The 141,304-nt window shown below is 38.0% G+C and overlaps 16 protein-coding genes across 20 annotated transcripts in view; 5 read left to right on the top strand and 11 right to left on the bottom strand.

The window, feature by feature from the left end:
• The first annotated feature begins 3,820 nt into the window (after positions 1 to 3,820).
• Positions 3,821 to 11,940, top strand: LOC140886729 (la-related protein 1A-like). The gene is made up of 14 exons (XM_073293487.1): positions 3,821 to 4,185; positions 5,306 to 5,834; positions 6,061 to 6,229; positions 6,726 to 6,816; positions 7,103 to 7,174; positions 7,296 to 7,828; positions 8,234 to 8,300; positions 8,766 to 8,861; positions 8,952 to 9,292; positions 9,467 to 9,610; positions 9,779 to 9,842; positions 10,686 to 10,831; positions 11,000 to 11,104; positions 11,437 to 11,940. The coding sequence occupies exons 1-14, from the start codon at positions 3,916 to 3,918 to the stop codon at positions 11,588 to 11,590; spliced, it is 2,781 nt and encodes a 926-aa protein (XP_073149588.1). The 5' UTR covers positions 3,821 to 3,915; the 3' UTR covers positions 11,591 to 11,940.
• Positions 11,941 to 12,509: 569 nt separating this feature from the next.
• Positions 12,510 to 15,069, bottom strand: LOC140891739 (peroxisomal adenine nucleotide carrier 1-like). The gene is made up of 6 exons (XM_073300363.1): positions 14,850 to 15,069; positions 14,606 to 14,761; positions 14,013 to 14,244; positions 13,515 to 13,661; positions 13,245 to 13,405; positions 12,510 to 13,115 (listed from the first exon to the last, which is right to left on the bottom strand). The coding sequence occupies exons 2-6, from the start codon at positions 14,746 to 14,748 to the stop codon at positions 12,839 to 12,841; spliced, it is 960 nt and encodes a 319-aa protein (XP_073156464.1). The 5' UTR covers positions 14,749 to 14,761; positions 14,850 to 15,069; the 3' UTR covers positions 12,510 to 12,838.
• An 859-nt stretch (positions 15,070 to 15,928) lies between these two features.
• LOC140893292 (UBP1-associated protein 2A-like) lies at positions 15,929 to 23,042 on the bottom strand. Of its 2 annotated transcripts, none has more exons than XM_073302356.1 (3): positions 21,345 to 23,042; positions 18,826 to 19,590; positions 15,929 to 16,480 (listed from the first exon to the last, which is right to left on the bottom strand). In XM_073302356.1, exon 1 carries the CDS (start codon positions 22,971 to 22,973, stop codon positions 21,345 to 21,347), a length of 1,629 nt encoding a protein of 542 aa, XP_073158457.1. In that variant the 5' UTR covers positions 22,974 to 23,042; the 3' UTR covers positions 15,929 to 16,480; positions 18,826 to 19,590. The 2 variants fall into 2 exon arrangements, with proteins under 2 accessions (XP_073158457.1, XP_073158456.1); XM_073302355.1 differs by having other exon boundaries at positions 18,826 to 20,160; positions 21,345 to 23,041.
• A 6,561-nt stretch (positions 23,043 to 29,603) lies between these two features.
• Positions 29,604 to 31,809, bottom strand: LOC140891113 (elongation factor 1-beta 2). The gene is made up of 6 exons (XM_073299416.1): positions 31,633 to 31,809; positions 31,426 to 31,545; positions 30,798 to 30,876; positions 30,327 to 30,447; positions 30,052 to 30,165; positions 29,604 to 29,940 (listed from the first exon to the last, which is right to left on the bottom strand). Exons 1-6 carry the CDS (start codon positions 31,716 to 31,718, stop codon positions 29,777 to 29,779), a joined length of 684 nt encoding a protein of 227 aa, XP_073155517.1. The 5' UTR covers positions 31,719 to 31,809; the 3' UTR covers positions 29,604 to 29,776.
• LOC140891112 (uncharacterized) lies at positions 31,719 to 51,911 on the bottom strand. Its single transcript, XM_073299415.1, has 4 exons — positions 51,723 to 51,911; positions 34,196 to 35,590; positions 32,337 to 34,102; positions 31,719 to 31,821 (listed from the first exon to the last, which is right to left on the bottom strand). Exons 2-3 carry the CDS (start codon positions 34,632 to 34,634, stop codon positions 33,234 to 33,236), a joined length of 1,308 nt encoding a protein of 435 aa, XP_073155516.1. The 5' UTR covers positions 34,635 to 35,590; positions 51,723 to 51,911; the 3' UTR covers positions 31,719 to 31,821; positions 32,337 to 33,233.
• On the bottom strand, positions 34,726 to 35,307 carry LOC140888843 (uncharacterized). Its single transcript, XM_073296548.1, has one exon. The coding sequence runs from the start codon at positions 35,305 to 35,307 to the stop codon at positions 34,726 to 34,728; it is 582 nt and encodes a 193-aa protein (XP_073152649.1).
• A 3,411-nt stretch (positions 51,912 to 55,322) lies between the features above and the next one.
• Positions 55,323 to 56,520, bottom strand: LOC140892153 (cysteine proteinase inhibitor A). The gene is made up of 2 exons (XM_073300918.1): positions 56,335 to 56,520; positions 55,323 to 55,790 (listed from the first exon to the last, which is right to left on the bottom strand). Exons 1-2 carry the CDS (start codon positions 56,431 to 56,433, stop codon positions 55,605 to 55,607), a joined length of 285 nt encoding a protein of 94 aa, XP_073157019.1. The 5' UTR covers positions 56,434 to 56,520; the 3' UTR covers positions 55,323 to 55,604.
• A 1,508-nt stretch (positions 56,521 to 58,028) lies between these two features.
• LOC140890878 (protein DGS1, mitochondrial) lies at positions 58,029 to 65,108 on the top strand. Its single transcript, XM_073299016.1, has 14 exons — positions 58,029 to 58,308; positions 58,725 to 58,839; positions 58,931 to 59,134; positions 59,551 to 59,688; positions 59,850 to 60,011; positions 60,549 to 60,743; positions 61,696 to 61,796; positions 62,267 to 62,356; positions 63,238 to 63,310; positions 63,384 to 63,412; positions 63,489 to 63,612; positions 63,766 to 63,876; positions 64,330 to 64,430; positions 64,660 to 65,108. Exons 1-14 carry the CDS (start codon positions 58,046 to 58,048, stop codon positions 64,775 to 64,777), a joined length of 1,824 nt encoding a protein of 607 aa, XP_073155117.1. The 5' UTR covers positions 58,029 to 58,045; the 3' UTR covers positions 64,778 to 65,108.
• Positions 65,109 to 65,809: 701 nt separating this feature from the next.
• LOC140891152 (translation initiation factor eIF2B subunit gamma) lies at positions 65,810 to 70,453 on the bottom strand. Its single transcript, XM_073299485.1, has 13 exons — positions 70,265 to 70,453; positions 70,049 to 70,144; positions 69,861 to 69,938; positions 68,637 to 68,717; positions 68,338 to 68,557; positions 68,201 to 68,259; positions 67,730 to 67,779; positions 67,547 to 67,634; positions 67,185 to 67,445; positions 66,970 to 67,065; positions 66,688 to 66,792; positions 66,315 to 66,431; positions 65,810 to 66,242 (listed from the first exon to the last, which is right to left on the bottom strand). The coding sequence occupies exons 1-13, from the start codon at positions 70,328 to 70,330 to the stop codon at positions 66,168 to 66,170; spliced, it is 1,392 nt and encodes a 463-aa protein (XP_073155586.1). The 5' UTR covers positions 70,331 to 70,453; the 3' UTR covers positions 65,810 to 66,167.
• Positions 70,454 to 71,103: 650 nt separating this feature from the next.
• Positions 71,104 to 74,091, bottom strand: LOC140891708 (ADP-ribosylation factor-like protein 8a). The gene is made up of 6 exons (XM_073300319.1): positions 73,875 to 74,091; positions 72,405 to 72,486; positions 72,259 to 72,291; positions 72,022 to 72,143; positions 71,594 to 71,755; positions 71,104 to 71,474 (listed from the first exon to the last, which is right to left on the bottom strand). The coding sequence occupies exons 1-6, from the start codon at positions 73,910 to 73,912 to the stop codon at positions 71,357 to 71,359; spliced, it is 555 nt and encodes a 184-aa protein (XP_073156420.1). The 5' UTR covers positions 73,913 to 74,091; the 3' UTR covers positions 71,104 to 71,356.
• A 2,904-nt stretch (positions 74,092 to 76,995) lies between these two features.
• On the top strand, positions 76,996 to 78,251 carry LOC140888844 (uncharacterized). The gene has a single exon (XM_073296549.1). The coding sequence runs from the start codon at positions 76,996 to 76,998 to the stop codon at positions 77,953 to 77,955; it is 960 nt and encodes a 319-aa protein (XP_073152650.1). The 3' UTR covers positions 77,956 to 78,251.
• Positions 78,252 to 80,299: 2,048 nt separating this feature from the next.
• LOC140892424 (3'-5' exonuclease-like) lies at positions 80,300 to 81,211 on the bottom strand. The gene has a single exon (XM_073301301.1). It carries the CDS (start codon positions 81,164 to 81,166, stop codon positions 80,516 to 80,518), a length of 651 nt encoding a protein of 216 aa, XP_073157402.1. The 5' UTR covers positions 81,167 to 81,211; the 3' UTR covers positions 80,300 to 80,515.
• A 28,113-nt stretch (positions 81,212 to 109,324) lies between these two features.
• LOC140891433 (molybdopterin synthase catalytic subunit) lies at positions 109,325 to 112,228 on the bottom strand. Of its 3 annotated transcripts, none has more exons than XM_073299916.1 (2): positions 112,209 to 112,228; positions 109,325 to 110,312 (listed from the first exon to the last, which is right to left on the bottom strand). In XM_073299916.1, exon 2 carries the CDS (start codon positions 110,157 to 110,159, stop codon positions 109,581 to 109,583), a length of 579 nt encoding a protein of 192 aa, XP_073156017.1. In that variant the 5' UTR covers positions 110,160 to 110,312; positions 112,209 to 112,228; the 3' UTR covers positions 109,325 to 109,580. The 3 variants fall into 3 exon arrangements, with proteins under 3 accessions (XP_073156017.1, XP_073156015.1, XP_073156016.1); XM_073299914.1 differs by lacking the exon at positions 112,209 to 112,228 and adding an exon at positions 111,582 to 112,121; XM_073299915.1 differs by lacking the exon at positions 112,209 to 112,228 and adding an exon at positions 111,582 to 112,121 and having other exon boundaries at positions 109,325 to 110,345.
• Positions 112,229 to 113,158: 930 nt separating this feature from the next.
• Positions 113,159 to 115,371, bottom strand: LOC140891796 (non-specific lipid transfer protein GPI-anchored 11-like). The gene is made up of 3 exons (XM_073300444.1): positions 114,811 to 115,371; positions 113,570 to 113,626; positions 113,159 to 113,480 (listed from the first exon to the last, which is right to left on the bottom strand). The coding sequence occupies exons 1-3, from the start codon at positions 115,214 to 115,216 to the stop codon at positions 113,353 to 113,355; spliced, it is 591 nt and encodes a 196-aa protein (XP_073156545.1). The 5' UTR covers positions 115,217 to 115,371; the 3' UTR covers positions 113,159 to 113,352.
• Positions 115,372 to 131,450: 16,079 nt separating this feature from the next.
• LOC140892138 (uncharacterized) lies at positions 131,451 to 133,910 on the top strand. 2 transcript variants are annotated; one of them, XM_073300895.1, is made up of 3 exons: positions 131,451 to 131,768; positions 132,899 to 133,226; positions 133,617 to 133,910. In XM_073300895.1, the coding sequence occupies exons 1-3, from the start codon at positions 131,534 to 131,536 to the stop codon at positions 133,819 to 133,821; spliced, it is 768 nt and encodes a 255-aa protein (XP_073156996.1). In that variant the 5' UTR covers positions 131,451 to 131,533; the 3' UTR covers positions 133,822 to 133,910. The 2 variants fall into 2 exon arrangements, with proteins under 2 accessions (XP_073156996.1, XP_073156997.1); XM_073300896.1 differs by having other exon boundaries at positions 131,451 to 131,753.
• Positions 133,911 to 135,853: 1,943 nt separating this feature from the next.
• Positions 135,854 to 141,304, top strand: part of LOC140890718 (uncharacterized) — a 6,627-nt gene continuing 1,176 nt past the window's right edge. Inside the window, exons 1-5 of the mRNA XM_073298731.1 lie at positions 135,854 to 136,365; positions 137,321 to 138,664; positions 139,836 to 139,907; positions 140,601 to 140,815; positions 140,891 to 141,105. Of these exons, the coding sequence (XP_073154832.1) occupies positions 137,392 to 138,664; positions 139,836 to 139,907; positions 140,601 to 140,815; positions 140,891 to 141,105 (1,775 nt within the window). The 5' untranslated portion in view covers positions 135,854 to 136,365; positions 137,321 to 137,391. The remainder of the gene's footprint in view (positions 136,366 to 137,320; positions 138,665 to 139,835; positions 139,908 to 140,600; positions 140,816 to 140,890; positions 141,106 to 141,304) is intronic.

Here is a 141,304-nt window from a genome sequence, read left to right on the forward strand (position 1 = left end):
GCTATTGTTGTAAACACTTGAGTGTAAAGCCAAGTGTGTTGTGCTATCGTTGTAAGCACTTGAGTGTGCAGCCAAGTGTTTGTGTTGAGGCTATCCTTGGAGCCCTTAAGGCCAAGTGTTCGAGTTGTATCGGCGCGGTGATCGTGTTGAATTGTACGGCTATCCTTGGAGCCATCAAGGCCAAGAGTTGAAGTGTTAGTGGATCCTTGGTTAATCGATCTTAACCAAGAAGGGGAGACGTAGACGATTTATCTTCGAACTTTCATAAACATCTCTTATCCATTTTACTGCTTTATTTACATTACGCATTTATTTACTGCACTTATATTTGATTGTTTTAAGTCTTCCGCTTGCGTACTTGTATAATTGCTTTAAATTGCTAAAGTTGCCAATAGAACCTAAATCCCCCCATTAGGTTCTAACAATATCAATATTATTATCCCATAATATATTATTTGATATAGAATATTTGATATATCAAAGTGCATCCACAGTTTGAGGTGGAGTAGAATACTAGTCATGCCATACTAGGTGTCCTATAAATATAGGTAGCCTTCAGTTGGTAGATACAAGACGAAGAACGAATTCACAACACACAATACACATAATTAAATATTCTCTCTGGTAATTCTTGGAGCATCGCCAGAAATCTCCAAGGGTTTAAAGTGTGCACGTGATCGAAATATTCTAGTAATATTTCGACGACCGCAAAAGGAACTAAAGATTGTTCGTGGGATTTGTTCGAGGGATTTGCTTGTAGATCGAGTCAGAGATCCAACAACCGTGTGCCTTATTTTCCGCTGAAAAGGTACACACGATTTATTGCTTATGAGCATTAAATTCCAACACTTCTAATGACTTCTATGGAGTTATATGCCTCTCGAACAATATAAATACCAAAGATGTATTTTTCTATGTCGTATTCAAAATCTCCTCTCTCGACTGATAGATTCTAAATAAAATATCGTTCAATCTATGACCAGTAAATTGAAAGCATTAAAATCAGGAAAACACAAATAAACTGTGCGAAGAATTCAAATATATAAATCAAAATATCTCAATCATGGTTTCCAATCAAGATCCGTCTACCTCTAGACTAAAAAATTAGTTCATAACGCAATTCAAAATCAAATAAGACATGTTTTTCCAACAATCCATAAACTAAGAAAAATAGAGTTTAAAGAGAAACTAGAACGAATTAGAATGAAGCTTTTCCGTCGCCGGATGCCGCCGTCTTCCATCTTCGTACCGAATTCTCGAGCTCTTGTGCAATCCTAAACTCTCAATCGTCGTCCTTATGCTCTGAATCCTCTCTAAACCCTCGTATCCTCCAGAATAAGTCATAAAATCCCTTTTAAATCTCGATTAAAGACTTTCCATATTTTTGGAGACTGCGCAGCGCTGGGGCGCTAATAATTCGGCGTTGGGGCGCTCAAGTTTCGTATTTTATTTTTCAATGACGGACGTCTAGCGCTGGAGCGCCCAAAATACGGCGCTGGTGCGCTCTGGACATGAATTTACGGGCGCTGGAGCGCTGAAAAACTAGAGCTGGGGCGCTACTTGTTCTTCCATTTCACCATCTGCGCAGCATTTTTGTAAAAATCATAACTTAAGTTCTAGCCGTCGGATCGAGCTGAAATTTTGACAGCAACTTTAAAACATCCTAAATTCAATTTGAACGGTGGAGATATTTAGGTGTCTGTAACATTCCCAGTAATTTTCTGAAGTTTGCTGTCCCGTAATTCGGCTTTCCTCTTCTTTAAATCCTTGCAACTCACAAAAACAACAACAAATACGCATAATATTCACTCGATACATCACAAAATCCAAGTCAAATCATATATAAATTAAGTGCATAAAATGCACTTATCAATATTCTCGCAAACTTTCTTCTTCTTTTTGAAGAATTTTGAATAAGTAATTGAGAATTGTTGGATGAAGCGCTGGATGAGTTGCTCCAAGTTGGAGATGGATTCGGACGACAGCTTATTGAACCATGTGAGAGCTTGCCCTGATAACGTTGTTCGAAATATCTTACAGTAAGCCGCATCTGTGATGTCATATAAATCTACTTTCGCGTAGAATTTGTTAATATGATCTTGAGGATCACCAGTTCCATCGAAATCAAGTAGGTTGGGGATTTTGACTCCCTTAGGCAATGCTTCATATAGAATGACGTTCGTGAACGGGATCCGACGTACAGGTAAGATTGCTGACGAATTCTCTCCAGTTGCATGTGTGTGAGATCCATCTCCGCGGGTTGGATTAGTGGTTTTGTTTTCGTCAGAGACGTCGCGAATTGTGTGAGCACTTGTTTCACCCTCTTTATTAAAAATATTTTTCTTGGTCCCCTCAAGATCTTTGTCTTTCACTTTAGACTTAGTTTTATTTGGGTCTTTGTTACCGGGGTCATGAGATGAGAGCCCTCTTCTATGAGCTATCTTGTCGGTGCATCGGCGTTGACGAGATTCCACGAACTGAACGACCGCTTCAGTCGCTGCGCGTGCGGCTGTTCCTTCCATTAAGACTGTCAATGTTTATTGGGTGAAACTAAATTCAGGCGGTGGTTTGGAGATGGGAGGTGAGTCTCCATTGCGATTATTTTCTTGAGATGTTTGTAATGGAGTATGCATTCTCAATGACGCAGTGAACAAGTTCCCATAGACGGCGCCAAGCTGATGTAGCAAAAAATTGATATTACCCGACTAGAGAAAATCTGGGTAACTTGTGGAGATCTGGATAGCCGGATTAATACTCGAACTGTTCCAAAGACCGAACTTCGTGGGTTTTCACCTGCATCACAAGGCAAAGTGAGTGGCGCCGGGGGTTGTCCGGCGAAGACACTCCGACGTTTAAGTCAGTATTTGCCCAATAAAAGTTCTAGAGAACTAGAGAATGTGACTATAGAGTGCATACCTTAATAATGAGAGAACTTGAGCTATTTATAGATAGTCAGAGAGTTTCATGTGCTTGAGCCTCTTATGGACTTTTAGATATTTATGGGTCTTGATAAAGTGTCCAAATAAATATCAGAGTAATATGAGACCCAAATGGATTGAGTCATTGGGCTTGGGCCCGAGAGAAAGTCAAATTGGATAATAACTAATCAGAACCCCATCATACATGAGTCAGAGACTCATTGACTCATGCAGAATGTGTTTTTTAATCTTGAGGAGATACATCCCCGTGTTTTCAAAATTTGAGCACATAATCCCTTGTCCATACGTATTTTCAGGGATATTTGTGAATAAAATTTGAAAACACAAAAGGTATTTTTCATTATTTCACAGGGATAGTATTTGCAATTATCCGTTTTCAAAACGGTCCAAACAATGAAACAATAATGTCAAAGACTCAAAGCTCACAAAATATTATATTATATATATAAAAAGAAAAAAAATAAATAAACGAAATGAAGGATAAAATAAATTTCAACGGATAGTTTTTTAACGATCATTTTATCGTTGGCATTTTTTAATGAACAATATCGTAGATTTTTGTTTAAGTGAAACTTGGCGGGTTATCAACTTTATTCGATCCTCGTGATCGTTAAACGTCCGGTTAATAGTCGATTTACCAACGTTATCTAATTTTCGGTTAATATAGATCTTGCTCGAGTTTAAATTGGACTCAAAATGGAGACAAAAATATTTACATATCGATGACGTATAGATCATCTGTGAATAAAGTTATTCACAGTTTCGATAAGTTTGAGTGAAGCATCGGGCTGAGTCCAATAAAAATAAATTGGAAAAAAATAAAAACTCAAGAGTATAAATTTGCACAAACAGTCAAACTGTCAACACCGTGTGTCTGAGTATAACCCTAGTCAGACTCCTTTCCTCCCTCAAAACACACTCCTCCATTGCCGCTCTTTTCTCGCGCAATTCTTCACCTCTTTTCTTCGAAATCAAAATGGCTGTAGGGGACAACGGGGGTGGTGGTGATCAGCTTGATTGCCCAAAAGATGCCGTTGTTGATGGGCCGCCGCCGAAATCGCCATGGAAGAAATCCGCCGCATCCTCTCCGGCGCTGGACGCTGATTCAGACACGTGGCCAGCTCTTTCCGACGCCAAGCAACGGCATAAAAGCAATGACATTGTGGATTCCAGCTCCAGCAAATCACCTCCGCCGCAAAAAACTGAGGCTTACGACTGTTCTGCTCCTTCGGCGGTTCCTGCGCCGGTTGGTGAAGTGTTATTCTTTATATGTTTTTTTTTGTTTTTTTTTCTTTTGTGTAAATCTCAGGTTTCTTGTGCGTGTGCTTATGTGTTTCTTTTTTTTTTCTTCCTTTTTTTTTATGTATGTGTGTTTTATTTGTGAAAGATGTTGGTTGGTAATTGTTTTCGGTTATTTCCTGAGGAGTTGAGGTTGATGCATATTAAAATTGAGTATATTTATTGAAAAATGTTTATGTTTTGTTGGGAAAACTGTAAGAGGCTTTTGTTTTGAAAAAGGAGAATTTTTTGTGGTTTATAAGATTTGTTTAATCTTTTCTGCAGTTATTGAGTGTTCATGTCATTATGTGTGTAGTCTTGATGAGTCAAGAGGTGGAAGAGAGGTTTTTTGAGGTGTATCTTCATAATTAAGAGACCTTAAAAAGCATGTAGTGTGTCTGAAAAAGAAATTTTTGAGTATCAATGCACGTGGCCGAATATTCTTAAAATCGGAATGTTTAGGTATTACCCCGATTTGAAGGTGTCTTCTGCTCCATTTAAGTTATTGTTGTTATCTCGATGGAAATACATGTATTTGTATCCATAGTAGTTTGTTTTATCGGGCAAATTTTAAACAGGACAGAGATTTCTGTTCTAGGCCTCGTGTCAGAAAAGGGAAAATTAAATTCTTCCTTTTGAGCCTTGATCCTTTGAGTGATGACTGTAAGAAAATGTAATGGATTGCAGCCAAAATATAACCTGCAAAGTTATGTGGCTTACATGCTGCTTAAAGAGTAAGAAACTCATTATGTCAGATTTATTGTTGTATTTAACGTGTTTAGAAACTTAACTGCTTGGTTCTTCCGTGTGCGTCAATGGTACTGTGTCTATATGCCATGTAGACCTATAATTATGAGCTTGCCGCGTGGCACAAAACGTGGCCCATTTTTCTGTTTCCTTGTTTGTTAGTTTCCTTTTTTTAACAATTTCCTCTTGGATGAAAAATTCTCGTCCCATGTAGCGCTCTTGCATGGTCGATGGCTCTGGGGTGCTATTTTCTGTTGTATCCTTCCAATACACCAAAGCTGGTTGGTTACAAACACATGATTTATCTGTAGCTTACTTGAAGTTCAATCTACTTTTTCCAGACAAAGGTGGAGCAGCAAAAAATGAATGCACGGAGTAGTTTTAAAAATCCTCGTAGGCCCAGTGCTATGCATCAAAACAAAACAGGACCCAAGCAAGCCCCAAATAGTGTACCACAATTTCCCGTACCTTTGCCATATTATGCAGCACCGGTTTCGCCAGTTTATCATGCAATGGTACCCATGGCACCGATTCCACCTACTGGATATGCTTATCCATTACCCCCTGGATCTTTTCCTAGACCTGATATGCAGTCTGGAAAGTCTGGTAGTGATACTACTGCGCAAGATTTTGTTCCTGTAAAGGATGCGCCTTTCCCACATGCAGATTCAGGCCCCCATGATTCCAATTCTGTTGAAACTAGTCCCAGGGCTAAAGAACGAGGTCGCCAAGTGAATCCTTACTGGAATAATCAGAGGCCAGCTGCTTCCAACAGTAATTTTCATTTGCAACAAAATATGGGGCCAAGACCTTTTTTTAGACCTCCGTTTTCTGGTCCCTCTGGCTTTGTAGATGGACCAAATATGGCAGGTAATGGAATTATTGTTTATGATGCTGTTTGAGAAACGAAAATAATTATTCATCAGTTTATGATGCAGATTCCTCTAGTTATGGTTGAGTTCTCTCTCTCTCCCTCTTGTTTTTGTTTTTGTTTTTTTTGCTTTTTGTTTTTTTTTTTCACATCCGCAGCTTTTCCTTATTTTTATTTTTCAAGTATTTGATTTGTACATTCCTGAAAAGGCCATTGATAATATAGGTCCACCTGGAGTTATCTGTTATTTTCCTGCGGCTCCTCCAAGCTTTGTTAGAGTACCTTATCCACCATTTTTAGTTCCATATCCTCCAAGCTTTGGTGTTCCCATGCCTCCCTCGCCAACAATAGCCTTGAAAGCTAATATTGTGAGGCAAATTGAATATTATTTCAGGTGAAGTGTCTAACAAAGATCTATCTGGCATTATATAAATTTTTTTGTTTCAAATACAGTTGAAGATGCATTTCCCCTCCCCCTGAAGGAAAATAAATCCCGGTTTTGGCTCCTTGTATTTTATGATGAGGAAATGCAATTTAAAATTCTATCATGGAGTTTTAGCGTCAACTGCAATACTATATGTTTGTGTCTTATAGCTGTGATGTTTATCCCTGTCTGGTGAACAGGAAAGTTTTGGCATTCTGCTCGCGGACTCTAGTCAAATTACATTATTTTTTGCAGAATAATAACTACTCTTAATGATTATCTACGGTGATGAGTGATACCTGTTTCATTGACACATGCTGATGTTTCTTCGGTATTTGATTATTGATAGGTTTAGCAATTACTTAAACCATTGCATTTGCAGTAAATAATAAAAGCACAGAAATTTGAAGTTTCTGTGAAACTTCTACCATGTAAACTAAAGAATTTAACTATTTTAATTTCTCAGTGACCAGAATCTCCGGATGGATAATTATTTGATTTCCTTGATGGACGGCCAAGGTTGGGTTCAGATATCTGCTATCGCTGACTTTCCTAGGGTAATGTCTTACAGATTCATTGTGTATCTCATTCATGAACTTGCACAATACATCGTTTTTTCGGTTCTTTTTATGTCTTTTCTTCTTGGGGATGAATGCTTGCAATAAATAGTCCTGCTAGACGATCCCACAACTATTCTCTCTTTGGTCGTTGGAGGGTGGATAATGGGGGTGTTAGGGATTTTACTGCGCCTTTGTCTACTGTGCATGAGTTGGTTAGTTAAAATTCGATCTTTTTTTTTTGTGGAAATTATGCAACTAAATTCCATCACAAATTGTATTTCAGGTTAAAAGAATGAATGCAGAGATACCATTTATCTTGGATGCATTACAGGCTTCAGAAACCATTGAAGTGCAGGTTGGATAATTTGCATCTTTTGAACATCCCTGATTATGGCGTGGAGAGTTTCTTTTTACTCCTTTTCATTTCTCGCCCAAATGATGTTTCCTTTGATACTCTTTGTTCAATCTGTTTACAGGGAGAAAAGATAAGGAGACGGGACGGGTGGTCAAAGTGGATTCCAGCTTCTGTTACCAGTAAATCTCAATCTTTTGTTTCAGATGCTTTGAAGAATGATGATCTCGATGAAAATAAGAAGGGGGGCTCAGAAGGAATGGAAAAGCTTCCTTCACCAAATGAGTGCTCCATGGATCACGCACCAGTGATTGCATTTTCTAATAAAGAATGTGTTATTGACCATACAGAGACAGACACAGTTAATTCCCCTTTCAGTAAAGAAGTACAAAATTTTACTTTAGGAAATAGTAGTGGGAATTTTGGCGGGGAACTCCGCAACGACTCAAAGTTCCCAGCTATCTCACAAGATGCTGACTCTGCAAAATCAAGTGTCCTTGAAAATTGTGAAAAAAGAAAGAAGTCGGTGCTTTCAAATCTGGATGTGCATAATCTGGATAGCTCTTCTAATGATTTTTGTAGCACATTTATGCTTGATGAAGAACTGGAAGTGGAGCCGAAAATGCCAAGGGCTTGTGATCATTCTACCGTCGGAAGGTATTCCATCCTCCATCCTCCACCACCTTTATCTTTATTTGTCAACATCGAGTTTGTTCTAATTTTCCGTTTAGCCATTGTCTTATGCTTGTTAAGTTCTATCCCGAACTCTTCATGTGGCATTGAAAATTGTGGTATGGCCCCATGGTTCGATTGCGTCATTGCTTGTAATGCGTAAATTCTTATACCTCTATGTTCTGGTGTGGGCAAAAAAAGTTATTGAATTGCTTTAAATTTCACTGGGTTTCATATTCATGAAGTCTAATCATGTGATATATTTTGCCACTTTGTTCCAAATAATATCTAGTATGACCCTTTGGCCTTTTTGCATGTCCGTTCCCTTTGAATTTAACATGGAATTTGGCATAATTTTTACCACTCTTAATCGGACCAAATTTTTTGCAGGGATGATGAGGAGGACGATGAAGTTGTCAATGATCAAGCTGTCGAAAGGCTTGTAATTGTCACACAGGTGAAACCCTGAGCTATTTCTTACTTGTTTTCAACTTCCTGCGAGTATCTATGTTTGGTTCTCAGACTGTTTCTGTGATGTTAATTATTGTCGTGTCTCGGGGTTTATATGAAAAGGAATTTGTATGATCTAGAAACAAGTACTTCAGTTTAAGTATTATAAAAAGGTTAAAAATTGCTTCAATCGTAATCCTGGTCCAGAAGTATATTGTCAGATGAAAAACATCAAATCTAATTGGAAATTTAGATTTTACATTTGATGGCATCCGTTTTTCACCTAATTTTCTGTACTTTAATATGGAAATTCAACGTGAGAGAGTGTTCTTGAATCCTCGTTTTCCTCATTGTTTGAGGGGTGGGCAGGGTTCTAAACTGACATGGTCATTTTTTACAAGATCGCTTTCTGTGTTGTTGAACACAACATCTATGAATAAAATATACTGGCTAACTAGGTTGTGTGATGCAGAATATTCGGATCACCAAAGTGGCTGGCAAAGAATCAAAAGCCATGTCCAGTGAGCTTGCTTCTGCCATAAATGATGGCCTCTATTTTTATGAGCAGGTTGATGGAAATATTTTTGGGAAATTTTTTGTCACCCTTTTTGTCAAAAGATAAAGATTTGGTTCTATATTTATATAATACTATTTGCAGGAATTAAACTCTAAACGATCTCCTCTGAGGCTGGATATGCCTGGTAATGAAAGCAGGGATGAGAACTTCAGAAAGTCTCCCAAAGGTGCTTCTGAATTGAATTCGAGGGTTCCTGATCATTCTTCCGGGGGAAGTAACTGTGAAAGCCCTCGAAATTCTAATTTCCGAAGGAAGAAAGGCAAGGGCAGTTCCCAGCAGCATTCTATTTATAAGCAGCGACTTTACCCTGGCAACTTTAAAGTTCATGGAAGTGGCCGAAACAGTCTCGACAAGATATCTGAAAGTCCACCTAGTGATTCTGTTGGTTTTTTCTTTGGTTCTACACCTCCTGATAGTCATGGGTGAGGATCAATATTGTCTCGTGCTTCATTGGCATTTTGGTGCGTTTTCCTGTTTAAGGATTGATAAAGAATTAAAAATTGACTCCAAGTTAAAATCGGGAGATTGTTTTATAAAGGTTTTGTTGAGTTTTATTATCTTCTGATAAAAGTTAAAACCCAGTTTTAATTTTGCAGGCCAAGGATTTCAAAATTGATTGCTTCACCTCGCAAAAATCTATCGGGCAGTAGCCCACCAGTTGGTTCTGTGCCAAAGTCTTTTCCACCATTTCAACATCCAAGTCATAAACTCCTGGAGGAAAATGGATTCAAACAGCAGCTGTAAGTAGATCTATTTTAGAGGCTTTTTAGGATGCTAATGAAATTCCAAGTCCACTAAATATAGGAAATGTTGGCTAGTATGTACTTGTCCACATTCACATGCAATTTTTTTTTAGCTTTTATCTGCTAAGAGTTTGATTTCTTGACTGGGTCATTTTTCTTTCTCAGCTACAAGAAGTATCACAAGCGCTGCCTTAATGATAGGAAGAAAATGGGCATTGGTTGTAGTGAGGTAATTTTAGTTATTTCAGGAAAAGCTCATCCCAATTATTTTTTGGAGATAATTATTTCAAGGTTTTTGTGAAATGTTCTAGTTTAGGTTAGCATGGTGGATCATTATAGAAAATATTGCATGCTTTCATCATATCTAGCATTTGTCCTTTCATATTCATCCATTTTTACTATTGTTTAGTTGGCTTATAAGTTGGAGTTGATTGATACTTTATTAGCAGATTCTAAATGCGAACTCGTCAAGGGATGGAAATGTTTGCTTTCATCTTCAAATTACCCTTTTCCATTGACACTTTATTAGTAGATTCTAAATGCAAACTTCTGCAAGACATGGGTTATGTTGCTTTCTTCTTCCAATCACCCTTCTCCATTTCCAATATTAAACCAAGCGTACTCTCGTTCTCACATTCTTCACCCAAAACAAAATTTCCCTCATTTTTATTTCAGCTAAAATAATATTTGCAGAGCTTTTTACAATTCCCACAAAATCTATTATATTATTATTTTTTAATAAAAAACATACTATATTTTAAATGTCTATTTTAAAAATTATATATCCGTGTGACGTTACTGACTCGACACGTTCTTACTTGACATCTACAGTAAAGAAATATAAACCAAACACATCAAATTCTCTAATACATTTTCTGAAAACACCACCAAGCATATCCTAGATATTCCTCTCTGAATTTAGTTCTGCAGCCTTGTTTGTTTATCTAGCTGGCTATATTTGGTAGATAATTGCTGCGGAGAAAACATGTTATTCTGCTGTGGACATAGGCATAGTATCTCATTGTGTGCCTGGTGTGATATAGGAATAACATATGCCTCCCTGTGCTTGCAGGAGATGAATACATTGTACAGGTTTTGGTCTTATTTCTTAAGGGACATGTTTAACCCTTCTATGTATAACGAGTTTCGAAATGTGGCTTTAGAAGATGCTGCTGCTGGTTATAATTATGGAATAGAGTGCCTTTTCAGGTTTTATAGGTACGTTTCCTGCGTTGTTTAGTTCACTGTTCAAAATTACTTGGCTGATTATTTAAGTTTATTGTGCTCCCCTTGGTTATGACTTATGTGGCTAGGTTCCATTCAAGTATCAATGTATTACGTGGTTGTTCTCCGTTTGGTAAAGTTTTAACCTGTGTTTTTCTTCAGTTACGGTCTGGAGAAGGAATTCAGAGAGGACCTCTATGACAACTTCCAACAGCTGGCTCTTGACTTCTATACAAAAGGGAACCTTTATGGCCTGGAAAAATATTGGTAAGCAAAAAAGACCTTTATATTCTTATTTTTCTACTTTCCCTTATAATGGTTAAATTGCAATACTGGAGACTCCAGAAATCATATATTACAAATGACCAACCACAGAAATTGTGGTGCGTAAAATTAACAAATCAAGTGTCTAGTATCAATAGAATATCAACCTGCCCCAACGGCATATGAGTATATGACCGGAGAAAGGTTTTAGGAGCTTTCGCCGGTCGAATAAGTAAAACAAACTAATTCAGAGTGTTGTTTTTTTGTGTGACTCTGATTCCAGTCCCTCGCCTTTAGTATTTCTACTGTTATCACAATCCTACTTGGGTTTGCAGGGCATTTCACCATTATCGGGAGGCCAGTGGCCATCTGGAATCGCTAAAGAAACATCCAGAATTGGACAGACTGCTCAGAGAGGAATACCGTTCTTTGGATGACTTCAACCGTGCCAAAGGTCAGAGTGGTTCCGTAAAAGAGGTCAACCAGTGAGTAGATTATTGACCAGTACAATCAAGTGACAAAACCACAAATTTTGGGAAAATATTTCTAACAGTTTATAAAGGGCAAACAAATTAAAAACTTGGTACTAAGGATGTTTTCTGTACATATAGTATGTTACAGTGTACAAGTTGCTGGATGATGCTACTATGTTTCTTGGCGTCGTGTGTTTCATTTTGAAGTCGTGTAACGGCTTGATGAGACATTTTCTTTTGTCGACCGAGTTTGTAACTTGTACATAGGGATAGAATGGAGGTTTTTTCAATAGATAGACAATAAAGTCATCAAATTTGTGCATTATGGTTTTTATCGAGGAATTTTAATAAATTAGCATTAAAACTTGTGCTCTTGCTTGTTGAGTGCTATTGGTTTCGATGTGAAACCTTTGAAATCAGCAGGTGTGAAAGAGCTTCTCCCGAAGCTTATGCGAAGAAACATTCCCTTAGTATGGAAAGCTCATCCCTACTAGACAATGTCAAAGCTCGAGTACAAATATTGTTGGTATCTGTGATCCGAGTGTCTTTTCCATGGGCTCGAGTATTTATCGAGTTATATATATATTCTTCTTTTAAATGTTTTTTATACATTATTTTAAATCATTAGTTATTTTTACCATGATATTTTGGTAAACTGAAATCGTTTTACAAAATGTAAACAACTTTTTCATAATTACAGTTAAAGTTTATAAGTGTGTTTATTTGTGACAATTGACGTAGGGAAAATAAATAAATAAATTAGATCAACACGAGATCTAGCCACTGTTATATCATATTGGAGGGTGGACGTTGCATTGCCCTTAGTAAGTCAATTTAAATTTATCTAGACATTGATATATTGGTGGGAGTTTTTAAAGTTTCGAAACAGTTTATTTAAACCACATGAATTATTTTATTGCCGCCGTTCAGGTGCTAGTTGTCTAGTTTACTGGTAAAGATATGAAACAGCTTACTTGGCAGGTGATTCTATGCTATACCGGGTGAAACACACTCTCTTTTGTGTTTTTGTTAAAATGTTCGCGTGAACATCATGCTGAAAAAAAATCATGTGAACCCTGCCTATAATTTTTCTTGTCATTTCATGTGAAAAAAAGATAGGGAGTGTTTCACCCGATGTAGCATAGAATCACCTAAAATTCTAGGCTCATATATGGAACATTTCAAATTTATTTGTGCCAACCAAAAAGCTTTTTTCTACGTTATGAATTGGGTCCTTAACGTATCCTTTAGCTACAGGACTTTATCAAGAACTCTTTAACCTTGTTCGGGTTGCGAGCATGAACCTTCTCAAGGCAAGCATTAGTACCCATGTGGTCTTTGTGACTTTCTCCTTTATCATCAGAAGTAGGGCTGAGCTCAAGACGGTTTTCAGCATCTGCGCTTGTAACCCTTTGAAAAAGCCAAGCAACCCTTCTCTTTGCCAAATGGCACAACAAATTCCAGGCACTGTTTTATGCGTTTTTAGTTTCGAGCCATCTTCCACGTTTTCATCTTTGGCTGATTGAATCATCACCTTACACCTGTCCATGTTCAAGAACTTAGCTTACGTGATGATGCATAAAAAAGAATCTGTGTGACTCAAAATATTGAAACGTAGGCTGCTAAGAGTTGGTTGATAAAAAAAATGGGAAGATGGACCTTTTATATACCTTATTGCAGGGTATGTTAAACAGGTAGCGATACATTTTGAAACAGCACCCAAAACAAAGGCGGAAAAGGCAGAAAGAGCTTCTGGAGATGGTATGTCATCTCTTGCTTTGCTTGTCTTGTTCTTCATTAATCTCAGCTTTAGTTGATCAAACACTGTGTACTGCATAGCATCAGAATTCCCCGTTAAAAAACAAAATTTTATGATAAGAGGATCTTTCTTTCCAACACATAAAAAGAATTGAATGTAAAGAAAAAGCAAAACCATCAACCTGTATGGAAGGGTTTGTCGTTAGAAGAAGAGAAACACCCAGGCCATCAAAAGCACGACACCAAGTGTCATCTGTGAGTGATTTCCACAGCCCTTTGGACTTGCCAAAATCACTTGTTTGCATTCTTGATGATGCTGTATCAAGAGGCTGAATACAATAATTCGAAATCAGGCCAGTGCCACAGAATAACTGGGTCCATGATTCTTAACAGCTACCACAACCAGATAAGGACCTTGAAGCAAAAATATCAAAGCCCATTTGATTTACCATACAAACGACTTGAATTTGGTATAATTAAAATGTTTTAACTTGTAAGATATTAGTCTGATAGTAACTGTGCATGCATCAAACATAAGAACGTAAACTGCCTCGAACCAACAGTTTTTAGTACTCATTAGACACTAGGTACTTGACATGAAGGAAATAATCATCATGAGGCCCGAAAGAAACCGACAAGCAACAAGAGTTAAGACCAGAATCAATGGAAATACAACTTGCCTGTGTAATAATAGCCGTGCAAGCACCTGCAACAGCAGCAATGACCAAATTAGCTGCAGTTCCTATAGATTTTGATCCGCTTTCTCTTACGTAGAGTCTCTTGAAGAAGCTATATCCATAGAAATATACGAACTGTGAAATGAAAGACTGCAAATTCTTCGTCCCCAGGCCCTGATACAATGAAAGTACTTGATGGCTGGATATTGCCTCCCAGAGCACATCTGAAATGTGCCTGTTCAAAACAAGACAAGTCGATTCCGATCACCTAGCAGAAACTGCTGAAAATTTTTCAAATTTAAATCGCCAATTGGGAAAAATACTCGCTTTGCCTAGAACCCTGTTCCACTTACGTTTTTCCTAAGTTGAAAACGATCTTTGAATTTACATTTCTTTTTTAAGAAACGAAAAATTTAAATGATCCGATCCTGCTCTGTACTCTTTAACACCATTAACATCCTTCCCAAAAGGGATCAAGCTTCTTTCCCCAACTGGCTTATTCAATAAATGAGGAACAAGAGCTTTTCCTTTGAGCAGAAGAGCATCAATCCACGAGACTACTACCATTAAAAAAACGAAATCTAAAAAACAAAAACCTGTATTTTTGGTGATGTGATGCTCGATTTTCAGCTTGATACTTGGACTTGCAAGTATCGAGTGGGTACAAAATGGTGGTGCTGACCAGCGCGCCAACCGCACCCGACGCCGCCTCCACTAAAGACTCCATATTTAGAGCCATATAAAATCCCAACCTACACACACAAAAACACGAAAGCAAAAAATCAACATATGACCGTAAAATTATTGATTTAGATCACCCAAAAGTCCAATAAAACTCACTTCGACTACAAACTGCAAAATCGCCGCAATTGTATCTGCAAAAAGAGAGAAGATTTGGGTTTGACGGGGACAGGAAACTGGTGAGGATGGGCGCCTGCGATCGCCGTCGCCGGAGAGTAATCAAATCGATAGTATTGGGATTTGCAAACACGTGAAATCATGGGCATTCATTATTTCGTTCGATACGTGGAATTTATTTGATTCAATCTCATATATTGCAAAATACAAATTGAGTTTAGATACCTCAAAATAACTACTCACGTGTATTCAATTTATTATATATATATTATTTTTTTATAATTATTATTAAAAAAAAAAAAAAAAAGACTCGATTACGGGGTAAATGTCTTGTTTTCCCATTCTTCGGCACCGACCAATTATGGTCGGAAATTGTAATTCGAAATAACTAAATAACAGGATGTTTGGTATGTTTTTAATTTTATAAAATTAGTATGTATATTACTAATATATAATATCTTAAATGTTCTTGTCAATTTCAATTAATTAATTAATTATAGAAAAAAGACTACATTTGTAAAATTCCAATTATATCAATTCAACCATATCCTCGTCACATGGACTAAGGCTGCGTTTACTTGGTTTGATAAAGGTTGGATAAGTTTATTAATCCAATATCATCTGTTTACTTGAAAAAAGTCAATTTTACTCAAATTTCAAAGCCCGTCATTTCACCTTTTTTATCCTTATTTGAGTGATATCTCATCCTTAATATTTCTAGGTATAACTCATCCTTATCATTATTTTTGAAAATTTTTTTATAGATAACCTAATCTACCCTCTCCCAATTTAAAATTTTAAAAAATAATCTAATCCAAATTTTATGAATACAAAAGTAAACATAAGATTATTTATAATAGGTGAAGGCTAAAATTGTAATTCGTCCACCAATCATTACTTCAATGTCAAAATTAATAACTCGAAGTAAACTTGTTACTGTTTATCCAATACCATCGCGAGCCATGAGATAAAATTAAGGGGAAAAAAAAAGACAAACATGAGATAAGTAAAAAATTACAACTCATCTCATTTTCATTTATTGTACCAAACGGTGACAAAAGTGATTAAAATAGAGATTGATTTAGTGTTTAGAGCCTAGAATTTTTCACAATACACAATTTGATATTTTGTTGAAACACGTAAAAAAAAATTAATTTTACATTCCCCCTTACTCACATTTGTTGAAACACGTAAAAAAAAATAATTGTCATTCAAGTTAGCTCATGGCTCCGTGCCTCTGCACACTAGACCACCAAATGAAGCCAGGAAAAATAGTGGCTGAATCCAGCCGTACACGCAGGTGTGTTATTATTTCATCGAATAGCTTGGTTAATTCAACAAGATTAGCATCATATTACATTCTCTCCTACTCACTTTTGGCCTCGTCTCGGAAACTATCAACCCACAACATCCCCGCCACCGTGATCGCCTCCATTTGCCGTCTCGAAGAACCTTAGGAGCTCACCCCATTTAATGTGATTCTTGCTCGGGAAAGATCCCTTACCCGACGGTCTCGATCCCCTACCACTTGCTCGGAAAGATCCCTTACCCGACGGTCTCGATCAGATACCATCAATATGACGACGTCTCTCTGATTGAAGTATATAATATTCCTGAAGAAATACACCTCAATATCTCAACACCCGTTGTATTTACTGCATAGAAAAATTTTCAGCTGCCCAACCATTTTTCACTTGGTCCGCGACCACTAAAACTCGGTAGTGAATTTTAATGATTTTTGTTTTTTTTTTCGCATCACTAAAACCCACCACCGGATTTTAATGGTCGCGGACCAAGTGAAAAAACATAATTGAACAGCTGAAAATTTCTCTTATTACATATATCTTATATATTTTTTTGCTAAACCAGTCTTGATTTGAAAGCAAATGGTTGAAATTTATCACCCAACAATCAACATGGAATAAATAAAACCCGTTTGACATGGAAAAATCGTGCCTTCCACACCATGGCAAAACTCTTTAATATTTATAAGAAATCGTTTCAAGAATGAAACGCCTCTCTCGGGAGAGAGGTCATATAAAATAAGCATTTTATTATAAATAAAATTATATAATTATTTATATAGTATTTTAGTGCTACAATCGTGTTCTTACCATTTATTTACAGCGTTTAATAAATATTTTATTATACAAAAAATTATATAATTATCTTTATAGTATAAATAATGTTGAATATCTTATACCAATCAATTTTTGGTAACTTGGTAAAAAATTTCATAATTTCAAAAATATCCTTTAACATCTCAATTTCATGTTTTAAAAATCTTTTTCCATCCTCTCTTATCCTATCATTTCAAAATATTGATATGATGACTATAATTTTTTTCTTAAGAAAACAATTCTTTCTAATTTTTTAGAGGTCGTGCTGCGAATCCCTAGTCAGTTATTATTATTATTATTAAATAAAAGAGCAGCCCTCTTACGAAACATACCACGCCACCTATATAGACACTGCCCTTCCTCTTAGACGAAAGCCGAGGGCATTCTAAAATCTAAATGATGATAAACAATATAATAATATTGATGCAATATGAATTTTAGATTCAAAATAAATTAAATAATTATTAGATCAAGAGATTTTAAATAGAACATTATTATAAATATAATAATATAAAAAAGGAAAAGAAGGGAAGTTGGTCTAGTAATTTCAAGGACAAGATATTACATAAAAGTAAAAAAGAAAACAAAGTGAAAAACACAAGTTGTCAATTTCATCTCATCGTACCTGAATTCTCGAAAATTTCCGTAAAAATCTCGAAAATGAGGGATATTCTAGTATTTTGATGAATTATTGCCCAAACAAAATGCACATGAATCGCATTGAAAATAATCATTAGCCAGCCGTTAATATCTTCATATTCTCGCCATAAATCGATGGTTTTGTATTGAATTATTTGATTTGAGCAAAGAAATCAATTTCAAAAGAAAGCTGGAGAATCTCAATTCATAGGTTATGAATAGCATCCAAACACATTGGACGCACTTCGACGAAGGATTTAAAATTCAGATTTTCACCAAATCCTCCAATCCAAAATGCATCCTATATTCTTTCAAAACACTTGAAATTTTAGTTTGGACTTACTACCATTTACGAGATGAACCATTGAGACATTCTCTATCTTCCACCTTTCCATAAGTTGGAAACTGTGACACTACTTCAGAATCATAGATTTTCACACGAGCTTCAGGTCATTAGATAGCGTTGAAAAATTAGTCTCACACTGTGGTTCAACACAAATGCAAATGGACTTTGAAAGTGAAGCATTTGTTCGGAAACCCAGAATTCGTACTCATGGCATAGCGAAAATTTTAGTACAGATGGATGGAATGGAAGTGGGAATCATATTATGTATGTATGACAATTTATGTTTGGAGAAGCTTATGAACCCGGGGTGGGTGGACGGTAAGTTTATGCTACCCGTTGGAGGCCAGGACTTGGCCCATGATTTATATTTTGAAGAAGCATATAAACCCAGGGGAGGGGGGTAAGCAGAGCCAGGATCTGGCCGCACCCCAAAATTTCTCAAGAAAAACATACACCCAGAATCTCAAATTTGGTTCACACTCAAGGTAATAAAAGACAGATAATCAAAGGGGTCAAGCACATGGGCTCAATCCTAGTGAGCATGAAAAAACGATGAGCTCTAGCTTAGATTAAAACCAACCAAAGGGGACATAAAGCTTTGCAGAATATTATATCCTCCGAGAGACATTGCTGAAGAAATGATGATCTCAAGAGTGGTATCGATCGATGCTAACAAATATCACTCTACCTTATATTCTATTCTATTTAATTCCATGTTTTAGGAAGTTTGAGAGAGTCTCTTAAAATCAATTTTAAGTATATTCTATGAATGTGTTGCCAATTCATATATATGAAACAAGATGAAACAACAATTAGGGCACAAAATTTGGATGAAGCAAAAGTGGCTAATTACCTGCCTAATAGCAGAAGGAGGCAGCAACGTCTTTCCTCTGAGGCATCAACTTCTGGATCAGGTACCCTGCCTCTGGGATAACCAATCCCCAAATACAAAGAAAGCAATGGTTTTCTGCTTAACTTAAATCAACGGGGGCTAAGAAAAGTGGAAGAATTGGAGGAGAGAGTTAACCATGGAGATAAATTTTCCGTGGAAAAAGATAATGTCTTTGCCCAAAATGGCTGAACTCCATGAACAAAAAGAATGGAGGACTTTCAACTATTAAAAATAAAATCAAAATTTTAAATCTGCGGAGATGCCGCGGATCCTAGCAAAAGTGTTTCTCCAATTTATTTGTTGAGATCAGCCACTAAATTTAATCTCATCCACAAACCATCTAACCAACATGGCCACTGAAAAGAAAACAATGTGTCCCCGGTTCCTATTGTTCCGGATGTTCATCAAGATTATTGTAATTTTCAAATTGGTGGTTTTTGTTTGGATGTACCTTCGATTAAAAGCAATCATGTGACAATCAACAACTCAAAAAACCACTCATTTTTGGTACAAACATAAAGTTTCCAGAACTCCCTGGGGTCTTCAAGTTAAATTGGTGCCATTAAAAAATTGACACCTTCATGTCTGGTAAACGGGAGTAGATAATTGCATTTTAGGTCAAAAAAGTAAAAAATTCGAATTTTAACATATATCAAGTACTGAATATAAAGACAACGCAAAGAAGTCAAGCTGCATTGATACATTATGAGCTTTCCTGCAACTGAACTGTAATAAGATCAAAATGTCAAGTCAGTTAGTTAAGAGTAAAACTACTCAGGATATCCATCCATTCACAAACCACTACCAATAAAAATACTAATTGACGCATGGTTTCAATACCTTGAACAAGTATATACAAAACCAAAAATCTTGCCTCAAAAAGCAAGGCACGGATGTAGACCACAAAAACAGGTTACATTTCATTATCAATTAATGCTGCATTCTTCTTGCATAACGAAAATTGATGAAAGCAATGAGTAGATGCAAAAGTCATAAGTAAGAAAGATAGCCAATCTACACGAATGAAAAAAACGCAGAGATACCACAAGATCCAACTGTTGGACCTCAATCCTTTTAAAAAGTTGTTATCAGAAGCGGGATAAGTCACTGTTTTAGAAAATGTTTGAAGGACAAAAGTAAACAAATAGAAAAGTACATATTTTAGATTCTAATCTTTAGGCAAATAGTAATTTTTTGCAATAAGGAAAGACGTCATTTGCATGGGTGCCTCAACGGCTCAACTTCAGAAGAATCACCAGAGTCCAAAACTAAAACTTTGGTGCATTTTTGAAGAATCTGCACAATGAATACATTAAACATAAAAAGACTGTTCTGAAAAACAAAAGTAAAATTCATTCACAGGAAATGAAAATTGTGAAGCAGCAACCCAAGCATTAAAAAGTTTAAGAAAAACCGAGAAACACCTGAAATTTTGAAGCAAGTAAAAGCTTTTGTTAGAGGAAAAATTTAAACATAAAAGACCGTGAAAAGTGAAAACCAAAAAAGACATAACTAAGTAAACAGGATAAATCTATGCCAAGGTATAAGAATTATAAGCACAGAGATTGGCAGTGTGTGAAACTTTAAAAATACCAGGGAATACGAAAAGAAACTCTCATCAGAAACTAGATATCAAAGAAATATGAATAGCTGTGTGTAATCGACAAGGACGTAGAAATCTCATGGCAGCATCATTTCTCCAAATTGCATGTGATGCTTGGTAGCTTCTTATGAAGAATGTTATCTGAGGGTGAGGTTGGAGGTTAATCCATCAACCACATTCTGTTCATTATATACTTATCATGATAGTTAATGTATATGACTCTGTTTCAAGTAAGATTGTTGGAACAGGTACATGAAATGAGAAATCTCAAACATATGTACATTTTCACTACCAAGTGCATCATATATAATTTCAGACCTAATGCTCAATCCCTTTGAACTTCCATTTAATTTGTATTATATGATTCCAATTTATAAATAACAACAATCCAGTCAAACTTCAAGCTATATTCAGTAGTCAGAGTTTTCCTAGTCCTACTTTTAACTGCACAAACTGGACTAATCACGATAGATTTTGTAATACTCGTGCCATTACTTCAAAGTTCCTGGTTCTTTTACCTATACATTCTACCATCTCATAAGTTAAAATCCCTCGAATTGATTGAAACCTTCATTTAATACGTATATTTTGTTAATAATAATTAAGATTGATCAGAGGAGGCCAGATTGTCCCCTAATCTAAATGATAAACAAGCATAGCTGCATCTTGGCATGCCCCCTCTTCCCAGGTAGTCATAATTCTATTCTACAATGCTCTAAATCTTCCTATTATCATCCAGGGACAACCCTTCAGCTACAAGCACAAGGTAACCGCCAGTCTAAACATAATCTTATACTAATCAACACAATTGAAGCATCTCATGTGAGAGCATTAGCTGTAAAATTTGATAAAGGAGTTATCAACAGAACCTACTTACCTAGTGACCATGACCCATGTAGGGCGCACCACCCTGATGTGGCCTAACACCACCCTGACCCATCTGCGGCTGCGAAGTATAGCCTCCCTGCATCCCAGGTGGTCCTACATAGCTACTAGCACCAGCCTGACCAACGTAAGCTGCATTATTCATCATGGGCGGACCTCCCTGCTGATTCACACCTGTTCCAATCCCTCCAAGCAAATTACCAATCCCTAAGCTAGCCCCCTGAGTTGCCAACAAAGCTGCAACAGCCTGTCCAATCGCGGCTGGGGGAACCGCATGGCCAAACCCCACTGCAGGGACAGTTGTCCCTGCACTCGGTGCCATTAAATGTCCACCTGCGTGCCTCATGCCTCCCCGCCCCCCTCCAAACTTGCCCCTCTTTGCAGCATGATGGTAATGCCCCAACTGCCCCGGGTGACGATTGTGATGGTGATGCTGAGGACGTATCTGCTGCTGCAACGGTTGACTATGCTGCAAGCTTAGAGAACCCTTAAAAATTTTAGGCCCATCTACTGCTTTCTGGCAATGCAGAATTTGACCTTCAAACTTCTTGTGCGGCTCTTCCAATGCCCTCTTGGAACCCTCAACGGTTTTGAACACAAACAAACAGAACCCTCTTGGCTTTCCAGTTTCTTTATCCAACCCCAATGGCCCTTCTTCAATCTCCCCAAATTTGGAGAAGAACTCCACAAGTTTCGGAACATCAAGCTCAGCGGATACATTGCTCACATAAATCTTCCGCTGAGTGTACTCAGATGGAGGTGGTGCCGCCATAGTGGGCGCCACGGTGGGGGGAGGAGCCTGAACTGGACCTGCAGAGGCCAGTTGGCATGAAGTTATTCGACCCTCAATCATCTTCTGTGGATTCTTCAGAGCACGACGGGACCCATCCCGGTTCTTATAGAGGACGAACGCGTAACCCTTGGCTTTCCCAGAATTCTTGTCCATGACAACCTTACAATCCTCGATCTCTCCGAACTTACCGAACACAGAAGTAATCAGCTCGGTATTCGCATTCCACCCCAGTCCGTGCACGAATATCTTGCGGTGTGAAGGGTCGGCGTTCGCCAATTTGTTCACATCCTCCATGATATCAGGGTGTCTGTCCACCGCATCCTTGATCAAACGAGCCAGCTGGTCCTTGGAAAAAGGGTCGAGAAGTTTCTCCAACGGCTCTTCCTCCAAATCCCCTTCATCTTCCTCCTCCTGCCCTTCAGCTTCAACGCCGTTCGTCAAGGCATCACTCACAGATGGCTTCTCCATAGTTTCAATATCTTGCTCATTATTCTCAAACACAGTGTCGTCCTCCGGCTCCTCCTCTCCTCCTCCTTCCCCTCCTTCTTCTCCTCCTTCAGCTTCTCCTTCTCCTTCTCCTTCTCCTTCTCCTCCTTCTCCTTCTCCTTCTCCTTCTCCTTCTCCTTCTCCGTCACCTAATTCCTCTCCCTCTTGCTCCTCTTCTACTGTTTCATCCCCGACTCCTTCCCCGATACCTGGATCTTCCTCTACGATTTGTTGGGCCTCCTCCATAACGATTTGTTCCGGCTCTGCTTCCTCGAGCTGGACGGGCTCGGGATCGGGCTCTTGAGGAGCTTCGACGGCGCGGGCTTTTCGCTTCCTGGCCATATCGATGTGAGAATAAGAGGTTTGGGGGCTAGGGTTTCTTTCAATGCTCCGAGCTCTCCCGAGCGCGATATATATATATACACTCTGGCGTGGAGGGACACATATAATTATAACTTATTATTTTTTATCAAAAAAAGAAAATAAAGCATTTATATATAAAAAAAAATCTTTGAAAATTAATTACATTATCATATTTTTAGAGATATGTATTGGTTGTAGATAGACCTGGCCACGGTCCGGGTCCGGGTTGGCATTTAGCCAACTCTTAATCGGCCCGCCAATGGCCGGTTCCGGTCCGGGTCGGTGAACCGGCGGTTCCGGTCCGGGTCCGGGTCCGGTTAACCGCCGGTACAGGATCCGGGCTAAACCGTCCCATTTAAAAAAAAAAAAAAAATTTAGCGCCCCAGCGCTTCATTTTCAGCGCTGGGGCGATTCGAAGGGGCAGCGCTGGGGTACTGGGGCGCTGAACCTTCTAAATTTTATTTTTTAAAAATTTTTAAACAAATTTTTAATAAAACATATTTTTTAAATAACCTCAATCAAATATTTCATATCTCCATAATAAAAATCTATTACATTTATTAAATAAACAATATATTAGAATTTCAACATCTTAATATCTTATGACTTAATATTACAAATCTATTACATTTTATTTTATTTTACTCGTATTTCCTCCCGTCGTAGTTCCGGATGTTTCTTCGGTATCATCTTGGTCTTCTTCATCATTTTGAATATGTTGTGTTCGAGTAGCGGCTTTTGACCAATCATTGAGCAAACATTGGACTTCCAAGTTTTCCGGCCTTAAGCTAGAACGTCTTTCGTCCAATATATTTCCTCCAATACTAAATGTTTGCTCCACTGCAACTGTTGAAACTGGACAAGCTAGAATTTCTTTTGCCATTATAGCCAAAATTGGATATATTTGTGTTTTTTGCGACCACCATCTCAAAATGTCGAAGTTTTTCTCGTCTGTATCACTAAAATCAAAAGTAGTGGTAAAATAATTCTCAAGTTCCTGACTGGAACTTGAGGATCCTCGTGGACGTTTCGTCCGTTCCCTTAATAAAAGTTGCGCTTTAGTAAGTTTAGAAGAAACATTACTAGTTGCAGTGGATTGTGTTTCATGTGAAACAATTTGTCCACCATATTTGATGTTATATTCATTATAAATATCAAGTAAATGAGTTTTAATATTAAACAAAATCAATGAGATAGAAGGAATCGTTTCCGCAATAGGCTCCAAAGATTCATAATATAATGTTAACATGTCGTTTAAGCCATCTAATTTAAGTCTAGGATCTAAAACAAAAGCACATAAAAAAATTTCAGGAATGAGCAAAAAATATTTTTCCTATTTTGCTTTCATGACGAGAATACATTGAGCTAAAACACTATCATTAGAATTAACATGTTCATGAAAAATACAAGCAATGTTGCAACAATGTGTTAAAACTAAATGTGAAGTAGGGTAATAAACACCGGATAATTGGTCACTAGCATCATTAAAAACTTTTAAAATTTCACAAATACTAGTGCATATGTTCCATTGATTTGAAAACAAATAAATATCACGAGCTTGAACAAATTGATGAAAAAATGTACATAATAAATCTTTATATTCAAAAGAGGATAATAACAATTTATATGTTGAATTCCAATGAGTTGTAACATCTCGTGCAAACCGCTTAGGCTTCATACCATTTACTCTACAAAATTTTTCCCATTGCTTCATAACTTGAGGATGCGTCCATAAATAATGAATAGCGTTCCTAATTGGTTGAATATATATGCCTAAACTTTTTAGTCCATCTTGAACACACAAATTTAAAATATGACATGTGCATCTAATATGAAAAAATTTACTACCTAGTGATGGTTTACATATTTCAATAAGCTCACTAATACTAGAAATATTTGCACTAGCATTATCAAAAGACATTGAAAAAACTTTGGTAGTTAGACCATATTCTTCTAAAATAACAAATATAAGTTGCGAAATATTTTGTGCCGTGTGTGATTCGTTGAAACATCTATATGCAAGCAACCTTTTTTGAATGTTCCAATTATTATCAATCCAATGACATGTAATATCCATATATGAACAACTTTGCCAATGATCACTCCAAATATCGGAACACAAAGAAACTTTATTATTCAAACTATAAAATTTCTTAATTAATTCTTTCTTTTGATCAACGACTAACTTTTTCATTGTGCGTTTGAGACTATTTCTTGGAATACGTCTAATAGAAGGATTTGCACTTGTAGAAAGCCAATTTTCAAAAGATAATTTATCGCTAAAACTAAAAGAAAGTTGTTCAACCGCACAAAATTTAGTCGTTTCTTCTCTAAATCTAGCTTCGTTATACTTAAATAGTTGAGATTCATTACCCGATTGAGAAGAGAATGCCGAAATTTGAGTTTGAGCACGATCAATCCCAATTTCCACCGGATGATTTTTCTCGATATGTCGCGTCAAAGTTCCATATCCACCTCCTTGTTTAATTTGTAACATTTTGAACAATATTTGCATTTGGCTTGCAAATCACCGGAGGAAAGCGTAATCTTCTCGAAGTGTTTGGTGAAGATATCGGATGTCGGGCGAGGCACCGCTCGAGTTTGTCTTTGAGAGGCCGCCGGATCGTTCATACTTTCTTGACTTGCATGATGACGTGGTGGTGGTTGTTGTTGTTCAACTTGTTGTCTTTGTTGCGCCTCTTGTCGAATTTCTTGAATTTCATCATCGGAATATTCAAGATCAAATCCATCGACATTGAATTGAGGATACTCGACCTCGGGTGGTATGATGCTCTTTTCCTTTCCTTTTCCTTTGTCACCCCTACGACTTGATCCCGCTCCGGATATTTGTAATTGTATAAATATGAAAATAAATTAACAATTGACAATATACCAATAATCGAAACTTGATATTTTTGATAATTCAAGAAATTGAAATGAATTGAGAATAGAGAGAATGAAGAGTAAATTGTGTAAACAAAATGAAAGGGGGTTGGGGGGTATTTATAGATAAAAAATAAAAAATAGATTTTTTTTTTTTTAAAAAAAAAAACCGGGTCGGCCGGGTCTACAACGGCCACGAAATCGTGGCCGTAGAATGATCCAACGGCCACTTGGTAGTGGCCGTTGGATCATGTGGCGCCCTCACGTGTCCAACCCGCCGGGTTGGTTGGTTCCAACCCGGCGGGTCGGACCCATTCAACCCGGCGGGTTGGACCGCCGGGTTCCCGGTTTTCCTAAGAGAAAACCGCAATCGGACCGCCTATGGGCCGGTCTGGTTTCGGTTCCGGGTCGGGCCCGTTGACCCGGTTAACCGGCCCGTTGACCACGGGCCGGTTCCGGTCCGGGTCTGGGCCCAACCCGGCCCTTGGCCAGGTCTAGTTGTAGAATCTATATAATTATATAAAAATTTAGCCTTAACTAAATTTGAGGATATCAGAATTTTTTATTTCATAATTATTTTTTTTATCCATTATCTTAATAAACCTCTCTCTCAATCTATTTTTTAGTTTTAACAAAAATGCATAAAAAATCATTTATTTTATACATGCAAAACATGTGAATTTTGCACTAATTTTAATGACTTTTGTGGAGTTTAAAAGTCTAGAGTTATTCAATATAGAGTTTTATATACTACAAAAATGTTTAGTGGTATTCAATATAAGTTTTAAAAAATCATGTGTTATTCAAACTTTACTTTTAAAAACTTTATAAAAGTCTAGATGTATTCAAAGTGACAATAAACTTTTAAAGACTCAATGAAATTCTATTAAGTACAATAATTAAAGTCTAAGGTACAACAAAAGTATGTAGAAATTCAACAACTCTACAAAAGTATGTCATTTAAAAAAATTCAATAAATCTCTCCAATGAATACACTTAAATACGATTGTATTTTACTTTATTTTTGGTTTCGAATACGGGGAGAATGGTAATAATTTGGTTGGCACACTGAAAAATATTTCTTGGCTCAAGTCATCTTAAACCACCCAAAGATGATTTATTTACCTGGTTCAATAAACGAGCTGGAGATAATATCATTTTTGAGCGGTTGGATCGATTTATCTGTAATTGTGCTTGGAGAATTTCTTATCCGTTTGCTGAGGTTACTAATTTGGAGTTCTACGGCTCTGATCATCGTCCCATCTTGATTATTTTGAAGCCCGTAATTTTCAAAAGAGATTTTTCTTTGAACATAAATGGTTGCTAGAGGAGGATTTTACGCCATTTCTTCAACAGTTCTGGAACTCTAGCGATCATGCTCTGGATGTGCCATCTAAATTGACTTACTGCCAGAACCAAATCAAGAAATGGGAAGGCGGGAGGTTCAACAATCTTGGTAAGAAAATTGTATCCTTGCGAAGAAACCTTGAACCAACTTCAGCACTCACAAGTCTTGTGTGATAATTTTCAAAGAATCAAAGAATTGGAGATGGAAATTGATGGACTTTCGAACCAGGAGGAAATCCATTGGAAGCAACGTGCTTGTGCTAACTTGTTCAGTCATGGAGACAATACACAACATTTTTCCACGCAACTGCCTCAGACCGTAGGAGACATAACTTCATAAAAAGCCTTATGACACATTCCGGTGTTTGGAAAACTGAGGTCTCGGATATGGCAGAGATAGTATCTAGCTATTTTAATGAACTTTTCTCTTCCAGTAATCCTTCTTTGCAAGAGATTGTTGATACAATATCTTTTGTGGATGCTTCTGTCACGACATACATGAATGCTGTCCTTGTGCCCTTTTGTTGCTTCTGAAAATTACAAGCAGTATTTGAGTTGCATCCTTCAAAAGCGCCTCGACCTGATGGATTTACGACATTATTTTTTCAGAAAGACATGGTCGTTTATTGGAGAGGACATTATTTCAGCTGCGCTCGACATTTTAAATAATCAAGGTGATATCTCTCATTGATGAACCACTTTCACCCAAAGACTTCAGGCCAATTAGTTTTTGCAGCACATTTTAAAAGATCATTTCACGGACTATTCTGAATCGCATCCTGACCTATACTTAACCAAGTTGTTGACCAATCTCAAAGCGCCTTTATTCCAGGACGACTCATCACAGATAATGTCATTATTGGGTTTGAGTGTATGCATTGGATAAGACATCAGAACAAGTGTAAGACGGGATGCGCAACCCTGAAATTAGACATGAGTAAAACTTATGATCGTGTTGAATGGAATTATCTTGAAGCCATTATGTCGAAAATGGGATTTTCAAGGAATTGGGTGAATTTGATTTTACGTTGTATCTCTTCAGTCTCTTACTCCTTTGAAATGAACCACTCTGTTATTGGTGATTTACAGCCGAAACATGGGTTGAGGCAAGGAGATCCCCTTTCTCCTTACTTGTTTGCTCTGTGCGCTCAAGGACTTTTAGCAATTCTAACCATGGCGGCAGACGGTAGTTTATTTTGAGGTGTTAAAATTGCTAACAGCAGCCCTATCATTTCCCATTTATTTTTTGCAGACAACAGTCTCATTTTCTTCATAGCTACTGCTACAAGATTGTCTACAAGTTAAGAGATGTCTTCATGTGTATGCAAAAGTGTCTGGTCAATCTGTGAATTTTGAGAAATCAGCTCTGACTTTCTGCCCCAGCTCATCATTGAATGTTATCAACCAGATCCAGGTTGCTCTTGGAATCCCTGTGTTGAAAGGCCATGATTTATATCTTGGTCTCCCAACCTTTTCTCTAAGAAGCAAAAGAATTCAATTTTCTATGCTAAGGGAGCGCATTTGCAAGCGGATTTTGAGTTGGTCTTCTAAATTATTCTCAACTGGAGGTAAAGAAGTGCTTATTAAATCGGTGTTACAGGCCATTTCGTCACATGCTATCTCCTGCTTTAAAATTCCTATATCTATTTGTAAGGAGATGGAACAAATGTGTGCAAAGTTTTGGTGGAGATCCTCTTATGGTAAAAATGGTGTTCACCGGAGAAAGTAGGCTGCTTTATGCAAGCCTAAAAATCTAGGGGGTCATGAAGGAGTACAACTTTCTCGGACTTCAACATGTGCATCGCGAGGCGCCCGTAGTCTTGCTAAATTTCCTTCTACTTGTTTGAATCTTGTAGTTTGGAACGGTTCTGATTATCCTTATTGGCTTCAAGAAGTTGTAATTTCTGACATTCGGGAGTTATATATTTGGTTTCATCCAAACAAAAAGAAAACAATATTAATGCATCTAAACATTTAGACAGTTTTGCTTCCTTTAAAAAATATGAAAATCTAATTATCCAAGCAATGCTTTGCCTTTAACCTATACAGTATATTCAAACCAACTCTTAAATTGAAAAGTAAGTTTAGTCAAGTTTGCTTTAAAAAAATTCCTTTCTTTTTGAATACAATATTAATAATTTTTTATTCAAAACGAGGCAACAGCGTATAACATATTTTCTAACTTCGGATTTTCGTTGTTTTTTTGTCAATGGTTATTGATATTTGATATAGATAGCGAATCATACCCTTAGGTCTTGTCATGCAAACCAATCACAATCTAAAATATTTCGAAGGTTTCGTCTTCTTTAAGGGAAAAAAAAATAACACACAACCCTTGTTGTAGAAGGAATGATACTTTAAAGTACTGTATCATGCGAATCTCGTAAATCATCTCATCAAGTAGGATAATTTAATAGTTTGTAAGTATTCATTCCTCTTCCGTCCAGGAATTAATCAAAGCACATCTTCCTTGAAAGAGGAGAAATATATGAAACTCAAGACAAGAAAAAGGCTAACCACAAGAACAAAATTACGGCAAAAGAAGGCTCTGATCAAATCTTGTTGAATGCCGCGATATCACAACTTTGGATGTGCTCGTTGCGAGGCTCGACTGTGAGATAATCCTCAATGAGATTATCGACCGAGACGAGATCGTCAACTATGGTAAGCATGATCTGCAGTTTCTTTATTCCATATCCAACGGCTACCAATTTTGCTGCACAAGGAAAGAAAAACAAAGCTTCAGCCCGAGACTAGTAACTAAGCAGTCGGCCAATAAAAAAGAGACCAAAAATGACTCGCATTAAAAATGAGCAGGAAATCATACATGCTCCCCACAAGAGGCCAGGCATCTCAATGCTCCGAACGGCCTCTTCTAGCTTCTTCATGTCTGTCTCATCATCCCATGGTTTCACATCCATGAGAACAGAGGATTTTCCACCTGGATACATTCAATCAGCAGATTAGTACTTTATCCAATAATTCAAACTTGTCAACTCATAGTTCAAGAATTTTTTTAAAAAAAGACAGATCTGCATCATGTGAATAAATAATTATTTTGGATACTATGCTCATATAATTTCTGCAGTATTCTAAACTCACTCTCTTTCTTTTTGGCGGATTTCTTTGCAGCAGCCTCTCTCTCTTCAGCTGCCTTCTTTTCCTCCTCTGTCTCATCACCAAAGAGATCCAGATCATCGTCATCATCGTCTCCTGCAGCCTCCTGGAAAAATTTTAAGCGAAAGCAGAAAAGCAAAATCATATTAACTAAACCAATAATAGATAATATGTGGCATAAGTTTGGAACAACCCATGCATATCCCAAAGGAATCCCCCTCCCACCACCTTGCAACACATGTACAGACATGGAAAGCAAATTCAAAACCGCCTCAAACAAGCTGAAAAATGCACAAAATAACCTATCGAAAGACCTCCTCAAATCAAAGGTAACGTGAAAAATTAAGATCACTAGGCATCAAGTGATATGTATTCTACACAAAAACAAAGTTAACACCCATATTTGTAAATGTATTCTATACATAAAGTCATAAACAAAGTTAAAGAAGCAGCTACCTTGGCTTCCACAGCAGGAGCAGCCTCTGCAGGGGAACCTTGGCCGCCAAGGCTCACTCCGACAGCCTTCCCAGGAAAGCTATAAAATTATTCATGCCACAAGCAAAACGATCAAGTCAACTCGAGTATATACCAAAAATACAGGAAAAAAAAACTGCATAAGAAGTCACTCTCGAGGAACTTCGACAACTTAAATTTCTTGTCTAGCCCCAATATGGAGATGTGATAATTGTCTCAAATTTCAGCAAGATTAAATATCAAAGTTAACAACTTTTGAACTATTTCAGACTTCTTCGGATAATGGGACACGATCTTTGAGTGACTAACAATAGTAAACCAATAATATAAAGCCATATGACCAGGAAATTGCCGGCCAAGCAAAACTAATCCATACAATCCTTCCCGTGTATTAGATGGGAAAGATTGAATCGTAGTAAACTTCTTAAAAAGTATTAAAGAACAATACTTTATCCAGTAAAACAAAATCTGAAAGCCAGATTGTGCGATTTTTTTGCTTTTCCTTAAAATTGGTCGGATAACATATCCTTCAGTTGTCCATACTGAATTCCTAGATGATTATCACTTCTGACAATAAGTAAACAAATCTCGACAAGTGTGGGATGCATACCTAAGGGCCAGCTTTGCCGATACTGTCTCATACCACTGACTGGCATTAGGGTAAAGATCTCCACTGGGTTTCTCCGAAATGGCAGCGTAAACCTTCACATCATCTTTCGTAAACTTGCCACTGAAACCCACGGACAAAAATCAAACAGTCGAGCAAAAAATATCCATACAATTTCCACATAACTGAAAATCAACGAGGAATATTAACCAGCAGATGTATGATTTTCCGGAGATGAACTCGTCGAGGGCCTTGAGGCCGGCTTCGGTTTGCAGATCTGCGAAAGTGACGGCCATTGGCGATCGATTGAGAAGAGAGGGAAGCTCTTGAGACGAAGGGATGGAGAGAGGGAGAGAGGGAAGATAGCCGCGGGCTTTTATACTGGATTGGTTAAAAACCCTAGATCGAGAGAATTAATTAAGCCACACAAACTCATGAAAAAGGCATATTCTTTGTTTTTTTCCTACTTCGAACTTCTTATTTCAAAATTTTTAGATTTTTTTATATCTATATATAATAATCGAGCACTATAGAATAAAAATATCAATTTTTTTTTAAATTTTTCTTCCACACTATAAATAAGTAAATTTAATTTAATTTATATATATTTATATTTTTCTCAACTTGCCTTTATAAATAGGATAAAATGACAATAACTTTTAAATTTATTTTTTATATAAGTTTAAAAATAATTTTTTTAAAAATTTATTGAAAAAATAATAATATTTATATATAACATATAGTACGATTATGCTAGCAATATATAAATAATCAATCAAACACAATAATTTGTATAAGATTTTATGAGATGGATCCACCGACTTACAAAATATTACTCTTTATATAAAAAAAACATTGTTTATATTATAGGCATCGGACCATTTTTCGAATATAAATCATGTCTCGTACAATACCTATGAAAAACCATAGTCATCATAAACATCAGCATCTTATTTTTCGAATATAAATCATGTCTCGTACAATACCTATGAAAAACCACAGTCATCATAAACATCAGCATCTTGTAAATCCGCTACTGATTCAATCCATCCTATGACCATGGACAGATCGTCCGATGAGAGAGCTATGGTCATTGATGGATAACAATTGTACAAGCACTAAGTGTTCTACTCATTTTTATGAATCTATTGAAGTAGCCTTCGCGCGAACCTATGGTTAATGAAAAGGGTATTATAGGTCTCTAAACTCACCGACCTCTAAGCTGTGGGGCGTTTGGGAAGTTGTCAAAGCTCCCCACAACCTAGGCTGTATACGAAAATATTTAGGGAAGGACTAGGGTGGTCGAAATATGCCTGCCAGTGAGACAGAGTCATTCCATCCAGGGTGGTACCAATGCTTTCGACTACTATTTGCACCAGCCTCAGACGTTAATGCCACTAGCTAGCAGACAACGAAAATCGCCTTCTCAGTAAGCTTCCCAATTTTTATAGAAAAGGAGGGCTCCTGTCTGTTCCGTTCATTCAAATGGGATCCTAAATGGACGTTCTCTTGATCGAAAAGCAGGGGCGTAGCCAAAAAATTTAATGACCCTGGGCTGACTGACTTTGAGAAAATCATTTACACCTTTAAAGTTAACTAAAAAATATGATATAATATCAGCGAACAAGATAAAACTATTGAAGATGAGTCCTGCGATTTTTCATAGAATAAAACTCATCAATTATTGAATCAGTGTCGATCTTCGCGGTAAATTCTCTTTCAATGTAGATAATCATAGAATCTGCCAAAAAATCTTTTTCCATCTTATTTCGAAGAGAAGTTTTAAGAAGTTTCATAGCTGAGAATGATCGTTATGTTGTTGAAGTAGAAACAGGAAGCGTTAGAACAAGACGAATCAGCCTGTCAATCAGGTGATAATGTTTTGCCTTTTCAGTCTCTACTAATCGTCGACATAATTCAGAAATTGTAGAGATATTCTGAAACCTTTCATGATGAAGTATATCAAACTTATAATGTTCCAACTGACTTCTCAAATAATGTAGTTCTTGTTCATTGAAATCACCAAGATAGAATTTCTCTGCAAGATTGAAAATATCATCAACATTGAACAACTTAAAGTTGTCTCGAGGTTCCAAAGCAACGCTAAGTCTGAGAAGTTCAACAGCCCCATCATTGAATCTACTATTTAACTCTTCCACTTGAAAATCTATTGCAGTATTAAATACATCAAAACGATAATGATGCTCAAATGTAATAGAGTCTCTTTGCTGGCACGAACGTCCTGTACCAGACCTATAACAACCACTCATATTCAGCATCTCAATACCATTATTTTCACAAACTGATTGCACAATCATTAGAAGAGTATCATAACCTTCTGCTCTCAAAGTATGAAGCAAAGATTTTGTAGTTGAGACAAGATCCATTGCATTTAATATGTCTAAAGACTTCTCTTGCAAAGTTCGACAAAGCAAATCTGTTACCCCCATAATCTTGTGCATCAAATATAAGATAAATATGAAATCAAATGATCTCATTGCAATCAAAGAACCTACAGCTTCCCCCCGTACAAAATTCGAAGATGATTCCTCCACTATGTGTTCAAGCACGATAATCATAGACTTGTACATATCTATCATACTGCAAATTGACTCAAAATGAGAACTCCAACGCGTCTTCCCAGCTCTTTGCAAAGTACCAATCTGATTAAGGCCACTACCTATGCTTAAAATAAATAAGAAATAAATTATCAATGAGAATACAAACGACAACAAAATTTGATTAGAGAAAAATCATATGATTAAGGTTTCACCTGTCTCGCGAATACCAGTAGCTACCGTATTTGCAATTTCAATAGCTTGGAAAGATTGCAACTCAGTATGACGCTTTGGAGACGCCTTAATAAGATTACAAATAGAAGTCAATTTCGAAAAAAATAGCCAAATTGAACTCTCCTTTTCAGCAGCCCCTACCAATGCCAATTGAAGTCTATGTGCAAAACAATGTACATAATATGCTTGTGGAGAATCCCTCAGAAAAAGAGCTTGCAGTCCGTTCCAAGAGCCACGCATGTTGCTGGCTCCATCGTATCCTTGACCTCGAATATCTTTGATATGCAACTTATGTCGCCCAAGCACATTACATATTTCTCTTTTAAGTGCTAACGCAATGGTGTCAGGAACATGCACAATATCAAAGAAACGCTCCATTAAGAAGCCTTCATGATCAACAAATCTTAACACAATAGACATCTGTTCTTTGTCTGATATGTCTTTAGCCTCATCAACCAAAAGACATAATTTTGCACTCCCAATCCCTTCACGTATTTTATTTCTAACTCTCTCAGCAATAATGTGCAGAATATCTTTTTGAATGTCCGGTGATGTATACTTTGCATTTTTTGGTGCTTTTTTCTAAAACAACGTTATTAATGTTAACATCCATTTTTCCCATAAGCTTTATCATCTCTATAAGATTACCTTGATTTTTGAAATATGAAGATTCATCATGTCCTCTCAATGCACATCCTTGCAAACAAAGCCAACGAATGCTTTCAATTGTGGTCTTAAGCCTCAGTTTGTTCTTTTTCACTTCTTCTGATGTTTGTGCATTCATCAATTTATCGATGTGACCACTCACATTCATCAAAACACTCATAGATTGCAAGGAACTGTTATGTGGTGAAGTAGGACCACCCGTATGCATCAAGAAAGCACATCTCTTCCCATCATTAACTCTTTTCCAACTTCTGAAACCATCAACTGTAAATGCAGAATAACGAGCTGTTTTTTCTTGGAAAAGGAAACATGGGAAGCAAAAGGCCGCATCTTTATTTGGAGAGTACTCCAACCAAGAAAATTGCTCAAACCAACATTTTTGAAATCGTCGATTTTGTTCCCCTAATTTGGTTCGCGGAGATTCCATAACAGGCTGATATGGTCCCCTTAAGTAATAAGCTCGTATAATTGCATCTTTTTAATTGATAGGACATTGACATATCGGAGTACGCATGGCCGGATCTAGTTGAACATAACTACTAATATCATTCTCAACCCTTTGATACTTGGCAGGATGTTGTTCTTCATAATTTGAGATATCAGCGTTAGTCGGAGAATTCTCTTCTCTTGTTGATGTACTAGCATTTGGTTTAAAATATGAAAATATATTTTTCGTCTTGCCTCCTCGAGCTTCCATCAGAAGAACCAGCCTATTAATTATATATATAACTGATGAAAAAAAACCAATATACAAGCTACAAATAACAAGTTAATTAAAACTCAAACAAACACAAAAATACAAAAACAATCCCAATAAAAGTTTAAGAATTCAAATAAAGATATATCACCACGAATAAAGAATTGATTTACTCAAACAAATAAGCTCGGACATACACTTTCCTACCACAAACATTTCATGCATCTTTTTCGGTCTCTAACTCTCTCCAATTTCCAAATAATATGTGATGCAATCAAGGATAGCTCGCATGCTGATCAAGTGGCTAAGGATCCATTGAAAATGCCAAGAGGACCAATTACGAGAGGTCAAGCTAAGAGATTCAAATATGCGCTTCAATCTTTGATGGTGGATTGTCAAGAAGGCATTGGAATGCTTGAAGATCATTTTGAAGGGTGTTACAATGTTATTGAAGTCCAAAAAATTCAAGAGAGCGGAGAAAATGTCGAAGAGAATTCAAAAATATGCAACACATCCCGAGACGTATGCGCGCCCGCGCCTAGTCCACGCGCGCCCGCGCGTTGTCTATCAATTTTGCAGTTTCGCGGACAGAACTTCATGCGCGCCCGCGCCTCCCTGACGTGCGCCCGTGCCTTTGAATTTTACACACAGTTCGGCGTGTTGTGTGTGTGCGAGACTTTTTGATATTTTGGCATTATTTTCTATATTTTGAGTCTTTTAATTATACTAGAAAACTTTTTAGATGATATCTTTGATATCTTTAGGCTACTTTTATTTTTGATTGTAAACTATAAATACTTTTGTTTTATTTCATTAATAATAATTCAGATTCAGTTTATACAAAAATTATTGAAAATTCTCTCAAGAATTTTATTCAAAGCTTTGCTTTGTTCTTCAAATCAAACTTTCTCAATTAATTATTTGGAAACGTTTGTCGATTGTTTCTCACTGAAGATTGTCAGATACAAGTTTATCTGAAGTTTTTCTTTGGTTTCAATTGTTGTGGTTTCTGTTGTTAATCGTACCGTCGATTAAAGGTGAAAATCCAAAATCCTATCAATTTTACTTGTTTCAAAGATTGGGCAAAACTTTGAGTCTTTTGTTTATTGGTTAGAGGGTGCGATTCAAATTGTAATCGTGTTTGCTAATCTTACACAACAAGATTCATATCATTTGGTATCAAAGCCAAGGTTTTGAATCAAGTAAGTACCTATCTTCATCTATCTCTATTCTTCGTGTTCTTCGTGTTCTTCGTTCTTCATCTAAGTTTATTCTTTATCAAATTTCTGTGTCGTTTCTTTCAAACTTGTTATCCAAGTTTCGTGTCTTGTGCTACAATTTATAAATTTCAAAAAAAAAAGAAAAAAAGAAAAATCGGTCAAAAAATATATATATATAGTGGTTCGAAAATCTGAAAAAAAAAAAGTGAAGAAAAGTAATTTTTGGCCAATTTCTTTGTCTTTATTCATCCTTGAAGCGAGTCAGAGTCAAGTTGTCCATAAAATTTCCTACTTGTGTTTGTGCAATCTTTGTGGGTCAATTTTCAAGCGTCTAAAAGTTTTAAACTTGAAGGTTTGAATCTTATTCTACAAAGCAAAGCCTCTCCATAAATTTGAGTGAAAAAAAAGGAGTGCTTGAGTGATTCGTTTGGAGTGAACTGTGAGAATTTGTGTGAGGAAGTTTATTACTAACGATTTTCTTGCAGGTACCATGAACCCCAATAAGGATGTTAGTGAGAATGTGAACCAAAGAATTTCCAAGGTTCAAATGGATGAGTTGATGGGACAGTTGACTAGGGCGATGAGATCGGAGTTAGAACCTCTTCATGAGAGGATGAGTAAGTTGGAGGAGAGTAGTGGTAGTGGAAAGAAAAATAAAAATAGGAAGGGGAATGATTTTAAAGACGATGAGGAAAGTTTTGATGAGAATTGGGAGGAGGAGAGAAGAGTACATAGGGGTAGACATAGGCGAGAAGCGGTGCGAGGAAAATATACGGAGGGTAGTAAGGAGGATGAGAATATCAGTAGTATTAAGATGAAAATTCCAGCGTTTCAGGGAAAATCTGATCCGGAGGCGTATCTGGAATGGCAAAAGCGTGTAGAGTTTGTGTTTGATTGCCATCACTATTCTGATCTTAAGAAAGTGAGGTTGGCAGTGGTTGAGTTTGTAGATTATGCATTAATCTGGTGGGATCAATTAGTGACCACTAGAAGGAGATGTGGAGAACCGCCTATTGAGACGTGGGAAGAGATGAAGCGTGTCATGAAGAAGCGGTTTGTGCCTAACCATTATTATCGTAAAATGTACAGACGTTTACAAACTTTGAAGCTGGGTCCAAGGAGCGTGGAGGATTACTACAAGGAGTTGGAGATCACGATGATTCAGACCAATATTGAGGAGGATAATGAAGCTACAATAGCCAGATTTTTGTGCGGTTTGAATAGAAAAATCCAAGACCAAGTGGAGCTTCGCCATTGTTTAGATTTGGATGAGATGGTACAGACGGTCATGAAGGTGGAACAACATCTCAAGAGAAGAGGAGCTGGTCGATTTCCTTCAGGTGGAGGATCGTCGACTTCTTGGCGTCCAAGCGTTGCAAAACGGGAGGACAACAAGCAAGGGTTCAAACCAAAACCTGACACCAGATCGGAGACACCAAAGCAAGTGGTTAAAGGTACATCTGAAACTTCAAATACTCGATCTAGAGATATTAAATGTTTTCGGTGTCAAGGTATTGGCCATATCTCTAGCCAATGCCCAAATAAGAAATTGATGATTGTAAATGCTTGTGGTGATGTGGAGTCGGAGAGTGAGGAGGAAAGTTATTATGAAATGCCTGCGTTGGTAGATCCTCATGATGAGGATGGGTTTGGGGCTGTTGTTGGTGAGTAGGAGAGCGTTACATGCACAACCTAGAGGAGAGGAAGAGAGCCAGAGGGAAAATCTTTTCCATGCTCGTTGTTTTGTAAAGGGAAAGGTATGCAGTCTTATCATTGATGGGGGTAGTTGCACCAATGTAGCGAGTTGCGAACTTGTGAAAAAATTGGGGTTGTATCTTTTGAAGCATCCTCAACCATATAGGTTGCAATGGTTCAATGACTGTGCGGAGGTGAGAGTTAATAGGCGAGTTGTGGTGCCATTTTCTATTGGCAAATATGTTGACGAGGTCTTGTGTGATGTGGTCCCTATGCAAGTGTGTCATATTTTATTGGGTAGACCATGGCAGTTTGATAGGAGAGTGGTTCATGATGTATTTAAAAATAAATATTCGTTTGTAATGAAAAAAAAGTCCATTGTATTGTTGTCTATGACTCCAAAGCAAGTGTTGGAGGACCAAATGAAAAAGAAAAAGAGAGATGAGGCCGAAAGAAAGAGTGATCAAAAAAGTGAGGTGGCCTTAAAAAAAAAAGAATGATACAAGAAAAGATGAAAATAAAATTGAGCGAAAGAGGCTGAAAAAAAAATATATATAGCCCAAAAGAGTGAGTTGAGAGATGTTATGAATTCTCAAATTTCACTTGTGTTGATGATTTATAAGGAGGTACTCCTTAACACAAGTGATATAGCCGGAGATCTTCCGAGCGTTGTTGTCTCTCTATTGCAGAAATTCGATGATTTATTTTCGGAGGAGCTACTGAAAGAGTGGGTGCCCGGTTAGCCAACTTGTGGCTAAGGGCTTTTATGACTCTATGTAAAACAATCTTTTGTTTAATATAATTTACACTTTTATAATGACATTGACTTTATCTTTCTTCATATTGTTATATTATGATATACTATTGTTGTTTTGATAAAGACCTTGAATATACTATAGTGTATGTAAGATGTGGTAGCACATGGGGATGGCTATCATGAAACACATCTTATAGTCACTGTATATTCTAAACTGTTCCTAGTCAATTGAGCCGTCCGCAAATAAGGATAAGGATCGCTCGAGATTGAGACTAGCATTTGCGATGCCGAGTACCACGTTTCATTGGTATGGAACATAGAGATGTTCAAAGCATGCAAATGGATATTCATATGATGAATGATCGAACTACCCTATTCGGACTTTCCAAGTGGTTATCACTTATCGAGTGGATAAAGTCCGCGGTTTTGGTTGTACACCATTAGTCCTTATTACTTGAAACATCATTGAGACTCTATATGCTAGTACTGTGCTTTGACTCGTTTACCGACTCTATTGGGGTCATCAGGTGTCGGGATTGGGTACAGTTACGACACATATAGGAGTCGATGATTTGTTGTCAAGGATTCACCACATACTTGCGAGTGTGGATATCCTATGCGATCTGAGGAGATATTAGTGTGACGAATCTCTGGCCAGAGTACATGATGCGTTTTAGGTTAATGGGTTATCCTAGTAACACATGCGATGTCACTAATAGATCTCCAAGATGTTATGCATAGTTATCGAATCTCGAACGACTCTCGATATACCAATGGTTGTTGATTCGATCGGAATATATGGTTGAAGGGACCGTACTGTACGCTAACCGAAATCTACTGGTTCTTGCAGGCACTATCAGTAATACCTAGGGAATCATGGGGCGATGTTGCTAGGCGCTCTTACCATGATTCGATGGGTAAGTCGGAAATTGTTGTTCCGAGTCACAAGGAGTTGTGAGCCCACGGCTAGCTGTATTCCTGAACCATTGAGGGTTACACAAGTAATGGATTACTAAAACCCCGTAGAGATAGTTAAATTTAAAGAGTTAAATTTAATGAAAGAGAAGTTGGACTTCTTAACTAAAGGGAGTGAAATTTCCTAAAATGACATAGGGATGGACATTTTTGGAAATCACTGAATTCGGATTCAGAAAAATTATCTTGACTCTAAAAGATGCAGAAATGGTTTCTGTGCACATTGGTAAAATCAGTTTATCAATCGGAGTCACGATGAATTTTATATTAATTTTTAGAACAACGGGCTTGGCTTGTTGGGCTTAAGTTATGGATTGCGGGCTTTAAGGAGTTAGAGTCCTAACACAATTATAACTTAATCTAGTTTAGAAATTATCTATAAATACATGTAGTGGGTTCGAAAATTGCATGCAATTCATTCATCAAATTTTCGAACACACACATATTATTTTCTAAGGGTTTTTCGAAAATCCTTGTCCCTTTCGGAGAAAATTCGGCTTGTGATTTTTATGAAAAATTACAATCTGAATTAACAGATCATATCTGTTTATTCTCTACGCAAACTTCTGATTGATTTCTAGTGCAGTCAATCAGAGGGTTTTGTTTTCTATTCGTGGACCTGATTGAAGAAGCGTTCGTTCATCAGTTCCGGGGATATACAACAAGAGCAGATTAAATTCTGTTGGTGTCCATAATCTCGCTTCGAGATTTTAAGGTAAAATATTTAATTGTGATTATTTATTTAACTTACACAAATTTAATTGTAAAAGTTTTGATACCCAGATATGGAATCGTTCCATATTAATAAAATAAAATTTTTAAACTTCCGCTGCACCGGGTATCAATTCTAATTGATTTGAATACCGATTTCCAACAGTGGTATCAGAGCCAGGTTGCTCAGATCAAACGATTAAATTAATCGATTGTACAAAATTTTTAAGCCTCGGTTTTTGAAACAAAACAAATTTTTTTAAAATTTAAATTTTTGACGGGCAAAACACGGGCAGCGATTGTCGCTGCCCATGGGCAGCGACGGGCTGCCCAGCCCGAGCCCCGGTCGGGGCACGGGCCGCCCGGGATTGTCCCGGGCAGCCCGGAAAATTAAAATTTTAATTTTTGAAAAAATTTTGAATTTTTGAAATTCTAGTGTTTGATCCGATCGAAAATTGTTTTTGATTAGATCACGAGGCATCGGATCGAATTGTTCGAGTCCGAAATTTTTTAAATTGATTTTTGGATAAATTTGAATTTTTGGAAAATTTATAAATTTTATCCGTTAAATTAGATTTTATAAAATTAATTATTTTGGTACAATTGATGATAAAATATGATCTTATGGATGGATAAAATAAAATATGATTTTATCTTTTAATTATGATGTCATTGCATGTTTATCCAATTATTTTAATTATTGAATTAATTATTGGATAAAAGGATGATCGATTGTCATGACCAATGTTTTAGATGTATGTTAGGTGATTTACATTTGTCTTATTGTTGTTGGTGTTTATTAATGGGCTTGGTTTATAGCCCAATATGATTGTCATATGTAATAAAAGTGGGCCTGGTTTATGGCCCGTTCCCACCCCTAAAATGTATCCCATATTTGTCATCGAAATTTATTGTAAATTTATTAGACTTAGTGGGAGACAAAGATTTGAAGAAATGGTGGGCCCAGCAGACAATGAAGACCGAAAAAATGTAAATTCACAATGTAATAGGATTGCATTGCATACTTACATATCACCTAGGATTGGACTTAGACTCGTGATTGGCAACCACGGGTCGATTAGTTAATGAGATCGATCATCCTTAAATAATATATGATATTATTGATGTATGCATGTTTAGACTAAATTGTATGAATCCCGCAAGCATACATAAATTGCATGATGAGACAAATTTTCAAAATTAAAAATCCATCATTTTAAATATGATTTAAAATTGATATCAAGATTAATAAAAAAGGAATTTAAATATTGTTTAAATATTCCTACCTTCCATCAACGATCAATGTATGAGATGCTACCCGCAGATACGGTCCGGCTCATATTATTGGGGGGACCCGTTCGTCGGAAAGCTGTACATTGGATCGACACATGTTATAAGTTGGGTGGAACTCCCATGAGATTGGCTCATATTATTGGGGATCCACATGGCGACCGTCCATCACAACTTAATATTGATGGGTTATCTTGACATGTCGCAATAAACGGCGTCATATTATTGGGCCCTTATTGGACATGAGGTAAAAACGTGGAGGTTGCTTTGGAAGCAACCTTTTGAAAATTATGGTTGGCTGATATTATTCGGGACTATAGTTTGTCAATTGGACTCCATGTTCCCACTAAAGAAAATGTTTCTCGTTTTCACTAGAGGGTGGTGAAATCGTCAAAATAGTGGGAGTGTGATTCATAAAATAAAATTTGCCATATTTTATGTCTTAGTAAATTATTAAACAAATCATTGATTATTGTCTGTTTCTTTTTCAGTATACTATTACAATGACTTCTCGCAATCCACTGTTTTCAATTCTCGAACAAAACAAATTGACTGGCGCAAACTATACGGAATGGTTCCGTTAGTTGAAAATTATTCTTACTTTGGAAAAAGCTTTCTACGTGTTAGAGAAGCCGCCTCCGAAGGAAGCCCCGGCTAATACAAGTCCAGAAGAGTTGGCCAAACTTGATTTATGGTGGGACCATGATATCAAGGCCAAATGCTACATGTAGGCTTCGATGTCTGATGAGCTTCAAAGGAGATTCGAGGATGCCGTGAATGCTGCTGACATTCACAAGAACCTCAAGGAACTCTTTGGAGATCAGTCAAGGTCGGAGAGGTATGCCACCGTCAGAGAGCTCATGACGAGCCGCATGCGAGATGGGACTTCGGTCCTTGAGCATGGAGTGCACATGATTGGGCTCATTGAAAAGTTGGTAACACTCGACTTGACTTTGGAGCATGAACTTAGCGCGGACTTGTTGCTTCTATCACTTCCTTCATCGTTTGACGGTTTTGTGATGAACTTCAATATGAACAAGATAGAGGCCACCCTTGAAGAGATGGTCAATATGCTTGTCACATATGAAGCCACACTAAAGAAGGATAAACCGGTACTCTTGGTTGGCTCCTCTTCTAACTCTAAGAAAGGACCAAGTGGAAAGGGTAAGAAACGTTCTGCCCCGCCCAAGAAGATTGTACCAAATAAGAAGGGAAAGGCCAAGGCTTCAATTGGAATAAAAGATGAAAACGTTTGCCATTACTGCAAGAAACCCGGTCATTGGAAACGTAACTGCAAGGAATACCTCGAACAGTTGCGAACTGCAAAGGGTATGTTTTACATTGAAATAAATGTTTCGCTTAATACTTCTTCTTGGGTATTGGATACCGGATGTGGATCTCACATTTGCAATGATTTGCAGGTGATGACAAGAAGTCGTAAGCTAAGGAAGGGTGAGACCCAGCTAAGGCTCGAGAATGGTTCTAGAGTCGAAGCCAAAGCTATAGGAGACATTTATTTAGTTTTGCAGAACAATTTTAAGTTATTTTTGAGAGATGTTTTATATGTTCCGGATTTGGTCAAAAATATTATATCTATTTCTATGCTTGATAGAGATGGTTTTTCTTGCAATTTTGTGAATGAGATTTGCAATATTTACAAGAATGAATGTTTGATTGGAAATGGACAACTTGAAAACGATCTATATAGCTTAAAATTAAAAGACGTTCCAATTAATTATGTTGATAAACCGGTAACAACAATTAAAAGGAAGGACGATAGTCAAAACCCGGCAAACCTTTGGCATGCTAGGTTAGGTCATATTTCCTCAAGGAGGATGAACAAGCTAGTGGGAGAGAGCATGTTTGATATGTCTGATATTAACTCTCTACCTACTTGTGAGTCCTGCCTAAAGGGAAAAATGACTAAATCTCCTTTCAAAGGGAAACCTGAGCGTAGTCAAAATCTGTTGGATTTGATCCATACAGATGTTTGCGGTCCATATAGGATTGGTACTAAATGTGGCAACACCTACTTCATTACCTTTACTGATGATCATTCTAGGTATGAGTATTTATATTTAATGAAATATAAGTCTGAAGCATTTGAAAAGTTCAAAGAATTCAAGGCTGAAGTAGAAAACAAACTAGGTAAAAGTATTAAGGCACTTCGATCGGATCGAGGTGGAGAATACTTAAGTACCGAGTTTTTGGACTATCTAAAAGAGAATGGGATTCTCTCTCAGTGGACTCCTCCTATGACACCTCAGCTTAATGGTGTTTCGGAGCGTCGCAATCGAACTTTGTTGGACATGGTTCGATCCATGTTGAGCTTCACTGAGCTCCCACCTTCGTTTTGGGGCTACGCGCTTGAAACGACGGTATTGTTGTTAAACAACGTCCACACTAAAGCAGTAAATAAAACACCATACGAGTTATGGAATGACAAAGCTCCTAAGTATTCGTACTTGAGGATTTGGGGATGTCCTGCTTACGTGAAGCAGACAGTGGGAGATAAATTGGATAGTCGATCCACTTTATGTTATTTTGTAGGGTATCCGAAGAATTCAATCGGATATTATTTCTATCATCCTGCTGAAACAAAAGTGTTTGTTTCAAGGAATGCCACCTTCTTGGAGAAGGAGTTCTTATTGGATAAGAAAGGCAAGATGATGGAACTCGAAGAAATTCGAGAAGAACCCAAGATACAAAATAGCGATCCTACACCTCAAGAATCATCACAAGACACGCCTATTACTGATCCGAGAGGACTTCTAGACCTCCTATTAGATATGGTCTTCTTCTTGAAGGGGATCAAAGTGAATCCGTCATTGGATGTGATCCAAGAAACTTCAAGGAAGCAATTTCTGATGCGGATTCGAATTTATGGCTTGAAGCTATGCAATCGGAAATAGACTCGATGCATTCTAACCAAGTTTGGTCTTTAGTAGATCCTCCCGATGGAATTGTTCCAATTGGGTGCAAATGGATCTACAAGAGAAAGCTTGGGCCTGATGGAAAGGTATTGACCTACAAGGCACGATTGGTGGCAAAAGGTTATACTCAAAGACAAGGAGTTGACTATGATGAAACCTTTTCACCAGTCGCAATGTTCAAGTCCATAAGAATCCTTATTGCCATAGCAGCATGGTATGACTATGAGATATGACAAATGGATGTAAAGACTCCATTTCTTAATGGAAACATTAAGGAAGAGATCTATATGATGCAGCCTGAGGGATACACATCCATGGAAAGCGAGCATAAGGTATGCAAGCTTCAGAGATCAATCTATGGTCTCAAACAAGCATCAAGAAGTTAGAACCAGAAATTTGATGAAACGATAAAGGATTTTGGTTTTATCAAGAACCCGGAGGAACCATGCGTGTACAAGAAAGTAGTTAAGAATGCGGTAACATTCTTAGTACTTTATGTTGATGACATCCTACTCATGGGGAATGCTGTAGGGATGTTGCAGTCAACAAAGATATGGTTATCAGGTAGATTCTCGATGAAGGATTTAGGTGAGGCATCCTATATTCTAGGAATTCAGATCTATAGAGATAGATTTAAAAGAATGATAGGACTCACTCAATCAACCTACATCGACACCATATTAAAAAGGTTTTCTATGGATGAGTCCAAGAGAGGACATCTACCTATGTGTCATGGAGTTTCTCTATCCAAGTCTATGTGTCCCAAGACTGACGAAGAGATAGAGAAGATGACACACGTGCCATATGCGTCAGCCATATCATGTATGGGATGATATCTACCAGACCGGATGTGGCCTATGCTCTGAGCGTCACGAGCAGATACCAAGCCAATCCCGGTCAAATGCATTGGAAAGCCGTGAAGGATATTCTTAAGTACTTGCGAAGGACTAAGAATTTATTCATGGTTTATGGAGGGAGAGAATTGAAGTTGGAAGGCTATACCGACTCTAGCTTCCAATGTGACGTGGATGACTCGAAATCAACCTCTGGATTTGTATTCGTGCTCAATGGCGGTGCTGTCTCTTGGAAGAGTTCTAAGCAGGACACCACAACGGATTCCACCACTGAGGCAGAATACATTGCAGCATCAGCTGCTGCTAAAGAGGCGATTTGGATAAGGAAATTCATCCAAGAGTTGGGTGTAATTCCTGAAGCTGTTGGTCCAGTCCCGGTGTACTGTGACAACACGGGTGCCGTTGCTCAGGCAAAGGAGCCAAGGTCTCATCAGAAGTCCAAACACGAACTGAGGAAATACCACATCATCCGGGAGATTGTGGAAAGAGGAGACATCAGTGTCGAGAGAGTGGCCTCTACAGACAATATTGCTGATCCGCTTACTAAGCCCTTGCCAGGACCATTGTTTGACAAACATCGCGAAGCAATGGGATTACGTAGTATGACTAGTTGGCTTTAGGGCAAGTGGGAGATTGAAAGAGTGGGTGCCCGGTTAGCCAACTTGTGGCTAAGGGCTTTTATGACTCTATGTAAAACAATCTTTTGTTTAATATAATTTACACTTTTATAATGGCATTGACTTTATCTTTCTTCATATTGTTATATTATGATATACTATTGTTGTTTTGATAAAGACCTTGAATATACTATAGTGTATGTAAGATGTGGTAGCACATGGGGATGGCTATCATGAAACACATCTTATAGTCACTGCATATTCTAAACTGTTCCTAGTCAATTGAGTCGTCCGCAAATAAGGATAAGGATCGCTCGAGATTGAGACTAGCATTTGCGATGCCGAGTACCACGTTTCATTGGTATGGAACATAGAGATGTTCAAAGCATGCAAATGGATATTCATATGATGAATGATCGAACTACCATATTCGAACTTTCCAAGTGGTTATCACTTATCGAGTGGATAAAGTCCGCGGTTTTGGTTGTACACCATTAGTCCTTATTACTTGAAACATCATTGAGACTCTATATGCTAGTACTGTGCTTTGACTCGTTTACCGACTCTATTGGGGTCATCAGGTGTCGGGATTGGGTACAGTTACGACACATATAGGAGTCGATGATTTGTTGTCAAGGATTCACCACATACTTGCGAGTGTGGATATCCTATGCGATCTGAGGAGATATTAGTGTGACGAATCTCTGGCCAGAGTACATGATGAATTTTAGGTTAATGGGTTATCCTAGTAACACATGCGATGTCACTAATAGATCTCCAAGATGTTATGCATAGTTATCGAATCTCGAACGACTCTCGATATACCAATGGTTGTTGATTCGATCGGAATATATGGTTGAAGGGACCGTACTGTACGCTAACCGAAATCTACTCGTTCTTGCAGGCACTATCAGTAATACCTAGGGAATCATGGGGCGATGTTGCTAGGCGCTCTTACCATGATTCGATGGGTAAGTCGGAAATTGTTGTTCCGAGTCACAAGGAGTTGTGAGCCCACGGCTAGCTGTATTCCTGAACCATTGAGGGTTACACAAGTAATGGATTACTAAAACCCCGTAGAGATAGTTAAATTTAAAGAGTTAAATTTAATGAAAGAGAAGTTGGACTTCTTAACTAAAGGGAGTGAAATTTCCTAAAATGACATAGGGATGGACATTTTTGGAAATCACTGAATTCGGATTCAGAAAAATTATCTTGACTCTAAAAGATGCAGAAATGGTTTCTGTGCACATTGGTAAAATCAGTTTATCAATCGGAGTCACGATGAATTTTATATTAATTTTTAGAAAAACGGGCTTGGCTTGTTAGGCTTAAGTTATGGATTGTGGGCTTTAAGGAGTTAGAGTCCTAACACAATTATAACTTAACCTAGTCTAGAAATTATCTACAAATACAGGTTCGAAAATTGCATGCAATTCATTCATCAGCTACTTCAAGGATTACCACCGTTGAGAGGAATTGAGCACCAAATTGATTTGGTACCCGGGAGTGCATTGCCGAATCGTCCAGCTTATAGAAGCAATCCGGAGGAAACTATGGAGTTGCAACAACAGGTAAGTGAGCTTTTAGACAAAGGTTTTGTACGTGAGTCGATGTCACCGTGTGCTGTGCCTGTATTGTTAGTACCTAAAAAGGATGGATCTTGGCGTATTTGTGTTGATTGTAGAGCTATAAATAACATTACCATTAAGTATAGGCATCCTATTCTTAGGCTTGATGATATGTTAGATGAATTGCATGGTGCTTGTATGTTTAGCAAGATTGATCTTAAAAGTGGCTATCATCAAAGTAGGATGAGAGAGAGAGATGAATGGAAAACTGCATTCAAAACAAAGTATGGGTTGTATGAATGGATGTTTATGTCTTTTGGTTTGACTAATGCACCTAGTACTTTCATGCGTTTAATAAATCATGTTTTGCGTGCATATCTTGGAAAGTTTGTGGTTGTCTATTTTGATGATATATTGGTATATAGCAAAAACTTAGATGATCATGCGAAACATTTGAGAGTTATTTTAATCACATTGCGTGCTGAACATTTATATGCTAACCTTAAGAAATGTGTGTTTTGTACAAAAAAACTCGTGTTTCTTGGGTTTGTTGTGAGTTCACAAGGTGTGACAGTTGATGAAGAAAAGGTAAGTGCTATTCAAGATTGGTCAACACCCACTTCTATTGGTCAAGTTCGAAGTTTTCATGGCCTTGCGAGTTTTTACAGGAGGTTCGTGAAGGATTTTAGCACATTGGCGGTGCCTATGACTGCTGTCATAAAAAAAACGTTCCATTCCATTGGGGCGAGGAGCAAGAGAAGTCTTTCAATATTATTAAGCAAAAGTTAATTAATGCTCCTTTACTTGTCTTACCTGATTTTACTAATATGTTTGAAATTGAATGTGATGCATCAGGTGTAGGGATTGGAGGCGTTTTGTTGCAAGGGGGAAAGCCAGTAGCGTATTTTAGCGAGAAGTTAAGTGGAACGTCTTTGAATTATCCTACCTACGATAAGGAGTTCTATGCGTTGGTAAGGGTACTCGAGACATGGCAGCATTACTTGAGGCCAAAAGAGTTCGTGATTCATACGGATCATGAGTCCTTGAAGCATCTCAAGGGACAACAAAAGTTGAATAAAAGACATGCCAAATGGGTAGCGTTCGTAGAAACGTTTCCTTATGTAATCAAGTACAAGCAAGGTAAGGAGAATGTAGTGGCGGATGCATTGTCGCGAAGGTACGTGCTCTTAACTACTTTAGATTCTAAATTTTTAAGGTTTGAGCATGTGAAAGATCTGAATGTGAGTGATGTTGATTTTGGTGAGATTTATGAGTCATGTATGCGTGGTACAAAGGATAAATTTTATTTACATGATGACTATTTGTTTAAAGAGGATAAATTGTGAATTCCTAAGTCTTCAATTAGGGAGTTACTTGTTAGGAAATCACATAGCGGTGGTTTAATGGGGCATTTTGGCGTGGCAAAGACATATCAAACTTTGCATGAGCATTTTTATTGGCCGCATATGAAGCATGATGTTGAGAGAATGTGTGAGCGGTGTGTGACTTGTAAGAAAGCAAAGTCTAGATCACAACCACATGGGTTATATACTCCACTTCCAGTACCTAATGACCCTTGGGTGGATATTTTCATGGATTTTGTTCTTGGATTACCGAGGTCTAAGAAGGGGAGGGATTCTATTTATGTTGTGGTTGATAGGTTTTCAAAAATGGCACATTTTATTGCATGTCATAAATCAGATGATGCTTCGCATGTTGCAGATTTGTTCTTTAATGAGATTGTGAGATTGCATGGCATGCCTAGAAGTATTGTTTCTGATCGAGATACTCGATTTTTGAGTTATTTTTGGAAAACATTGTGGTGTAAACTTGGAACTAAGTTGTTGTTTTCTACTAGTTGTCATCCACAAACTGATGGACAGACTGAGGTAGTTAATAGAACTTTAGGGACATTGTTGCGCTCTATCCTTAAAAAGAACTTGAAACATTGGGAGGATTGTTTGCCATTTATTGAATTTGCTTATAATCGTAGTGTACATTTTACTACGAATTATTTACCTTTTGAAATTGTGTATGTCTTTAACCCATTGACTCCGTTGGATTTGATGTCGTTACCTATGAGTGAAAGGGTTAATATGGATGGCAAGAAGAAGGCCGTGTTTGTGAAGATTTTGCATGACAAAGTACGTGCGAATATAGAGAAAATCTTTTTCAAGAAGGGGAGGATGATGCGATCAAGGATAGCTCGCATGCTGATCAAGTGGCTAAGGATCCGTTGGAGATGCCAAGAGGACCAATTACGAGAGGTCGAGCTAAGAGATTCAAAGATGCGCTTCAATCTTTGATGGTGGATTGTCAAGAAGGCATTGGAATGCTTGAAGATCATTTTGAAGGGTGTTACAATGTTATTGAAGTCCAAAGAAGTCAAGAGAGCGAAGAAAATGTCGAAGAGAATTCATAAATATGCAACACATCCCGAGACATATGCGCGCCCGCGCGCTGTCTATCAATTTTGCAGTTTCGCGGACAGAACTTCATGCGCGCCCGCGCCTCCCTGACGTGCGCCCGCCCTGACGGACAGAACTTCATGCGCGCCCGCGCCTTTGAATTTTACACACAGTTCGGCGTGTTGTGTGTGTGCGAGACTTTTTGATATATTGACATTATTTTCTATATTTTGAGTCTTTTAATTATACTAGAAAACTTTCTAGATGATATCTTTGATATCTTTAGGCTATATTTTGCGTTATCTCTTATTTTTGATTGTAAACTATAAATACTTTTGTTTTATTTCATTAATAATAATTCAGATTCAGTTTATACAAAAATTATTGAAAATTCTCTCAAGAATTTTATTCAAAGCTTTGCTTTGTTCTTCAAATCAAATTTTCTCAGTTAATTACTTGGAAACGTTTGTCGATTGTTTCTTACTGAAGATTGTCAGATACAAGTTTATCTGAAGGTTTTCTTTGGTTTCAATTGTTGTGGTTTCTGTTGTTAATCGTACCGTCGATTAAAGGTGAAAATCCAAAACCCTATCAATTTTACTTGTTTCAAAGATTGGGCAAAACTTTGAGTCTTTTGTTTATTGGTTAGAGGATGCGATTCAAATTGTAATCGTGTTTTCTAATCTTACACAACAAGATTCATATCAATATGGCATGAAAGAAATATAAAAAATCCAGTTATCCAACCATTTTAATTTTCATAATAAATTGTACTAATATATTCTACTGCCTCAATTTTAAATCTAGGATTGAGAAACGTTTTCCATGATTTCTCACATTCCGACCATTTTTAATTCTAATATCAAATTGCTAATAAATATAATTATTTCCAATTAATATCTCGGAGTTTGTTTGTTTCAGCTTAAGGAATTGAAGTAGTTTAGTTAGGTTTATTAATATAAATAAGCATGAAAAATTGAAATAACGATACAAAATAAAAAAAAACACACAAAATCACAAATTAATTTGGAAATTCGATAGAAGATAACACTAATCAATACAAATCAAAATTTGATGAATACAAATTAACACAAATCGGAAAAAAATTAAAAACCTTGGAAAATTGAAGAACAACTCGGGTAGAGATAGAGCCAAGAGCTAGGGCTTCGGGTTTCAGCTTGGTTTGCGATTTTGCACCCAAAATCAGTATCAAAATTAAGTTTATTGTGGGCGAAACAGCAACCCTCTTTCGATTTTGAGGTTCCGTCAATCGATGATTGCCCTTGAGCGTTTCATCCTCAAGTTAGAGCGATGGAGTTTTAAAAGAGAAATAGATTTAATAGGTTTGTCTGACGTGAATTTATTTGTTATTGGATAAAAATCTAATGGGCTAATAATTATTAGCCTCAAAACTAATAGGGCTGAAATCCAATATTAATAAAACCCATATATACTATTACCAAAAAAATAAAACAAGACCGAACCAGAGCCCACCCCAGCCTTTGGGGTGGCTCCGCCCCTGTCGAAAAGGGAGGCTAAAGCTAAAGCGTTGAATTTGTTGCTTCGATAGATATTATGATCAATCAAGAAGATACGTAGATAATATAATAATATATATTTTTAAATTATTACAAATTTGATTTTTGGATGGGATGATAAGAGGAACATAATTGATTTTTTTTTTTTTTTGTATCAATCAATATTTATGAAATAACATTTAAATTGCATGTAACTTTTGTTTCATTTCCCATATAGTAATATAGTTTTGTATTTTTTAAGTTATTGCTTGTTTTTTTTTTTAAACAAGTTATTACTTGCTTTGATGATATGATTTTAATGTATTAGCTAAAAAATAATAATGAAAATAGTGCATTCTACGAATCTTTACTCATCTATGACAATCCAGGACATTCAAAAAGCAAAATGGGTTAGACCAAGGCTGGGTGGTCCAGCCCATTTTTAATTTAAAAAAAAATTAAGTTGTATTATCAGTCAAAAGACAATAATCCATCATTTTTATTATTCGATATTCCAATGATTTTGTATATGTGAAAATATATTATAATACTCTAAAATAAATAATATTATAAACTCAAATTACTAAAAAATATACACACACATTCATGCGGATCATGCCTATTAATGATTTTTTCTAAGATTATAAAATAATTTCACTGAAATTATAAATTAAGTTCACCAAGATTATAGTACGTTTAACAATAAATTTCAATATGATTATATTTCATTTCAGAATGAAATATTTTTAAATAAACACGAGCTTTCAAATTTAATCGAGGCTAGAGAAGTAAAAAAAACAAACAAAAAAAATTAAACTTAGACAAAATTTTGATTTTCAACAATACTCTTCAATTTTAAATAATTAAAAATTAACACGTACATATACATATGTATATGTATGCATGTATACGCACTTCACACACATATGGAATTGATCTTACTGTTATTGATGATTTACACGATCAAACATACATTGATCAACATATCATTACTTACAAGGAGGATGGGACACCAAGTTCGTCCCTTGTCAAGATGCAATTGCAAGATTTTGTCGGTAGCCATGACACGAGGTTATCGGTTTCAACCCAACAAAAAGTGGGTCTAGATGGGCCAACCCGCCAAGGCTGGTGACCCGTACGGGTTGGCTCGCCGCGGGCCTGGGTTGACCCGCGATCCTTGAGAGTTAATAATTTATTTTTATTTTCATTGTGATATATATATTTTTTAATAAAAGTTGTGAATTTTTTGTATTAATTACTTTATATAAAATTTACACACATGAAATCAATAATTAAAATTATTATTAATATATTTCTAATAATATTTATTTATGAAATGATATTTATAACTAATTACTCCCTCCGTCCCAATTATATTGTCCATGTTTCCTTTTTTATTTGTCCCAAATATATAGTCATATACCATATTTAGTAATTTTTTTTACACTTCTTTACTAATATATCCCTATTAACTACACTTTGAAAATTGTGCAATCATTTTTTAATACATTAAATAGGGATAAAATAGGAAATTTATATAAAATTTTCTTTCCCAATACATTTTTCTTAATCTGTGTGAAAATCCAAAGAAGACATTATATATGGGACGGATGGAGTATAATATTTTTTTATTTATTTTTATTTGTCGCGAGCCAACCCGCGGGCCGATCCGCCTAACCCGCAACCCACCTTGGGTTGGGTTGGGTTAAGGATTTCCAGCCCGCCACGATGGTGGGTCGGCCCGCCATCAACCCGCCAAAAGGTAGATTTTTGGTGGGTCGGCCCGTCCCGCCATGAGTTGGCCCGTTTAACAGCTCTAGCCTAGCTCCAGCCCTACTAAGTTTTTTTTAAGTAGTTAGAATTTTTTTTTGTTTTTTATTAATGAGTTTGATGTGTTTTTTTTTTATTGGATTTAGTCAAAAAAAATTGGGTCATTAACCCATTGAATTTATGTAGTCAATTAAATTTCATTAGCACATTGAATTTTTTTATCCCATTAAATTTAATTATCCCATTAAAAAAACATTCATGTGAATACATGACTCAGTAATCAATTTCTCGATTCCTCCCTCACCTCAATATCGATTAATAACTATGATAGTTAAATTTAGATATCTTCTTAATGACCAAGTTTATTGTTGAAAATTTGTTAATTCTTAAGTTTATTTGTTTGGATAAATCAAATTTATTTATGGTGATACATTTTGTTGAATTCTTAGACTATTATTGAGATTATGTTTGCGTTTTGTATTTATTTGTGTTGTCATCGATTTGTAGCTTGTATATTGGTTCTATCTCATTACTTGTATTGTTCGATAAAATGGTTCCCAAAATTTTTTTTTCATCTTGCATTTTTTTCTTTTTTGTTGTGATTTTTGGACTTTATTGTTATATGTTGGATGTATAAAACCAGTTAGTTTTTTAAAAAGTTAATTTTATATTTATTTCATAATAAACTGGTTTTTTTAGTTGAACTACAATAACGACGAACAACCCGTCAAAAAACAGTCAACCCTGGGTCGAAAAAATTTCTCGCTATGTCTAAAGGGATCCAACTCCAACATATTGGTACCATACAATATACAGATTTGAACAAACACAGTATTTGGTTTCTTGAAAACATGGTCAAAATTATACTTGGAGCGTTTATTTTTTGGAGGGAGATAGATGTACTTGAACAAAATGTTTATTGGAGTGGCATATTTGTGAAGGAGATGACTGGAAAAAATCAGGCTGAAAAATCTGCAAATAAAATTTCAAGACTCCTTAAGCATCCAATTTGACCAAGTTATTCCTTAATTAGAGTGATACAAGTGTCCACTTAATCTTAAAGAGTAATATCCCATAATTACGTGATTATCAGAGCTAGTGGATAAACAACATTTTCCTGGAAGTTCATCACGAGTAGACAGAGCATTGTTGGGTATTGTACTCGAGAGACTTACTGTTAATTCATCCAGTTTGGATTTTGCAGAAATAATACTAGTCTTAGAATCCTGGGAAATCAAATTTTCTTGTTCAAATACTAGTTCAATTCGAATATAATCAACATAACATCTCCCATACAAAGTCAAGCAGCAAAATTGTGAGTCAAAATCATGCTGAGTTGCGGCATTGCTCGAGTACTCAAGTTCGAATTCAGTCGCGTGCTACTATCATAGACATGCATCTGCATGATACAGGATTAAGAAGAAACCTGAACTGAAAGGTTAAAGAGTTATTCACAAATCAAGTAGTTAACATTCATAAAGTTCTGGTTCGATGCATATCGCCAACTTAAACATTATAAATTCAAGTGCTTGAAAACTGCACATACTGCTTAATTTTATTATACAAACCGCGGCAGTAAGATAAAAAAGAAATGAAATCAAGAATCACCAATAAGCTAGAGTTGTTGAAAACTTCCTTGAAATTCATCCATGGCTGACCGCACAATTTTATTCAACAAAACACATTAGTGAGATTGAAAGGAGGCGAAATCAAGCATCGCCAAGATGCTTGAATTCTTGAACTTCCTTAAAGTTCATCCATGGCTTCACCCAAACCTTAGCCTCATACGATTTCTTCTTCCCTCCATCGGCTGCCTCAAGGGTTATATAGTACATGGTTCCTGCAACTACTTGCTGTTTCACATTCTTTACGTTCTTGAATTCCAAAAGTGCGTTCTGAAATCATCACGAAGATGGATTTAAGCCAAAACTGTGTAACCAAAATTGGATTCATTGCATTCTTTCGTCCCACACAACTGATGTTTTTTTATAAAGTAATTATTAATTTGAGCTGTCGGTGCTCCTAATTTACCGAGAACCAAGCCATGCTTGTTGACATGATTTTCCTTTCAAATTCATTTCAGGGGTGCCTTATCTCAAATCATCTCCCATTTTTGCACAAATATTACAATATGTTACGAATTTCACCTATTTACCCAACAACACTGTGATAAAAGGAGGTGATCACGGCCAAATCATCAACATTTTCATAAAAATCTTCAAATGCAATATCACAATCCTAAACCTAAAAAGGTACATAAAGCCCTAAAACTAAAATTCTTACCCAAAAAAAATGCAAATCGTAGGAAAAAACCGCAAAATTGGAGCACACAAGATGTAATTAACCCGACTACAAAAATGCAACAGAGCACTTTTACTCCAGATATCTCCAAAAAAACTACCAAGAAATTTAGAGAAGTGAAAAAATAAAAGGAGAAACCTGCTTCTTGTTGTGGTCTTCAACGGCGAAACGCGCGAGATCGTCGATCTCGATGCTGTTCTGAGATCCTTCACACTCTCGAATACCTCCGGTTGCCATTTTTTGTGGAATGCTTAGCTATTTTCCGTTGATGGAAGTGGGAATAGGTGTGCTGTCCAATGAGCTTTGTTTTATTGTACCCCCAAAACGCGGTGCGAAAACGTGAGGTTGCCATTTGCCTTTGCTAGTTTTGTTTTTATTTTCTCAAGTTTCTTTAAAATAATTGAAAAAAAAAAATTTCTTTTTAATAATAATAATAGGAATTTTTATAGAGTATTTGACGAAATAGAAATGACGCAGTATATCAAATGAAGTGGGTGTGGGATGGTTGATGAGATACTAACACACAAAGATAATATATTCATCTTATATTTAAGGGTTTATTTTTATATTTTCATGTGTTCTAATCAATTTCAACCCTTTTGAACTTATATTATTAAAGTCACTATTCTTCGATTCCAATGGGCCAGCGCATTTCCTTGTATAATCCATTAATCTGGACTTGGAATAAACATGCGTGATTTCCACAAATTCTAGTTCTAGAATAAAGTGTTGGAATGTGGAAACATTCACACGTGGCAGTATCCCATGGTCCATGTCCTACGTTTCCAGAATTAACTTAGGAAAAAATCTTATATAACTTTTTATTATTATATATAAAAATGAAACGTATCACCCATATCTAATTAATACACGGAAATTTATTAAATTAATAAATGACATCGAATCAGTCCAAAGCTTCGAAAAGCGAATTACAAGAATAGTTTGGAACTTCGGAGACTAATAAAGTCAAAAAGCCAGAATGCTTGAAAACAAAAAATATCAACAACAACATATAAACAAACAAATTCAATGCAAACTTAAGTGAATACAGTAGAGTTTTTCTGAAAAGAAATAGGTTTTTTAAATGTAAAGAAAAGAAGATGAAAAAAAAAAGTTTACTATCGTTTCAAAAAAATAATTAAGAGGCTCGTCAGAGTTTTAAAAGAAAAGAAAAAGAAAATAAAATACAAATATAAAGAATTAAAAAATATATATATTTTGAGGACCCCACCGAGGAGGCCCTGGGCAGAACGTGGTCGTGGAGCCGGCCATGATATGGATCTGGGCTTCGCAATTGTATCAACCGTTGTACTCAAGCTGTAAAATAATGGGCTTATATGGAAGAAAAAATTGGGTCTTTTTCTTTTGGGCTTTCGTGAGTCAGACGTGTTATATTGGGCTGGATTTTTGTTTTGTATTTTGACCACATGGAGAGTTATATGTTGATGGTGCCCCCTTATTTTTTTTTAAATAAAAAAAAAATTACTTAAGCATCCAGTTATTAATGATTACTTCATATTATATTAAATAACAAATTTTCATGTTTCTTTGGATAATCATGGACTTCACCCATCTACAAAAATCCACACCACCTCAGCCCTAGTTTCTCTCCATATCAAAATTATTATTTATTATATTGAAATATACGGGGGCTTCAATTTTGCGTTTCAATAAAAAGTTTTTTGAAAACAAAAAGTTGTTATTTATGAAGCATCATGTTTCCTTGTATAATCCTGGACTTAATAAATAACAGCCCAATTTAACTTCCTCGGCCCAAAAACGAAGTGAAAAAAGTTCCAATATTATTTGCAAGCAACTCCCCCAAAGAAAGTTTCACCAATTCTCAAGCATGAGCGTCCCAGGTATGGAGGTTTCCGCGGAGAACGAATCGCCATTGCCGTCGAATGATACGAAAGCCCTATTCTCTCTATACTCCAGTTACCTATACAACCGCATCCGCACCTTGTTCCCCATTCCGATCAACTACACCAATAGTCTTCTTTCGAAAGTCGCCAGCATACATGGCTACTCGGGACGAAGTCGTCGGAAGACCTGCCTTCCCATCCCTTTACCTCCTGTCGCTGCCGCTGCTTTGCCCGATATATCTTCTGGGTAAGTATTTATGATGACTATATATTGATATTCTTCTGTTGATTGTTTGTCGCAGTCCATTGCTGAGATGATTATATTAAGGTTTTCCGTTTTATAATTGAATGATCACCTATTCCTTGTTATCTGTGATAGCTGAAGTCATTTGGTAGTCAAGGCATTGGGTAAAAATGTGATCTTGGGCTAACAATGGCGATATTTAAATACATTGGTACTGGGGAATTCCTTTGTTTACTGGGAATTGTCCTGTTCACTAACGCTAAGAAATTATCAAATCCGTTGTTTTCGGAAGTATCTTATTTCTGTTAGCCCTGTAAATGGGCAGGATCATAGTGGTTATTTTCATATTCTGGTAATTGGAGGAAACTGATATGTTGCTGTGTACGCAAGCATGAATAATAATTATCATCAACATGCAGTGCTATAACCGAAGCGCATAGAATTTTTCATGTATTGGAAGATATCAAAGAACACTCACTTCAAAATTTACGAAGCATCCAGAAGAATTTAGGTTTCTGGCAATCCAAAGCTCAGGTAAGTGTGAATAATGTTATTTGCACGGTGGACACTATTGTTTTGCTTGGGCTACATATTCTCCACAATTTAATTCAACTTCATGTTTCAGAGTTCAAATAATCAGAAAGCATACTTCATGATTTGTCAACGAGGTCCTTGTGCATTTATGAATGGTTCAGTTCAGCTGATACGTGACTATATTGCCGATGGTTCTGGAATGCAAAATTTCTATGGTGCAGCTTCGTCTCATATATCTGAAAGGATACATGTCTTGACTAGTTTGAGATACTTTTTGGCTACATTTTTGGCCGAGGTTTGTTATTTCTAGATTTAATCTTTTGCATGTTTTTCCGTTGGAGCCATTCTTTTCTCAGAAGTTATCCCGTAGTAAATGTTTGGTTGTTTCCTCTTCCAATGTAATCATTGAACTTTCATTTTTTAGATTAGACATTTTCATTTTCAAAATTTTATTTTGGAAAACGCTCTCTCTCTTCTCAGGTAGCGAATTTGAATATGTCAATTTCGTTGTGCTTCAATATGCATTTGGTTTACCTTGTCCTGCCACTACCAGAGAACTTAGGACCTACTCCATGCTGATTAAAAAAAACAAAATTAAATTATTTGTCCAGCCCATCCTGAATTGATTTAGTTGATAATATTGTTTATATACCTATCATGATTCACGGGCCATCAAGATTATATTTATTATTTACCTGATAAAATTCATAGGTTTATATGGCGGTTGACAGAGTTGGAGAGGATTTGGTCAAAGATTTGGAGAAATCATTGCCGTCGTTATTGGTTGCTATCAATGATATATTTCTTAAACTGGAGGCATCTATTGGTCATTTTCATGCCAATCGTCAGGTAATAGATGTTTTCATTATTATATGTCATAAGATCTTCAATGTAATTGAAATAAGGCTTCTCATATATTCCCTGTGTCGATCTGTTGTATGTGTCACAGATCTGATAGATGATAAAAAAATCAATCTAAAGATTTCCAATTTTGTCCTGTGACTGTGCAGAGCGGCTCATCTGTTGATGGTAGCTTTTCCCTCCCTCTGATGTTCACAAAACTTCCAGCAGTAAACCAGGAAGGTTCTCAGTGGACCGATTGTGAGACAAGAGATGCAATAAACTTGATTTATGAGAATCTACACAGATTGAACTCTTATTTATCAGTGCTTGTAAGAATTATTCATTAAAATATTTTGCTGTTGTGATTAATAATTATTCTTGTTATTTTTTAATTTGTTCTCGATCTGCAATACTATGTTGCATCCGTACACTATCTACTTAGACTTAATCTAATGCTAACTGGCAATAATTTTAGGTCTTCAAGCTATTGTAACCTCATATTTTAGGTGGAACGACTATACTCTTGACCGGAGGCAACAATTACGAATGATTTTGAATTTTGAAATAGTTGTTGAACTATTTAAATAATTGCATGCATGCATTGGAAGTTGAAAGTTTCAAATAGTCTAGCTTCATATCTATATATATATAACATCACGGTGTTCTTGCTACCATATCTTCTGCAACATCATTCATTCAGACACACTAATGCGGGAGGGTAGCATTTTAACTGATTGTAGCAAAAGTCCTTTGAGATAGCATATTAAATGTTCCTTGCAATATCATTGGGAGTCAGTGGCTTGCAGATATTAGCATATAATTAGTAGCTTGTCAACTTACAAATTCATACAATTCGATCCAATTAGGTTTCAAAACATTGCAAGCCGAAGAAAATAACTCTTTACTGGATGCGGTATAGTTGTGGGGCATTGGGCTTTGCTTTTTGTTCCGTATGGATTCTACGCCACAGTAGGTTGATGGGAAGCTCTGACATTGACAACTGGATTCGTGAGGCAAAGGATTCCACCATAAGCTTTTGGAAAGATCATGTAGAGCAACCGGTAAGATTTGTTGAAGGGTTTCCACCTTGGTATCACCGAAATCTCTTATTTGCTAAATATCGGATGAACTGTTGGATATGCTTTCTTTCCCCATTTTTTAGTAGTGCTGATGTTTCTGAGGAGTTTTGGTTCAAAATTGTTTCAAACTTTGACCATTAACAAATTGTAGATTTAGGTTCTCAAGACCGAAATCTCTTATTTGCTAAATATCGAATGAACTGTTGGATATGCTTTCTTTCCCCATTTTTAGTAGTGCTGACGTTTCTGAGGAGTTTTGGTTCAAAATTGTTTCAAACTTTGACCATTAACAAATTGTAGATTTAGGTTCTCAAGAACAAGTAACCGGCAGATCAAGAGAACAATACTTTTCCAGTCAATTTCAGTTATGGACGTGCTATACTTTAAGTTGTCTGTCAAGATTATTGAAGTCATTGGTGACTTTGAATGCCAGATTAAGTAATGGATGGATCATGTCCATTCATTTTATTTTTAGTTACCATGGATTCTTTCGCTTCGGTAGAGCATTTACTTGTGAGATCGAAGCTGGCTTTAATGTAAATCTTATGATGCTGCTCATTGTTACGTCTCACTATCAACATTTTAAATGGAATTTGTCCTCAAACTTTGTGGTGAATTACCTTGACATAGGGAATGAATGCAACTATTGGAAATATGACAAGATTGTCATTATGGAGAAAAAAATGCTTTGTAGTAAAGTGATTATTATGAAAAACACAATCCATAAATGTCATTTATGTGTCTATGGGGTATATTAAAATCACCAGTTTCACATCTCATGTCCCTCATTTGCTTTTGTCATCTAAAGTCACTTTTTGTTTATTTTTATTTTTTCCTTCTTTTTTTTGGGTGGCTGTTTACTAGTATTCGTTTTCACCATTCTATTTTTTTACACAATTCTAAATTCATTTTTTGCTTTACATTTTAAAATTAGATTTTGTCCATAAGGGATGAGCTTTTTGAGACCTTCAGAAAAAGGCAAAAGAGTGTGATGGAACTTGAAGAGTTGCAATTGACTTCTGACTCTCTACATAGGTATCTGACGAATAATTGATAGCCACTGAGATGAATTTTTGTTATCGGGTTTTCTTATTGCTACATCTATATATCCTAATTCCCTTATTAAAAAATTTTGGACACAATAATTTCATACAATGTTTTATGAAGATGCTACCATCCAAGTGGAATTTTTATTTGTTATATTTATCTATTCAACTTTGTTAGCTGTTCTTCTTGTGAAAGAGATTTGTTTTTATACCGTACGACTTTGTCACATTTTAGTGCATGTGTGATTACATCAATCACGTCCCAATCTTTGAGGGTTTGAGATTCTCAGATAGAGTTGCAGAACCATGTTTCATCCTCTTTTTTACTGTGCTTATCATGTATCTGGTTTTGTCCTCTTTGACAGAAATGATGTTTATATATTGCATTAATCATTATGCCATCTGACCTACATCTTCAATTTTGACCTGCATCCACTTATTCTTGCTTTCTGTTTACAGAATGTTGCTAACTTTCAGTGAGCAGACAGTTGGAAAAAAGTTTCCGGAGAATGCTTCTGATCAACAAATGCTTGAGATTGTGATGACAAGGTAGAATTTCCTCGTGGTCTGTGAAAATGCTCTATTTTATGGCTTCGAACTGGGGTGTTCCTCGCTAGAAACATACATCAGGACACACTCTGATTTTGTAAGGACAGAACTTGGAATTTTTGTTAAAACTGTTATTCTTTTTGGGGGGTGTAAAGTTTAATTTCTTGAATCCAACTTTGGGACCTTGTGTTGTAGAGCAAGTGTACAGATCATGTCACTATTATGTCAAAAATCTATTATGACTGGTATTGGCTGTTTAATTGCTAAAAATAGTTTTCTATTCTACATATTTGAATTAGATATCCTGAATGTTCTATTTCTTTTTTCTCATCAATGGAGCAATTTTACACAGCATGCGCATGTGTATCAATGTCTCCTCAGTTATTTGGATCCTATTTTATTATTATTATTATTATTATTATTTTTTAAAAAAATGTAGAGGTTTTTGAGTTGCCTACTGGGTTTATGATTTTTGTTTCAGCAACTATCAGCTTCGGAATATTCTTGTTTTAAAACAAACTTTTTGAGAGTACTCGTGACGTAATATAAAGATTCGTGAACATTTATTTATCAAGCATGAGAATGCACATTACTTGCATCTGAAATAAGCATTTTGAAGAGGATTCAAGTAAAAGAACTAGTGGTAGTTAATATGTAATTTGAAGTCAGACAATATCAGCCAGCATTTGCCCAGAAAAGTTTGAAGTTTCTTTTTATTGAAGTGCCATCAGAATGACAACGTGTTAATGGTATCTTTACCTTGTAACTTTTTGTATCTTTGCATGTACACAAGCATGCAGAAAATTGCTTTATGTTGTAATTTTAAGAGACCATTTGCTGCTGACTGAAATACTAAAGGACTTGAGAATTTTATTATTCAGGTATGAGAAAGAACTTATGCATCCAATCCAGGGTCTTCTGAGTGGAGAACTTGGCCGCGCTCTTCTTATCCAGGTCTGATGCCTGAATTTTGTGGCAAACAATAGTTTATTGTTTTGTTGCATGATGACTTTCTTTTTTACAATAGGTCCAGAAGCTAAAATTGGACATTCAAGAGTGAGTTAAACTGGTATCTTTTAAATAATAATGTTTTGCTGCTTGAAATTTGTCTCTAATATCTATTTTATGACAGAGCAATGCTTGAGCTTGACCAGATCTTGAGAGCCAACGAAATCAACTTTGCAATTTTAGCTGCATTACCGGCTTTTTTTCTCTCCCTCGTTCTAGCCATGTTGGTGCGTGCATGGTTTAAAAAGGTAAATGATTTGGGTCTATTTCAGTTGGACGTATTCCAATTGTTGTATCCGGAAGTTATTCTCCTACTGGTCATTTAATTATAATATGCATGTTGAGTATGAGAACTGAATCGATACTTTTAAGAAATTGATTTTTTTATTGTTTTGTATTAGGACACTAGAGCTGAAGGTCAAGGAAGAGTTGCTCGTATCCAGAGAAGGATACTGCTAGCGGAAATTGAAAGAGCTTTGGAAGAGCTTCAGAGTTGCGAAGAATTAGAATTAGTATGCACTAGGCACTTTCATTATTGACTGTTACACTTCATTAACACATTTGTCCACTCGGTAGAATAATTTAGCAAACTATAGTTTCATTTTAGAGCAAAAACGACAGATCAATTTCTTTCCGAACCTCGAAGTAACTTCTATTGGTTCTTGAAATAATAAATAAGTATGTCACGTACATCGAAGTTACTTCTATCGTGCTCACTGTACATATATGAATATTCTCTTTTACATGTTTGTATGCACAAGATGCACTAGATGAGATTTTAATTCAATATTTTGTCATATCACATTTATCAGATTTGCATACTTCATAAGAATAGTTTCTGCTAGCATTATTTTGTGTAATGCCTCTAATTACAATGTGAGTCGTCCCCAGTTTCAAAGCATTCATAACTCAATTATCAATAGGTGCTGGATGCAAATCTAAAGTGTTATTGGTGAATTTTACAGGAAAAAGATGCTCAATGCATGTATGGTCTGGTGTTGTATTTTCTTGATTCCCTACACTGTGCAGTGGAGAGGCATGCAGAAGCCGCCGGTGAATGGACATGGTTAGTTCCTGTAGGTCTCAACTTTTGTTTGATAGTATCTATTATATAGTCCCTCCCCAGATCTTTTTCTAATGCGTTCTCGCTTAGGGTTGATCTTATTTCTTTTTGCCCTTTCCGTTCTTCGTAAGAAAGGTAGAAGAGGAAAGAAATGAAGGGGAGAGCCGGAGAGGGAACTTAGCAGGTCTGATTAGTTTGTTGACTAATATCTAACCTTATATTATCTATTCAGTTTGAGAAAGGACATTGTTGATTTGGCAAAACCATCTCTTGAATCTGGGAAAAAGATCAGCATCATATCGCGAATGGGGAAGTATGACTGTTTGCTTCCATCATCTACACGCCAGTGATTTACCAGATGCCGTGGGAATCCTGCAACTTCAAATGCATGCGGATAACTTTCGGATAAACCTCCGTCGCCTCATCGATATCATCTTTGAAATTCCCGTATCACTTGAATATTGAGTTCACTTGCACATTAGTCAGAATTAGAGGCGTTCATTGTTCAGATTTAGTTATACACCTTATGAAGTCTAATATTATTTGTTCGGAAATTCTCACTCGTTGCAGTGACAGGACAATTAGAATTTTTTGACGACGTGAACAATATTTATTCTAAAATATAGGTCTTTCAGCCTTTGATGGTGATTTTAAAGTTGAAGTTCGATCTTATGGATAATTTGTATTACTTACCGATTAATCATGTTTCTGATCAAATAATTCAAATACATTAGAATTTTTGTAATATACACTGAAGTCATGATGAATTATTCTTTTTATTATAAAAATTGCCAATCGCAAATTCTAAAACACAAATTTAAAATTGAGCTTAATCTTCGCATACTTGCTCACTCCAATAAATCTTTACTTCAATGTAAGCAAAACGCACAAATTTAAGTTCTACCCAAATTAATATGCTCCAATGATTTATTCATTTGCATTTGCATGGAGGGTTTCTTTCGTTACCCTTCTCTCAAAATCTAGTTTATTCACTTGATTGGCTTGGAACAATTGTAATTTTATTTACCTTATGAAAGAGCCAATTGATTTTTGAATCCTTATTCGATTTCAGTGAGGTGGAATCCAATTTTCAAAGCTCTTTAAGGGCATCTGTTTGCAATTGGTGAAGTTGTTTGATCACCTTTGGGGTCGATTTCTGACCTCAAATTTATGCTTCATAAGATGATCTTTTAGTACCAAAACTATCTGTCCTCGGTAACTTGATCGATTTGTGATACCTCTCGTTCCCAATTTTTAAGCTGAACGTACTGAATTGTCTTCCGGCAATGCGACTCCAACCTCTTTTTTTAGTAATCATCGGTTTCCATTTTGGTTCATTCTTGTGCAATTGCAAGTTTATCTCTGACATCATATTTCAGCCAAACTCATCTTCTCAAATCAAATTTGTTAACATATAATAACAAGCAAAATGCCCCTTTAGTTATCCAAATAAAAGGGGAATAAGGAAGGTAAAAGACTCTCACAACATTCTAACCCCAAAACAAAATGAGGACTTGAATGCACTATTTTTACAGTGAAATGCCCCACAAAACTACTTCTCAAGGGGTGAACTCCTAAGCAGAACAATTTAAGATTGGGAAACAAAATTGGTGTTAATAACCTCCCTTCCAAGCTCGAACAAGAAACACTGAGAGCATGATCACCCACACGCCGACAGGCAAGCATTATGATGATGATCCAAGAACTACTATCGCTCGAGAACTGCTAGGAAACTATTGATCATTGCTTTTCTTTCTTAGCCAAGGATTCCCCCTTGTACTCACTACTTGTGGTGACAACAAATCCCGCTCCAACCTAAATCGATGGCATGTGGAAATGTAACAAGAAACACGAGCAGAAACAGATAATCTACGTGAAGAGGTTTACCTGACAGTCTTTCATTATGGCACGCTCTTGTAGTTGTACATTACTGCAGATAATAGAACCTTGGATCGAACAACCATCCCCAATGGTTACATAGTTCATGACAACGGAGTTGGCAATCTACAGATTATAAAGAGGGATCAATAAAACAGTAGAGTTCAGATACGATAAAGATTAAGGTATATAAAGAAATTCACTCAAGCTAGATTATAACTTACGTGGTCCCTCCTTTTTTTTTTGGTCGAGGGGGGAGGTTGTGGGGTTAAAGGTGCGTTCATTAATGGCAGTATATTTCTTACTAACATTGGGTTAAAGCTAGATTATAACGTATTAATTTTGGATTTTACTAATTTAATTTTGAAACATCGTCACGTACCTTGACATTTGAACCTATACGACAATGGCGGCCAATGACAGACTTTTTGACACTACATTTATCGCCCATCTGTGAGCCTTCTCCTACCATACATTGCGGACCAACCTAAATTGAAATCAACTGAACAGTTGAGTATAAACAAAACTTGGAATTTAACCAGAACTATTTTGTGCAGTTAGTGGAAGTCTCTCAACATTTATACATCTCCATCAATAACCTTATAGCACTCACAAAGTACATATAACATGCAAAATACTATAAATTGCAAAGTATATAACTTACAGTAGTCTTAGATCCAAGTATAGCCGAAGGATGAATTATATTGTTCTGTGCGGAAAAAGAATAGCCTGATAGTAAGTGATTTGCATCTCCAACTACCTGCGCCATTGAATCATGCAATATGAGGTTAAAAAACAACTCCCTTCAAAGGAAAACAGAATCCAAGTGTCAGGAAAAAGCTTAAATAATAAGAAAAAGCTTAAATAATGAAAACTTACATCTCGATTTATGTCGCTGAAGGCCTGAATGGAATTTAAGCGTGAACAATACTTGCTTTTATTGGCAATATAAACACAACATTTATGAGTTTTTCTTGAAATAGGAGCAGAACCATCAGGACCCCGGGCATAGGTATCATGAAAACTAGGTGTGGATGCATTTGCCAGAAGTTGAGATACCACTGCTTTATTGTTATGGATAGCATTCTTACCATTGCCGTTTTCTTCTGATTGCACTCCATCTAATAATTTTTCTGATCTCTGGCATTTTATCAAAAACCGAAATAAAAAAATGATAACTAAGTGAAAGGCACCAAAGTAACACACATGTCAATACAAAATAATCAGGGAACAAGACAAACCAGTTGGCTCCGAACAAGATAAGGCAATACGTCACGCCTTAAACTTTGAAAATTTTCTTTCTCATTCAGAATATCTTGGAGAACGGATCTACAAAAACTCAAGTGATTGACTAACAAGAGAAGAAGATCAATCTATGAGGAAAGAACAACAAAAAAATGGGACAGTGGACTAAAACCTCAAACCTTTTGAATGCATACATATGAGCATCCATTAGATCAATGTGAATTTCCATCTGGATTGTTGAGAAGGGAAGAAGTGAGTTGGAAAAAGAAGAATTTCAGGAAGAACACAATTGTAATATTTGGATAATTGGATAACAATTATGGGTTGCTCATATTTCTGTACAAGGATAGAAGCCCGACCCTAAGCAATTGGACAAGAATTTATCTGGTAAAAAACTTTAAAGAAAAGGAATTCAACTGTTCATCTCGATATATCACAGAACAAGAACTTCAATCATGTGTACAATGATGAAAAGGTAAAAATGTGTGAACATCGCATGTCTGCACCTATCATGATTTCTAGATAAATCACATCTAAGCATGTCCTGCATTCATAGTTCACGTCATATAGATGGACAAGCCCAAGCATATCTCTTTTGATTTGCTTAATCACTCGATAACGGAGGATGGCCAGATATAAAATTCATTTACCTGGCCAACAGCTCGAAGGATGTTCTTCTGAACTCGAATATCTTTCACAACTTCAGCTCCTACCACGTATTGCAAAGACGTCATGTAATGGCAAAACAAAATTACCATCAGTAAAACCTCTAAATTAAACATCTTACCAGCTGCTATATGCAGTAAAAATTGTTTCGTTGGATCCAGTCCTATAATATTATAGCGCACTGTCTTCTTGGCTTTGTCCTTAGCACCAGATGAGCCTGAATCCGATGGTCCACTGACTGGAACAGAACAAAGCATTGCAGTAACTACAGCATCATGTCGACTATGAGCAGCAGCCACTGCCCCAGGGGAAATTTCACATACCAGATCACCACTCACAACCTAGAAAAGGATAAAGTTATGGCTGCAGCAGAACACTTTAAGAAACTCAGAATTTCAAGTAACAAAAACAATTTCAGACCAAGATATTTTTCGCAGTCAGACGGTGGTCAATAGCTCTAAGAGCACCAGCTGTTCCTATATCTTCAGAAACCGCAATAACCTGCAACAATTAGATTCCAATAAAGTTATAAAACAAATAATGATTATAGAGATTTGATACACACGAGTTTGAGCACTTTACGGGAAAAAAAGGCGAAGACTGAACTAGAGCAAGCCATTTCAACACATTATACTACATATATATCGATACATTCAACAGCCAAATAAGCAGTTTTAGACATCACTCAAACCATGAATATATTTTAAAAAGATTTAAGATGTTTGAGCTCTAGTAAAATGAGATTCCCACTAAGTAGATAAATTTAAAACAGTAAGTGGTTCACTGAAAATGACAGACCTAGAAACCAAGCCTTCTTTTGTTAATTACCCTGCTGGCAAATGATTCCCAAGAAGCATGACAGAATTTGTGAGCAGAACTAAATTCCCATCGTAGCCATATATTTTACAGGTTGGGGACTGGGGAGTGATTAGAAATCAAGCAAAGTGCATGAAATGAGCAGATCCTTGAATGCAAAATCACAAAAATCAGTTCAATTATTTATTAGGAAATCGCAGGCAAACAAAATTCAACATAATGTGGCTGGATTTCTAAGATGTGCATTATCCTGCTTAACCTCATCCAGATTTCTATGGCGAGCTAGGTGGGTGGAGAGCCGTACCTTACAAGTGTCAAACAATTTATTTTCAATAAAATAAATCGATTAATTACCTGAAAAAAAATACTCAGGGCCCCCAGATCTAAATTTTATATATTGCCAATTTTCTATGCGAAGATATGAGTTCAACATATATTTATTTTAAGCCCGGTAGACCTGAAGCACTTTGATGAAATCCATAGAATTCAAGATGACATATATCGTCATATACTTGTATGACTTAACAAGTAAAAGACATGTAAAGAAAACCTACGTTGTAAGATAACACATCCCATGGTAAAGATGTTACAAAGACATTCATGAACAGTCCACTGATCAAGTGACTATAACAATCGCATGCCTATTCGGACTGAAAAAAAAATTAAATCGCAGATTGCCTAGGTGACAATTAAATTCAACTTCCTTATCATTGCACCCATCCTTGTACCCAGTGTGGCAATTAACAGCAACCTTAAACAGACAAGAGTACTGACGCTAGCTGAGAAAACAATACAATGGCAATTGACACGAAATCAAACAGAATTTACCTCAACTTGCAACCGATCAACAAACGTGCTCGAAATCCAAGCACTGATTAAAAGTGCGGCGCTTTCTCCTTCGACAACCTATCATTCAATCAAACCAAACCTCAGTGTTCTCCACTCAGCAACACATTGAGACTGAATCGAGCTAAAAAAAATCCACCAAGAACGATAATAAGCAAAGAAATACTCACCACAATAGCATTATTCAGGTCGTTTAGCTCGAGAAGCTCCAAAACATAATACAGAACCGGCGTGTTCGCCACTGGCAGCAAAGCTTTGGGCACCTCCTGCAATTATTTTTCAAACATCAATGAATTGAGAAAAAGCCACAGAGTATCAAATCATAATGAACTTTTTTCTTTCTTTTTTTTTTTGCAGGATTTTCATCAGAATTCCATGGAAGATACCTTGGAAACGAGAGGGGCCAGGGTTTTAGAATAGCCGCCTGCTAACACCACCACTTGAAAATCCATTCTTCTGCACAACTGCGTCGTCTTCGTCTACCGATTAACCAAAAAAAGAGGCGAAGATTCCCTCTTTATCAATCCAATTGTTCGAATCACTCTTATGAATGCACCTCTAATGGCAGTAGCTGGTTTTGATTGTGTGTGTGTATATATATCATTTAATTAATTTTTTTTGGTTATTAAAAATTATAATGATGGTTTTTTTTTATTAAAATAAATCCCTTGAATATCCCATGGTTTCATTAATCGATTATTTCCATTATTATATATATATATATATATATATATATATAATCCTAACATAAAATGAATTTCTCAATTTAAAAAAAAAAATTACCTCGGATAAGAGCAATATCACAGGCGAGCCATAAAAAGTTAAAAGTTAAAAACTAACATTGATGTTGTCCAGGGATATTCGAGTGGATGAAATACATGAATGTTTATCAATTATGGTAAATTCGATTTTTTCAAGATATTTTATAAGACAAGTTTGTTGTATGAAGTTTGCTTAATGTCCGATCATTCCAAAAACCGGAATTTCGTTGGCTTCTTATGTTTACACTCCTCGTTAAGTCCTTGTAGTTGAATTACCATCAAAGTGTACATGTTGCAGCCCATTTTGTTGACAGACCAAACCCATTCACCGTAGCCCAAAGAATCGGACACGATCGTCATTTTTTTTCTCTGTGTCAGATATTTTTCTCTTGTTTATCCTTTTGTTATGGAGATTACAATTTCACATTTCTAAATCTTCCACATCCCTTTTTGTTATAAATAACTTTTAACAATACTGATTATGTGTACATAAAAAATTAGTACCACAACACAACACACAGCTCCACTTGTTAATATAACCCATACAACAAGAAAGGAAGAAAGTTGTATCACTTAATGTGATCGTACAGGCAGACAGGCAAGAGATCAATCATATCCAAAATGATAATCGAAAACAATTGCTTCTTAACATACAACACATTCACAACTCAATCACAGAAAATCCGCACAACAGAAGAGTTAATGGAGTTTTGACACTCAGCTCTTCGACTTTGAATGCTTGACTAGCCAATCGATGACCTGATCGATGTTTGTGGAGTTCTTGCACGATATCATGAAACAGCAAACCTCCCGATCTGTGATGCCTTTCAAATCCCTGCACAACACAATTTGCTTCATTTAAAATTTGCTGGAAGAAAAATATGCAGGAGCGAATGCTAGTGAACACTATGATAGTCGAGCTTTGCAAGGTTCACATTGCACTTCTGTGCTTACATTTGGTCGGTTAAGGCCTGTTTAGATAGTGCCTGAGGCTTGTCGATCTTGTTTCCTAGCACCAGCAGAGGAATACCACTTAGAGATGGTTTGCTCAGCAAATAGTGAAGTTCACTTTTGGAGATGTTGACGTTATCATGATCAGCAGCATCAACAACATAGCTGCAAAAAATCACGTTTACGGGACAACAAATTGAAACGGTATCATATATTTAGACTTGTGCATCTAAAACTACATTTTTAGATGTAGTTAAAGATCATGTTTCTTAGAAGATTCACCATCACTCAGACTAACATGATTTGAGTTGGAGTATATCGGTTACTTCTCATGTCTGTTAGTTTTAATATAGGAAAACCCCTTCCAACGAGGGAAGTACGACATCATCGCAGTAAAAGCTAGACCACAGAAGACAGAGTTAGTAGCTTACACAATAGCAGAAACTGCACGACAGTATCGCTCCCACATACTGCGAAATCTCGGTTGACCTCCTAGATCCCACAACTTTATGGTAACATTCCCTTTAGTGACCTTCCGCATATTAAATCCTACCTGAATGAATAAAAAAAATGCGACTCACATATGCAAATTAAATGTGTTGACAATCTAGAAGTAACTAACAATAACTAGATATAATAATTAACTTGGATTAAACTAGAAAACTTACTGTAGGGATCATGTCTTCACTGTATCCACCAGTCTAATGAAAAAAGAAAAAGCATAGTAAATGCAAGAACTTTGACGAAAAATAAAGGTACATGAGCAAGCGATTGTACAGATGTACGCGAATGGATAATGCATTTCTTTACTTACAGCGACAACATTTACAAGTGAAGTTTTCCCAGCATTTTGAAGACCTATCAAAGAGAGCTCCATTTCTTGCTTGAAAAACAGGCTGAAAGAATTACGAAATGATGACAAAACAATTTTAAAAAAAAGTACAAAGTAAAGGAGCAAAATGATAAACATATACTTATATCACTTCTCTGAAGACAAATTGATGATTGTTAACATTCCAACATAGATAAAGTTATCGGTCCTAACTATCCTCAACAGAGTCACCATATAAACTCTATGTTCACAATCTTTCTCTATATGAGTACAGAAAAATGAACAGTTAACTTAGTACACCAATATAGATACTTGCAGCAGAGGTCACATAAATTCAGCCAAACGGACTTTGACATCTCATGTTCTAATCAAATTGAATAGCACATTGGAGATATTTGAAGTTGGAAAGAGAATTACCAAAAAACAGTTGCAAACTTGAACAAATCAGTAGTCATGTGTGTGCTTCGAATTGGTTAATCACAATCATTTTGTTTCACTTAATTCAACTTGTAAACACTTAGAAGAACCTAATCGCCACATGCAGAATGATAATCACTACAAGACCTATTAGGTGGCAAGATGAATAAGATTGCAAGGACTTTGCTGAAAGATTGATTTTTAGTACAACTTGCTTATGATGATGAACCCTTCAAAAATAAAAATTTTACCAGTCCACTAATGTGAGTTAAGTATATAACGCTGATAATAAGATGGTGACCAATAAATAGCCTCGTGTATTTCCAGTTGATGGCCACCATCCACCCACCACCTTTGAAGGCATGTATTATTTTTCTTTTTCATAATTGTTAGAAAATTTTCCATGTTATTCGCCAAACTGGTAAGGATACTGAATTACCATTGTTTCTACCAAGTATTACCTTATAATATGTTTTAATGAGCATTACTAAGTTAATATAGCGTACTCATTGTGTACCATTTTGGAGTCATAAACACTAATTAATCGTGAATTGCACAAGAGAGACCTACAACAAGCCGGACAACAACGAATCATGGAGTCAAATACATACTTGACAAATAATCATCACAACAGGGTACCTCAATCTGCTCAAGAACGTGGCTAAAATAAATACATTTTCATTCACCAAAAAAAAAACAGTCTAATGGTAGACTATACATTCAAACCTAGGAAATTCACACTTTCCACACCAGATTATGGTCATCCGACAAAAATCCAAAGAAAAGTTGACAGATAAATTATAAACATACCCATAAATTATATATAAAAAAAAATTCAACGCCGAGCACAAACAAACAGTCTGTATAATTTCCAGGTAGTTCGTTGTAGATAAATTGAAAGCAGCACAAGAAAGACCCACAACTGAAATTAACGTGTAAATCAACTCCCAACAATCGCATCTCATCACATTCATTTCCATGTCAAAACAACAAATTTTTTTTTTTTTTTTTAAAAAAAAACAGTAGGAACCAAACCTCCGCAGCCAATCGAGAAAAGCTTCCCAGAGACCCATGGCTTCGATTGATCGCGACAGATCTCAGAGTTGTCTTCTCTCAATTGACCTCTCCAGCAAAAAAATAAATTAAAATAAAATGCTTTCCCTGTTCTTCTCTTCGATACAAGAAAAACAAATTGGTTTTGATTCCTTTTTGAGGACGAGCGAGCTCGTGTGAGTACGAGAAGACACACCCCCAAATGGCGGAATGATTCCGTATCCAATCCAACGAACCAAGATTCTCCACGTGTCGAATTATGTAATCACCTGCAGATTGGATTCGGGCCAGCTCGATCCATTTCGCTGTCCAATTTGTTTCGTGTACCAATCAACAAGTGCAATAAAATGGGAATCGATTGGGCCTAAAACGCTAAGTCCAGACTTGTATCTCTGCCCCAATCTGCAGATATTCTAAGATTTATTTATTTCTAAATGTTTTTTTTTAATCTCTGCCCCCATCTAAATGTTTTTAGTTTTTGTTTTTTAATGTTTAAAAAAAAAAATTTAAAAAAAATTAATAATATTATTACGAATAAATAGTATATATATTTTTATTCAAGGTAACATATTTGTCAAAGATGAAGATGGATTACGACCACAAGTGATATATATTATATATTAATTATATAATACATTATTACTGAATTCGTACGTAAGATTTGATTTTATTGATGGTCTAATCATGTGGTGGCTATGTGCCAAAACGTAACGAAGCATATTTGGATTCATTAATTGCACAATATATATATCCAATATAATAACAAATTCTTACCACAAAATATATTTAATAAAGCAAATTGATAGGTAGTAGTACTGGTTTGGTTGTTGCTTGATCCTCTAGCACTAGCAAAGCCGCGCGCAGCCACCTCCACCACCATGACATTACGCCACCCCCAAATCCTCCACGGCCACCACCACCATAGCCACCTCCGCAATCTCTAGAGACGGAGTCAACGAGGGGCTGGTGGTTGTACTCGTCACCTCTCAACTTTGTCTTATCTATAGTATTTTATCATCCAAATTTGTAATAGTATTTATTTTTTTAAATGATTTTTGACGCCGTCCCTTTCGTCCAATAAAAAATCATTTTCGCTCTCCTTAATTAAATTTCTGGCTCCGTCCGTGGCCACCTCATGACCTCCTCATTCTAGAATGAGATAGGTTAATAAAAAAAAAACTAGAATCGGGAACGATAACAATGGCTGTAAGGTGGGGTGCAAACGAACCGAATCGAGCCGAATAATGGTAAAATTTTAAGGCTCGAATTCGGCTCGATAAGAGTATATTCGAGTTCGAGCTCGATTCGAAGTTCGATAATTTCAAATATTTTGGCTCGAGCTCGGCTCGAAATGAAGTTCGAGTTCGAGTTCGGCTCGAAATATTCGAACCTATTCGTAAACTATTCGGATATTATGGTTCGAAAAGCTCGAAATGTTCAAAAAAAGTTCGAAATGTATATATATTTATTATATAATTATATTATATTAATTAAATATTAAGGTTCGCGAACTATTTGTGAACTATCGAACAGTATAATTTCGGCTCGAGCTCGGCTCGAAAAAAAGTTCGAACATGTTCGAATTCGGCTCGAGTTCGATAAGCTCGAATACGAATCAAATATTTATCGAGCATGCTCGTAAAGCTCACGAACAGGTTCAGTTCGTTTGCACCCCTAGATGTAACCATGCACATAGATTCACAAGTCAATATTAAAATTTAATTTTTTTTAATATATAGACACCTAGATTATATAAAATTATATTGCATTCATTTTTTAATATTATTTGAAATATTATTTGAAATTGTCACCAACCAACTTTTATATATATATCAAAATCAAACACAGCACATGACTAAATAGACGACTCACTAGCTAGCTAGTGAGCTACAACTGCAATTAATTTCAACATATACAGTGGACTAATAATTAGGAGAGAAAAAAATAAAGCGAGAAAGTGAGTTGGAATTCCATGATCATGATCTAACAAATTATTTGAAAATTAAGTTAAATATAAATTGAGGAGCATTACTTTAATTAGTGCTTGTATAATTTAATCATATACATATATGTATGTATCTAATGATTACACATGAATCATAATAAACATTTAAATTTAATTGTTAGTTATATATGTCAAATATTTCAATAAATTAAACCAATCGACCATCCATACTGATATCAAATCTATGATATTCTAGGAAAGACTCGAGAAGAAAAAAAAATTAAAATACATAAAATATAAGAATATAATGATTTATCAGCATCTCATTAGCTAGCATGAATTATTTCCTGTTCTTTTGTTGGTCATTCAATTCATTCTGGAGGAAGGGGAATATAATCCAACGGCAATAATCTAGGTACATGAGTAAATTCCATCGGAAAAATATTTTTTCTGGTCCATTATATTTATAACTTGTCCATATTTTGGTTTTGATCAATTAAATTTTTCGACGTGGATTTTGGTACACTAACTTTTTATTTTCTGTGATTTTTGGTTCAACTGCATACGTGTCGTCTTTTGATTAGTCCAAAATGATGATGTGGACCAATCAGAAGCTAACACATATGCATTTGGACCAAAAATCACGAAAAATGAAATGTTAGCATACCAAAACTCAAATCGAAAAAGTTAATGGATCAAAACCAAAACATGGACAAGTTAATGGACCAAAAATTAGTATTTGCCTCATCAAGTAATCACTGACAGTACCATTTCATGTGAATATCATTGCATCATCCCATGTTTAACTTAAGTTTTACCACAATTAGAGTTAAAAAATAGGAAACGTATCAATTTATTATCTCATCCCACGATATATATATATACCAACGATGCAAAGAGTATTAAAGGGGGCTATCGATCACATGCATTATGTACACACTTATATATATACACATGGATCAAGAATCCAAAAATATGCGATGCAACTGATCTAATTAATGATCAAGCTTTTTACAAATAAGAGTCGTATGTTAATTAGTAGTAGGTATATTTGTATTGCCAAAAAATAAAAAATGACGGCGCCATGCACATGGAGCACTAGTGTCACATACAAATCTTTCTTTCATATATTGGCTTGAAATCATTTGATAATGGGAAATGGGAGACAACGCAAGCACACTACTCACAGCAATCTTGTGGTGTTGTAGTGAACTGGACCACTTTGTGGCGAAAAAAGCGACTTCTTCTTCAATCTCCACAGTGCATGGACGCGCTTTGAGAACTCCTATATATTATACCCCTGCGCTCCATGCAAACTCATTCAGTGTGGCTTTGTGCATGATTCATTTTGAGTTTTCTTCCATGGCTGCAAAACGAGTTGTTTGCGTGTTTTTCTTGGTGTTATCGTGTGTGGCGATATGTTCGGCAGCTAGGATTATCCTAGAGGCCGCTCATGTTGATGTTGTTGGTGAAGGGTATGCGGGTGGTGGGGGTGGTGGCGCCGGAGGAGGGTCCGGTGGAGCTGTGGCTGAGCATGGGTATGCGAGTGGTGGTGGAAGTGGTGCCGGAAAAGGTTCTGGTTATGGCGGGGAAGGAGAGCGTGGTGCTGGAGGTGGTGGCGGTGGAGGTGGCAGTGGTGGTGGGGGCGGGGCTGCGTATGCTGCTGGGGGGGAACATGGTGCGGGGTATGCAAGTGGAGGTGGTGAAGGAGGGGGTGCGGGGTATGGTGCCGGAGGTGCACATGGTGGTGGTGGAGGTGGTGGTGGTGGTGGTGGTGGAGGAGGTGGTGCTGCTGCTGCTGGCGGAGGACATGCTGGTGGATATGGTGGAGGTGAAGGGGGAGGCAGTGGAGGTGGTGGCTCTGCTGCTGGTGGAGGATATGGAGGTGGCGGAGGTCATGGCGGTGGAGGTGGCTCTGCTAGTGCTGGAGGAGCGGCGGCCGGGGGATATGGTAATGGTGGAGGTGCTGGAGGCGGAGCCCGTGGTGGAGGTTATGGCGGTGGCGAAGGAGGCGGGGCTGGTGGCGGCGGCGCGTCTGCTGGAGGTGAACATGCTAGTGGATACGGCGGTGGCTCCGGTGCTGGCGAAGGCGGTGGCCATGGTGGCTATGCTCCTTAGAGTTAGAGCTTGTGCTGCATGCCTAGCTCTATAGCATTTAATTGTCCATTCGGATAATTTAAATGAACATAACCGATCCTATCAAGCTACAAATTATATGAATATTTCTATATATGATATTGGAAGTAAAATGAATAATTTAAAAGTATGATGTTTATTTTTTCCCAATGCATTACTGGAAGCACTTAAAAACGGTGCATGCATCATATGGGAGTGTCTCCAATGTTAACTATTAATGTAATGTATCAAATTTGCTTGGAAAATCAGTTGGAATATGCAAGAAAAACTATTTTGATAGTAAACATTCCTCTAATTATTTCCATCGGGATAAACTTCTGAAGTTTATCCATGGCGGTTTTTAAGGACATCGTGCTATAACCAAATTATGTTGTGAAAAATTTTCTTATTGAATTCTGGGTGAAAAATCAGTTGAGTTACACGTTACACTTGACATTACATAAATATCCTTAATTTATTTTGGGAAGAATTTTTTCAAATAAAATAGAGGGATAATTTTGTAATTTCATGTGGAGTTTGTAACCCAACGTGTAGTCTTCCATGTACATATAGCATTTCTCATGCATTCTACACTTGATTCAACTACCTAAACTTGGATCGTCGAGTAAGGTAGTGTTTGAGATAGCTTTTACGAAGCACTTATCAGCTTTTTCTTCAAAAAATATCAAAATTTTTTGAATTTTTTGAAGGAAAAGCGGAGAAGTGTTTCGTATAAGCTCTTTCAAACACTACTTAAGTAAATGTGAAATATATCTATTAGATATATAATTTTCATACGCTTCATACATCAGTTGATTCGCAGTAACCGTGTAACATATAAAATAAACACACGAAAGTTGGACACCTCGAAAAAAAATTGCATTCAATTATTTTTAAATATTGAAAAAAAAATTCAAAATTAAGCCTATCGAAAATAGACACGAATATAAAAGATAATCATATATAATATTCAAAATATTTGTCATGTAATCAAAATAATATAAAATGAAATTATAGTAAATAATAACTTACATAATATGATATTGCCAATTAAACGGTAAAAATATTATCTAAGTTTATATACTTATGATCAATTATTTTTTACTCAATTAAAAATATAGTAAATCTATTTTATCATCATCGTGAAAAATAGTCGATATTGATTATTTTTTATTAACTGCTAAAAAAAAGGTTTTTCCTTTTGGAACCATGGAAATATTCATTTGTTAAACGCAATATTGAATATTGCGGGTCCATCAAAATTGGGCCTGAGGTGGATTGCCTATTATGCCGCAACTCAGATCGAATTTGTGATTATCATGTATGGACTTCAACATTTATACAAAATTTGTTATATATAAAAAAAAATTGTTATATATTGACCATAAAAATTTGACCTCGTATTATAGGGAAGGCCCATCAAATGAAATCTTTTGCTAAAAATATAATACTATGTATATAGATAGTATTTGGAAGATCTACTAAAAACTTTTCAGTTTTTTTTTAACAAAATTTCACAAAATTTCAAAATTTTAGTAAGAAAAAGCTAAGAAACTTTTCTTTAACAAAATTTCAAAATCTTAATTAAAAAAAAGTTAAAAAATGCTTCTTATAAACTCTTCCAAACACTATCATAATTTACGTAGTGCTCAATTTTGGCTACAAATTTTGTTTATAATTTTTTTTGTTATAATTTGATCTTGAATCTAAAATCTTATCTCAATTTTAAGACTTTCAATCCCAAAAGTTTTGGGCACTTACTGATGGGCGCACACGTTTTTTGGAAAATTATAATGAAGATCATATCATTCGGCTTTGTTTCCGGTCATTTGAGAGTCAAATTTCAGTCTTATCGTAATAATTTTGCTTTATCTAGAAAGTTATTTGTTTTCTAATCGAAACATTGACATATACTCCACACCATATATCAGTCATTCAACTAAAAAAAAAATACTGAAATTATAAAAGAATCAATTAACTAAAACTAAAATTTGACTTATCAGAAAACCAAAATCAAGCAATACCAAATTGTAAAACAAATTTTGCTATTTTCCCGTGTTTTGTTTGTTCTTGGGCATGGGCAGTAACTTTGGCCAAATCTGAAATTTCAACCTACTCAGTACTCAGCTACATTAAAAACCTCGCTGGGTATGAGGGCAGAACAATGGGATTACAGGGAAGAAACATAAGAACAAAAATAACCAAAGATTTTTATTTGTGTGTGTTTTTTTATATGTATATATTCTTTGGGTTGATTCCCAATCCCAAAATTTACCTTGGCCTTGTACATCTCAAATGCAAATAAAAATGACATACAAATATACAATCAATCCAAGAAATCGAGCAATATGAAGAACACCATTTTTCCAGAATCCAGAACATCCAAAAACCATATAATTAAACAAGCATTAGCAGAAACTATATATGCATAGGATTCCAGTAAACCCTGGAAATATCCATTCCACAATCACATTTTCATCATTCATGTTTTTTTTGGGGGGGAAATTGAAAACCAAGAACAATCTACGATAGCAAGCGAAACCAGACGTACGAGCGTCGCCGTTTAATTTGAACCAGAACCAGAAGCATTCAAGATCCTGCCGATTTCAAAGCAAACAAAAGCATCAACACACGCATACTGTACCTGATCAGGAGTCAGCCAGGGGTTATCCCACCTACTCATAGTCACTCTCTTCGGCTTCTCCACCTCCTTCTCCAGCACGATCCTCGCCAACAGCTTGACCCCAGAGTTGGTCAGTTCCTGTCTGCCATAGGCATTCGCCGCCAAATCCCTCAAATCCACCGAATTAGCTCTGTACCCGAACTCGTAATCTTCCTCGAGCTTTTCCAAATCAGCCCGGATGCCGATCCCCACGAAAGTGTAGTTGGGGTTCGCGAGAAAAGCGACGAGAGAGGAGGGGATACCCGGGGAGTGGATGAGCTGGTAGACGAGACAACGGCGGCCGACGCATAGTTGTAGGGTGGCGACTGGGTTTTGGACGTAGCGGTTGAAGGAGGGACGCCACTCGATGTCGAGTCCGACGATGAGGTGGTCCAGGCGACGGCTGTGGATGGACTCCACCTCGGAGATCCACTGGGAAACGGTGGCGGGATCGTGGGTTACGGTGGTGTGGATGGAATCGCCGAAGAAGAGGACTTCGTAGGTGTTGTGGGTTTCGTAGGGTAATTGGTGGTCGATTATTGACATCGCCATTGTTTCGTTTCTTGCTCTTCCCGTACTCTGCAAAATTAAAAAAAAAAAAACTCCACTTTCTTTCTTTCTTTATGGGAAATTTGGAATTGAATTCATTTCACCCGTTTTTTCGCCTTTTATTTATTTTACTTGTCATATAATTTTGTCATTGATATCACATACCTGAGATGACGATACCCCGGGTGATATCACATACCCGGAATGACGATACCCTGGGTGGATTGGACCTGGAAAGGTGGTATTGGCCTCTCGGGACAGCGGAGCAGGTCCTAGTCCGACTATCTTTAGGAAGTGTGATGATATCACATACCCGAAATGACGATACCCCGGGTGATATCACATACCCGGGATGACGATACCCCGGGTGGATTGGACCCGAAAAGGTGGTAATGGCCTCTCGGGACAGCGGAGCAGGTCCTAGCCCGACTATCTTTAGGAAGTGTGATGATATCACATACCCGGGATGACAATACCCCGGGTGAATTGGACCCGGAAAGATGGTATAACTACGACATGTTAGAGAACCCGGGACTGGGGGGCAGTAACCTGGGATCTGCAAGAAAGGCTTAACCTGGTAGGTCTTAGCATCCGGACCGACACAGGAGATCGAAAGGGGCCTGGGAGCTAGAACCTCCCGGAGTAAGCCTTCGGAAATTAGGAAAGGAAAGGAACACCAGTGGGGCCCCGGCCTTTCTATTTTTAGGGCCAGGAAACGGCCACGTTTATTTGAAGTATGTCAGGGTCAAATCACAAATCCAATCATTAATAAACACGAGCCAAAGGAATGGGCTCTGTCCGGAAATTATGGAGGTCTAAATCACACGTGATAACCATCTTATCACCCTAAAAGTTGTCAGTAAGGCCATACCCAGTGATCATTGAGGTCCCGGGTGGGCGAGCATAAAAGCCCATTCTGGGGGGGCAAAGGAGAGGGAGACTGAAAAAAAACGGACAAGATATTCGTATATTTTGTATCTTCACTTACCTTTTCCGCTCGGGAATTTACCCATCCCCGGGTAGTCATTTTGTGATAATCATATCATTGGCGCCGTCTGTGAAAAACTTGAGTCTAAGGCGTAGATATGACCATCGTCGATGATCCTGAAAGCTCTCGTCGAGCAGTGGCCGCAATCCAGGAGCAAGTGGACGTTATGGTGGACGCAGCTCTACAAAGAATCATGGCGATACAACAAGGAGAAAAGGAGGGCCAAAGGAAGGATAAAGAAAAAGAAGTAGAAGGGGAAGGAGAGCCAGAACCGAGGCCCGAAAAAGAGAAGAGTAAAGACATACACGTAGAGGATGAGGGAAATTCACATGCGGGATCGGCAAATGTCACCATGGCAGGGGAGCTGGAAATGTTGAAGCAAAAAATACAAAAACTGGAGAATACTGACCCGCGGGAATCCGCGCGGATCAAAAGTTTGGGCTGTCCCTTCTCTCCGGAAATCATTGGGGAGCCATTGCCAGTCTATTTCAAATCCGCCAAAATCAAAGAGTATGATGGCAGCGCTGATCCCGATGAGCATGTAACCCGGTTTGAGAATGTGGCAATGTTGCATTGTTATGGGGATCAAATCAAGTGCAAGGTATTTCTAACTACCTTGGTGGACTCCGCCCAGAGATGGTTCGAAAATCTGGAGGAAGGATGCATCAAGACTTTCAAAGAATTCCGGGAGGTCTTCTTGCAACATTTCAGCAGCAGCAAGCGATACAAGAAAACCACCCTCAGCCTCTTCGAGATAAAGCAGCTGAACGAGGATTCTCTAAGAGCTTATATTAAAAAGTTCAATAGAGTGGCCTTGGAAGTACCTGCATGTGCACCTGAAACCAAAATCACTGCTTTCACGCAAGGGCTCAGAGAAGGAGAATTCTTCCGGTCTCTGGTCAAGAGGGCCCCCCAGTACTTCGAGGACCTCTTGGCTCGAGCCGAGAAATATATCAATATGGAGGAGGCCCAGCGACAAAAGAGGGAGAAGGACAGGAGGGAAGAGCAAAAGGAGAGAGGAAACCAGGGTAGTCAAGGAAGAAGAAGGCAGGATCAACCGGGGAGGCTTGCTGCTTTTGCTCCTCACAGGGTAGCCCGGGATTGGGAAATACACTTGTGTGAGGAGAATGTTCAGCCGTTGCCTCCGAAAAGGCCGGGAAAATACTGTTCGATACACCGGGTTAACACACACGACACTAGCGAGTGTCGGAGGCTCGTCGTGGAACCAGGACAGCCTATGCCTGAGGAAACAAAGCATGTGGAGAAAAAGCAGAGGGGACGCCCCTGGGTACCCCGGTTTGACATCTCACGAGACAATAGGCCTAACCTCTCGAAAGCCCGGGAGGTAGCATCACGGGGGCCTGACAAAGGACCCCGAGAGGGACCTTCCAAAGGGGTGATCAACATGATTTCGGGAGGATCCACTGATGGGGACTCTAATAGGGCTCGGAAATCTTGGAGCAAAAGAGAGGTCCTAGGAATCGAGGCCCGGAAACCAGATCCCTGCCCCGTCGTTACCTTTGGGCCCGAGGATTTGGAGGGAGTGTGTTTACCCCCACAACGATGCTTTACTCATCCGAGCGCAGGTGGCTAACTATGACATAAGAAGGGTGTTTGTGGATTCGGGGAGTTCTGTGAATGTCATTTTCCAGGATGCATTCGAGCAAATGGACTTGCGGGGATGTGATGTTAACCCTGTAAAAACATCCCTGTATGGGTTTGCAGGACATACCATTCGGCCTAAAGGAGAAGCGCGGCTGCCTATTACGTTAGGATCGGGCGATATAAAGAAGACTGTCATGGCCCTCTTCACCGTGGTGGAGGCCCCATCTTCCTACAATATTATCCTGGGAAGGCCGGCCTTAAATGCCTTTAGGGCTGTCGCTTCCGCTTACCACCAAAAGATAAAATTCCCGGTGGGGGATCGAGTGGGCGAAGTAAAGGGAGATCAACACTCATCCCAACGGTGTTATGCGGACACCATCCGGGTGGATAACAAGAGGGCACGAGGGACGGAGAGGAGAGATGGTTCCAGGCAAGAAGAGGTGTGCGCGGTAGGAGAAGTAAAAAAAGAAAATGAGGAGGTGGAGGTAGTGCCTGGACAGCCAGGGAAGATCACCCGGGTGGCTCGGGGGATGGAGCCTGCTTTGGTTGAGCAATTAAAGATCTGCCTGACCCAGAACACGGATGTGTTTGCCTGGTCTCCCAAGAAGCTAACTGGAGTCCTGGCCCATTTGGCAGAACATAGGCTAAATATCCTCTCAGGATCCCAGCCCGTCAGACAAAAGAAGAGACACTTCGGGGCAGAAAAAGACAAGGTCATTGCTGAGCAGGTCCGGGAACTTCTGGAAGCGGGGCACGTTAAAGAGGTACAGTTTTCTACTTGGTTATCTAACGTAGTGCTGGTACCCAAAAGTACAGGGAAATGGAGGATGTGCATAGATTTCCGAGACTTAAACAAAGCCTGCCCCAAGGACTGCTATCCCCTCCCCCGGATTGACCAGTTAGTAGATTCTACTTCTGGTTATGAGCTGCTTTGCTTTATGGATGCTTACCAGGGATACCATCAAATTCCCCTGGCTAGGGAAGATCAGGATAAGGTCAGTTTTGTTACGTCAGGAGGAACGTTTTGTTATGTGGTTATGCCTTTTGGGTTAAAGAATGCAGGAGCCACCTATCAAAGGATGATGGACAGAGTTTTCAAAAATCAATTGGGCCGAAATGTCGAGGTGTTTGTAGATGATATTCTTGTGAAATCCAGGACCAGGAACCATTTTATTCCTGACTTGGAAGAAACCTTTGGTACCTTGCGAAGGTACGGGGTGAAGCTTAACCCGGCCAAGTGTGTGTTCGGAGTGAAAAGCGGGAAATTCTTGGGATTCGTAGTGACCGAGAGAGGAATAGAGGTAAACCCGGAGAAAGTAAAAATCCTGAGGGAGATGCCATCACCCTCCTCCATTAGGGAAGTGCAGCGGTTGATTGGAAGAGTCACTGCCCTGTCTCGTTTCGTCGCTCGGTCTGCCCACCGGAGTCATCCCTTCTTTCAGGTGTTGAGGAAGGCCCAGAGATTTGGATGGAGTGAAGATTGTGAACGGGCTTTCCAGGAATTAAAGGAGCATCTGGAAAATCTGCCCATCCTGGTTAAGCCCGAACCAGGGGAGAGATTGTTGGTTTATATCTCCACGACAGAGTCTGCTGTGAGCACGGTGTTAATAAAGGAAGAGGGAGGAGATCAAAAGCCAGTTTATTATGTAAGTCATGCTCTGAAGGGGCCCGAGATCCGATACAGTGAAATGGAAAAGATGGCCCTGGCCCTTATTTTGACTGCCCGGAAGCTCCGACCTTACTTCCTATCGCATCCGGTCACCGTCCTGACCAATAGCCCCTTGGGCCGGGTAATGACTCAACCAGATGCTTCAGGTCAATTGGTCAAGTGGGCAGTAGAATTGGGAGAATACGATATAGAGTACAGGCCTCGGGCAGCTATTAAGGCACAGTCTTTGTCTGACTTTCTGACCGAGGTCATCACATTTGGACAGGAGGAAGTGTGGAGAATCTTTGTGGATGGGGCCAGCAGTTTGGAAGGAAGCGGAGTGGGGGTGATCCTCATTTCTCCCACTCAGGAAAAAACTAAAGTGGCGATAAGATTATCATCTTTCAAGTCAAACAATGAAGCGGAGTATGAAGCAGTAATCTCGGGCTTGAAATTGGCTCGGGAGGCGGGAGCCAGGCATGTGATTGTATATTCGGATTCTCAGCTGGTAGTACAGCAAGTCCAGGGAACTTTTAGCATCAGGGAGAAGAGATTGCAGGAGTATGTGGGACTTATCAAACAGCAGGGAGAAGAATTTTCTAGTTGGAGCATTGAGCAAATTCCCAGGGAGCATAATGCGGAGGCAGACGCCCTAGCCAGGGTAGCATCATCCCTCACTGGTATTGATAGCCGGGAGGTGATACAACAGTCCGGGTCGGTGATGGCCATTGAAGAAAGGGAAGAAGAGGCCTCGGAAAGATCCTGGATGGCTCCCCTTGTAGAGTACTTGCAGACAGGAATCCTTCCTGGGGAGGAGGCACATGCCCGGAAGCTTAGGAGGCAGGTAGCTCGATTCACCCTGATTAATGAAAAGTTATACCGGCGATCTTTTCAGGGTCCCTTGCTAAGGTGCCTAGCCCAAGGAGAAGTGAGGTATGTGCTTCAGGAAATACACGAAGGCTGTTGCGGAGATCACGGAGGGGCTCTGAGTTTGGTCCTGCGTACCCTATTGGCGGGATACTGGTGGCCCACCCTGCAGCAGAATGCCCGGCAGGTAGTCAAGACGTGTGAAGGATGCCAAAGGTTTGGGAACTTCTCTCATAAGCCAGCGGCGGAGTTACAACCGATGTGGGCATCCTGCCCTTTTGATCAGTGGGGCATGGATATCGTGGGACCATTTTCTGTGGGCCCTGGACAAAAAAAGTTCTTGTTGGTGGCAGTGGATTATTTCTCTAAATGGGTGGAGGCTGAGCCATTAGCAAGAATCACTGAAGAGGCGGTGTTGGGATTTATTTGGAAGAACATTGTCTGCCGGTTTGGTTTACCTCGAAAGCTTGTCTCGGACAATGGGAGGCAGTTCCAGGGAAAGAAAATAAAAGATTGGTGCACAGAGATGATGGTAAAACAGGTAGGTATTCACTTCCGTGGCGTACCCCCAAAGCAACGGACAAACGGAAGTAACTAACAGGACTATCATCCAAACTTTACAAACCCGACTTTTTGGTGCTGGTAAAAGTTGGGTGGAGGAGGTTCCCGATGTGCTATGGTCTTACCGCACTACCCCTAGGACGGCCACAGGAGAAACACCTTTCAGCTTGGTGTATGGGTCCGAGGCTGTGATCCCAGTGGAAATAGGACAAACCTCCCCCCGGGTGAGAGCTCACCAAGAGGGAGAAACCATGGATAGGATGCAAGAATTAGACCTGATTGAAGAAAAAAGAGAACGGGCCGCTATTCGAATGGAAGCCTATCGGAGCAGGATAGTCAAGGCGTTCAATCAAAAGGTCAAAACCAGGGAATTCCAGATAGGAGATTTGGTACTGAAGAAAGTTAACCCGACAGGAGGGGTAAAGAATCTAGAAGCAAAGTGGGAAGGACCTTACAAAGTAATTCGGAGGATAGGAAGGAGCGCCTGGTATTTGGAGGACAGCCGGGGCAAAGTCCTACAGAGGCCCTGGAATACCCTGCATCTTAAGTCTTATTATCCTTAAAAATACATATACGCCTGTAAATTATGTTTCTTCCGTGTGTATAAATAAAAGGTATGTTTTGATCTGTTGTAAATCGCAAAAATATTCAAAGGCCCGTGGTAATTCACTAGTCATGTAAACCCAGGTGATCCACCACCCTGGTACTCAAAGGCCCGTGGTAATTCACGAGCCATGCAAACCCAGGTGATCCACCACCCTGGTACTCAAAGGCCCGTGGTAATTCACGAGCCATGCAAACCCAGGTGATCCATCACCCTGGTACTCAAAGGCCCGTGGTAATTCACGAGCCATGTAAACCCAGGTGATCCACCACCCTGGTACTCAAAGGCCCGTGGTAATTCACGAGCCATGTAAACCCAGGTGATCCACCACCCTGGTACTCAAAGGCCCGTGGTAATTCACGAGCCATGCAAACCCAGGTGATCCACCACCCTGGTACTCAAAGGCCCGTGGTAATTCACGAACCATACAAACCCAGGTGATCCACCACCCTGGTACTCAAAGGCCCGTGGTAATTCGTGAGCCATGTAAACCCAGGTGATCCACCACCCTGGTACTCAAAGGCCCGTGGTAATTCACGAGACATGTAAGTCCAGGTGATCTGCCACCCTGGCACCAAAAAAGCCCAGGATTCCTGGTGCTCGGGCATCGAAAATGCCCAAGAGAATAGGCCACCCTCGTGGTATATCAAAACAAAGGATTTATCCAAGCATACAGAAAAAATCATTCGAATAAAGAGGTGAATCAAGAGCAAAGTTTTTTCCTTAACAAACAAAATATACATGTGTAAAAGTTAGGAGCCCAAGCCTAAAAGCTCCAATAAATAGTCTAAATCTAAGAACCCGAGGGGTCCGTCTCCTCTTGAGATTTCTGCTCTTCGCTGGCGTCTACCCTTTCCTGGGGCCCTTCTCCTTCATTTTCAGGACCGGAGGGTAAAGAAGCAATGGCCAAATTAAGATCTGGAACTCCTTCCCGCATCAGGCCAGCTGCCTCGTACTGAGCAGAACAGAGGTCAAAGCCTTGAGTGAAGAAGTCGAAGGACTTATCCATCACCGTCTGCTCGAACTCCTTGGAGGAAAGGAAAGAATTCCGCCATTCAGCTTCGGTGCCAAAGCGCTCCTCCAAAGCCTGGGCAGCATCCAGAGCTGAAGAATGATGCATATCCGCCTCCGTACGAGCGATTACCAACTGGTTCTGCATCATCTCCGCGGAAGCCTGAAGCCCACTCACGGCGTTCAAAGCCAGGTATTTTTCCTGCCGAACTTGACCAAGCTCCCGGGTAATTTGCTCTATTTGAGCCTCCAAAGATTGAATCTCGGCAGAGCGGCGATCTTGGATCTCAACTAGCTTACGCTGCCATCTTTCCTCCACCCGCGCCACATCTGCCCGGAAACCATCCATCGACTCTCGGTGGGATCGAACTTCCGCTTCATGAGTCTCTCTTAGGGCGGTTGCTTTTGATTGAAGCAGGGTGATATGCTCCTCAAAAGAGCTGCACCTCTCGCTCTCTCGGGCGAGACTAGCGTTCGCCTCATCAAGGGCATTGGCCAGCATGCATAAACCCTGCATCCAAAGCAACCAAGGGATTAAATAAAAACGTGCACAAGCACCTTTTTTCAGGTACTTAAAGGGCAGAGTTTACCGTATAAGCATGAGAAACACCCTCCGATAGTTTGGAGGTGATACCACGAGCTGCCAGTAAAGAGTGGTCTTCTGGGGAGAGCAAGCTTTGGATTTGGGCAACTTTGGAAGAGGCCGTCCCTGATAAGAACAGAGGAAATCGAGAGCCCCAGGAGGTAGAATCCACTTGGTCACCCCAGGCGTGAGAAATGGGGTCACCCGCAGATACAGAAGCGTCCCAGCCCGGGGCCCGAAGGGCCATAGAAGAAATAAGATAAGATGAGGCCAGGTCCTTGGACAGCGGGATGTCCTCCGAGTCCGTCAGGTCGATCATCTGGGATACCTGGCCAATTTTCCTCTTACGATGGGAAAGTGGTACCTCATCTTCCAAGTCCTCCGATGACAAAGATAGCTGGGCTTGGGAAGCAAGTCGAGGTGGGCATAGCGCCGTCACAGGAGTCCCGGCAACATCAGTGCTTGAAGGGAGAGAGAGCACAGCTGAAAGAACCGGCACTGTAGACGGGGGGACTACCACGGTGGGTAAACGCAAAGGACTTTGCGGATGAATAGGACTCTTTTCCTCCCTACGGGCCTTCTTCCTTCGCTCGGCTAGGGCTTGGGTTTCCTCTTTAGCAGCCTTCCTCTCGGCTGCCCGCCGGGCGAACTCTTCCCTGATCATATCTGATGGCTCTGCACCAAAGGAACTGTAGTAGCCCGTAACCAAAATCTGTAATTAAGGAATTAATCATAATTACTTGGATAGAGTTCGGAAGCTCCGAAGGTGAGTTCGGAAGCTCCGATCAGGATCGAAAGCTCCGAACAGGGCCAGAAGCTCCGATCGATATTACGTCAGGCATGACGTGTAACAATATCGGAAGCTCCGATCAGGACCGGAAGCTCCGATCACCCCTATCTGGAGTCAACAAGTGATATTTTGACACGTGGCAGATCAGGATCTTCGGAAGCTCCGATGGCAGGATCGGACGTTCCGATCGAGGTTCGGACGTTCCGATCAAGGATCGGAAGTTCCGATCGTTGTCTATAAATAGAAGGTCGAGGCTTCACTTTCATTTGCCAATTCCGAGTTCTCCTTTCCATTCTAGTCCTTTTGGAGCTGTTCTGGTCTTCTTAGGCTTGGTCCGGAGGTCGGCGAGGCGTTCGGTAGTCGTAGCGGAGTTGTGCCCAAGTTCTGGAGGCATCGACATCAAAGGGCTAACGACGGACGAAGGTATAGCTTTTGCTTCCTATAAATATTTAGGAGTATGCAATAGCTTAGTTAAGGCTTTTAGAGCACTTTAATGATAGTAGTATCTTTTGGCAGTGTAGGGCAGACTATAGGCGTGGACCTAGAGTTGGTAGAGCTTGCACTGTATCGAGGTACGAAAGTACTGTTCGAGATATCCTGACTGAGTATGCATGTATTATGTGATTACATGATTTATATGCCATGATATTATGCTGCATTCATTTGCATCTTGCTGTATCTCCTTCGAGATGTCTGTTAGTAGGGTTGTACCCTATCCTGTTAGTGGATGGACTTCCATCGATTTGGGTCCGGCGTATCCACGGTTATCTCAGGTATGGGAGCCACCTCCTGAAGCGACGGCACAGCGTGCTACATACCAGGGCCCGGTCTGTCTCTGTTATCTGATACTTGACCTCGAGTCTATAGGGAGTTCACTTTGCATGCATGTATACTCATACTCTCGCACTGAGCGTTTTATGCTCACGTCTCGTACTCTGTATTTTCTGGACACCCTATTCCATGGGGCAGGTTTGCGATTGGACGAGGAGGGTGGATCCAGGAGGGGCTAGTCAGTGGTTGGCCAGCTGGAGCTTCGCTTAGGTTTTATTACTGTTGTTTTGGGTTTATTCAGCTATTCGATTTGGTTGTATATTATTGGATAAACTACAGATTCCTTTACTTGGGGTTGTAAATTATTTATGGTTTCCGCAGTTTTATTCTGATATCTGTTTAATTAAGTTTAATTGCATGCCTAAGTTCTGTTTAGTAGGTGATCCGGGTAAGGGTCACTACATTTATGGTATCAGAGCATGCAAAAGAATTCTTGGGATTTAGTCTCATCTTGAGGTATTTTTGTAGATGGCAAATCATGACGACCGGAGTTCTCATGGCAGTGTTGGTGGGCGTTGGGGGTGATGCCGACCGGAAGCCTCGTCGAGAACGGCGTCATCTTCACCATGACGACGAGCGTTTCACTGTGCGTCGATTCTTAGCTATGGGTCCTAAGCCCTTAGTTGGAGGAGAGTCTCCGGAGGATGCGGAGAACTGGTTAGACCGCATGGAGACGACTTTTCAGACTTTCCAATGCACCAAGGAGCAGAAGGTGGAGACCCTTGGCTATCTTCTGGATGGGCGTGCGCGCAGGTGGTGGAGGTTTACTTCTGCACCTTTTGTTGCGGCGAGAGGAGTGGCCACCTGGGCCGAGTTCCGCACAGCTTTCCAAAAGAGGTATTTTCCTCCTGCACTCCGTCAGTCAAAGGCAGGCGAGCTACTGAGTCTGCGACAGGGAGCCATGTCTATCGATGAGTATCAGCAGAGGTTCTTTGATCTGCTATCCTATTGCCCCGAGATTGCTGATAGCTCAGAGATGAAGTATAATCTGTTCCTTCAGGACCTTAACCCTGAGATCCATGACCGTGTGGCGGTTGGCGACGACATGTCCTACGAGGGTTTGGTGAGCCGTTGTCACCAGGCAGAGGACAGCATTCGGCGGAACAAGTCTTTTCCTCAGTCGAGGCCTGCTAGTTCTTTGGGTCCCCGTGCCCAAACTTTCAAGAAGTCTGGATCTTCTTCTTCCTCTGGTTCTGGAGGTGTTGTCCGTTACGGTAAAAAGGACAAGTGTGATCACTGTGGGAAGAACCACCCATCCGACAAGTGCCGTAGAGCTTCTGGAGCTTGTTTCCGTTGTGGAGAGACTGGTCATATCCGGAGGGATTGTCCACTGTCTGGGGGAGGCGGTTCAGGATCTGGTTCAGGATCGGGTTCTCAGGCCACCGTACAACAGAGGTCGCAGGGACAGTCTGCTGGGAGTTCTCATTTGAGGCCACGAGCTTCTGGCCAGGTGTTTGCCCTGAGACATGATCAGGCAGTGGAGGATAATGAGAAAGTCATCGCAGGTACATTTCTGCTTTATGGTATACCTGCTCTTGTACTTATTGACACTGGTGCATCTCATTCCTTCATTTCTGCACGTTTTGTTAAGAGGCATAAGTTACCATGCATTGCACTAGACGTAGTGATGTCTGTTTCTACTCCGACGGGCCAATCTGCTTTGGCTAAGCGTCTAGTGATGGGTTGCCCTTTAGAGTTCGAAGGGAACATTCTGTTAGCGAATCTCATGGTCCTGGCGATGGACGACTTTGATTGCATTCTGGGAATAGATTTGTTGGCTACCTATCGAGCTTCAGTGGACTGCTATCAGAGATTAGTACGCTTTCATCCAGAGGGGAGTGAGAGTTGGTTTTTCTATGGTGAGGGAGCGCGACCCCCGATGCCTTTGGTATCAGCTTTGAGAGCCTGTCGATCTCTAGAGTCTGGCGGGGAAGGCTACCTTATCTATGCAATTGATTTGTCCGCTAAGAGTATTGGGATAGAGAGCATTCCTGTTGTGGATGAATTTCCAGATGTATTTCCTGATGAGATTCCGGGTTTTCCTCCTGCTAGGGAAGTCGAGTTTGGCATAGAGTTGATGCCGGGTACTTCGCCTATTTCTAGAGCACCGTATCGTCTGGCTCCGTCAGAGATGCGTGAGTTGAAGAATCAGCTACAGGATCTTTTGGACAAGGGGTACATTCGTCCTAGTGTATCTCATTGGGGAGCTCATGTTCTCTTCGTGAAGAAGAAGGATGGGTCGATGCGGCTGTGCATTGACTATCGGCAGCTGAATCGAGTCACTGTGAAGAATAAGTATCCGTTGCCTCGTATTGATGATTTGTTCGACCAGCTGCATGGCACGTCAGTTTACTCCAAGATTGACTTGAGATCTGGGTATCATCAGTTGAGAGTCCGCGATCAGGACGTAGCCAAGACTGCATTTCGTACTCGCTATGGGCATTACGAGTTCCTAGTGATGTCATTTGGTTTGACTAATGCGCCGGCTATATTCATGGATCTGATGAACCGTGTCTTCAGGGAGTATTTGGACAAGTTTGTCGTGGTCTTCATTGACGACATCTTGGTGTATTCACGTAATACGGAAGAGCATGTTTCTCACTTGCGGTTAGTACTGCAGACTCTTCGAGATGAGCAGTTGTACGCCAAGCTGAGCAAGTGTGAGTTCTGGATGGATAGAGTGGTCTTTCTTGGCCATAACATATCCCGGGAAGGGATTTCTGTTGATCCAAGCAAGATTGAAGCGGTACTTAATTGGTCGCGTCCGACGACAGTTGCTGAGATCCGTAGTTTTCTAGGTCTAGCAGGGTATTATCGTCGCTTCATTCTGAACTTCTCTCAGTTAGCTCGACCGTTGACGCAACTTACCCGCAAGGGTGTGGATTTCGAGTGGTCCTCCGAGTGCGAGGAGAATTTCCGTGAGTTTCGACGGCGGTTGACTTCTGCTCCGGTGTTGGCATTACCGTCAGGATCTGGAGGGTATGTAGTTTACACGGATGCTTCTCTTCAGGGGTTAGGTTGTGTCCTGACTCAGAATGGGCATGTGATCGCATACGCTTCTAGACAGCTGAAGCTTCACGAGGACAACTACCCAGTCCATGATTTGGAGTTAGCAGCCATTGTGTTCGCTTTGAAGATCTGGCGTCATTATCTGTATGGCGAGAAATTTGAGATCTTCACCGACCATAAGAGTCTCAAGTATTTGTTCACTCAGGCGGAGTTGAACATGAGGCAGAGATGTTGGATGGACTTGCTTAAGGACTATGATTGCGAGATTAAATACCATCCGGGAGCTGCTAATCTCACCGCTGATGCTTTGAGTCGCAAGGTGCGACTATCCGCACTTCAGACTTGTTCGATGTCTAGTGCGATCAGTGACTGTTGCACTTCAGGTTATACCTTCAAGCATAAGAAAGGTATGAAGAGTATCCAGATGTTTGCGATATTATCTGAGCCAGCCTTGTATTAGCGGATCCGAGATGCTCAGATGTCTGATTCGAAGACCCAGCGTTTAGCTCGTCTAGCTAACGAGGGTAGCTCGTCTGGATTTCATTATCAGTCAGATGGCTTTCTGTGTTTGTCTGGTAGGCTTGTGATTCCGCAGGATGAAGAGTTGTGAGAGGAGATTTTGTCTCAGGCGCATCGCACTAAGTTGAGTATTCATCCTGGGAGCAACAAGATGTACAAGGACCTACGTACTCGTTTCTGGTAGAAGGGAATGAAACGCAGTGTTTATCAGTTTGTTTCGAGATGTTTGGTGTGTCAACAGGTCAAGGCAGAGCACCGACGACCTGGAGGATTGCTTCACAGTCTGCCTATTCCTGAATGGAAATGGGAGTTTGTCACAATGGACTTTGTGACCCATTTGCCGGTATCCCCGAGGAACTGTGATGCTATCTGGGTTGTGGTGGACCGACTCACCAAGTCAGCGCATTTCATTGCCTATAGCCGAGAATACTCTGTGGATCGCATGGCACGGATGAACATTCAGGAGATCGTCCGACTTCATGAAGTGCCTGTGAGCATTGTCAGCGATCGGGACCCCAGGTTTACTTCTAGATTCTGGAGGAGTGTTCAGCGTGCGATGGGTACTACTCTCAGTTTGAGTACTGCATATCATCCGGAGACTGATGGTCAGTCAGAGCGCACTATCCGTACGTTAGAGGATATGCTTAGAGCGTGCGTCATGGATTTTGGTTCAGCCTGGCAGGATCATTTGTCGTTGATCGAGTTCGCTTACAACAATAGCTATCATACTAGTATTGGGATGGCACCTTTTGAAGCGTTGTATGGGCGACGTTGTCGTACTCCACTCTTCTGGGAAGAAGTGGAGGAGAGACAGGCTGAGGGACCGGAGTTTATCCAGCAAGCGATAGACATTGTTGATCAAATCAAGAAACGGATTAAGACTGCACAAGATCGTCAGGCCAGCTATGCTAATATCAAGCGTAGGCCTTTGCAGTTCGAGGTCGGGGAGAAAGTGTTTCTGAGAGTGTCACCTTTCCGCAAGATTTTCAGATTTGGCCTTAAGGGCAAGTTGTCTCCCAGATTTATCGGTCCGTTTGAGATCTTGGAGAGCATTGGCGATTTGGCTTATCGACTAGCTTTGCCACCGCATCTATCCAGTATTCACGACGTGTTCCACGTATCTCTGTTGCAACGGTATGTGGCGGATGAATCTCATATTCTGCAGCGGTCTGAGGTTCAGGTAGACAAGGATTTGACTTATGTTGAGAAACCTCTTCGTATCCTGGATTATAAGGATAAGGTTTTACGGAACAAAGTCATTCCTTTGGTTTTAGTTCAGTGGCAGCACCGAGGCACTGAGGAAGCTACTTGGGAGCTTGAGGACAGGATGCGTAAAGACCATCCCGAGTTGTTTTGATTTCATTCTTTAAAGTTGTATTCAGTTGCAAACTCTGTAAACGTTTGATTTGAATAAAGAATGTTTCTGATTTCTGTATTTGCATTCGGTACTTAAGATCTGATTTTGAGGACGAAATATCTTAAGTGGGGGAGAATGTAGTAGCCCGTAACCAAAATCAATAATTAAGGAATTAATCATAATTACTTGGGTAGAGTTCGGAAGCTCCGAAGTTGAGTTCGGAAGCTCCGATCAGGATCGAAAGCTCCGAACAGGATCGGAAGCTCCGATCGATATTACGTCAGGCATGACGTGTAACAATATCGGAAGCTCCGATCAGGACCGGAAGCTCCGATCAGGGCCGGAAGCTCCGATCACCCCTATCCGGAGTCAACAAGTGATATTTTGACACGTGGCAGATCAGGATCTTCGGAAGATCCGATGGCAGGATCGGACGTTCCGATCGAGGTTCGGACGTTCCGATCGAGGATCGGAAGTTCCGATCGTTGTCTATAAATAGAAGGCCGAGGCTTCACTTTCATTTGCCAATTCCGAGTTCTCCTTTCCATTCTAGTCCTTTTGGAGCTGTTCTGGTCTTCTTAGGCTTGGTCCGTGTAGTGACCCTTACCTGGATCACCTACTAAACAGAACTTATGCATGCAATTAACTTAATTAAATAGATATCAGAATAAAACTGCGGAAACCATAAGCGATATACAATCCCAAGAAAAGGAATCTGTAAATAATCCACTAATATACAACCAAATCGAATATCTGTATAAACCCAAAACAACAGTAATAAAACCTAAGCGAAGCTCCAGCTGGCCAACCACTGACTAGCCCCTCCTGGATCCACCCTCCTCGTCCAATCGCAAACCTGCCCCATGGAATAGGGTGTCCAGAAAATACAGAGTACGAGACGTGAGCATAAAACGCTCAGTGCGAGAGTATGAGTATACATGCATGCAAAGTGAACTCCCTATAGACTCGAGGTCAAGGATCAGATAACAGAGACAGACCGGGCCCTGGTATGTAGCACGCTGTGCCGTTGCTTCAGGAGGTGGCTCCCATACCGAGATAACCGTGGATACGCCGGACCCAAATCGATGGAAGTCCATCCACTAACAGGATAGGGTACAACCCTACTAACAGACATCTCGAAAGAGATACAGCAAGATGCAAATGAATGCAGCATAATATCATGGCATATAAATCATGCAGTCACATAATACATGCATACTCAGTCAGGATATCTCGAAAAGTACTTTCGTACCTCAAAACAGTGCAAGCTCTACCAACTCTAGGTCCACGTCTATAGTCTGCTCTACACTGCCAAATGATATTACTATCATTAAAGTGCTCTAAAGGCCTTAACTAAGCTATTGCATACTCCTAAATATTTATAGGAAGCAAAAGCTATACCTTCGTCCGTCGTTAGCCCTTTGATGTCGGTGCCTCCAGAACTTGGGCACAACTCCGCTACGACTACTGAACTCCTCGCCGACCTCCGGACCAAGCCTAAGAAGACTAGAACAGCTCCAAAAGGACTAGAAAGGAGAGGAGAACTCGGAATTTGCAAATGAAAGTGAAGCCTCGGCCTTCTATTTATAGACAACGATCGGAACTTCCGATCCCTGATCGGAACGTCCGAACCTCGATCGGAACGTCCGATCCTGCCATCGGAGCTTTCGAAGATCCTGATCTGCCACGTGTCAAAATATCACTTGTTGACTCCGGATAGGGGTGATCGGAGCTTTCGATCCTGATCGGAGCTACCGATCCCACCACACGTCATGCCTGACGTAATATGATCGGAGCTTCCGATCCTGTTCGGAACTTCCGAACCTACCTTCGGAGCTTCCGAACTCTACCCAAGTAATTATGATTAATTCCTTAAATTACTCAATTAGGGTACGGGCTACTACATTCTCCCCCACTTAAGATATTTCGTCCTCGAAATCAGATCTTAAGTACCGAATGCAAATACAGAAATCAGAAACATTATTTATTAAAATCAAACGTTTACAGGGTTCGCAACTGAATACAACTCAAAGAATGAAATCAAAACAACTCAGGATGGTCTTTACGCATCCTGTCCTCAAGCTCCCAAGTAGCTTCCTCAGTGCCTCGGCGCTGCCACTGAACTAAAACCAAAGGAATGACTTTGTTCCGTAAAACCTTATCCTTATAATCCAGGATACGAAGAGGTTTCTCAACATAAGTCAAATCCTTATCTACCTGAACCTCAGACCGCTGCAGAATATGAGATTCATCCGCCACATACCGTCGCAACAGAGATACGTGGAAAACGTCGTGAATACTGGATAGATGCGGTGGCAAAGCTAGTCGATAAGCCAAATCGCCAATGCTCTCCAAGATCTCAAACGGACCGATAAATCTGGGAGACAACTTGCCCTTAAGGCCAAATCTGAGAATCTTGCGGAAAGGTGACACTCTCAGAAACACTTTTTCCCCGACCTCGAACTGCAAGGGCCTACGTTTGATATTAGCATAGCTGGCCTGACGATCCTGTGCAGTCTTAATCCGTTTCTTGATCTGATCAACAATGTCTATCGCCTGCAGGATAAACTCCGGTCCCTCAGCCTGTCTCTCCCCCACTTCTTCCCAGAAGAGTGGAGTACGACAACGTCGCCCATACAACGCCTCAAAAGGTGCCATCCCAATACTAGTGTGATAGCTGTTGTTGTAAGCGAACTCGATCAACGGCAAATGATCCTGCCAGGCTGAACCAAAATCCATGACGCACGCTCTAAGCATATCCTCTAAAGTACGGATAGTGCGCTCTGACTGACCATCAGTCTCCGGATGATAGGCTGTACTCAAACTGAGAGTAGTACCCATCGCACGCTGAACACTCACCCAGAATCTAGAAGTAAACCTGGGGTCCCGATCGCTGACAATGCTCACAGGCACTCCATGGAGTCGGACGATCTCCTGAATGTACATCTGTGCCATGCGATCCACAGAGTACTCTCGGCTATAGGCAATGAAATGCGCTGACTTGGTGAGTCGGTCCACCACAACCCAGATAGCATCACAGTTCTTCGGGGATACCGGCAAATGGGTCACAAAGTCCATTGTGATAAACTCCCATTTCCATTCCGGAATAGGCAGATTGTGAAGCAATCCTCCAGGTCGTCGGTGCTCTGCCTTGACCTGTTGACACACCAAACATCTCGAAATAAACTGATAAACACTGCGTTTCATTCCCTTCCACCAGAAACGAGTACGTAGATCCTTGTACATCTTGTTGCTCCCAGGATGAATACTCAACTTAGTGCGATGCGCCTGAGACAAAATCTCCTCTCGCAACTCTTCATCCTGAGGAATCACAAGCCTACCAGACAAACACAGAAAGCCATCTGACTGATAATGAAATCCAGACGAGCTACCCTTGTTAGCTAGACGAGCTAAACGCTGGGTCTTCGAATCAGACATCTGAGCATCTCGGATCCGCGAATACAAGGCTGGCTCAGATAATATCGCAAGCATCTGGATACTCTGCATACCTTTCTTATGCTTGAAGGTATAACCTGAAGTACAACAGTCACTGATCGCACTAGACATCGAACAAATCTAAAGTGCGGATAGTCGCACCTTGCGACTCAAAGCATCAGCGGTGAGATTAGCAGCTCCCGGATGGTACTTAATCTCGCAATCATAGTCCTTAAGCAAGTCCATCCAACGTCTCTGCCTCATGTTCAAATCCGCCTGAGTGAACAAATACTTGAGACTCTTATGGTCGGTGAAGATCTCAAATTTCTCGCCATAAAGATAATGACGCCAGATCTTCAAAGCGAATACAATGGCTGCCAATTTCAAATCATGGACTGGGTAGTTGTCCTCATGAAGCTTCAGCTGTCTAGAAGCGTATGCGATCACATGCCCATTCTGAGTCAGGACACAACCTAACCCCTGAAGAGAAGCATCCGTGTAAACTACATACCCTCCAGATCCTGACGGTAATGCCAACACCGGCGCAGAAGTCAATCGCCGTCGAAGCTCACGGAAATTCTCCTCGCACTCGGAGGACCACTCGAAATCCACACCCTTGTGGGTAAGCTGCGTCAACGGTCGAGCTAACTGAGAGAAGTTCAGAATGAAGCGACGATAATACCCTGCTAGACCCAGAAAACTACGGATCTCAGCAACTGTCGTCGGACGCGACCAATTAAGTACCGCTTCAATCTTGCTTGGATCAACAGAAATCCCTTCCCTGGATATGATATGGCCAAGAAAGACCACTCTATCCATCCAGAACTCACACTTGCTCAGCTTGGCGTACAACTGCTCATCTCGAAGAGTCTGTAGTACCAACCACAAGTGAGAAACATGCTCTTCCGTATTACGCGAATACACCAAGATGTCGTCAATGAAGACCACGACAAACTTGTCCAAAAACTCCCTGAAGACACGGTTCATCAAATCCATGAATATAGCCGGCGCATTAGTCAAACCAAATGGCATCACTAGGAACTCGTAATGCCCATAGCGAGTACGGAATGCAGTCTTGGCTACGTCCTGATCACGGACTCTCAACTGATGATACCCAGATCTCAAGTCAATCTTGGAGTAAACTGACGTGCCCTGCAGCTGATCGAACAAGTCATCAATACGAGGCAACGGATACTTGTTCTTTACAGTGACTCGATTCAGCTGCCGATAGTCAATGCATAGCCGCATCTACCCATCCTTCTTCTTTACGAAGAGAACAGGAGCTTCCCAAGGAGACACACTAGGACGAATGTACCCCTTGTCTAAAAGATCCTGTAGCTGATTCTTCAACTCACGCATCTCTGACGGAGCCAGACGATACGGTGCTCTAGAAATAGGCGAAGTACCCGGCACCAACTCTATGCCAAACTCGACTTCCCTAGCAGGAGGAAAACCCGGAATCTCATCAGGAAACACATCTGGAAATTCATCCACAACAGGAATGCTCTCTATCCCAATACTCTCAGCGGACAAATCAACTGCATAGATAAGGTAGCCTTCACCGCCAGACTCTAGAGCTCGACAGGCTCTCAAAGCTGATACCAAAGGCATCGGGGGTCGCGCTCCCTCACCATAGAAAAACCAGCTCTCACTCCCCTCCGGATGAAAGCGTACTAATCTCTGATAGCAGTCCACTGAAGCTCGATAGGTAGTCAACATATCTATTCCCAGAATGCAATCAAAGTCGTCCATCGCCAGGACCATGAGATTCGCTAACAGAATGTTCCCTTCGAACTCTAAAGGGCAACCCATCACTAGACGCTTAGCCAAAGCAGATTGGCCCGTCGGAGTAGAAACAGACATCACTATATCTAGTGCAATGCATGGTAACTTATGCCTCTTAACAAAACGTGCAGAAATAAAGGAATGAGATGCACCAGTGTCAATAAGTACAAGAGCAGGTATACCATAAAGCAGAAATGTACCTGCGATGACTTTCTCATTCTCCTCCACAACCTGATCATGTCTCAAGGCAAATACCTGGCCAGAAGCTCGTGGCCTCAAATGAGAACTCCCAGCAGACTGTCCCTGCGACCTCTGCTGAACGGTGGCCTGAGAACCCGATCCTGAACCAGAACCAGAACCGCCTCCCCCAGACTGTGGACAATCCCTCCGGATATGACCAGTCTCTCTACAACGGAAACAAGCTCCAGAAGCTCTGCGGCACTTGTCGGATGGATGGTTCTTCCCACAGTGATCACACTTGTCCTTCTTACCGAAACGGACAACACCTCCAGAACCAGAGGAAGAAGAAGATCCAGATTTCTTGAAAGTTTGGGCACGGGGACCCAAAGAACTAGCAGGCCTCGACTGAGAGAAAGACTTGTTCCGCCGAATGCTGTCCTCCGCCTGGTGACAACGGCTCACCAAACCCTCGTAGGACATGTCGTCGCCAACCGCCACACGGTCATGGATCTCAGGGTTAAGGCCCTGAAGGAACAGATTATACTTTATCTCTGAGCTATCAGCAATCTCGGGACAATAGGATAGCAGATCAAAGAACCTCTGCTGATACTCATCAATAGACATGGCTCCCTGTCGCAGACTCAGTAGCTCGCCTGCCTTCGACTGACGGAGTGCCGGAGAAAAATACCTGTAACGACCCACTGTATCAAGACGTGTCTTTTCAACGTGCTTATGTCCTCACTCACACGAACCATGAGAAACTTCCCAGGGGGTCACCCATCCTATAATTGCCCCCAAGTCAAGCACGCTTAACTTTGGAGTTCTTATGTGATGAGCTCCCGAAAAGAAGATGCACCTTCTTGATATGAATAGTACATATGAAATCTTTTAAGCCCTCCTCATCCATGTAGTCCCATACCTACACAGTCTCAGAATCCCTCTCATTCCGGCATGGGATTGGTTCATTCATGTCTCCCTCCGCCTAGAAGCCTACCAGGAGACGCTCATTGTCTATGCAACCTCTTGGCACCAGCGATCACTCCCTGAGTCTTCAGCCCCGGGCATCACATGCCCACCAGCTTCCGCTTGGTTCGTCCCCGAACCATACCGTACTAAGAGAGGTCGGCTTTGATACCATTTGTAACGACACACTGTATCAAGACGTGTCTTTTCAACGTGCTTATGTCCTCACTCACACGAACCATGAGAAACTTCCCAGGGGGTCACCCATCCTATAATTGCCCCAAGTCAAGCACGCTTAACTTTGGAGTTCTTATGTGATGAGCTCCCGAAAAGAAGATGCACCTTCTTGATATGAATAGTACATATGAAATCTTTTAAGTTCTCCTCATCCATGTAGTCCCATACCTACACAGTCTCAGAATCCCTCTCATTCCGGCATTGGATTGGTTCATTCATGTCTCCCTCCGCCTAGAAGCCTACCAGGAGCCGCTCATTGTCTATGCAACCTCTTGGCACCAGCGATCACTCCCTGCCTCTTCAGCCCCGGGCATCACCGCTTTTGGAAAGCTGTGCGGAACTCGGCCCAGGTGGCCACTCCTCTCGCCACAACAAAAGGTGCAGAAGTAAACCTCCACCACCTGCGCGCACGCCCATCTAGAAGATAGCCAAGGGTCTCCACCTTCTGCTCCTCGGTGCATTGGAAAGTCTGAAAAGTCGTCTCCATGCGGTCTAACCAGTTCTCCGCATCCTCCGGAGACTCACCTCCAACTAAGGGTTTAGGACCCATAGCTAAGAATCGACGCACAGTGAAACGCTCGTCGTCATGGTGACGATGACGCCGTTCTCGACGAGGCTCCCGGTCGGCATCACCCCAACGCCCACCAACACTGCCATGAGAACTATGGTCGTCACGATTTGACATCTACAAAAATACCTCAAGATGAGACTAAATCCCAAGAATTCTTTTGCATGCTCTGATACCATAAATGTAGTGACCCTTACCTGGATCACCTACTAAACAGAACTTATGCATGCAATTAACTTAATTAAACAGATATCAGAATAAAACTGCGGAAACCATAAGCGATATACAATCCCAAGAAAAGGAATCTGTAAATAATCCAATAATATACAACCAAATCGAATAGCTGTATAAACCCAAAACAACAGTAATAAAACCTAAGCAAAGCTCCAGCTGGCCAACCACTGACTAGCCCCTCCTGGATCCACCCTCCTCGTCCAATCGCAAACCTGCCCCATGGAATAGGGTGTCTAGAAAATACAGAGTACGAGACGTGAGCATAAAACGCTCAGTGTGAGAGTATGAGTATACATGCATGCAAAGTGAACTCCCTATAGACTCGAGGTCAAGGATCAGATAACAGAGACAGACCGGGCCCTGGTATGTAGCACGCTGTGCCGTCGCTTCAGGAGGTGGCTCCCATACCTGAGATAACCGTGGATACGCCGGACCCAAATCGATGGAAGTCCATCCACTAACAGGATAGGGTACAACCCTACTAACAGACATCTCGAAGGAGATACAGCAAGATGCAAATGAATGCAGCATAATATCATGGCATATAAATAATGCAGTCACATAATACATGCATACTCAGTCAGGATATCTCGAACAGTACTTTCGTACCTCAAAACAGTGCAAGCTCTACCAACTCTAGGTCCACGCCTATAGTCTGCTCTACACTGCCAAATGATATTACTATCATTAAAGTGCTCTAAAGGCCTTAACTAAGCTATTGCATACTCCTAAATATTTATAGGAAGCAAAAGCTATACCTTCGTCCGTCGTTAGCCCTTTGATGTCGGTGCCTCCAGAACTTGGGCACAACTCCGCTACGACTACTGAACACCTCGCCGACCTCCGGACCAAGCCTAAGAAGACTAGAACAGCTCCAAAAGGACTAGAAAGGAGAGGAGAACTCGGAATTTGCAAATGAAAGTGAAGCCTCGGCCTTCTATTTATAGACAACGATCGGAACTTCCGATCCCTGATCGGAACGTCCGAACCTCGATCGGAACGTCCGATCCTGCCATCGGAGCTTCCGAAGATCCTGATCTGCCACGTGTCAAAATATCACTTGTTGACTCCGGATAGGGGTGATCGGAGCTTCCGATTCTGATCGGAGCTGCCGATCCCACCACACGTCATGCCTGACGTAATATGATCGGAGCTTCCGATCCTGCATCGGAGCTTCCGATCCTGTTCGGAACTTCCGAACCTACCTTCGGAGCTTCCGAACTCTACCCAAGTAATTATGATTAATTCCTTAAATTACTCAATTAGGGTACGGGCTACTACAGTCCGGAGGTCGGCGAGGCGTTCGGTAGTCGTAGCGGAGTTGTGCCCAAGTTCTGGAGGCATCGACATCAAAGGGCTAAAGACGGACGAAGGTATAGCTTTTGCTTCCTATAAATATTTAGGAGTATGCAATAGCTTAGTTAAGGCTTTTAGAGCACTTTAATGATAGTAGTATCTTTTGGCAGTGTAGGGCAGACTATAGGCGTGGACCTAGAGTTGGTAGAGCTTGCACTGTATCGAGGTACGAAAGTACTGTTCGAGATATCCTGACTGAGTATGCATGTATTATGTGATTACATGATTTATATGCCATGATATTATGCTGCATTCATTTGCATCTTGCTGTATCTCCTTCGAGATGTCTGTTAGTAGGGTTGTACCCTATCCTGTTAGTGGATGGACTTCCATCGATTTGGGTCCGGCGTATCCACGGTTATCTCAGGTATGGGAGCCACCTCCTGAAGCGACGGCACAACGTGCTACATACCAGGGCCCGGTCTGTCTCTGTTATCTGATCCTTGACCTCGAGTCTATAGGGAGTTCACTTTGCATGCATGTATACTCATACTCTCGCACTGAGCGTTTTATGCTCACGTCTCGTACTCTGTATTTTCTGGACACCCTATTCCATGGGGCAGGTTTGCGATTGGACGAGGAGGGTGGATCCAGGAGGGGCTAGTCAGTGGTTGGCCAGCTGGAGCTTCGCTTAGGTTTTATTACTGTTGTTTTGGGTTTATTCAGCTATTCGATTTGGTTGTCTATTATTGGATAAATTACAGATTCCTTTACTTGGGGTTGTAAATTATTTATGGTTTCCGCAGTTTTATTCTGATATTTGTTTAATTAAGTTTAATTGCATGCCTAAGTTCTGTTTAGTAGATGATCCGGTTAAGGGTCACTACAGGAACAAATGTGAGTACGTGTACGTATTAATAATAAAGTAGTGTAAAGAAAGTCAGAGAACAGCCATTACCAGGTTGAGCCCCCGGGTCGCTGTATGCATTGATCACCTGGTCAAGGAGATCTTCCACCCGGGTGCCCAACCCGTAGGCTAGGATGTTATCGTTCGTTAATAAGGCAGGGGAGGAAAATGTCCTATTCTTGACTAAGGTCAAACTACGAGTATAAGGTTCCTCAACCTTATAATGTTCGGGAAGCTCAGGTTGAGGAGGGAGACTAGATAAGAACCCGGTCCTAAAAGGGAAAGGAGCCGGGGGTTGAATAAAAAAATACCGCTCTTTCCATCCCTTTAAAGATGAGGGGATATCGGAAAGAAAACGAGCATTCAGCCGTGCGGCCAGGGAGAAAGCTCCTTCGTTGAAACGGCAAGAAAAAAAATAGTGCAAAATCAAAGGGGTGATGGCTAAATTGTGCATTTTAAAGAGGATATAGGTCGAGGCCATTATTCGGAAGGAGTTCGGGTGGAATTGATTAATAGGAACGTGAAAGAAGTCGGCAACAGCTAGGTAGAAAGGAGGAATGGGAAATCGAAGGCCACTCCGAATCTGGTCTCGGAAAAATGTGTAGCAACCATGAGGAGGAGTATCAGGAGTACTCCCAGGTAGAGGACGGAATAAGGAATAGGATAAAGGGATTTCCCCTGAGCCACGAAGTTCCTCCGCGGCCCCTTGGGAGAGGGTGCTAGGAAGGTAAGTGTACCAACCCAAGGAAGAGGGCACAGAAGATAGGGGTTTTGGGTTCTTCACTTTTTGTTTGCCTTTTCCTTTGGGGCGAGAGGAAGAAGCAGCGAAAGGCTTCGTCGGGAATCGGGAAGCTGGCTTAAAATAAGAAGGTCGGGAAAGCAGCGCAGAAGCGGAGCGAGCATCGCTCGAGCTACCGCTTGGCTCCTCGTCTCTGGGCGAGCCTTTGGCGTTCGCTCCAGAGGTAGATGAGGTACCTGTAGACATTGAAATAAAACTTACAGAATTAAAGCGAATAAGGGATGCAGGGAAGCGGACAACAAAACTGAAAGCACAGTCGCTGAAAGCCAAAGGGTAATGAGTTCGAGAAGAAAGACGATGAGAAGAAGAAGGAAGGTTCGCGAAGGATTAAATACTAAAAGGGGGCCAAAATAATCTGAGCCGTGTATTTTGAAATAAACGGCAGAGATACGCAAAGCGTGCTCAAGAAGCTGAAGCAACGTCTGACAAATTCTCTGACAGACGCACTACAAAGCGTCTAAGGCTGACGTAAGGGTAGCGATACCTGGGATGACGATACCCCGGGTGATATCACATACCCGAGATGACGATACCCCGGGTGGATTGGACCCAGAAAGGTGGTATTGGCCTCTCGGGACAGCGGAGCAGGTCCTAGCCCGACTATCTTTAGGAAGTGTGATGATATCACATACCCGGGATGACGATACCCCGGGTGGATTGGACCCGAAAAGGTGGTATTAGCCTCTCGGGACAGCGGAGCAGGTCCTAGCCCGACTATCTTTAGGAAGTGTGATGATATCACATACCCGGGATGACGATACCCCGGGTGGATTGGACCCGAAAATATGGTGTAACTACGACATGTTAGAGAACCCGGGACTGGGGGGCAGTAACCTGGGATCTGCAAGAAAGGCTTAACCTGGTAGGTCTTAGCATCCGGACCGACACAGGAGATCGAAAGGGGCCTGGGAGCTAGAACCTCCCGGAGTAAGCCTTCGGAAATTAGGAAAGGAAAGGAACACCAGTGGGGCCCCGGCCTTTCTATTTTTAGGGCCAGGAAATGGCCACGTTTATTTGAAGTATGTCAGGGTCAAATCACAAATCCAATCATTACTAAACACGAGCCAAAGGAATGGGCTCTGCCCGAAAATTATGGGGGTCTAAATCACACGTGATAACCATCTTATCACCCTAAAAGTTGTCAGTAAGGCCATACCCAGTGATCATTGAGGTCCCGGGTGGGCGAGCATAAAAGCCCATTCTGGGGGTCAAAGGAGAGGGAAACTGAAAAAAAACGGACAAGATATTCGTATATTTTGTATCTTCACTTACCTTTTCCGCTCGGGAATTTACCCATCCCCGGGTAGTCATTTTGTGATAATCACATCAGTCATAATTTTAATTTTTCATAGTATCAAATGTTAATTTTAATTATGAATTTTAAATTTTTTTCTATTGTATATATCTACATCAAATTGAAAAATAACTAAAGAAGAATAATAATAAAGACACATACTACAACTTATCTTTCTATTCTATTTAGAATCTGCCAAATTGAATCTATCTAATAGAGACAAAAAGGTTTGTAGGTTGGTTTAGGGGTGTTATCGAGCCAAGCCGAGCTCGATCAAGTAGTAAAATATGAGTTCGAGCTCAAGTTCGGTTGTAGCTCGAGTACTCGAGCTCGAGCTCGAGCTTTTATATTATATATATATATAAAAATTAAAAATATATAAATAAATAAAATATTATATTATATATATATAAATATAATAAATAAAATAAAATTAATTAAATATTATAAATAAATATATAAATATTATAAATTAATTAATATATAAATATAATATTATATTTATATTTATATTTATATATATTTATATTATTTTTTAATATATATATATATATATGTGTGTGTGGCTTATCGAGTAGCTCGCGAGCTACTCGATCACATAGTTTTAAAGCTCGACTCGAGCTCGATTGTATGCTCGAGCTCGAGTCGAGCTTTGACCGAGCTACTCGCGAGTTGCTCACGAGTAGCTCGGCTTGTTTACACCCCTAGGTTGGTCTGACCAAAATACATGGTCTCTCACCAAATCAAACTTTGCAACATGGTCCCTCAATTTCCTGAAAATTATGATATTATTCATATTTGAATATAAATCAAATTTAATTAAAAAAACTGTACAAGCTCGCAACGTGTAAGAACACTAGTATTTGATAATACAACATACTAAAGTCGATAAAGATATATGAAAATGACAATTTTTTTCCCAATAGCATTCTTCAAATTCCCTGTTATTAGCATTTTTTTATTTTTACGCAAAGAGGGGATGGTGACCGTAGTACTCAATTATCTTTCTTATTTTATTTGTTGCTATGAACTAGCATCGTATAAATTTTCTTATATGAGTCTTCTACAGTAATATTATTTTAATGATTATATTGAAAATTTTCGTAAGAAAAAAAATATATTATAAGTTTGATCATATATAATGATGATGATGGCATAACAATGAATGGAGTCTAGTCAAGTCTTTAATATATATTTTCCACGTCACTCCTCTATCCTAATAAGGTAGTGTTTTGAAAAGTTTTTAAAAAATATTTTTCAGCTTTTTTTCATAAAATTTTAAAAATTTGGAAATAAAAAGAATGCTTCTTAAAAGCTCTCTCAAACACTATTTCAGTTGGTTTGATATTTAATTACTGCATTCAAATTGGACCAATTCCTTAAAGTTCATGTTTGGTTCGTTATAAGAAGAAGTTTGTTTTTAATTTTTGAAATTATTGGTCAATTTATTTGGATTCTTTATTTTTTGGAATATGAAATGCTAAATAAATCAGAGTTTCCACAAAATATTTTTGCAGCACATATTTGATCAACTTCTTAACTTGTGCAAATCACTAGTCGATATTGTACCAATTTAAGATCAAGTTGATCATATTATTTTAAATGGTTGGTAGACCAACACTGTATTTCACATCCATACACCTCATAAATAATATCCTATCGGATCTAAAATATTAGAATTTTTTTATGATATATTTAACAATTTTTATGAGAATATTATACGATGGTTCATGGTTGTGATTAACATAATATTTATATTTCATATGTTTTGTAAAATTATTAAGAGAAACAAATCTATGTGGTTATTAGTCTATACGAGATTTAAGGAATAAGATATTTAGTTAAAAAAAGAAATCATTCCGCTTATATTGCCCATGGGACTTCATTCTTCCTCACACTTCAAAACTTAAACAAATCTGTATTCAAAATCAAAAGAGCTCACGAAATCGTAGCATTAAATATTTGCTCACTAACATCTTCAATTAAGCTCTAAAATTATAACTTTATCTTGAATTCAATCTGTGCCAGAGTCGGCGACGCCGAAGTGAAACATTGACATTAACATATCCCAACAAAGATAGGCCTAAGTTCCATCATATATTCACAAATAATAGCTACTGAGCCCGAAAAAATGAATCGATTTATTTTCACCCCTAATCAAACTCATCTTACATTAGCCAACAAGCATTCCCCTTAGGTGATCAAGGGTACTCGGAATAGGTATGATCCTAACACGATATAGCAACAAAAAAAAAAGTTGATGAATCTTTGGGATATCAATGAATCACCGTACTAGGTGCTAAATGAGTAGTTTCTTACAATCATCAACTCTTCATAGCATAAAGATTACACTGTTTCATCGCTGATCTTTACCTTTCCGCTGCAACATCCCTTTCTACCGCGCCCCTGGTCGACAGAATCTCTTTTTTGGCGGCATACGCTTCCATTATCTGATGTAGGCTTCTGGAGCTCATCTCGTCTCTCAAGAAACTCCGAGTTTTCTTTCCAAACCTCACCGTTGGTATAAACTTCCTTCTTCCATATGGGAACTGATGCCTTGATCTCATCAATCACGAATTTACACGCATCCAGGGAGTCTGCTCGATGAACGGATGAGATTGCAACAAACACACTGGTTTCCCCCACGGGGACAGGGCCTAAACGATGTGCCACTGCAATTGAGCTCAAGTTCCACGATGATCTTGCTGATGTACAAATGGATTTGATACAACGGATTGCCATTGGGACATATGCTTCATATCTCAATTCCGAAACCGTTTTTCCCTCGAACGTGTCCCGGGTCGTGCCAGAAAATGTTGCTATAGCTCCACAATGTGGTGAATGAACATAGTTGATGAGTTTGCTAATGTCGATGGGGGTATTCTCCTCTGATATCTCGATGAGATTTCTCTCCTCGTCTGACATTAGTTTTTTGGCCTTAAGAATTCTCTTCAACGACAAAAGTACCCAGTAAATAACCAAAACTTTAGCAGCGGCTAGACCAATCAAGTAGAGGGATACATGAACGAGTACTTTACGAGATAGAGGCAATCCAACAAGGCGTCGTCATGTGTGTGACTGAAAAAAACCAAGAGAACAGAACACATGTAGCTGAATGAAAAAGAACAAAAGAATTTAATGCTACATCCCAACAAAAAAACATTATCGACTCTTGCAAAATGGAGGAGGCAGATTCTTCTATGGCTAATTTTTTGTTCTTACATTCAATTGGCCCTTAAACTTTTCTCTGGTTGCCTTAAAATTACCAGCAGAATTTTGTAGCAAATTTCAAATTCAAGTTATCCCGAAACAAAGATGAAATTTATTGCTATGACCATACTAACATTAAACTAACAAATGTTATGTACATGCCAAAAGCAGCTAAAAAATTCAATTTCTAATGACTGTCCCATGCTTAAAAATTTACAGTATATTTTCATAAACCTCTAATTACCATAAGGCGTTAGGATTCGATCAGCCCCTAGAACTAACAAGAACCACATGCTCTAACAGAACCTTACATGAACCTTTGCAACAGCACCAAAGTCAAAGTATAAAACGATTATTTGGCCCCAAAAGTAATCTTTTTAAGCTCAAGAACTCTAAACCCATGTCACAAAGTGGCCACTCTTCTCCATCTCTCAACTATCAATATCTGAAATGCCATGCAGCACTTCAGATTATGAACCAGCAAGAACAGAAATTTGTTTTCATTCTACTCTATCCACAATCCAAAAGATAAATGAAGCAAAGTGAATCAATATTTTCAAGATTCAACTTCTCATCAGTGGGATTTTGGTCTGAGTGCGCCGAGATAGATGGAGAAATCATCTCCATGAACTAGGGGAGGCACACAAAAAAAAAAGAATTACTGAAAAATATTATATGTAAAATTTCGATAATTTCTGGTAAACAGAAACAATCAGGTCAAATTCTAACATTATTGCCTTCCACAAATTGAAGAACCTTTGAATTGATAAATCTGCAATCCTTATATCAAAATCCCAGATGAAACCAATAATCAAATTCTCCAACTCACCATTTCTGCTCATGAAATCTTTAATATCTACATCAAAGTCAAATCTTCACTTACAATCCATAAAACAAGAACACACCCTCCCCCCAAATGAAGGCACCATTTTTAGTTAATCTCGGTGATATATAACGCACACAAAATTTGTTTGAGCATCAGCAGATTCTAGATAACCAATCTCCATTAAAACAGGAACCAAAAAAGTAAGCAAGAGAAAAAAAAAACACAGAAAAAACAAGAAAAAACAATTCCAATAAATTAAAGCAAAACCAAACATGCTGAGAAAATGATAAAATGTATTCACAGCTTCCAACCTCGTAGATGAGAAGGGACATAGAAACCATGAGTTGAAAACTTCGCTGGAGTGAGTTCAGATTCTAGACTTACATGTCTTGTTCCATATATATTTTATTTCAATTTCAACTCCGCTGGCTGGAGTGAGTCAAGATTCTACACTCACATCTCGTCTCATATATTTCATTTCAAGGGAATAAACAAACGAGAGATTCCAATTATTTGGCTCTTGTTAATGGGCTTGGCTTTTACAAGTTGGGTTTGTTTGTAGTACTTTTTAAATGGACTTTTTCTGTTAGCAGCCGCCCCAATGTTTTGGGAGCCCAGCAACTCCACAAAGTCCACAAAACTCGATTCCAGATACTTCTTTGAAAAGCAAAGCCGACAAGGGTCAAAACCCACCACCCATAACAAAAAAAAAAAAATACATTATAAATATTACAAATAAAGTTTTAATTAATTCAATAAATATGGGTTAATAATAGGAGCACCTCTTCCGAAAATTTTGCAAACGATAGAAATAAAATGGGTTGAGTTCAACCTCACATATAAATATAATATCTTATGATTTGTCACGTAACAGTCAGTATGAATACAGGATTTGGATACCGTAGAATCTCATTAACGGATAGAATAATAAAACGTACCTGAAATTGGAGAATTGTAGAAGCAAAAGAACCAGATCAGCATTAGTTTAGGGGAATTCAGAAAGGAGATGATGATTAATAGGTTTTCTTGTTGGTTTGGGCCTAAAGGCGAAAGCCCAACAACAAAACACTTGAATGCAGAACCACGGAAATTTTAAAATTGGTATATCAAAATTTTCATATCAACGTCGTTTCGCGCCCCGCGACGACGTTTTTATATAAAATGACGAAAATAATTATTAATATATATTAACATAATTTTTAATAATATGAATATAATATTTTTAAAAATAAATATATAATACTTGAAATTAATATTAATAAATTAATAAATTATCAAAAGAAGAAAACCAATTATCAAAAGAAGAAAACCAAAAGTTCCTTAAAAATATTATCCATTATGTACCAAAATCTATCGTTAGATGTTATCTTTTTTATATTTTATAATTGGTTTTTTCGAACTAGACACGTTAAGTGAGAACCACAATTTCAATTCGCGAAAATATTTAATTTCAATATATTAGCAAAATATTACAAAAAACAGTAATATGTAATCATTCATTCAATAAAATCAGAAGCCACACAAACCTAAGTAGCTAAATATCAGAATTTGTAACAAATTATTCAAAAGAACCATGGTGGTGATCCTCTCACACGGAGTTTATACTAGTTTGTGAACTTCTTTGTAGCATCAACAAAGTGATCTTTCGGGAATGATGATCAAGAAAGATGTATCATGATGCGACTTTTTCATCATTCACCTAGTACTAGTAGCACCATGAGACCAAACAACGGGACATGTCTCGAGTTCGAGACCTCAACACGCTCCTCGATTGTAATAATAATGGGGGAAAAAAAAAAAGCTGCTTTGGTAACACAAATGGCCAAATTAATGTACCAAAAAAACTCAGAGATCACTAGCTGAATTTCATCCCACGGAGGGTAATGGATAAAGCTAAAAACTCTACTGCAAGTGATACTACAAGATATGGAAATACAATCACATCCAATGTAAAACTCAGGTTCGAACCAAGTTCGTGTATCAAACAATCGACGTAGTAAGAGACAGAATTATCTAAGTACAGTACATAAATGATAGAATCAAGAAATTAATCGCCGATGATCAAAATAATACTAAGTGTAATCAAATGAAGTATGCGAGTGAAAGGGCTCCTAGTCCAATGAAGAAGTTTTGTTTAGACTTGGAAGCGAAATTTCCAGGACCTCCGACGGCCTCGCTTCCCGCAGACGGGGCTGCTGCACCTGGTCCACCTGATTAACAAATTATAATAACAATCTTCTAGTTTATTTCACTGATCTTTTTTTTAACCAAGCATGTTTTGAAAAATAGAATACGTTACCTGCTGAAGGAGAAGGAGATTCACTTGGTGCAAGTTCTGCTACAGGCACTCCAAAGGCTACATCGTCGAAACAAAATCGTCAATCAACGTTCTTTGGCGTTTGTCATAGTTATAGTGTGCATATAGCGAACAAGCCGAGGGTGGACGGAGATAGTAAAACCAAAACACAAGCAATAAGGAGCCAAGTACAATAAGGGTTTTTTTTTATGGCCAATCCTAATTGTCTAATACTATAATATTAAAGAGAGACTTCAATACCCATCAGCTTTTTTTTATCTCAAATCTATATATTTTAATCAAGCTATCTAAAACATCAATGTGTTTTCCAAATGGTGGATGCTACACCGAGAGACAGGTCCATGTTACACCGGGTGTAGCATAAAATCTCTCCAACTATTAGATACTCAAATGGTAAGAATAAATAAGGGCAGTTGGCAATCATAAAGAATTCACGTGATCTGTTTGCCGGAAATTAATGCCTTCGAGAAACGGGTAGAAACAAAAATATAATCTTTATGCCACTCTTATCACTTTTGAAATAATTTTTTTAAAAAAAATTATATTTCCATTTTTCCTAATAAATAAAGGTATAAATGACAGCTGTTTTTTTTTTTAAAAAAAATATTATTTGAAAATTTCTCTTTTTGAAATGAAAATTAGTCGTTAAGAGTTTCGATCCACCCACAATTTTAGGTTCTTTGAAAATTTTATTGCATTTTATATTTAAATTTGTAATTACCATTTCCCCATTCATAAATTCTCAACACAATTGTTGGATAATGTATTTATTTTCTTAATTTTTTTTAATAAATATTGTATTATTCATGTAATTTTTATTCAATAGTACGTACATCTGTGATCTGTGCATAAATTATATATACACGTATGTACATGTAATTAAGAAGCCATAGATATTTTTTTAACAAAATCAATTTTAAAATATTAATCCTATGCTTAAACTAAAAAATCAAAATAAATAAAAACAACAATTTGTATCTAACTACAAATATTTAATCGTTATGAACATATATATTCATGAAAAATAAAATCATACAATACCCAAAATAATTTATGTTATGCTGTCGTTCTTTATTCAACAATCAATACATGGAAAAGAAAACTAGCATGGAGTCTAGAGATCTCTCTTATTTTGAGATTTTGGATTACTTCAAAAAATATATTATGAACTTATACATATATATTTAGTTCAATTTTAAAAAATATATATATTAGGAACTTACCGGAACACAAGCTGACCGGAGGAGTGGAGACTTTGCAGACAGAAGGAAGGGTGAGTGCTTTATTGATATCCACGGGGATTCCAATTTTGTCTGGGTTTCCGAGGAGTTGGCACAGGCAAATCGGCTGCGTTACCACCAAATCCGCCAGCCCCGAGCAGCAGCCTTTGTCCGGTTTCGTCAGATTGCTGCCGCTCTCCACGAATGTCAGGCAATCCGACAGTTTCAGCAGATACGTGAAGCAATCTGGGCCAGGAGGAGCCGCCGTCGAGAATGGCTCCGGAGCATTCGCAGACGACGGAGACAATGATATTGACGGCATCGGGGAGGACGCCGGTGTTATGGCGGTCGCCGCAGAGACTACGGCGGCGAGGAGGAGTAAGTAGGCGGTGGTTTTGGGCTTCGCCATTTGCTCTGATTTTGGTGGGAAGTGCGAGGTGTAGTTTGATATTGGGTGCTTGCTAGTGGCTACCTTTATTTGTATTTGTACGTTTGACGTTTGTCTTAAAAAGGGGGCTTGAGTATCAAAATTCTTTGGCAGCTGTTACGGAATATTGGGGAAAATACATGCGCGTCATTGGGACAGTGTTCGAATTAAATAAGTATTTGAGTTGATTGAGTGGATAAACATAAGTTTTTGATGATATACATGTGCTTGGGAGAGTGTTCGAGTTGGCAGAGTAAATAAATGTACGTCGAAAAGTGTTCGAGTTGATATAGTGAATACACATAAGTTTTTGATGATAGTTTGTAGAGTAGATAAATGTGATTAGTTAGTTGGTAGTGTAGATGAAAGTTTAACCAATCTTCTATGGCGGTCAGTTGCATGTATATGGTTTGTTTAGTGTTGATTACCTAAATAATAATTTAGTTTATAAACTATCGTATTAGCTCGAGATTTACCCAGCATTCATTGAAGAGTAATGTGGTGAGTTCACATTTTAAAAAATAATAATTAATTAATTAATTGAAATAAGTTACAAATTTTTCATGACGTTAAGACTTTTTTTAATATTTTATATTATATTTTAAATATTTTATATTTAAATAAAAACTATTGTTTTTAAAGAATTATTATCGGTTTCATAAAAAGGGTTTTTATGCATTTTTGGGTTTTTTTACGCGATGATGATAATTTAAGTACAATTTGCTCATTTATGATCCCGGGGTTTTAAAAAAACCAACTTAAAATTTATATATACGATTAAAAGATATTTTTTAAAATATGATTTTACTGTACATTAATAAGTTGTGCAATAATTATATGAAAACGGGTCATTGGTACAATAATTGGCTGAGCATATACCAATTACAATCATGTTTCTAGGCCCTCTCTTGGATCCGAAGTTTTTATTTATTTAGTTTCTTTCCAATTATAAATGGCTATGGATACAGCATACACTATTGAGTTGAAATTTTAGAAACAATGATTGTAAATTGAATATTATTCACTCATTGATCCGATCCTTACTATGAGAATGTGACAAAAAATGTGAGACAATTTAAATATCATGTTTTGATCGTTTTCTCATTAATAAAAATTTTTCTTACCATATCTCGAGACAGAAGTGGCTCACATAGAGGCAATGTTCTCCCTTATATGTTGATGTGAAAAATAATTTTTAGGTTTTACAATTTTTAAAATTATATACACATAATTATTATTAATAAAATATCAGTACTAAAACGGTAAAACCTCTCTCTCATCAATCAACGGTACACATTTGAAGAGTAATAATTCGTCTTTCTTCTTTATTGTTATAATTAATTTATGTTGCTCTTTATCAGTGTTTCAACCAAAATCTTCATCAATTGATCGAATAGAAGATGAATATCTGAATATTAGATTAATTATTTTATATTGAAATTAATATATTTTGTAGTTTGTTTTATGTGTTATTGTTAATTATTTTCAAAAAGTTTTAAGCCGTATGCGACATTGGGATGTTCAATATGATATTAAGAAATATTTTTTTATATTTCGTTATTGATTAATAATGAAAGTAGAATAGTACGTAGGAAATATTTTAAGTTAAATGTGATATTAAGAAATAATGTTTATGTACGTAGGAGATATTTGTAAGTTAAATGTGCTATATATTAAGAAATATTTCTTAATATGACATTTAACTTAAAAATATCTCTTACGAACTGTTGTTTATATTTCGTTATTGTATTTCAATTATCAATATAATTATTGATATAAACAACGAAATATAAACAATATATCTTAATATTACATTTAATTTACAAATTATATCTCTTACTGTACGACTTGATTGAGGAAACTACAAAATATATCCATTTTAATATAAGTAATTATATACTTGTGATTTTTAACTCCGTCCTTCGATAAAACTCTTTGATTCGCCCACGTCTCAGGATTATTAGAGTTACTGTTCCGCGGGTAATTTCGAGTCAATTTAAATGTCAAAACGCAAAATGACTCGTACTCGTGTATGCGATCATTGATCGACAACGACTTTTAGCCAAGTTTTGTTCTCCACATTAAATTTGTCGCTGTCCGATGCCAAACTGCATGTGTTTGTTTGCAGCTGAGACGTATTCATACTGGCTCTATTTCCTTATTTCACACAAGCAATTTTTTGACCACATTTTAAGCATTTAATTCGGTTCTTTTTCTATAATTATTGTTTTAATGTAAAATTGTAAACCCCTAATCCCTATTCTTTTATGTTTGATCCAGGAAAATTCGCCCTTTTATCCTTTGGATTTGATAAAATCACGTAGTTTAAAGATGAGGATAAACACGTATTAATTCGTTAAATCTAGAATTTTAACGAAGGTAGTGTACGTTTGATAAAGATTATAGGAATCACTTAATTCTCAACTTCTCTTCAAAAAAATTTCAAAAATTTTGTTATTAGCTTAACTTTGTCCATGTTATATTGCACGTAACTCATTCGATATAACGTTTTTTTTAATATTCATATTTTTTTAATATAAATAAAAATTGATCAAATACTCGATCAATCCACAAAAAAAATTTAAACTCGTAAAAGATTTAGACGAAAAATCTCAAGGTGGTATCACTTTAAACTCGTAAAAGATTTAGACGAAAAATCTCAAGGAGGCATGTGATACGAGCCGATCTAATGGTTGGTCACAAGTTTCGAGAAAAAAGGTGTCGATGCAATGTTAGTTTTGGAATTAGGTGGAATTGATGTGTGCAATTGAATAAAGTTATTGTGGCATTTATTATTACAGATGGAAGGATATCTATATAAAAAATTAAATATAAATTTGTTCGATGGCCAAATAAATGCAACATGTCTACAACAGATGCTGTCTTCTGTTCTGTATATTATTAATTGTTATGTTCAAACTATATATATTCCATAAAATAAATACATGGTGCTCAAACCTTATTTATTGATTATTATTATAGGGCCTTTATTTTCTCACCAATCACCGACTTTAAAATACTCGATGACAGATTTAAAAAAAAAATACTCGATGACAGGTGTAGATATATAATGCTCTTTTTCAAAAATTTGCTATGTCATTGAAACAAAATTGTTTACGCATGAAAATTAAGAAATATCCAATTTCATACATACAAATTTTAATAATCTAATCGACGTGAGACCGTGAGATATCTATCATCGTTCAATTTTGTTGACACATACAATTTCTATATAGATGACGAATTTCCACCACAATTTTTTGGAATTGGAATGGAAATTATGGAATGCTTGCAATCACTGTATAAAAAAGTGATTATTAGATTTTGACTTAAATAAATCACTTTTGTGTGTTTTTTAAAATCAAATTATGTGTTAATTTATGCTTAACTTAATTGAAATCTAAAAGCTAATCATATGATAATTATGATTCTCCAAAAGTTATTCTAATAAAAAAAGTCAATGTTAAAATACTCTAATCACTTATTTATCAAACACTACCCAACTTTGATTTTTATATTTTCACATTTGTTTCCAAACACTACCAACTTTTGATTTTTCTTAACTTTTTTATAATCTATAAATTTAACCACTTCTACAAAAGCATAATTTTTTGCAAACACTCCCTTAAAATCGTCTCTCAAAATCATGAACCGAAATCGAGACCAACAAACGAAAAACTTACCATTGGATTTTGGTTCATAGTCATATAAGAAACAAGAACTGGAATTACGAGTTGAATTGTTATCAAACGTCTGTAGATCAATCATAAATATCAGCGTTCATTGCACGCGTTCATATACATAAATTTTGTATATTAATTAATTTTCATGTTATTTTTAAAATTCGCGCGATAAATTAGATATTAAAAAGTTTAAAAGTGATAATTATTTAATCTAAATGTTTCAAAAATTAAAAACTGTCTGATCTAAAAATTAAAAAATACAAATAAAGATAGTGAGTATCATTTTGGTAAATAAAGATTGTTTCTAATGTCTAAAAAAAGATAAAACCATATAAAATGATTAATTTGTCTAATAATTTTGGTTTTATTGGAAACTAAGTTAAAATACAATCGTAATTATATATCAAGCTTCACCGAGGGTTTATCCGGTGCGCATCGAAAAGTAGCGACTGCAGGTCACCACGTCATTTAAAAAAATATGAATAATGTTTAATTGAATGGTTTAATTTATAAATTAAAAAGGTCCATTGTTTTATTTACTTTTTGAGTACGTTATTGAAAATTTTAATTACACGGTAATAAATATAATACTTTTGCGCACCGAAAAGTAGCGACTGCAGGTCACCACGTCATTTAAAAAAATATGAATAATGTTTAATTGAATGGTTTAATTTATAAATTAAAAAGGTCCATTGTTTTTATTTACTTTTTGAGTACGTTATTGAAAATTTTAATTACACGGTAATAAATATAATACTTTTATTAGTGGACCCGTTTATATATATTAAGCAGCACTCTATTGTGGATGTATTTGATTCAAAAACAAAATAAATAAATAAAAAATTGTTGATGTACGAAGTTGGGCTAGGGTTTCACCTAGAGGAATTGGGCCAAAGGTCTAACCATGGAAAGAAAATAGTATTGTCCACTGATAAAAGTAAGCTTAGTATTTGCTGCAAGTTGCAATCGAAGTTGGGCCGAGACTCCGAACCCACATCAAAACAAAAGTTAAAAAATGTTCCCAGAAAAGGAAATGTTTCGGAGCCGACTTTTATTTTTGTCGGAGAAATTGGATATTATTTCGTGATAATACCAAACCTACAACAAATGTACAAATATTTGTAATAATTATATGGCGAAATTTTGTTATTCAAGAATGAGATTTTATATTGAATATATCGTGATCTGATAAATATAATTTTTTTTGTTATTGTTTTACATATTTTGTTGTATCTGCAACATTACTCATATATAATATTTAAAATTTTAAGTCTCATTCTTTTTTTTATTTTGAGATCGTTTTACGGATTTTTTTTTCGTGATATGTGTCAGCTTACTCATATTTATCATAAAAAATAATATTTTAATGATCCAAATGTGAGATTCATCTCACATGAATTTTTGTGTGTTTTTAATACTAGTGTGTAGAAGTATAATGAAACATTTATAAATTAATAATGTTAAGATCATGGAATTTATTAATTTAGAGACATATTAATTAATCGATAAATTAATAATTTATTGTTTTTAAGGTTTTTTATTCGAAAAATGTAAATTTAATCACATAAAAAAATCCTTGTATTTCACCAATTCCCGCATAATATTCTTTGAATTGGTATATAAAAAAATGATTTTATATATATACATATTTATAAAAAATAAATAAGTCATACTCGATGTTTTTAATAATTAAATAATATTTATTATACTGACCAATAAAACTAAATCTCCATACAAACAAAAAAACATAATGGAAACATATTTCATGAAAAAAAAAATATAACCATTATTCATTAATTTTTAACAGTTATTTTGTAATTAGTGAATTATAACTTTATAGATTAATGCTAAAATTAAAATGAAATTTGTACATCAATTTGTACAACATAAAAAATTCAATAAAAAAATTTCATTTATCAAAATTTCAAGATAAATTAAAAACAAAATCTAGCCATATAAATTTTATAGTCATCGTTGTACATAATATTTGTTGTACCTTTAATATTATTCTAATTTATAATATTGATGAGACTTTAATTTTATACGAAGATCTCTCAAAAATCATTATATTATTAATTTATCGAAATTATTAATTTAAGTATATTGACCCAAGTTGTAACTTAGAAAAAAAAATATTATTTTAGAGAAATTATTAATTTATCGATTATTAAATTATAGATGTTTTTACTGCATGTATATATATATATAAATATAATTTTTATTTCAAATAAATTTTGTGTTTAAACTAAAATTTTTTTAGGAAGAATTTAAAAGTGGGGTTTTTTTTTTTGAAGCCGGGAAAAATGTTGTGAAAGAAATTTTATTTCTTGATATTTTCGACCCTTGATTAATTGGATATTATAAGATTTTGCTTTCTAGACAAGATAAAATATTTGGTAAATATTCTGTGTCTATCTCGTATATGTTAAAGATATATTTGCCAAAGTTAAATATTGTCTTGATAAGGTGATTATTTGATATAATACAATTCGATATTATCAAGATTTGATTTGCAAGATTTGATAGAGTTTATTTCCTACTAAAAGATAGTTGCTTATTCTTGTAGGACTTTATCTAAGGAAATATTCAAGATTTGAATGCTAATCTATAAAAGGGGATTTCACTCACAAGATGAAGATAGACTTCAGACGATAATACACTGCGCATACTCTGAAGAATTCTGTTGAAGAATTTGAAGACTCTGAAGCAAGGTTTGCAACCATCGTTGTTGCATGTCCCCGTGTTGCCGTTCGTGTTAAAGACATCAAAGACAACACTGTGAAAACTGTGTTGTTGAAGATCTTTTTTAGTCTCTTCAATTTAGGCTATGGGAGTTGCATTCAATTTCTTTTATACTATGTTGTATTTTAGGATGCAAGTTTGATTTCTCAACTTGTTGAGAAATTTAGGATTTAATGACTTTTCGTAAAATTACTATGATTACTTTGTAAGACTGATCTTACGTTTACTAGTAATATTTAGCCCTAAGGCACCCGCACGAGTTTTATACTCGTGCAAAATTAATTACTTGTGTTTTATTTACGCTTTAAATTTTCGCTGCACTTTGTTATCTGTGGTGTTACAACACAAAGGACAACACTGCCTATTTTACATAACTAACCACGTATACCGTTTCTTTCACGTGGCATCAGAGCCACCACTTGACTTTACTAAGTGAGTTCCTGGTTTGTGTTACAGGTTAGTTATGGACACTCCGTAAACAAGTGCAATTTGTTCACCTATTTTGGATGGAACAAATTACGGCCCTTGGAAATTGAAGATGAGCATGTAAATTCAATCCATTGAGTCCAGGGCTTGGCAACATGTTCTTGACGGTTGGACACCACCTATGAGAGATGATGATGTACCAGGACCAAAGCCAAGATCACAATGGACAGTCGATGAGAATACTGCGGCTATTTATAATGCTAAAGCTCTTAATGCTATGTTCACTTCAGTTGATATGAACATGTTTAATCTAATTGGTACTTGTACTTGTGTTAGGGATGCTTGGGAGAAGCTGCAAACCCACTGTGAAGGCTCGACAAGTGTTAAGAAAACAATGATGCGTCTCATAACTTCAAAATTTGAGAAAATGAGAATGGAGGAATCAGAGACCATTATGGAATATAATGGAAGATTGAAGAGCCTTGCAAATGAAGTATCTGTTCTTGGTGACCCTATTTCGAACTAGAGACTTGTATCCAAAATGCTTCTTTCTGTCCCCAAAAGATTTCACACCAAGGTTTGTGCTATAGATGAATCCAAAGATATATCTATAATGGGTTTGGATGAGTTAATTAGTTCTCTTCGCACTTATGAGATGGAGTTGGAAGCCGAAGATGACTCAAAAGGTAAGTCTATTGCTTTTCAGGTTTCTAATGATGTTTACAATGATTTTTCTGAAGTTCAACAGGAAGTAAAGGAATCTGATCTTGAAGAGAATTCGATTGCTTTGATCTCGAAGAAGTTCATTGATTATCTTAAGGTAATGAAAGAAAAGAAAGATGTGAAAGGTGCACAAACTCCAAAATTCCCTAAACTACCTACTTCAGAGAAGCCTCAAAAACCTGCTTCTACTCGGGGATCTCGACAAAGGTATGAAGGTAAGGTTCAGTCCTCAAGTAAAAATTTTGATAATGTTCAATGCAGGAAATATAAGGGATATGACCACTATGCTTATGAATGCGCAAATCGCCTTCGGAAAGGTATGAATGTTTTTCTGAGTGATGATGATTCGGAAGAAGAACAAGAAAAGGTTGAACATGCAGATCTCATATCTTTTACTGCTTTACTGGAAAGTAAGAAAAATTTTCAGATCAATCCACTCGGTGTTGGCTCCGGTGTTGCAACACCTGGACGCAACACAGTTCAAAAATCTGTTTGTTTTGTTGCTTCTAACCTTGATAATTCCAATAATCATGAAGAACAGGTAGCTGATCCTTATACTCTGGAAGGTATTCAAAAACTCTATGAAGAGTTGTACTGTGATTGGAACAAGAGAAATCAGTTGAACACAAGTCTTACTAAAGAGAATACTGAATTGAAAGCTGCTGTGGCTAGATTGGAAATTCTCATGAGTAAGAAAGATATGGAATTAGGGTTGCTGAATTCTGAATTTGAAAGAGCAAAAACAACACTTGATAAATTTAATTCCAGTTCAAGCAAACTTGATTCCATTTTGACTATGGGTAAGAATGATAAGTTTGGTCTTGGTTTTGAATAAAGTGTTTTTGAAACTGGTGAATCTTCCAAAACACCAGTATTTGTGAAGGAAGGTAATGATTTCTTGAACCATCCTTCAACTGATTCAAAAGGTAAGAAACCCATTGTTGAAAAGAATGTTTCTGTCCCTAAGTCAAAACAATGGAAGCATCCTTTTGTATGTCACTATTATTTCAAATCTGGTCATATTAGGCCTATTTGTCGAAAGCTGAAGAATGACTATGTGTTGTGGGAATCTAAGCTAGTGTTGCCCCCCGTGTTGCCCAGCACCAAGAGCAACAATGGCAGAAAGAGGCCCACTGTGAAGAAAGTTTAGATACAAAAGCCTGATGTTAGATGTTTTGTTATTTATACTTCCTTAAAAGCTAACTCTGCAGGTAATTGGTATTTTGATAGTGGAAGCTCACGGCACATGACAGGCTTGAAAGATCACCTCACGGACTACATTGAACAAAATGGTGGTAGAGTGACCTATGGAGGTGGTGCAAAAAGAAGAATTGTTGGCAAAGGAACACTCAGTGTGGAAGGGTTTCCAAAGCTTCATAACGTCTTACACGTTGAAGGACTTAATGCAAACTTAATTTCAATTAGTCAACTGTGTGATGATGACTTGCATGTGAAGTTTGATAAGAATACTTGTGAAGTTTTTGATAATTCTAATCGTTGTGTTATCACAGATACAAGATCAGTTGATAATTGCTACGAACTCGGTGAAGAATTGGCATATAGACACTCAAAAGTTGATGAGTTTAGTCTATGACACCAAAAACTTGGACATGTGAATTTCAAGACCTTAAAGAATCTGAGTAAGTTTGAATCTGTCAGAGGTCTTCCAAATCTAAAGTCTGGTGTTCCATATGTTGTGGTGCATGCCAAAAAGGTAAGCAAACCCGTGTTGCGCACCCCGTGTTACAACACTGTGGGACAACATGGTGTCTTGAAATTTTGCACATGGATTTTATGGGTCCCATGGAAGTCAAAAGCTATGGATGTAAAAGGTATTTTTTGGTATGTGTTAATGATTTTTCTCGTTTTACATGGGTAAGGTTTCTTAGAGAAAAATCAGATACTTTTGATGTTTTTAAGAAGTTGTTTACCAAGATTACTAACCTATATACTTTGGCTATAGCAAGGATCAGAACTGATCATGAAAAGGAATTTGAGAACTCATCTTTTTCTTTTTTGTGTGATATGAAGGGGGGCATCTCACAAGAGTTCTCTGCCCCAAAAACTCCTCAACAGAATGAATTTGTCGAAAGGAAGAATATGACGTTGCAGGAGATGGCTAGGGTGATGATGAGCTCAAAAAATATATCCAAGAGATTTTGGGCAGAAGCATTAAACACAGCATGTCATATTTCCAATCGTGTGTATTTGAGAAGTGGTTCTTTGATGACTTCCTATGAAATCCTCATGGGAAAGAGGCCCAATCTCAATTATTTTCATATATTTGGCTGTGTTTGCTATGTTTTGAATGATAGAAATCACCTAGCAAAATTTGATTCCAAAAGTGATAAGTGTTTGTTCCTAGGTTATTCTACAAATAGTCGTGCATATAGGATGTATAACCTTAGGACCAGAACAATTATGGAATCTATTAATGTTGTTTTTGATGATAGTGCATATTTCAAAGGAAAAACTGCTGAAGATGATATTGAAGGCTTGCTGGAAATTCCTCCCGAAGAACACAGAGTTGTCCCGGATGTTACAACACCAAACACAACACTGGTTCCTCCAGAAACTGTCCATGAGGAAAATTCCCAAAATAATGAGGAAGCTGAGATGATTACTGAAAAGGACATACCAAGCAAGATACAGAAGAATCATCCATCATCACAGATTATTGGAGATGTTCATGGAACAAGGCAAACCCGAGATAAGGACAAAGTTGACTATCGCAAGATGGTTGGGTTAGTATGCATGAGTTTCGTGTACTCACAGGTAATGCATTCCTATTTTGTTTCCAATATTGAACCCAAGAATGTCAATGATGCTTTGAATGATGAATTTTGGGTAAATTCCATGCATGAAGAACTTGAGCAATTTGTCCGAAATGATGTCTGATTTTTAGTTTCACCTCCTGATCATGGTAATGTCATTGGTACAAAATGGATTTTCAAAAATAAAACCGATGAATCAGGAAACATCATTATGAACAAAGCAAGGTTGGTTGTTCAAGGGTATACGCAGGTTGAGAGGGTTGATTTTGATGAGACCTTCGCTCCTGTTTCCCGCATTGAGTCAGTCCGACTATTGCTAGCAATTGCATGTCATATGGGTATAAAACTTTATCAAATGGATGCGAAGAGTGCGTTTTTGAATGGTATTTTAAATGAGGAAGTGTATGTGAAGCAACCCAAAGGCTTTGAGGATCCACACCACTTGGATCATGTTTAAAAGTTGAAGAAGACACTCTATGGCTTGAAGCAAGCTCCACGAGCATGGTATGGTAGGTTGACCGAGTATTTACTCGAAATTGGCTTCAAACGAGGTGAGGTTGACAAAACTCTTTTTATTCAAAAGGCCAAAGGTGAAATTCTTATTTGTCAAGTCTATGTGGATGACATTATCTTTGGTGCCTCTTCTCAAAAGCATGTTGATAGTTTTGTTGAATATATGTCTTCTACTTTTGAAATGAGCATGGTAGGAGAGTTAACTCTTTTCCTTGGACTGCAAGTTAAGCAATCAAATGATGGGATTTTTCTTTGTCAAAGTAAGTATGCAAAGAATTTGGTAAATTTTTTTTGCAAAGATAATGTTAAGAACATGAAAACTCCAATGGGTTCGAGTGAAAAATTGGGAAAAGACAGTGTTGCGACTGGTGTTGACAACAACATGTATCACAGCATGATAGGGAGTCTTTTGTAATTGACTGCTAGTCGTCCTGATATCATGTTCAATGTGTGTTTATGTGCTAGGTACCAATCTGATCCAAAAGTAACCCATTTAAAAGCTGTTATGATAATTTTGAAATATGTTTCGGGTACATTGGATTTGGGATTGTGGTATACGAGGGAAACCAACACTAACCTTGTAGGTTTTAGTGATGCTGATTGGGCTGGTGATGTGAACGATAAAAAGAGCACTATGGATGTGTGTTTTTACCTTGGCAATAATTTGGTTTCATGGTATAGTCGTAAGCAAAACTGTGTGTCACTTTCGGCTGCTGAATCTGAATATGTGGCAGCCGAAAGTTGTTGTTCACAACTTCTTTGGATGAACCAAATGATTGAAGATTATGGTTTTAAGAGTGAACACCCCATTGTATATTGTGATAATTCGAGTGCTATTGATATATCAAAGAATCTAGTTCAACACTCACGCACAAAACACATTGACATTCGTCATCACTTTATTCGAGATTTGGTAGAAAAAAGTATGATTCGAATGGAGTTTGTTGGAACCGATAACCAATTGACAGACATTTTTACTAAAGCATTAGATCATGAGAGATTCTTAACTCTTCGGAGGTCTCTCAGCATGTGTGCATTATAATCCTTTGCGTGTGTTTCTTGCGGTGTTACAACACTACCAACAACACTGTTGTTTTTCTTGTCATGTATTTTTAGGATTTTAGGCATTCTGCACTCACTCTGTTATGTGTAGTGTTTAAATATCTGTTTCACTGATTCAATCAATGCCAAGTTTTTTCTGCAAAATTTCTATTGAACCACACTGGCCCTTGCAAATCGAACTCTGACTAAACCACTAAGTAGTTGAGGGATGTACGTGTATTCCATGTTCTTGTCCCATGTGAACGGTGGTTTTGCAAATTCAGTGTACAACTTTTTAATAAAGTTTGATGACCAATGTCATATGTACAAGCTTTATAAATAATCGGAAGAAAATGGAAAAAGCTACATATTTGAGTCCAATGAAGACTGTTCTTTTAGTGTGCAGGCTACCACTTCTGGAATTGTTTCTAAATCAAGGGTAATCAAGTGTGTAAGTCTCAAATGTTTTTTGAAAAACTATGGTGTTGTTGATGATGTTGTCAACATGAGAGGCAACACTACACTTGTCAACATATCGTTTGCTTATGATTGCATTTTTATTTTATGTTGCACTCTGTTTAGGCATAAAATAGGTCATGCATATGCATTTTTGGTAATAGGGTTCTATTTTTGGGTAAGGTTTTAAATAGACGAATTTTGATGATTTACCCTATTTACTAAAAATTGAATTTTTGTGATTGATTTTTGTTTCAGTGGAGTTAGGCTGATGTGGAGTTAATTCTGGAAGATTTGGGCTGAAATATATATCTTGGATTATTGCCTTAATTATGGGATTTTATCTCTTTAATCTCGGTTTTTAATATTTGGCCGTTGGGAAAAAGTTACCGTTGGTAACCTGATGAGATAAGAAAATCAGAGTAATTATGGGTTTGTTAGGAAAATATTACCGTTTGTGATAAGGGTTCTATATATGAGTTTTCGTGATTATCGGGCATTATCATTTTCTCAAATTACTTTATTCCCGATCGAGTCTTCTGCAAACCCTACATCCTTCTTACTCTCAAATTTTTATTTGTCATGGCAGGCTTTGATCCAAAGGATATTAGAAGCGAGATGGGCCACAAAGAACCCGATGTTGCCGCCAGTGTTGCAACACCGGAGAACCCAACTTCCACCCCTTCTCTGCCGATCGTTCCAGTACCCATGGAACCCGTTCCTCTCGTTGTTCTCATGCCTGGAGAACCAGGGAACGCAATTGATTTGGAGAATCCTCCTGATTTCTCCGTCTTGAATAGGGTTAATCCTCCTCCACCGATGGTTCGGCGTTCAAAAAGGCAGGCAGGATACAACCCTGATTTTACTCAGTCTAAGCGGTTCTACAAGGGTCCACGTATCTCCATGTCCGAAGAAGATCGCAGCTCCGGTGATGATTCTGATGATGCAAACTATGAATTTGTGGCGAGGAAGAAATCTTCTGGTTCTGCTGCTGCCTCCGCCTCCGCTTCGATCATTGAATCTGCTTCTGATAGCGATGATTCAAACTCTTCTGATGTTGTTCCTTCTAAGGACACTCCCGCAGATACTGTACCTCAAGAGACCTCGGTTTCTGATGAGGATGCCACTTTGGCTCAAATTTTGGAAAGTCTCAAACAAAGCAAGGCTACCTCGTCTGTTCCTCCTTATGTTCATCTCTCTGATGATGAACCTGATGCTGAGATGATGGAGGAGTTTGCTGCAAACAAAGCACATCAAGCTAACGATCCTTCCTCCTCTTCTTCTTCTGCCGACTCTGATGCTGACTCTTCTGATAAGAGTGCTGATATTGGAGATGAAGAAGACTCTGAAGATATTTCCAGCATGGATGCTGATGAAGAGCCTTTAGAGACAGATGATGTTTCTGCTACTGATGCCAGTGTTGCTGTTGGTGTCGTCAACACCATGGACAACACTGTTGATGATGACTATGACATGGATGCTGCTCATTCCCTCATGTTTTACTCTGGTGATGCTGCTGCTGTATGGACTCTCTTCACTCATAGAGGTCTTCTGGATGAAAGAAATATAGATGTACGCTCTTATGATAGGTACGATCTAATTGATTTTTTGAAGCTTAGGCAACTTTATTCCACTGTTGTTGCTGTGATACCCTATTGTAAGAGGATGATTCTGGAATTCTATGCCAACCTGACCGCAAGCATTGAAGATCCAGAGTCTGCAAAGTATGATTTGGTTTATCTTTGGGGTCGGCTGTTCGAGTTCACTCCAGTCGTGATCAATTCACTCTATTCCACCCCCGATGTTGATGAAGGACCCCATCCAGATGTTAATGAAGTTATCTTTGTACTTACTGGTGGGTTGGTCAAGAAATTCTTTGACCATTTTTCTGCAGCCAAGTTGACCTTATTTTATTCGGTTTTCACAAGATTGCTGTGAGGAATTGGATGCCTTCCTCAAAATCTACAGTAATCACACGGCCACAGGCGTTCATTCTGTATGCCACAGGGACTGGGAGTCCTTTCAATTTTGGAAAGCTGGTATTCAAGACTGTACTCCAGTTTGCTGATGGAGGACTCAAATCTACTAAGCTGCCATTTCCATCTTTAATTTATGGCATTTTGGAATCACAGGCTTTCATCCGCAATATCACAGAAGATCTCACTGATCAACCTGAGATTTTGAAGTTAGCAGCTGGACTTCTCAAGGGAAATCGGGTTCTGGATTTGCCCTGGACTGCTTCTCCTAGTCCTGCTGCTGACATTGCTAGTGTTGCACCCTTTGTTGCCAACACGGGTGACAACACTGAAGAAACAGTGCCTACTCCTACTACCATGGAATTCACCACTGCCACTATTCAGCTGCTGATGACTCGTGCTGAAGAGAAAATTGCGCAAGCACAGGAAGATATTGCTTTCTACAGCATGGTCTTGGCTGATTGTCGGAGACAACTTGGCATTTCTGGCCAAACAGGGGGAGATAATAGTGCACAAGCTGAAGCTGGTCCATCTGGGACTAAATATGATGAGGATGAAGCTACTGATCAAGAGGGATCCGATAGTGATCAAATTTAGATTTTGCTTCTTCTCTCATCTTTGCTTATTTGTTTAATTTTGATCTTAATATAACTATTTTCTTTTGCTCTAGTTACGTGCCTTAATTGCTCAGATATGTTTTAACTAGACTAACATCTTCTACCCCACTTATGCTTTGATATATGAATTAAAGAATCCCATGTGTTATTGTCTATGTTATCCACCGTGTTACGACACGGGGGGACAACACTTCAGGAGGAGACTTTAAAATTCAGGGGGAAAAGATTTTTTAAACTCAGTGGGAGTTTATGATTATCTCATACTTGTGCAATGTTTTGTCCAGAAAGCAAAAAAGGGAGATTGAAAGGAATTTTATTCCTTGATATTTTCGGCCCTTAATTAATTGGATATTATAAAATTTTGCTTTCTAGACAAGATAAAATATTTGGTAAATATTTTATGTCTATCTCGTATATGTTAAAGATATATTTGCCAAAGTTAAATATTGTCTTGATAAGGTGATTATTTGATATAATACAATTCGATATTATCAAGATTTGATTTGTAAGATTTGATAGAATTTATTTCCTACTAAAAGATAGTTGCTTATTCTTGTAGGAATCTATCTAAGGAAATCTTCAAGATTTGAATGCTAATCTATAAAAGGGAATTTCACGCACAAGATGAAGAGAGACTTCAGACGATAATACACTGCGCATACTCTGAAGAATTCTGTTGAAGAATTTGAAAACTCTGAAGCAAGGTTTGCAACCATCGTTGTTGCATGTCCCCGTGTTGCCGTTCGTGTTGAAGACATCAGAGACAAAATTGTGGGAACTGTGTGTTGTTGAAGATCTTTTTTAGTCTCTTCAATTTAGGCTACGAGAGTTGCATCCAATTTCTTTTATACTCTGTTGTATTTTAGGATGCAAGTTCTCAACTTGTTGAGAAATTTAGGATTTAATGACTTTTCGTAAAATTACTAGGATTACTTTGTAAGACTGATCTTACGTTTACTAGTAATATTTAGCCCTAAGGCATCCGCACGAGTTTTATACTCGTGCAAAATTAATTACTTGTGTTTTATTTATGCTTTAACTTTTCGCTGCACTGTGTTGTCTGTGGTGTTACAACACAAAGGACAACATTGTCTATTTTACATAACCAACCACGTACACCGTTTCTTTCATGTTGAATGAACTAAAATTTTTTTAAGAAGAATTTGAAAGTGGGGTTTTTATCTATTATTAAATTATAGATGTTTTTACTGCATGAATGTTGAAAAAATGTTTGAAGTGTTGACAGACTAGGATTCTTTCTTAAATGTTAAAAATAAAAGGGAGCATTGGATTTGACTCAAGTATCTGACCTTGAATCTCATCTCCGCTAGAATTTGTGGAATCACTGATGCAGCGGAGATTCTTGTTTTCAAAGCTTCGAATTTTGGTGAATTTTTTGTTTGCTGCTGCAGCTGGAGAATTTATGGAGGACGGGAAATTCAGCTTCACTGCAGAGGATTTGTCAAAGATCGGAGGGATTGCTACAGTTTCCTTGCTGCATTCTTTCATACCGACACATTGGCTGTCGTTCTCCGTTGTAGGCCGCATTCAGAAATGGACACTTTCTCGTACGCTCTTTGTTAGTAAGTGATGTTTGTTCTGTATAGTGGAAGATTGTGGATTTTGTGATTTCTTGTTGTTCTAGGGTTTGTGGTTTTTGCCTGATTTATATGTAATTGTTTTTGCTATTATTTTCTCCCTTAACTGGATTAAGTTGGTTAAAAGGGTAAACGTAAATTGACTGTTATCACTGAAGTAGGAATTAGTCCAGAGCGACTTCATCTTGATGAATTTGATAGCAAATGCAAATTCTTTGAGGATTTGGGTAAAGGGTTTCAGGGAGTGGATTAGGATTGCAAAGACTTGGTGAAGAGTATTGAAAGTTAAGAATTTTCAAATCCATTTATTCAAAAATAGTCCAAACAAATCGAGGGAATTCCTATCCAAGCATACGATATTTTGTTCATTTTGGGACGGCTGGCTCTGCTTGCCCACAATTGCCCGTCAAGCCTCTGATAAATTTAACCTGTCGCTTGAGAATGGGCATATTGCCTTTGAGGAAGTTCTGAACCATTTGGTGAAGTAGACAAAGCAGTTGCATGGAGAGTAAGAATGGAATTGGTTGCATGTTGCAACTAAATCAAATTTTGTCTTGGTAAAAAAGTAAAATATATCAGTAAAGAACTGGATCTTATTTCATATGAAAAGGAAGCACTAGAGATAGATGATCTATTTAAAAGTTTGACACGTTTTTTGATGATGTATGGTGGTTGATGATGCTTGCAAAGACTAGAGTTGAACCCAAGTTCAGCTTAATTCTTTCCTGTGTATTTTGGCTGGGGTGCTGAATAAGTATTATGTGCTTTGATTCCGGACGCGAATTCTGCCCCCAAGTCTAGCCACTGCGCCATCTAGTTGCATGACTGCTGAGAGAATGGTACTGTTCATGCAGCGGAAATTATTTTGCTGATGAATAGTTGACGCAACAAATTGTCATATATAAATGAATAAATGATGTTGAGCAAAGTGACGAGACATGATTGATTTTGTAATTTCCTGGCATCGACATCATGTATTTCTCAAGCCTTTAAATAATACTCTTGAAATAGTTGCCACAAATGTTCATATGTATGATGGTAGTGCATATTTGACAATATGCACACAATGTTAAGTGTGCATAAAGTTTAGTACTGATCATATTTTGCTAATGCAGCTGCTTTTGGAGCGGCATTGCATGTATTATCCACATCACTTCTCGGCATAACGGCAATCACCATAACAAACACCATTGCTGGAGAAGAAACAGTGCACAAACTCGCATCCTTTTTACTCATTTTTCTTGGCGGTAGTTATATCATATTGTTTCTTTCTGGAAAGGGTGGTCGCAGTCATTCCCACAACAAACCCATGGAAAAAATGGCTGTAGCTGGGCTTGTTCTTCTCCTTGCGTTGTCTCCTTGTGCAACCACCCTTCCGGTGTTTCTGGCCGTTGGAAACTCATCTTCACTGATGGTGCTTGCTATCATAGTTCTATTCTTCAGGTATCATTTTACCTTGTTGATTGCAAACCTGTAATTCATTGCCATAATTGAATTTCACTGTCACACAAGCGCGCATCGCTTTCCCAGACACAAAAAGAAGAACAAGAGCGCACCGCTTTCGCTTTCAACGAATTGAAAATTTTACGTGTGATTTTATAAATTTCATGTTTCGCCACCAAGTACCATTGAGTCTCCCCCCCTTGCCCCGTCTTGTCCTTCTCCCCAACATTTTTGGATTCGATACGCAGCTATGTCACACAACTTGCTTATGATAAAGGATTTTATCCACATCAGAAGATGATTATGACCTTAATGTTATGAACCTGAATTCTTCTTTTAGCTTTTGATCTTCGTCACAAGCATTCACATATCTATGCGTTTCCTTGGCAGCACGATTACTGTAATGACATCGCTAGTAGCCCTTTCATTCTACGGGGCAAGTCGACTCCGGTTTCACTGGGCGGAACGGTACGACAAGCTTCTGGTGGGTTCGGTTCTATGTTTGGTCGGATTCTTCACCCTTATTTTCCATAATCATGATGGAGATGTGAGTTCATCTGGTGAGCATTTGCACAGAAAACTTATCGTTCTATAGTAGCTACTGTCTGTTTTATCATCCAGATTACATAAAGATAACAATTTGTGTTGTGTAATACAAAGTAATGTATGATCGACGTTTCTTGATGGCACGAGTGCCTCATTCTGTGAAGGGGGTGTTTTCTGATAACTTGTTTTTAAGCAACCACAAATGCCCAAACCAAACACTATTTTTTAAAGGACCAAAAACTTTTATATGCCAATTTACTAGATGGAAAATAATTAAAGGACTGCAGTTTTTTCCAAGTGTTGCCTTGATTAGATGTGTTAGGTACCGAGTGGGAGTTCATAGTAGTTGAAAAAGAAATAATCGAGTGACTCGCTCACGTACTAGCGACCATGGATGATGGATTATAGGCGATAATTTATGAGAGTATTATATATTATCCTCATCATTTCATATCCAATGTCATTGTTTGATTGAAAATATATTTAAAGGGAGAAAGATTTTGTGAATAAAGTAGGAGTAGATGGTTAGGAAAAATATATTCATAGTTAAATTTGAAGCATATTGATGATATAATATAGTTTTATAATTTCGTGTTGATGTATATATATTTTGTTAATCGACTGGCGAACACGTCATATTAAAAATTGAACTAATTTGAAAAATGACCATTATCATTTATTATTATTATTATTATTATTATTATTTATTATGTTACCTTTTGATGTCGCAGCAGACAAGAATATCCCGAATTCATAAGTCGATTAATCTAATTTGATACTTTATAAATAAGAGAGATCAGAATAGATCTATGCGGCTATGACCAAAATGAGAACCCCATTTCACTACAATAATTCTTCTTCTTCTTCTTTTTTTTTTTATTAAAAAAATGCAATTCCAAATATGAAGTTCTCCTTTTTTAGTGACGATATTGAATGCTTGAAATTCGACAGATACTTCATTTTTCCTTTCCTTTTGAAAAATAATAGAATGAATGAATGTATATTTCACAATATCAATTTCGGGCAAAATACACAATTTGTAAAAATAATTAACATATATCCTTGCATGCAAGAAAATTTCTGCACAAGGTTAATCGTGCAAATACACATGTTATATCAATATCTATGTATTTAGAAATATTACACCTTGAAAAACGAGGCTTTCCGACTCATCCAATCCAATGTTTTTTTTAGGATGTTGAGATGTAATTTTCCAAAAATAACATAGTTTTTTTTGTCCTTACCAGATATATTTTGTGTTTTTAAAAATATTAATATTGTTGTTTACTAAAGTTATCTTAACCAAAAATCTCAAAATTTGGATTGTTTATTGGCTTCGAAACGTAATTATTATAATTCATCTTATTTAAATAAATAATAGTTTATTTGTAACTTTTTTGCTCGAAATAAGCAAGTCTCGAGTTCATGCTCAAGTCTCATCGGTTGTGCGAAAAAAAAAATTCATCTTATTTTAAAATATCAAATTTTGGACAATATCCTGACTTAACTTATAAGAACCCCAACTAAAAAAATGGGGCTAATTGCATTAATCTCTCATGTGAAAAATCTAAAAATCATAAAACTCCCTAAAAAATATTAATAGACTAATGCAATCCTTAGTTTTTTAAAATGTAGCACATTTCATCCCTATGTTATACAAACTCGGGCACATTTATACCATCTCATAGGGATTTTTATGCTAATTTTTTTAAAACATAGGGTTTAACATGCTATTAATTTTACACAGTGTTTTATGGCTCTTAGACTTTTCACATGGGGTGTTAATGCAATTAGCCCAAAAAAATGTCTTGGCACCGGTCTTACTCGAAAACAAGAGGTTTTCCAAATATTTTAAATAAGTCGGAGTGAGTCTATGCTACATTTATAGTTGTATTTTCGTTTTTTGTTTTGGTATAAAATGTTCACGCAAAAATCTCATTCCAAAACAAGAAATATAAGATTCATCGGCTTTTTTGTTTTTGTTTTTAAACTAAAATGTTCGCACGAAATATCTTGTACAGACTTACTTAAATGTCATTTGATTTTAGGTCAAAATTTGGGTTGACAGCTCATTTACTAGCAGGTGAGCAAGAGAAAGGAGAAGAAGATACGGAAACAGAATGATCAACAGCTCATTTCCACCGCGTAAATCTCACGCCTTTCTTCCTTTATTCCGTGTAATACCTTCCTATATTCCTCCTCACAAAAAGGCAGTGTAAAATTCAAGAACTGTTCGATCGGAGACCTTTATACTAAACAAATCAATATTTATTGTTTTTTTAATGCTATTGCTTTTGCAGAGTCAGCGATGGCCCACAGCCATTGCTACCATATTCGGGCAATTGCCTGTCTCTGTTGGCTTCTCCCCCCTTTTTTTTTTATTTTGCATGCAAACCCAGTACATACCCCACCGCCCTTTTGATCTGACAGATTCACTGTCACACACACAAGCGTAATCCTCCTAAAAGGTTTCAATTTCCCTTTTCCTGTGTGGGTTTATTCGTTTGGGAAGTCATCTATTGTGTTCTGCACTGAAATCAAGAAGGGCTTTTGGTTCTCAAAAGGATATCGCCGCCAGCTGATTTAGAATTTGGTAAAAAATTGTACTTTCCCGATAAGAAAGAGATTTGACTTGAAATAGAGTGGCCCTGAATTCGTTTGACCATTTCGTTTGATTTGCTTGCGGTTTCTAAACCTTGATTGAATTTGCGGTAGAAGTTGTGATTTCTTTGTTTTTGGTTGCTTGGAATTGAACGATCATGTTATCTGGTGGTTGTTGGATAGATTTCAAACTTGGATTAGATTCTTATTTTGACTGATTTGGGTTTTGAATTTCTGCAATTAATTGTGTTTTTAATAGGTTTCTACTTCTAAAGCATAGCCTTGTGATTTTCATGTCCTTTGATTGGTTTGATTTCTTAGTGGGTTCAGAAGGATTGACATGACTTGTTTCGGTGAAAGGAATTTGCTTTTGTTTCCTTCTGGTTAATGCTAGAAATTTGTTTTATGCGGTGGCTTGCTTAATTTCAAAAGCTTTCAAAAACCAAAGATGCTGAATACATCTTTCATGTTGTGGTGATTGTAATTCAGCTTTGTTCGTAATAAATATGAGATTTAATATTGGGGACTTCAGGACATAACTCTGAAATTCTGGTGCGTGATAGATTTGGGCATTTTACTGATTGTGTTCATAAGATTTGCTTAACCTTAACTTCGGAAATTTATTCCATTTGTTATCTTGGTAATCTGAGGTTTATCATCAATATTTAATATTGCTTGTTGTCCATGGATCTTTCATTCTTAACTATCTTTGGTGAAAATTGAAACAATGAAAAGGCTTATGTTTGGAATCATGATTGTTTTGTATGCTGGAAACAGATCTTGCGTTGCTTCTATTCTGTTAACTAATGTCCTGTTCAAATGAGATTTGATGGAGTATAAGTTCTCTGTAATTTAATTAAGTAACCCATTTGTATCATCGACGATTAATAATTCAATGGTCCATGGATTTTGCATTCCCATAACTCATTTGATATTATGCGATCCAGGATGTATTTAGCAGAAGTCATATGCCTGCGTGCAAATTTGGAATTAAAGGGGCATAGCCAGGTGAGAGTAAATGGGAGCCTCAAACTCTAGATTGGAAGAAGACAAAGGATTGCAACTTTGTCGTGCTCGAAAGAAATTTATCAAACAAGCACTCAATGGCAGGTGTTCCGTAGCAGCAGCTCATATTGCTTATATAGAGGAACTGAAAATCGTAGGAGCTGCTTTAAGGAGATTTGCAGAAATTGATGCCCGAGTTGAATCTTTTGCCTTCCCTTCGAGAAGTGTAACCACCGAGCCACGTGCTTTCACTGAGAAATCTGTCTCTCAATTATCTTTGTCCTCTCCATCTCGATCACAATATGAGGATGCCACCTTGACTGTCACTCCATCCTCATCATCTAAAGTGTTGAAGTATAACTCTCATCATATGAAATTTAGAAGCACATTTTCCAAGAAGGTGGAGGAGAAGCCTCCTGTGCATGTTACGGTATCGGTTACCTCAACCACTCCTCCGAGCACCACTCCTCGTTCAACAGAAGTACCTGAAGCATCATCCTTTGAAACTCCTTCCATCCCATCAGAAACTCCACCATGGGATTATTTTGGCCTTTTTCATCCGATTGACGATCATTTTTCTTCACAAGAGAGAAACGGATTTGATCAGGGTTCTGAACACTCTGATGAGATTCAACATCTTAGGGCAGAGGAGGGTATTCCTGATCTTGAAGATTTGGAAGAAAAGTTATCCTCACATGGGATAGATGAATCTCATGACTCTGAAGACGAATTCGATGAGCCCTCCTTAGCTACACTTGTTCGGAGTTTTAAAAATGTTAATGTGGCAACAGAAAATGATAACGAGTTACCTGTGACACCTCAAGAAAATAGAGTATCTAACACAAAGCCTCCAAGTTTTGAAAATGTGATTGGAGGCAAAGAATATGTTGTCAATGAAGATTCGTCTGTAAAGTTATCAGAAACCAAGTCTCCGGGTTTTGAAAATGTGATCAAAGGCAAAGAATTTGTCTTCAACGAAGATCCATATATGAAGTCATCAGAACGCGCAGTATCAGAGGACAAGTTTATCAATGGGAAGAAAAATAACTCTCCTGATCTATCACCATTAAGAGCCACATCTTCAAGATTTATGCATCTCAATGATGCCAAGATAAATCCAATTACAGAAAGCGAAGTTGAAGATAAGGTTGCACCAAAGGACTTCTTTTCTAGCATGCAAGAGATTGAACATCTTTTCGTTAAAGCATCTGAATCTGGTAAAGAAGTTCCTCGGATGCTTGAAGCAAATAAATTTCATTTCCGTCCGGTATTCCCCGGGAAAGAAAGTAAGGACCTCTCTCTAGCACACACACTCACAATTGCACTGAAGGGTTCATGCGTAATCATATATGCATGCTGGAGTGCTAGTTTTATTTTTAGTTCCGCAAGTAACGTGGGGACTCCAAATTGAAATTCCAAGAGAATTTTCATCTATCGGATTATCTTATGAATGATGTTATTATCTATTACGATTAATTAAAGGAAACACCCTTAGAGTTTGGTGTGGACGGTTATTTTTAAATTTCTCCTATTTTATAGGAGTAAAGATTTATATTGTTTTTAAAATTATTCAAAATGATCAATCTTTTATAATCTTATCTTATTTTTTTTTCTATATTTATGTTTTTTAGTAATAACTTTTTCAATAGTTTAGATTGAAAAAAATAAAAATATGATTTTAAAAATATTAATGTATGTTATATCCATTATTCTCCACACACATGTGCAAAAATACTAGTACTTATTATTCAATAGATGAAAGGCTTTAGTTCTTTTGCTTTCCCAATAGATTTTATTTATAATTGAATCTTTCAGTCATCAATGAAGCAGGGCATGGAAAAAAATCACTATGAGTGGCATTAGGCATTTTATTTTGTCATAAACTAAACACTAACTATATCAATACCTTATGATACCGTTTGGTTCGAAGATAGGATAAATAGTACTTGGATAAGTAATATAATGTAATATAAATAAATAAGAAATGATAGTTAGTATAGTATTTGATTTGATTGATAAATTATAGTTTATGTGATTTGATTGATTGAATTTTATATAAAAATGATAAATTACCATTTTGCCCTTTTTAAAAATATAAATAAAATATGAATAATATTATTATAAGGGTAATATAGTAATTTAAATTCAATGATTTGATTGATATAAAATAAATGATTAATGATTTGATTGATACAAAATAAATAATTAATAGATGGATAAATAATATGACGAGAAGAATGAAGGATTAGATAGGACAAGTTATACAAGTATTATTTGTACTTGTACCAAACAAGCCCTATGAAAATGTGTGTTGGAGACCTCATTCAGCTAAAATTCTACAAATTATCTGTGCTTCAATTTTTTCATTTTAGTTGGTATTAATTTTCTTTCATCAATACTATTTTCTCGCTGTCATGTAAATTGGTGATATTCAATGAAGGATTCTTCTTTTGGCAGGTGGATTAGTTGTCTCATCTCTACTGAAGTCTTGTTTCTCTTGTGGGGATGATCCAAGTGAGGTTAAACAAGGTAGGTCTGCCCCACTATGTCTATATGTATGTAGAACTATTTTTCCGGTGTCGTGGCATTATGGATTTTAGCAGTGACTGTCTTTGAAAGCCACACTTTCACTTCCCTTCGTTTTTTCATTATCTGACCGAGGATTTTTTGTTCATTGGAAAGAGGTTATGAATGATGAGATCTACAGATAGTCTGTGAAGATACTGTTTTGATAAACAGTAGGGTTGTTAGTGTGCATTCTCCAAAAGACTCAGAAAGCACCCAATGTCGGCTGTAACATATACCACATGTTTTTCTAGTAATAACCATCACTGGTTGTTTTATTGCATTAAGCCTTTTACGGTTAAGGAAACATTAATATTGCTACTCAAATTAGGCATGGATGCATGATATGAATGAATTGTGTAACATGGGGAAATTTTATTTATTTCCTTAAGTATGCTTATTATTGTGGCCAAGTGCATACATTTACTATGTCTGAATTGCATACATGTTAGAACTGAAATAATATGTTTTGGAATCACATGTCAGACTATTAAGATTTTGATATACCTTTAATATGATTTTATTGTGAATTCTTATAAGAAAAAAAGAGAGATATTTTCACCTATACAAAGAGGTGATCAGGATAACCTAATTTTAACTCAAGTTATCTTCATTCAATTATTGGATTGCTCATTCGGTGTTTAATTACTTATCTAGAGCCGCCTCAAAATTCTGTTAAGTACTTAACGTGGCATCGGACATCATCATCTCGATCTGCTTCATCTCGGAATCTTCTTGGTGGGAAATCCATTGAGGATATCAATGATGTGAGTAAAAATCTCTTTGAAGACTTCTGTATGGTCTCCGGAAGTCATGCCTCAACTTTGGATAGGCTCTATGCATGGGAGAAGAAGCTTTACGATGAAGTGAAGGTACACTCAAAACTTGCATTTTCTTACAAGACATTATTATCTGGGGATCTAATAATATCATTCCTCCTCTTTCAGGCTTGTCAAGTGCTTAGAAGTAATTTTGATCTGAAGTGTAAGCTTCTCCGACAGAAAGAATCACAAGGACTGAATACTGACAAAATACGTGCGATTGTTAAAGATCTGCATTCAAGAATTAGAGTTTCTATTCATAGAATTGACTCTATCTCAAAGAAAATCGAAGAAATTAGAGATAAGGAGCTTCAGCCTCAACTCGAGGAGTTAATTGAAGGGTATGGATCTGTCCCTAGTTTCAGCTATCAAATACATAAAATCAGTCACCAAAATTTATTAGGACATTTGATGCCTATTACATATTGGAGCACTAAACTGACGAGCAAGATGGTGCCAGGCCCAGTTCCTAGGGGCAGACACAGTTGCTTGCGAAAAAATTACAAATGAAACCCCACACTAAAAAAGGCTTTTCTACAT

The sequence above is a fragment of the Henckelia pumila genome, chromosome 3, assembly GCF_033568475.1.
Source record: "Henckelia pumila isolate YLH828 chromosome 3, ASM3356847v2, whole genome shotgun sequence".
NCBI classification, from domain to species: domain Eukaryota; kingdom Viridiplantae; phylum Streptophyta; class Magnoliopsida; order Lamiales; family Gesneriaceae; genus Henckelia; species Henckelia pumila.

Coding starts and splice junctions, on each gene's coding strand:
- LOC140888843 (XM_073296548.1), bottom strand. CDS start 35,307: ATGGAATCTCCGCGAACCAAATTAGGGGAACAAAATCGACGATTTCAA.
- LOC140891112 (XM_073299415.1), bottom strand. CDS start 34,634: ATGTCTATTGTGTTAAGATTTGTTGATCATGAAGGCTTCTTAATGGAG. Junction 34,103..34,195: donor TACTGGTATTCGCGAGACAG/GTGAAACCTTAA, acceptor TTTTAAGCATAG/GTAGTGGCCTTAATCAGATT.
- LOC140892138 (XM_073300895.1), top strand. CDS start 131,534: ATGCAGCGGAGATTCTTGTTTTCAAAGCTTCGAATTTTGGTGAATTTT. Junction 131,769..132,898: donor TTCTCGTACGCTCTTTGTTA/GTAAGTGATGTT, acceptor TTGCTAATGCAG/CTGCTTTTGGAGCGGCATTG. Junction 133,227..133,616: donor ATCATAGTTCTATTCTTCAG/GTATCATTTTAC, acceptor TTTCCTTGGCAG/CACGATTACTGTAATGACAT.
- LOC140891152 (XM_073299485.1), bottom strand. CDS start 70,330: ATGGATTTTCAAGTGGTGGTGTTAGCAGGCGGCTATTCTAAAACCCTG. Junction 67,446..67,546: donor ATCTTGTTCGGAGCCAACTG/GTTTGTCTTGTT, acceptor ATAAAATGCCAG/AGATCAGAAAAATTATTAGA. Junction 66,793..66,969: donor TACTTGGATCTAAGACTACT/GTAAGTTATATA, acceptor ATTTCAATTTAG/GTTGGTCCGCAATGTATGGT.
- LOC140891113 (XM_073299416.1), bottom strand. CDS start 31,718: ATGGCCGTCACTTTCGCAGATCTGCAAACCGAAGCCGGCCTCAAGGCC. Junction 31,546..31,632: donor GGAAAATCATACATCTGCTG/GTTAATATTCCT, acceptor CGTGGGTTTCAG/TGGCAAGTTTACGAAAGATG. Junction 29,941..30,051: donor TGGCCTCTTGTGGGGAGCAT/GTATGATTTCCT, acceptor TTCCTTGTGCAG/CAAAATTGGTAGCCGTTGGA.
- LOC140890878 (XM_073299016.1), top strand. CDS start 58,046: ATGAGCGTCCCAGGTATGGAGGTTTCCGCGGAGAACGAATCGCCATTG. Junction 59,135..59,550: donor TGGCTACATTTTTGGCCGAG/GTTTGTTATTTC, acceptor TAAAATTCATAG/GTTTATATGGCGGTTGACAG. Junction 63,613..63,765: donor TGCGTGCATGGTTTAAAAAG/GTAAATGATTTG, acceptor GTTTTGTATTAG/GACACTAGAGCTGAAGGTCA.
- LOC140892153 (XM_073300918.1), bottom strand. CDS start 56,433: ATGGCAACCGGAGGTATTCGAGAGTGTGAAGGATCTCAGAACAGCATC. Junction 55,791..56,334: donor AAGACCACAACAAGAAGCAG/GTTTCTCCTTTT, acceptor TGATGATTTCAG/AACGCACTTTTGGAATTCAA.
- LOC140892424 (XM_073301301.1), bottom strand. CDS start 81,166: ATGGCGATGTCAATAATCGACCACCAATTACCCTACGAAACCCACAAC.
- LOC140886729 (XM_073293487.1), top strand. CDS start 3,916: ATGGCTGTAGGGGACAACGGGGGTGGTGGTGATCAGCTTGATTGCCCA. Junction 5,835..6,060: donor AGATGGACCAAATATGGCAG/GTAATGGAATTA, acceptor TTGATAATATAG/GTCCACCTGGAGTTATCTGT. Junction 8,301..8,765: donor GGCTTGTAATTGTCACACAG/GTGAAACCCTGA, acceptor TGTGTGATGCAG/AATATTCGGATCACCAAAGT.
- LOC140888844 (XM_073296549.1), top strand. CDS start 76,996: ATGGGAGACAACGCAAGCACACTACTCACAGCAATCTTGTGGTGTTGT.
- LOC140891796 (XM_073300444.1), bottom strand. CDS start 115,216: ATGGCGAAGCCCAAAACCACCGCCTACTTACTCCTCCTCGCCGCCGTA. Junction 113,627..114,810: donor TCCGGTCAGCTTGTGTTCCG/GTAAGTTCCTAA, acceptor TCGACGATGTAG/CCTTTGGAGTGCCTGTAGCA. Junction 113,481..113,569: donor ATCTCCTTCTCCTTCAGCAG/GTAACGTATTCT, acceptor TTTGTTAATCAG/GTGGACCAGGTGCAGCAGCC.
- LOC140891433 (XM_073299916.1), bottom strand. CDS start 110,159: ATGTCAGACGAGGAGAGAAATCTCATCGAGATATCAGAGGAGAATACC.
- LOC140893292 (XM_073302356.1), bottom strand. CDS start 22,973: ATGGCCAGGAAGCGAAAAGCCCGCGCCGTCGAAGCTCCTCAAGAGCCC.
- LOC140891739 (XM_073300363.1), bottom strand. CDS start 14,748: ATGGCTCTAAATATGGAGTCTTTAGTGGAGGCGGCGTCGGGTGCGGTT. Junction 13,662..14,012: donor GCACGGCTATTATTACACAG/GCAAGTTGTATT, acceptor TATTGTATTCAG/CCTCTTGATACAGCATCATC. Junction 13,116..13,244: donor TTAACATACCCTGCAATAAG/GTATATAAAAGG, acceptor GAACATGGACAG/GTGTAAGGTGATGATTCAAT.
- LOC140891708 (XM_073300319.1), bottom strand. CDS start 73,912: ATGGGTCTCTGGGAAGCTTTTCTCGATTGGCTGCGGAG. Junction 72,144..72,258: donor GTGAAGACATGATCCCTACA/GTAAGTTTTCTA, acceptor TTATTCATTCAG/GTAGGATTTAATATGCGGAA. Junction 71,756..72,021: donor CGTGCAGTTTCTGCTATTGT/GTAAGCTACTAA, acceptor GATTTTTTGCAG/CTATGTTGTTGATGCTGCTG.